This window comes from Catharus ustulatus, chromosome 32 (assembly GCF_009819885.2).
Source record: "Catharus ustulatus isolate bCatUst1 chromosome 32, bCatUst1.pri.v2, whole genome shotgun sequence".
Classification (NCBI taxonomy): domain Eukaryota; kingdom Metazoa; phylum Chordata; class Aves; order Passeriformes; family Turdidae; genus Catharus; species Catharus ustulatus.
This window is the reverse complement of record NC_046252.1, coordinates 1,552,617-1,690,936: the sequence shown is the minus strand read 5'-3', so window position 1 is coordinate 1,690,936 and position 138,320 is coordinate 1,552,617. Positions and strand designations below refer to the sequence as shown.

The following is a 138,320-nucleotide window of genomic DNA, read 5'->3' as shown; positions in this document are numbered from 1 at the left end:
CCCCCGTGTCCCCTCAATGTCCCCAATGTCCCCTGGGTGCCCCTCCATCCCCCCAATGTCCCTCTGTCCCCAATGTCCCCCAATCCTCCCAATGTCCCCAATGTCCCCAATGTCCCCAGTGTCCCAACATCCCCTGATGTCCCAGTGTCTCAAATGTCCCTAATATCCCCAGTATCCTCGGTGTCCCATGTCCCCAGTGTCCCCAACGTCCCGATGTCCCCAATGTCCCGTGTCCCCAACATCCCCAGTGTCCCCACGTACCCAATGTCCCCTATGATGTCCCCAATGTCCCCAGTACCCCAGTGTCCCCAGTGCTCCCAATATCCCCATGTCCCCTGGATGTCCCCAATGTCCCCAGTGTCCCCAATGTCCCCAACGTCCCCAATATCCCCAGTACCCGACTGTCCCTGGTGTCCCAAATATCCCCCAATATCCCCCAGTGTCCCCAATGTCCCCAGTGTCCCCAATACCCCCAATGTCCCCAGTATCCCCAGTGTCCCGTGTCCCCCATGTCCCCAACGTCCCCATGGTCCCAATGTCCCACTGTCCCCAATGTCCCACTGTCCCCACTGTCCCCAACGTCCCCATGTGCCCAATGTCCCCAATGTCCTCAATGTCACGATGTCCCCAGTGTCCCCAATGCCCCCATGTGCCCAACATCTCCAGCGTCCCCAATCCCCCAATGTCCCCGATGTCCCAAATATCCTGTTGTCCCCAGTGTCCCCCCAAAGTCCCAGTGCCCCTGATGTCCCCAATCCTCCCAATGTCCCCAATGTGCTGATGTCCCAATGTCTCCAATGTCCCCCAATGTCCCCAATGTCCCCATGTCCCCAATGTCCCCATGTACCCAATCCCCCAATGTCCCCAACGTCCCCAATGTCCCTGATGTCCCTAGTGCCCCCCAAAGTCCCAGTGTCCCTGATGTCCCCAATCCCCCAATGTCCCCAACGTCCCGATGTCCCCAATCCCCCAGTGTCCCCAGTGCCCCCGATGTCTCCAATGTCTCAATGTCCCCAGTGTCCCAGTGTCCCCATTCCCCCCAATGCCCCCTGATGTCCCCAATCCCCCCGATGTCCCACTGTCCCCATGTCCCCATGTCCCCAGTCCCCCCAATCCCCCCGATGTCCCCATTCCCCCCAATGTCCCCAATCCCCCCTGATGTCCCCAATCCCCCCGATGTCCCCAATCCCCCCGATGTCCCCAGTGTCCCCAATCCCCCCAATGTCCCCAATGTCCCAGTGTTCCCAATCCCCACGATGTCCCCATTCCCCCCGATGTCCCCAATCCCCCCAATCCCCCCGATGTCCCCAGTGTCCCCCCGTACCCACGAAGTCCCTGGCAGCGCGGGCCGGGTCCGGCTGCTGCCGCCAGCGGCGGGGCCAGCCCAGCAGGACGGTGTTGGGGCGCAGCGCCCCCAGCCCCACCCCCTGCACCAGCGCGGCCAGCCCCGGGCCCGGCTCCGCCTCGGCCGTCAGCAGCACCTGCACGAACCCGCGGGCCCCGGCCCGGGACAGGGCTGTGCGCAGAGCCTGGGGACAGGGGGGACAGTGAGGGACAGGGACAGAGCCTGGGGACAGTGAGGGACAGTGAGGGACAGGGCCCCGGCTCGGCCGTCAGCAGCACCTGCACGAACCCGCGGGCCCCGGCCCGGGACAGGGCCAAGCGGAGAGCCTGGGGACAGGGGGGGACAGGGACAGGGACACTGAGAGCCTGGGGACAGCAGGGACAGTGAGGGACAGTTAGGGACAGGGACAGGGCTGTGCGCAGAGCCTGGGGACAGGGGGGACAGTGAGGGACAGGGACAGAGCCTGGGGACAGCAGGGGACAGTGAGGGACAGGGACAGAGCCTGGGGACAGCAGGGGACAGTGAGGGACAGGGACAGAGCCTGGGGACAGCGGGGGACAGTGAGGGACAGTTAGGGACAGTGAGGGACAGGGACAGAGCCTGGGGACAGTTAGGGACAGGGACAGAGCCTGGGGACAGTTAGGGACAGTGAGGGACAGTTAGGGACAGTTAGGGACAGTTAGGGACAGGGACAGGGCTGAGCGGAGAGCCTGGGGACAGCGGGGACAGTGAGGGACAGGGACAGAGCCTGGGGACAGTTAGGGACAGTGAGGGACAGGGACAGGGACAGGGCTGTGCGCAGAGCCTGGGGACAGTTAGGGACAGTTAGGGACAGTTAGGGACAGGGACAGAGCCTGGGGACAGTTAGGGACAGTTAGGGACAGGGACAGAGCCTGGGGACAGTTAGGGACAGTTAGGGACAGTTAGGGACAGTGAGGGACAGGGCCCCGGCTCGGCCGTCAGCAGCACCTGCACGAACCCGCGGGCCCCGGCCCGGGACAGGGCCGTGCGGAGAGCCTGGGGACAGCAGGGGACAGTTAGGGACAGGGACAGAGCCTGGGGACAGGGGGGACAGCAGGGGACAGTTAGGGACAGGGACAGGGCTGAGCGGAGAGCCTGGGGACAGCGGGGACAGTGAGGGACAGTTAGGGACAGGGACAGAGCCTGGGGACAGTTAGGGACAGTGAGGGACAGGGACAGAGCCTGGGGACAGTTAGGGACAGGGACAGAGCCTGGGGACAGGGCCAGGGCCGAGCAGAGTGCCTGGGGACTGCGGGGGACAGTTAGGGACAGGGACAGAGCCTGGGGACAGCAGAGGACAGTTAGGGACAGGGACAGAGCCTGGGGACAGCAGAGGACAGTTAGGGACAGGGACAGAGCCTGGGGACAGCAGAGGACAGTTAGGGACAGTTAGGGACAGTTAGGGACAGGGACAGGGCTGAGTGGAGAGCCTGGGGACAGTTAGGGACAGTGAGGGACAGGGACAGAGCCTGGGGACAGTTAGGGACAGTGAGGGACAGGGACAGAGCCTGGGGACAGTTAGGGACAGTGAGGGACAGTTAGGGCCAGGGACAGGGGACAGGGCTGAGCGGAGAGCCTGGGGACAGCAGGGGACAGCACCGGGACAGGGACAGGGGACAGGGAACACCCCAAAGGGACCCGGGACCCCCCTGCCCCACCCAAGCCGTGACCCCCCAGAGCCCCCGTGCCAAACCCCCCCACAGCCCCCTGAGCCCCCCAATAATCCCACAGCCCCCTCCCCAATAACCCCAATATCCACACATCCCCCTCCCCAATAACCCCAATAATCCCCCACAGCTCCCCATGACCCCCACCCCAATAACCCCCCCATGACCCCAATAGACCCCCAGACCCCACAGCCCCCCCTGACCCCTCCAGACCCCCCCTCACCCTCTCAGACCCCCCTCGCCATCTCGGCACCCAGGGCCCAGGGAAGATCCTCGAGCAGAGCCCCCCCTCACCCCAATAATCCCCTCATGATCCCCCCAGACCCCATAGCCCCTCCCATGACCCCTCATGACCCCCCAGACCCCCCCTCACCCTCTCGGCCCCGCAGGCCCGGGGCAGGGCCCCTCCCATGACGCCCCCAGACCCCATAGCCCCCACCCCAATAGTCCCCCCATGACCTCAATAGACCCCCAGACCCCCCCATGACCCCCCAGACCCCCCCTCACCCTCTCGGCCCCCCGGGCCTGGGGCAGGTCCTTGCCCAGAGCCCCTCCCATGACTCCCCCAGACCCCACAGCCCCCGTAGCCCCCACCCCAATAACCCCCCCATGACCCCCCCAGACCCCATAGCCCCTCCCGTGACCCCTCATGACCCCCCCAGACCCCCCCAGACCACTGGTCCCGGGGCAGGTCCTTGGGCAGGGCCCCTCCCATGACCCCCCCAGACCCCACAGCCCCCCATGACCCCCACCCCAATAACCCTCCCGGACCCCCCCTCACCCTCTCAGCCCCCCGAGCCCGGGGCAGGTCCTCGGGCAGGGCCCCCCCCATGACCCCTACCCCAAGAACTCCCCATGACCCCTCCCCAATATCCCCACAGCCCCCCATGACCCCCCCAGACCCCACAACCCCCCATAGCCCCCTCCTCACCCTCTCAGCCCCCCAGGTCCGGGGCAGGTCCTCGGGCAGGGCTCCCCATAACCTCCCCATGACCCCATAGCCCCCACCCCAATAACCCCCCATGACCCCAATAGACCCCCAGACCCAACATCCCCCCCAGACCCCCCTTCACCTTCGCAGCCCCCCAGGCCCGGGGCAGCTCCTTGGGCAGGGCCCCTCCCATGACCCCATAGCCCCCCATAGCCCCCACCCCAATAACCCCCTCATGACCCCTACCCAAATAACCCCCTCCCCAATATCCCCACAGCCCCCCATGACGCCCCCAGAACCCACAGCCCCCTATAGCCCCCTCCTCACCCTCTCAGCCCCCCGGGCCTGGGGCAGCTCCTCAGGCAGGGCCCCCCCCATGACCACATAGCCCCCACCCCAATAACCTCTCCAGACCACCCCATGACCCCAGACCCCCCCAGCCCCCCCCTCACCCTCTCGGCCCCCCAGGCCCGGGGCAGCTCCTCGGGCAGGTTCCCCCTCAGACCTCCATGACCCCCACCCCAATAACCCCCCCATGACCCCCCCAGACGCCATAGCCCCTCCCATGACCCTTCATGACCCCCCCAGACCCCCCCAGACCCCTGGTCCCGGGGCAGGTCCTTGGGCAGGGCCCCTCCCATGACCCCCCCAGACCCCACAGCCGCCCATAGCCCCCCCCTCACCCTCTCGGCCCCCCGGGCCCGGGGCAGCTCCTCGGGCAGGGCCCCCCCAGACCTCCATGACCCCCACCCCAATAACCCCCCCGGACCCCCCCAGCCCCCCCCTCACCCTCTCAGCCCCCCGGGCCCGGGGCAGGTCCTCGGGCAGGGTCCCTCCCATGACCCCATAGCCCCCACCCCAATAACCCCCTCAGACCCCCCCCAGCCCCCCCAGCCCCCCCCTCACCCTCTCAGCCCCCCGGGCCCGGGGCAGGTCCTCGGGCAGGGCCCCCCCCAGACCCCACAGCCCCCACCCCAATAACCCCCCCGGACCCCCCAGCCCCCCCCCACTCCAATAACCCCCCCAGCCCCCCCTCACCCTCTCAGCCCCCCGGGCCCGGGGCAGGTCCTCGGGCAGGGCCCCCCCCAGCACCGCCCCCAGCACGGTGAGGCCGCGCCCCCCCCCCCTGCAGCTGCGCCGCCAGAACCACCAGCTCCGGCCGGGGGGGGGGCGCGGGGGGGTCCCCGGGCTTGGACAGAACCAACAGCTGCGGCCTGGGGGGGACAGAGAGAGAGAGAGGGGGGTCATGGGGGGGTCACAGGGGGACATGGAGGGACAGAGGGGGGGGGTCACAGGGACACGGGGGGAGGGGTCCCCGGGCTTGGACAGAACCAACAACTACGGCCTGGGGGGGACAGAGAGAAAGGGGGGTCATGGGGGGGGTCACATGGGGGGGTCACAGGGACACTGGGGGGTCACAGAGGGACATGGAGGGACAGAGGGGGGGCTCACAGGGACCCGGGGGGGTGACAGGGACACGGGGAGGTCACATGGGGACATGGAGGGACAGAGGGGGGGTCACAGAGACACGGGGGGGTCGGAGGGGGGTCAGAGGGGCGCGGGGGGTCACGGGGGGACATGGGGGGGTCACAGGGACCCGGAGGTCCACTGGGGACATGGGGGGACAGAAGGAGGGGGTCACAGGGACCCGGGGGTCACCGGGCTTGGACAGAAGCAACAGCCTGGGGGGGACAGAGAGAGAGAGGGGGTGTCAGAGAGAGGGGGGGTGGTCACAGGGACACTGGGGGGGGTCACAGGGGGACACGGGGGGCACCAGGAGCTGCAGTCCTGGACAGGGGGTCTCACCTGAGGCTGGGGGGTTTGGGGGAGGGTCCGGGGGTCTCACCTGAGGCTGGGGGAGGGGGGAGGGTCCCGGGGGTCTCACCTGAGGCTGGGGGGATTGGGGGAGGGGTCTCACCTGAGGCTGGGGGGAGGGGGGAGGGGTCTCACCTGAGGCTGGGAGGATTTGGGGAGGGGTCTCACCTGAGGTGGGGGATTTGGGGAGGGGTCTCACCTGAGGCTGGGGGGATTGGGGAGGGGTCTCACCTGAGGCTGGGGGTTTGGGGGGGGGTCTCACCTGAGGCTGGGGGGAGGGGGCCGCCCATCCTCCAGCCGCAGCAGCGCGAACCGGGCGGCGCTGAGGGAGAGCCCGCGCAGCCCCTCCCCCCACTCGGTCTGGGCACTGCGGGGGGGGAGGGGCAGCGTCAGGGGGGCACCACCCCCAGGTGTGTCCCTGTCACCCCCCAGCTGTCCCTGTCCCCCCCAGGTGTCCCTGTCCCCCTCCAGGTGTGTCCCTGTCATCCCCCAGGTGTGTCCCTGTCACCCCCCAGGTGTCCCTGTCACCCCCCCAGGTGTGTCCCTGTCCCCCCAGGTGTGTCCCTGTCACCCCCCAGGTGTCCCTGTCACCTCAGGTGTGTCCCTTTCCCCCCCAGGTGTCCCTGTCACCACCCCAGGTGTGTCCCTGTCCCCCCCCCAGTTGTGTCCCTGTCCCCCCAGGTGTCCCTGTCACCCCCCAGGTGTGTCCCTGTCCCCCCCCAGGTGTGTCTGTCACCCCCCAGGTGTGTCCCTGTCCCCCCCAGGTGTGTCCCTGTCCCCCCCAGGTGTGTCCCTGTCCCCCCAGGTGTCCCTGTCCCCCCCCAGGTGTGTCCCTGTCCCCCCAGCTGTCCCTGTCACCCCCCCCAGCTGTCCCTGTCCCCCAGCTGTCCCTGTCCCCCCAGGTGTCCCTGTCCCCCAGGTGTGTCCCTGTCCCCCAGATGTGTCTGTCACCCCCCCAGGTGTCCCTGTCCCCCCCAGGTGTGTCCCTGTCCCCCCCCAGGTGTGTCCCTGTCCCCCCCAGGTGTGTCCCTGTCCCCCCCCAGGTGTGTCCCTGTCCCCCCAGGTGTCCCTGTCACCCCCCAGGTGTGTCCCTGTCACCCCAGGTGTGTCCCTGTCCTCCCACCAGCTGTCCCTGTCCCCCCCAGGAGTGTCTGTCACCCCCCCAGGTGTCCCTGTGCCCCCAGGTGTGTCCCTGTCACCCCCCCAGGTGTGTGTGTCCCTGTCCCCTCAGGTGTGTCCCTGTCCCCCCAGGTGTGTCTGTCACCCCCAGGTGTGTCTGTCACCCCCAGGTGTGTCCCTGTCACCCCCAGGTGTGTCCCTGTCACCCCCCAGGTGTGTGTGTCCCTGTCCCCCAGATGTGTCCCTGTCACCCCCCCAGGTGTGTCCCTGTCCCCCCCAGGTGTGTCCCTGTCCCCCAGGTGTGTCTGTCACCCCCAGGTGTGTCCCTGTCACCCCCAGGTGTGTCCCTGTCACCCCCCCCAGCTGTCCCTGTCCCCCAGCTGTCCCTGTCCCCCCAGGTGTCCCTGTCCCCCAGGTGTGTCCCTGTCCCCCAGATGTGTCTGTCACCCCCCCAGGTGTCCCTGTCCCCCCCAGGTGTGTCCCTGTCAACCCCCCAGGTGTGTCACTCCCCAGGTGTGTCCCTGTCACCCCCCCAGGTGTGTCCCTGTCCCCCAGGTGTCCCTGTCCCCCCAGGTGTGTCACCCCCCAGGAGTGTCACCCCCCAGGTGTGTCCCTGTCACCCCAGGTGTGTCCCTGTCACCCCAGGTGTGTCCCTGTCCCCCCCAGCTGTCCCTGTCCCCCCCAGATGTCCCTGTCCCCCCCAGGTGTCCCTGTCCCCCCAGGTGTCCCTGTCACCCCCCCCAGGTGTCCCTGTCCCCCCCAGATGTCCCTGTCCCCCCCAGGTGTCCCTGTCCCCCCAGGTGTCCCTGTCACCCCCCCAGGTGTCCCTGTCCCCTCACCTGCGGAACTCCAGGTATTTGTAGGCGGTGGCGCCGATGCCCAGGGCCAGCAGGGCACAGTGCCAGCACGTCACCAACATGAGGGACAGGCAGAGGGCAGCGCCGGCCAGGGACACCGCCCTGGGGACATGGGGACAATCAGGGACAGGGGACAGGGACACCGCCCTGGGGACATGGGGACAGTCAGGGACAGGGACAGGCAGAGAGCAGCGCCGGCCAGGGACACCGCCCTGGGGACATGGGGACAGGGACAGTCAGGGACAGGGACACCGCCCTGGGGACAGGGACAGTCAGGGACAGCGACAGGGACAGGGAGATGGGGACAGGGACATGGAGACAGTCAGGGACAGGACATGGGGACAGTCAGGGCCAGGGACAGGGACAGGCAGAGAGCAGCGCCGGCCAGGGACACCGCCCTGGGGACATGGGGACAGTCAGGCACAGGGACATGGGGACAGTCAGGGACAGGGACATGGGGACAGTCAGGGACAGCGACAGGGACAGGGAGATGGGGACAGGGACATGGGGACAGTCAGGGACAGGGACAGGGGACAGGGACACCGCCCTGGGGACAGGGACAGTCAGAGACTGGGGACAGGGACAGGGACAGGCAGAGGGCAGCGCCGGCCAGGGACACCGCCCTGGGGACAGGGACAGGGACAGTCAGGGACAGGGACAGGGACAGGCACAGGGACACTGCCCTGGGGACATGGGGACAGGACATGGGGACAGTCAGGGACAGGGACACCGCCCTGGGGACAGGGGACAGTCAGGGACATGGGGACAGGGACAGGCAGAGAGCAGCGCCGGCCAGGGACACCGCCCTGGGGACAGGGACAGGGGACAGTTAGGGACAGCGACAGGGACAGGGACAGGGACAGGACACGGGGACAGTCAGGGACAGGGACAGGCAGAGAGCAGAGCCAGCCAGGGACACCGCCCTGGGGACAGGGGACAGTCAGGGACAGGGACAGGGACATGGGGACAGGGACATGGGGACAGGGGACAGTCAGGGACAGGGACAGTCAGGGACAGGGACAGGGACAGTCAGGGACAGGACATGGGGACAGGGACACCGCCCTGGGGACAGGGACAGGGGACAGTCAGGGACAGGGACAGGGACAGTCAGGGACAGGGGACAGGGACATGGGGACAGGGACAGGCAGAGAGCAGCGCCGGCCAGGGACACCGCCCTGGGGACAGGGACAGTCAGGGACAGGGACACCGCCCTGGGGACAGCGACACCGCCCTGGGGACATGGGGACAGGACATGGGGACAGTCAGGGACAGGGACAGGCAGAGGGCAGCGCCGGCCAGGGACACCGCCCTGGGGACATGGGGACAGTCAGGGACAGGACACGGGGACAGGGACAGTCAGGGACAGGGACAGTCAGGGACAGGGACATGGGGACAGGGACAGTCAGGGACAGGGACAGTCAGGGACAGGACACGGGGACAGGGACAGGGACACTGCCCTGGGGACATGGGGACAGTCAGGGACAGGGACAGGGACAGGGACATGGGGACAGTCAGGGACAGGGACAGTCAGGGACAGCGACATGGGGACAGGGACAGGGACAGGGACAGGGGGACAGTCAGGGACATGGGGACAGGGACAGTCAGGGACAGCGACATGGGGACAGGGACAGGGACAGGGGGACAGTCAGGGACAGGGACAGTCAGGGACACCGCCCTGGGGACAGGGACGCTCAGGGACAGGGGTGAGGCACTGCAGGTCACTGAGGTCACTGAGGTCACTGGACCTCCATGGGTCATTCTGGGTCACTGGGGTCACTGTGGGGTCACTCAGTGGTCACTCACAGTCAGTCAGTGGTCACTCAGTGGTCACTCACAGTCACTCATTGGTCACTCAGGGTCACTCAGGGTCACTCAGTGTCACTCACAGTCACTCATTGGTCACTCAGGGTCACTCATTGGTCACTCAGTGGTCACTCAGGGTCACTCAGGGTCACTCAGGGTCACTCACAGTCACTCAGGGTCACTCAGGGTCACTCACAGTCACTCACAGTCACTCAGGGTCACTCAGGGTCACTCAGGGTCACTCACAGTCACTCAGGGTCACTCAGTGGCCACTCACTGACCAGTGGTAGAGCGGGCAGCGCGGGCTCCAGCCGGGCGTGGGCAGCAGCCCCTGATGGTCACTCAGGGTCACTCAGGGTCACTCAGGGTCACTCACAGTCACTCATTGGTCAATCATGGTCACTCAGTGTCACTCATTGGTCACTCACAGTCACTCAGTGGTCACTCATTGGTCACTCACTGACCAGTGGTAGAGCGGGCAGCGCGGGCTCCAGCCGGGCGTGGGCAGCAGCCCCTGATGGTCACTCAGGGTCACTCAGGGTCACTCAGGGTCACTCACAGTCACTCATTGGTCAATCATGGTCACTCAGTGTCACTCATTGGTCACTCACAGTCACTCAGTGGTCACTCATTGGTCACTCACTGACCAGTGGTAGAGCAGGCAGCGCGGGCTCCAGCCGGGCGTGGGCAGCAGCCCCTGATGGTCACTCACAGTCACTCAGGGTCACTCAGTGGTCACTCAGGGTCACTCACAGTCACTCAGGGTCACTCAGGGTCACTCAGTGGTCACTCACAGTCACTCAGGGTCACTCAGGGTCACTCAGTGTCACTCACAGTCACTCAGTGGTCACTCAGTGGTCACACAGGGACACTCAGTGTCACTCAGGGTCAATCAGGGTCACTCAGTGGTCACTCAGTGTCACTCACAGTCACTCAGGGTCACTCACAGTCACTCAGGGTCACTCAGGGTCACTCACAGTCACTCAGTGGTCACTCAGTGGTCACTCACTGACCAGTGGTAGAGCGGGCAGCGCGGGCTCCAGCCGGGCGTGGGCAGCAGCCCCTGATGGTCACTCACAGTCACTCAGGGTCACTCAGGGTCACTCACAGTCACTCAGGGTCACTCACAGTCACTCAGGGTCACTCAGTGGTCACTCAGGGTCACTCACAGTCACTCAGGGTCACTCAGGGTCACTCACAGTCACTCACAGTCACTCAGTGGTCACTCACAGTCACTCAGGGTCACTCACAGTCACTCATTGGTCACTCAGTGGTCACTCACTGACCAGTGGTAGAGCGGGCAGCGCGGGCTCCAGCCGGGCGTGGGCAGCAGCCCCTGATGGTCACTCACAGTCACTCAGGGTCACTCAGGGTCACTCAGGGTCACTCACAGTCACTCAGGGTCACTCACAGTCACTCATTGGTCACTCAGGGTCACTCACAGTCACTCAGGGTCACTCAGTGGTCACTCAGGGTCACTCACTGACCAGTGGTAGAGCGGGCAGCGCGGGCTCCAGCCGGGCGTGGGCAGCAGCCCCTGATGGTCACTCACAGTCACTCAGGGTCACTCAGTGGTCACTCAGGGTCACTCACAGTCACTCAGGGTCACTCAGGGTCACTCAGTGGTCACTCACAGTCACTCAGGGTCACTCAGGGTCACTCAGTGTCACTCACAGTCACTCAGTGGTCACTCAGTGGTCACACAGGGACACTCAGTGTCACTCAGGGTCAATCAGGGTCACTCAGTGGTCACTCAGTGTCACTCACAGTCACTCAGGGTCACTCACAGTCACTCAGGGTCACTCAGGGTCACTCACAGTCACTCAGTGGTCACTCAGTGGTCACTCACTGACCAGTGGTAGAGCGGGCAGCGCGGGCTCCAGCCGGGCGTGGGCAGCAGCCCCTGATGGTCACTCACAGTCACTCAGGGTCACTCAGGGTCACTCACAGTCACTCAGGGTCACTCACAGTCACTCAGGGTCACTCAGTGGTCACTCAGGGTCACTCACAGTCACTCAGGGTCACTCAGGGTCACTCACAGTCACTCACAGTCACTCAGTGGTCACTCACAGTCACTCAGGGTCACTCACAGTCACTCATTGGTCACTCAGTGGTCACTCACTGACCAGTGGTAGAGCGGGCAGCGCGGGCTCCAGCCGGGCGTGGGCAGCAGCCCCTGATGGTCACTCACAGTCACTCAGGGTCACTCAGGGTCACTCAGGGTCACTCACAGTCACTCAGGGTCACTCACAGTCACTCATTGGTCACTCAGGGTCACTCACAGTCACTCAGGGTCACTCAGTGGTCACTCAGGGTCACTCACTGACCAGTGGTAGAGCGGGCAGCGCGGGCTCCAGCCGGGCGTGGGCAGCAGCCCCTGATGGTCACTCACAGTCACTCACAGTCACTCATTGGTCACTCAGGGTCACTCACAGTCACTCAGTGGTCACTCAGGGTCACTCAGTGTCACTCAGGGTCACTCAGTGGTCACTCAGGGTCACTCACTGACCAGTGGTAGAGCGGGCAGCGCGGGCTCCAGCCGGGCGTGGGCAGCAGCCCCTGATGGTCACTCACAGTCACTCACAGTCACTCAGGGTCACTCAGGGTCACTCAGTGTCACTCAGTGGTCACTCACAGTCACTCAGTGGTCACTCAGTGGTCACTCACTGACCAGTGGTAGAGCGGGCAGCGCGGGCTCCAGCCGGGCGTGGGCAGCAGCCCCTGATGGTCACTCAGTGGTCACTCAGGGTCACTCAGGGTCACTCAGTGGTCACTCAGGGTCACTCAGGGTCACTCAGGGTCACTCAGGGTCACTCAGGGGTCACTCACAGTTACTCAGTCACTCAGTGGTCACTCAGTGGTCACTCACTGACCAGTGGTAGAGCGGGCAGCGCGGGCTCCAGCCGGGCGTGGGCAGCAGCCCCTGCAGGGCACACGCCAGGTTCAGCCCCAGGTATGACGTCAGGCACAACCTGCGGAGGGGGCAGTGACGTCACCGCGCTGTGTGACGTCACCGCGCCGTTGTGACGTCACGGGGGGCGGGGACACGCACACGGACAGCACCGGCGCCAGCAGGTCCAGCGAGCCCAGCAGCACCCCCAGCGTCGCTGTCACCAAGGTCGCCACCAGCGGCCACAGCCGGCCCCGAGCCAGCGCCTGCGGGGACACCGAGGGGACATGGGGGGACATGGGGACAGCTTGGGGACAGCCCCGAGCCAGCGCCTGCGGGGACACCGAGGGGACATGAGGGGGACATGAGGGGGACATGGAGGGGACATGGGGACACGGCGGGGACACGGGGACAGCTTGGGGACAGCGCCTGCGGGGACACGGAGGGGACACGGGGACACGGGGACATGAGGGGGACATGGGGACAGCTTGGGGACAGCCCCGAGCCGGCGCCTGTGGGGACACGGGGACATGAAGGGGACATGAGGGGGACACGGGGGGGACACGGGGACATGAGGGGGACATGGAGGGGCCACAGGGACAGCTTGGGGACAGCCCAGAGACAGTGCCAGAGGGGACACCGAGGGGACACGGGGACATGGAGGGGACACGGGGACGTGGGAACAGCTTGGGGACAGCCCCGAGCCAGCGCCTGCGGGGACACGGGGACATGAAGGGGACATGAGGGGGACACGGGGACATGGAAGGGATACGGAGGGGACATGGAGGGGACACGGGGACAGCTTGGGGACAGCCCCGAGCCAGCGCCTGTGGGGACACGGGGACATGAGGGGGACATGGGGGAGGGCATGGGGGGGATGTAGGGACAGCCTGGGGACACGGGGACGACACGGGGACATGCAAGGGATATGGAAGGGACATGGAGAGGACATGGGGACAGCTTGGGGACAGCCCAGAGACAGCGCCAGAGGGGACACGGGGGGGGACACGGGGACATGGGGGAGACAGGGTGGGACACGGGGACCTGGAGGGGACATGAGGGGGACACGGGGACGTTGCGGGGACGTGGAAGGGATATGGAGGGGACATGGAGGGGACATGGGACATGGGGACACAGAACAGTGCCTGCGGGGACAGCAGGACATGGAGAGACTTGGGGACATCCCAGGGACACGGGGACATGGAGGAGACACGGGGACACCCTTGGGGACACGGGGACACCCTGGTGACACTCACGTGTGGCAGTGGCAGTGCCCGTGTCCGGGCCAGCCCCCGCAGCAGGCGGGACCCCTTGGGGACACCCTGGGGACACCCTGGGGACACCCTTGGGGACACGGGGACACCCTGGGGACACTCAGTGACACTGGGTGACACTGGGTGACACTGGGTGACACTCACGTGTGGCAGCGGCAGGGCCCGTGTCCGGGCCAGCCCCCGCAGCAGGCGGGACCCCTTGGGGACACCCTTGGGGACACGGGGACACCCCTGGTGACACTGGGTGACACTGGGTGACACTGGGTGACACTGGTGACACTCACGTGTGGCAGTGGCAGTGCCCGTGTCCTGGCCAGCCCCCGCAGCAGGCGGGACCCCCCTGGGGACACCCTTGGGGACACCCCTGGGGACACCCTTGGGGACACTGGTGACACTCACGTGTGGCAGTGGCAGTGCCCGTGTCCTCGCCAGCCCCCGCAGCAGGCGGGACCCCCCTGGGGACACCCTTGGGGACACCCCTGGTGACACTGGGTGACACTGGTGACACTGGTGACACTCACGTGTGGCAGTGGCAGGGCCCGTGTCCTCGCCAGCCCCCGCAGCAGGCGGGACCCCCCTGGGGACACCCTTGGGGACACGGGGACACCCTTGGGGACACTGGGTGACACTGGGTGACACTGGGTGACACTGGTGACACTCACGTGTGGCAGTGGCAGGGCCCGTGTCCGGGCCAGCCCCCGCAGCAGGCGGGACCCCCCTGGGGACACCCTGGGGACACCCTTGGGGACACTGGTGACACTCACGTGTGGCAGTGGCAGGGCCCGTGTCCGGGCCAGCCCCCGCAGCAGGCGGGACACCCTGGGGACACCCTTGGGGACACGGGGACACCCTGGTGACACCCCGGTGACACTGGGTGACAATGGGTGACACTGGTGACACTCACGTGTGGCAGTGGCAGGGCCCGTGTCCTCGCCAGCCCCCGCAGCAGGCGGGACCCCCTGGGGACACCCTTGGGGACACCCTTGGGGACACGGGGACACCCTTGGGGACACTGGTGACACTCACGTGTGGCAGTGGCAGGGCCCGTGTCCGGGCCAGCCCCCGCAGCAGGCGGGACCCCCCTGGGGACACCCCTGGTGACACTGGTGACACTCACGTGTGGCAGTGGCAGGGCCCGTGTCCGGGCCAGCCCCCGCAGCAGGCGGGACCCCCCCGGTGACACTGGGTGACACTGGTGACACTCACGTGTGGCAGTGGCAGGGCCCGTGTCCGGGCCAGCCCCCGCAGCAGGCGGGACCCCCTGGGGACACCCTTGGGGACACCCTGGGGACACCCCTGGTGACACTGGGTGACACTGGTGACACTCACGTGTGGCAGTGGCAGGGCCCGTGTCCGGGCCAGCCCCCGCAGCAGGCGGGACCCCCTGGGGACACCCTTGGGGACACTGGTGACACTCACGTGTGGCAGTGGCAGGGCCCGTGTCCGGGCCAGCCCCCGCAGCAGGCGGGACCCCCTGGGGACACCCTTGGGGACACTGGTGACACTCACGTGTGGCAGTGGCAGGGCCCGTGTCCGGGCCAGCCCCCGCAGCAGGCGGGACCCCCTGGGGACACCCTTGGGGACACCCTGGGGACACCCCTGGGGACACCCCTGGTGACACTGGTGACACTCACGTGTGGCAGTGGCAGGGCCCGTGTCCTCGCCAGCCCCCGCAGCAGGCGGGACCCCCTGGGGACACCCTTGGGGACACTGGTGACACTCACGTGTGGCAGTGGCAGGGCCCGTGTCCGGGCCAGCCCCCGCAGCAGGCGGGACCCCCCTGGGGACACCCTTGGGGACACTGGTGACACTCACGTGTGGCAGTGGCAGGGCCCGTGTCCGGGCCAGCCCCCGCAGCAGGCGGGACCCCCTGGGGACACCCTTGGGGACACCCTTGGGGACACTGGTGACACTCACGTGTGGCAGTGGCAGGGCCCGTGTCCTCGCCAGCCCCCGCAGCAGGCGGGACCCCCCTGGGGACACCCTTGGGGACACCCTGGGGACACTGGGGACACCCTTGGGGACACTGGTGACACTCACGTGTGGCAGTGGCAGGGCCCGTGTCCGGGCCAGCCCCCGCAGCAGGCGGGACCCCCTGGGGACACCCTTGGGGACACCCCTGGTGACACTGGTGACACTCACGTGTGGCAGTGGCAGGGCCCGTGTCCTCGCCAGCCCCCGCAGCAGGCGGGACCCCCCGAGCAGCGCCTGCAGCCCCGCCCCCCCCGCCGACAGCAGCGCCCCCAGCAGCGGCACCCAGGGCCAGGGCCAGGCGACAGCGGCCAGCACGGGGACACCGCCCAGGGCGGCTCCGAACCTGCGGGGGACAGAGCAGGGACATGGGGACAGCACGGGGACACCGCCCAGGGCGGCTCCGAACCTGCGGGGACAATGGGACAGCGTGGGGACAGGGGCACAGCACGGGGACACCGCCCAGGGTGACACTGAACCTGCGGGGACAGGGGACACCGCCCGGGGACACGGGGACAGCACGGGGACACTGCCCGGGGCGGCACCGAACCTGCGGGGACAGGAGAGGGACATGGGGACAGCACGGGGACAGCGTGGGGCCACCACCGAGAGTGACACTGAACCTGCGGAGACAGGGGACAGCGTGGGGACACGGGGACACCGCCCAGAGTGACACCGATCCTGAGAGGACAATGGGAGGGACATGGGGACACGGGGACAGCACGGGGACACCGCCCGGGGCGGCTCCGAACCGGCGGGGACAATGGGACAGCGTGGGGACATGGGGACAACACGGGGACACAGGGACAACACGGGGACACCGCCCAGGGTGACACCAAACCTGCGGGGGACAATGGGACAGCGTGGGGACAGGGGGACAGCACGGGGACACAGGGACAGCACGGGGACACCGCCCAGGGTGGCACCGAACCTGCGGGGGACAGGGGAGAGACATGGGGACACGGGGACACTGCCCAGGGTGACACCGAACCTGTGGGGACAGGGGACAGCGTGGGGACACGGGGACAGCACGGGGACACTGCCCAGGGTGACACCGAACCTGCGGGGACAGGAGAGGGACATGGGGACATGGGGACAGCACGGGGACACCGCCCAGAGTGACACCGAACCTACGGGGACAGCGTGGGGACATGGGGACAGCACGGGGACACCGCCCAGGGTGACACCGAACCCGAGGGGACAATGGGAGGGGACACCAGGTCCTCCCCTCGGCCACCCGGCCCCACCTTGGGACACTGCGAACACACCAAGGGACCGCCAGGGCCACTGGGGACATTTGGGGACATTGGGGACATTGGGGGACATTGGGGACATTTGGAGACACTGGGGACACCCAGGGGACATTGGGGACATTGAGGATATTGGTGACATTTGGGACAGTGGGGACATTTGAGGACAGTGGGGACATCCAAGGGACATTTGGGGACACCCAGACAACATTAGGGACACCCAGGGGACATTGGAGGCATTGGGGACACGCAGGGGACATTGGGGACACTGAAGACAGTGGGGACACCTAGGGGACATTGGGGACACTGGGGACACCCGGGGGCATTGGGGACATTGAGGACACCCAGGGGACATTTGGGGACACCTAGAGAACATTGAGGACACCCAGGGGACACTGGGGACACCCAAGGGACACTGGGGACACCCAGGTGACATTGGGGGCATGGGGGACATTGGGGATATTGGTGACATTTGGGACAGTGGGGACATTTGAGGACATTGGGGACATCCAAGGGACATTTGGGGACACCCAGAGAACATTGAGGACACCCAGGTGACACTGGGGACACCCAGGGGACATTGGGGACACCCAGGGTACACTGAGGACACCCAGGTGACATTGGTGACATTAAGGGACATTGAGGATATTGGTGACACTGGGGACACCCAAGGGACATTGGGGACACCCAGGTGACATTGGGGACACCCAAGGGACATTGGGGACACCCAGGGGACATTGAGGGCATGACGGACATTGAGGATATTGGTGACGTTTGGGACAGTGGGGACATTGAAGACATTGGGGACACCCAGGGGACACTTGGGACACCCGGAGAACATTGGGGACACCCAGAGGGCATTGAGGACACCCAAGGGACATTGGGGACACCCAGGGGACATTTGGGGACACCTAGAGAACATTGAGGACACCCAGGTGACACTGGGGACACCCAGGGGACATCGGGGACATTTGGGATACCCAGGGGACACTGGGGACACCCAGGGGGCATTGGTGACATTAGGGGACATTGAGGATATTGGTGACACTGGGGACACCCAAGGGACATTGGGGACACCCAGGTGACATTGAGAACACTGGGGACACCCAGGTGACATTTGGGGACACTGGGGACACCCAGGGGACATTTGGGGACACCCAGGTGACCTTTGGGGACACTCACTTGTCCCGCAGCAGCTGTCCCTCCACGCCGGCCCCCAGCAGCAGCGCCGCGCTCAGGTCTGCGCGTCAAGGAAAGCCCCAAAAATCCTCCCCAAAATCCTCCCCAAAATCCTCCCCAAAAATCCTCCCCAAAAATCCTCCCCAAAATCCTCCCCAAAATCCTCCCCAAAAATCCTCCCCAAAAATCCTCCCCAAAATCCCAAAATTCCCCTCAAACCCCCCCAAATCCTCCCGGGCACCCCAAAACTCCCCAAAATCCCCCCAAAACGTCAGCTCAAACTCCCCGAAATCACCCCCAAACCCCAAAATTCCCCCCAAAATCCCACAAAAACCCCCAAAATCTCCCTCCCCAAACCCCCCCAAAATCCCATTAAACCCCCAAAATCTCACCCCAAACCCCAAAATTCCCCCCAAAATCCCACTAAACCCCCTGAAATCTCACCCCCAAAATTCCCCCCAAAATCCCATTAAACCCCCTAAAATCTCACCCCAAACCCCAAAATCTCACCACAAACGCCAAAATTCTCCCCAAAATCCCACTAAACCCCCCCAAAATCTCACCCCCAAACCCCAAAATTCCCCCCAAAATCCCACTAAAATCCCCAAAATCTCCCTCCCCAAACCCCAAAATTCTATCAAACCCCCCAAAATCTCACCCCAAACCCCAAAATTCCCCCCAAAATCCCATTAAACCCCCCAAAATCTCACCCTAAACCCCAAAATCTCACCCCAAACCCCAAAATTCCCCCCAAAATCCCACTAAACCCAAAAAATCTCACGCCAAACCCCAAAAATCTCACCCCCAAACCCCAAAATTCCCACTAAAATCTCACCCCAAACCCGCAAAATCTCCCCCCAACCCTCCCCAAAATCCCATTAAACCCCCAAAATCTCCCCCTCAAACCCCAAAATTCCCCCAAAATCCCACAGAAATCCCCAAAATCTCACCCCAAACCCCAAAATTCCCTCCAAAATCCCACAAAAACCCCCAAAATCTCCTCCCCAAAATCCCACTAAACCCCCAAAATCTCACCCCAAACCCTAAAATTCCCACCAAAATCTCATTAAACCCCCCAAAATCACCTCCAAACCCCAAAATTCCCACCAAAATCCCACAAAAAACCCCAAAATCTCACCCCCAAACCCCAAAATTCCCTCCAAAATCCCACAAAAACCCCCAAAAATCTCACCCCAAACCCCAAAATCTCCCCCTCAAACCCCAAAATTCTCCCCAAAATCCCATTAAACCCCCAAAATCTCCTCCCCAAACTCGAAAATTCTCCCCAAAATCCCATTAAACTCCCAAAAATCTCACCCCAAACCCCAAAATCTCACACCAAACCCCAAAATTCCCCCAAAATCCCACTAAACCCCCAAAAATCTCACCCCAAACCCCAAAATTCCCCCAAAATCTCATCCCAAACCTGAAAATTCCCCCCAAAATCCCACTAAAACCCCCAAAATCTCACCCCAAACCCCAAAATTCCCCCAAAATCCCACCAAACCTCCCAAAATCTCACCCCAAACCCCAAAATCTCACCCCAAACCCCAAAATTCTCCCCAAAATCCCACTAAACCCCCAAAATCTCCCCCCCCCAAACCTCAGGTTTTGGGGTCTCAACCTCCCCATTTTTGGGGTTCCCTCCCAGGTTTTGGGGTCCTCCCCCGCGTTTCAGTCTCCCCCCGGTTTTGGGGTGCCCCCGTTTTTGGGGTGCCCCATTTGGGGTCAGATACATCCCAGGGGCGTGGCCGTGGTGACCCCCAGGTTTTGGGGTCTCAACCTCCCCAGTTTTGGGGTCTCCCACGTGTACCAATCATCCCCCATTTTTGGGGTTCCCTCCCAGGTTTTGGGGTCCCCCCATGTATCAATCTCCCCCCCATTTTTGGGGTGCCCCCGGTTTTGGGGTGCCCCCGTTTTTGGGGTGTCCCATTTGGGGTCGGATACATCCCAGGGTCATGGCCGTGGTGACCCCCAGGTTTTGGGGTCTCAACCTCCCCAGTTTTGGGGTTCCCTCCCCAGTTTTGGGGTCCCCCCTGTTTATCAGTCTCCCCCAGTTTTGGGGTGCCCCTGTTTTTGGGGTCCCCTGCAGGTTTTGGGGTCGCCCCGCATTTCAATCTCTGCTCAGTTTTGGGGTCCCCCCTGCATTTCAATCTCCCCCCATTTTTGGGGTCCCCCCCGGTTTTGGGGTGCCCCCGTTTTTGGGGTGTCCCATTTGGGGTCAGATACATCCCAGGGGCATGGCTGTGGTGACCCCCAGGTTTTGGGGTCTCAACCTCCCCAGTTTTGGGGTCTCCCACGTGTATCAATCACCCCCCATTTTTGGGGTTCCCTCCCAGGTTTTGGGGTCCCCCCCCGTGCTTCAGTCTCCCCCATTTTTGGGGTGCCCCCGTTTTTGGGGTCCCCTGCACGTTTTGGGGTCCCCCCGCATTTCAATCTCTCCTCAGTTTTGGGTCCCCCCCCATGTTTCAGTCCCCCCCATTTTTGGGGTGCCCCCGTTTTTGGGGTGCCCCCGTTTTTGGGGTGCCCCCGTTTTTGGGGTCGGATACATCCCAGGGCTGTGGCTGTGGTGACCCCCAGATTTTGGGGTCTCAACCTCCCCAGTTTTGGGGTCTCCCACGTGTATCAGTCTCCCCCCAGTTTTGAGGTTCCCTCCCAGGTTTTGGGGTCCCCCCCCAGTTTTGGGGTGTCCCCATTTTTGGGGTGCCCCCGTTTTTGGGGTGCCCCCGTTTTTGGGGTCCCCTGCACGTTTTGGGGTCCCCCCGCATTTCAATCTCTCCTCAGTTTTGGGTCCCCCCCCATGTTTCAGTCCCCCCCATTTTTGGGGTCCCCCCGTTTTTGGGGTGCCCTCGTTTTTGGGGTCCCCCCCGTTTTTGGGGTCGGATACATCCCAGGGGCGTAGCCGTGGTGACCCCCAGATTTTGGGGGTCTGAACCTCCCCATTTTTGGGGTTCCCTCACAGGTTTTGGGGTCCCCCCCCAGTTTTGGGGTGCCCCCGTTTTTGGGGTCGGATACATCCCAGGGCCGTGGCCGTGGCGGCCCCGAGGCTCCCGGCCGGGACCGAGCGAGCGACGTCCCCGAGCTCAGAGCAGCGGCTGCACCCCCAGAGCACCCCTGGGACAGAGGGGGGACCCCAAAATCCATCCCTGGGACCCCAAAATCCATCCCTGGGACCCCAAAATCCACCCCCAGAGCACCCCTGGGACAGAGGGGGACCCCAAAATCCACCCCTGGGACAGAGGGGGAACCCCAAAATCCATCCCTGGGACCCCAAATCCACCCCCAGAGCACCCCTGGGACAGAGGGGGACCCCAAAATCCATCCCTGGGACCCCAAAATCCACCCCCAGAGCACCCCTGGGACAGAGGGGGACCCCAAAATCCACCCCCAGAGCACCCCTGGGACAGAGGGGGACCCCAAAATCCACCCCTGGGACCCCAAAATCCATCCCTGGGACCCCAAAATCCACTCCTGGGACAGAGGGGGACCCCAAAATCCATCCCTGGGACCCCAAAATCCACTCCTGGGACAGAGGGGGACCCCAAAATCCATCCCTGGGACCCCAAAATCCACCCCCAGAGCACCCCTGGGACAGAGGGGGAACCCCCAAAACCCCTCCCCCAGTTCAGGCATCCCCAGATCCCCCAGCCTCGGGATCCCCAGTTCGGGTCCCCCCAGATTTTGGGGTCCCCCTTCCCCAATTTGGGCCTCCCCCCACGGCTTGGAACCCCCCCACATTTTGGGTTCCAGGGTCCCCCCCACCACTTCAGGGACCCCTCCCCAGTTTGGGCTCCCCCATACTTTGGGGTCCCCCCACATTTTGGTGCCCCCCCAACTTGGGGTCCCCCCTCCCCAATTGGGGGTCCCTCCCACTCTGGGGTCCCCTCTCAATCCATGCCCCCCCCAATTCAGGGTTACCCCCCTGCTTTGGGGTCCCCCTTCCCCAATTCGGGCCTCCCCTCACATTTTGGGGTCCCCCCTCACATTTTGGGGTGTCCCTCCATCTTGGGGTCCCCCACACTTTGGTGTCCTCCCCCACCCTTTGGGGTCGCCCCCACTCTGGGGTCCCCCCTCACATTTTGGGGTCCCCCCCCCGTTTTGGGGTCCCGCTCTCACCGGAGGCCGAGGGGAGGCTCAGCCCCAGCAGGGCCCCAAAGGAGGCGTCGGCCCCGCCCTCCTCCTGCTCCGGCCCCGCCCCCAGCTCCGCCTCCGGGGGGCGGGGCCACAGGTTCTCTGGGGGAGGGGCAAGGGTGAGGCCACACCCACAGCCCATCCCCCTCCTCATGACCTCAGGGTGACCCCTGTGACCCCACCATGACCTCAGGGTGGCCTCACCCCTGTGACCCCTCTGTGACCCCATCATGACCCTGAGGTGACCCCCATGACCTCCCCATGACCTCAGGGTGACCCCTGTGACCCCACCATGACCTCAGGGTGGCCTCACCCCTGTGACCCCTCTGTGACCCCATCATGACCTTGAGATGACCCCCATGACCTCCCCATGACCTCGGGGTGACCCCCCCTCCCCATGACCCCCTGTGACCCCTCTGTGACCCCCCATGACCTTAAGGTGACCCCCATGACCTCGGGGTGACCCCACTCCCTGTGACCCCTCCGTGACCCCCATGACCTTGAGGTGACCCCCATGACCTCCCCACGACCTCGGGGTGACCCCACACCCTGTGACCCCCCTGTGACCCCTCTGTGACCTCCCCATGACCTCCCCATGGCCTCGGGGTGACCCCACTCCCTGTGACCCCTCTGTGACCCCTCTGTGACCCCCCCATTGACCTCTCCATGACCTCGGGCTGACCCCACTCCCTGTGACCCCCTGTGACCCCCCATTGACCTCCCCATGACCTCAGGGTGACCCCACCCCTAAAGTGGCCCTGAGGGGCGTGGCCAAAACCTCCCTGTGGGTGTGTCCTGTGGTAGCCACGCCCACCCCATACCCTGGGGATTTCCCCACCCCCACGCTGTGACCCCACCCCAACCCAGCCCTGTGGGCGGAGCCAAATCCGCTGTGGGCGTGGCTGTCCCTGGCCCCGCCCCCTGCCGCACTCACTTGCCAGCAGCCGGGCGCTGGGCCCGGGCAGTGCGGGCAGCGCCCCCTGGTGGCCGGGAGGACCGCGGGAGGCGTTGGGGGGCGCGGGGGGGGCGCAGGGCCGGAGGGGATCCCCGGGGCGGGGGGGGAGGCACAGCCTGGAGGGGGAGGGGAGCACAGCGAGGGTCAGGCGGGCCGCTAATTAACACCTCATTAGCATCTCGTTAGCAGGGGGGCGGGGCGCGGCACTCACGCGTGGGCGGGGTCGCCAGGCAGGGCGTGGCGCAGGGACCCCGCCTGCAGCGCCAGCAGCGCCAGCAGCAGCCCCGCGGGGCCCAGGGGGGCGGCGACCGCGCGCACGCGGGGAGGGGCCAGAGACCCCGCCCCCAGCAGCGCCAGCAGCCCCGCCCCGTAGCCACGCCCGTTGTTGAGGCGGCCCCAGCGGCCACGCCCGGGCAGCACTGCCCAGCCCGGGGCCAGGTACACCTGCGGGAGGGAGGGGCCAGAGCGGTGACAGGCTCCGCCCACCTCCCACCTGCCTTTCGGGATGGCCACGCCCACTTCATAGGACACGCCCATCCTAACACCCTCATTCAGCAAGCCCCGCCCCTTTCAGGGTTTCCCACCCAATGGTTTGTGGCCCCGCCCCTCTGAGCAGACCACGCCCATTCCCAGACCCTGCCCCATTGACCACACCCCTCTCGTTTAGCCACGCCCCTTTATGTGGTCACACCTCTCCTTAAGCCCCGCCCTTTGCTCTGGCCACGCCCCTCCAGCCTTTCCAGCCACACCCCCTCCCCAGGCCCAGCCCCTCTGAGCCCCCACCCTGCCCCATGTTCCATTAGCCCACCCTGACCCCGCCCCCTCATCAGCCCCACCCTGTCCCCACCCCCAGCCCCACCCCACACACCAGCCCCACCCTGGCCCCGCCCCCAGCTCACTCAGAGCAGTATCTTGGCCCCACCCCTGGTGCTGCCCAGCCCCTGCCCCAGCCCCATCCCACTCACCAGCCCCACCTCGACCACGCCCATATCCACCCTCGGCCCCGCCCCCTGTCCCGCCCCCAGCCCCGCCTCAGTCACCAGCCCCACCTCGGCCCCACCCCAGCCCTGCCCCATTCACCAGGCCCACCTTGGTCCCACCTCGGCCCCGCCCCAGGCCCCGCCCCCAGCCCCGCCCCACTCACCAGGAGCACCTCGGCCCCGCCCCAGGCCCCGCCCCCAGCCCCGCCCCACTCACCAGCAGTACTTCGGCCCCGCCCCCAGCTCCACCTCGGCCCCGCCCCACTCACCAGCAGCACCTCGGCCCCGCCCAGCCCCACCCTGGCCCCGCCCCCGCCCCACTCACCAGCAGCCCCTCCGCCCCGCCCCCACCCCACTCACCAGCCCCGCCCCCGTCCCCGCCCCACTCACCAGCAGCCCCTCGGCCCCGCCCCCAGCCCCGCCCCACTCACCAGCAGCACCTCGGCCCCGCCCAGGCCCCGCCCCCTCAGCAGCCCCACCCTGGCCCCGCCCCCCAGCCCCGCCCCACTCACCAGCAGCACCTCGACCCCGCCCCCGCCCCCGGCCCCGCCCCACTCACCAGCCCCGCCCAGGCCCCGGCCCACTCACCAGCAGCCCCTCGGCCCCGCCCCCGGCCCCGCCCCACTCACCAGCCCCGCCCCCGGCCCCGCCCCACTCACCAGCAGCACCTCGGCCCCGCCCCCCTCACCAGCCCCGCCCCCAGCCCCGCCCCCGCCCCCTTCACCAGTCCCACCTCGGCCCCGCCTCAGGCCCCGCCCCCGGCCCCGCCCCCCTCACCAGCACCCCCTCGGCCCCGCCCCCAGCCCCACCCCGGCCCCGCCCCACTCACCAGCAGCACCTCGGCCCCGCCCCACTCACCAGCAGCACCTCGGCCCCGCCCCCCTCACCAGCCCCGCCCCCAGCCCCGCCCCCGCCCCCTTCACCAGTCCCACCTCGGCCCCGCCTCAGGCCCCGCCCCCGGCCCCGCCCCACTCACCAGCAGCCCCTTGGCTCCGCCCCCAGCCCCACCCCGGCCCCGCCCCACTCACCAGCAGCACCTCGGCCCCGCCCCACTCACCAGCAGCACCTCGGCCCCGCCCCACTCACCAGCCCCGCCCCCGGCCCCGCCCCACTCACCGGCCCCGCCCCCGGCCCCGCCCCACTCACCAGCAGCACCTCGGCCCCGCCCAGCGCGGCAGCGGCGGCGGTGAAGGCGGCGCTCAGGAAGCCGCAGACCCCCACGGCCCCCCCGGCCTCGGGGCCCAGCGCCCCCGACAGCAGCGCCAGCGCCCCGCCCCCTGCCCCCCGTGACGTCAGAGGGCGGGGTCAGCGCCGGCCACGCCCACTCGGCGGGGTGGGGGTGGGGTCCCCCCTCCCATCCCCCCCCAGCTCACCGGGGTCCAGCCCGTTGGTGGCGACGGCGCTCAGGGACACGGCGGTCAGCAGCATCTGCGGGACCCGGACAGCTGACCTCTGACCTCTGACCCACTGACCCCTCTGACTCTGACCACTGATTCCAGACCCACTGACCTCTGACCCCTCTGACTTCTGACCTCACTGCCCCCTGACCTCTGACCCCTCTGTCCTGCTGACACTGACCACACCCCCCACAGAGTACCCAGACATGACCTCTGACCCCAGGAGTAGCCTTTGGTCACAACATCAGGTGTGTCCCCAGGTGTGTTCCCGTGTCCCCAGGTGTGACCCCAGGTGTGTTCCCGTGTCCCTTTGTCCCCAGGTGTGACCCCACATCCCCAGGTGTGTCCCCAGATGTGTCCCCATGTCCCCAGGTGTGTCCCCAGGTGTGTCCCCACGCCCCCAGGTGTGTCCCCATTCCCCAGGTATGTCCCCATGTCCCCAGGTGTGTCCCCAGGACAGGTGTAACCCTATTCCCCAGGTGTGTCCCAATGTCCCTGTGTCCCCAGGCGTGTCCCCACGTCCCCAGGTGTGATCCCATGTCCCCAGGTGTGTCCCCAGGTGTGTCCCCATGTCCCCAGGTGTGTCCCCACGTCCCCAGATGTGTCCCTACGTCCCCAGATGTGTCCCCATGTCCCCAGGTGTGACCCCATGTCCCCAGGTGTGTCCCCAGGTGTGTCCCCATGTCCCCAGGTATGTCCCCATATCCCCAGGTGTGTCCCCATGTCCCCAGGTGTGTCCCCAGGCGTGTCCCCAGGTGTGTCCCCATGTCCCCAGGTGTGTCCCCAGGCGTGTCCCCAGGCGTGTCCCTGTGTCCCCAGGTGTGTCCCAATGTCCCTGTGTCCCCAGGTGTGTCCCCATGTCCCCAGGTGTGACCCCAGGTGTGTCCTCATGCCCCCAGGTGTGTCCCCCTGTCCCCAGGTGTGTCCCCGTGTCCCCAGGTGTGTCCCCATGTCCCCATGTCCCCAGGTGACTCACGCAGGCCCCCAGCAGGACGCCGATGGCCGCTGTCCCCAGGACAGGTGTGACCCCATCCCCAGGTGTGTCCCCAGGTGTGTCCCCATGTCCCCAGGTGTGTCCCCAGGTGTGTCCCCAGGTGTGTCCCCACGTCCCCAGGTGTGTCCCCAGGTGTGTCCCCAGGTGTGTCCCCATGTCCCCATGTCCCCAGGTGACTCACACAGGCCCCCAGCAGGACGCCGATGGCCGCTGTCCCCATGTCCCCAGGTATGTCCCTGTGTCCCCAGGTGTGACCCCAGGTGTGTCCCCAGGTGTGTCCCCAGGTGACTCACACAGGCCCCCAGCAGGACGCCGATGGCCGCTGTCCCCAGGACGCCGCCGTGTCCCACGACCCAGGGCAGGCGCAGCAGCAGCACCAGCCCCAGCAGCGACTGCAGCGACGGGGCCGCCACCCCCAGCAGCGTCCCCAGGGCGCGGCGCTGAGGGGACAGCGAGGGGACAGTGAGGGGACAGTGACAATCCAGGGGCCGCCACCCCCAGCAGCGTCCCCAGGGCGCGGCGCTGAGGGGACAGTGAGGGGACACTGAGGGGACAGTGACAACCCACAGTGTCCCCAGGGCCACCACCCCCAGCAGGGTCCCCAGGGCACGGCGCTGAGGGGACAGCAGGGACAGTGACAATCCAGGGGCCGCCACCCCCAGCAGTGTCCCCAGGGCGCGGCGCTGAGGGGACAGCAGGGACAGTGAGGGGACAGTGACAATCCAGGGGCAGCCACCCCCAGCAGCGTCCCCAGGGCGCGGCGCTGAGGGGACAGCAGGGACAGTGAGGGGACAGTGACAATCCAATGTCCCCAGGGCCGCCACCCCCAGCAGGGTCTCCAGGGCACAGCACTGAGGGGACAGCAGGGACAGTGAGAGGACAGTGAGGGGACAGCAAGGACAGTGACAACCCACAGTGTCCCCAGGGCCGCCACCCCCAGCAATGTCCCCAGGGCACGGCGCTGAGGGGACAGTGAGGGGACAGTGACAACCCAGGGGCCACCAGGGTTCATGACACCCAGCAGTGTCCCCAGGGCATGGCACTCCAGGGACAGCAGGGTCACCTAAGGGCCACCACCCCTGTCCCCTCACTGGGGCAGTGCCAGGGGCTCAGGGGCTGTACAGGTGTCTCCAGCTGTCCCCAGGTGTCCCCAGGAGCCCCGAGGTGTCCCCAGCCACCCTCAGTTGTCCCTGTCCCCTCACCGGGGCGGTGCCGCTGTCGCTGTCGGGGCTCAGGGCACTGTACGGGTGTCCCCAGGTCCCCCCAGATGTCCCCAGGTGTCCCCAAGTCCCCCCAGGTGTCCCAGGTGTCCCAGGGTGTCCCCAGATGCCCCCAGGTGTCCCCAGGTCCCCCCAGGTGTCCCCAGGCATCCCTAGGTGTGGCTGTCCCCTCACCGGGGCGGTGCCGCTGTCGCTGTCGGGGCTCAGGGCGCTGTACGGGTGTCCCAAGATGTCCCCAGGAGCCCCGAGGTGTCCCCAGCTGTCCCCCAGATGCCCCCAGGTGTCCCCAGACGCCCCCAGCTGTCCCCAGTCCCCCCAGGTGTCCCAGGTGTGGCTGTCCCCTCACCGGGGCGGTGCCGCTGTCGCTGTCGGGGCTCAGGGCGCTGTACGGGTGTCCCCAGGTCCCCCCAGATGTCCCCAGGTGTCCCCAGCCGCCCCCAGCTGTCCCAGGTGTCCCCAGGTGCCCCAGGTGTCCCCAGGTCCCCCCAGGTCCCCCCAGGTGTCCCAGATGTCCCTGTCCCCTCACCGGGGCGGTGCCGCTGTCGCTGTCGGGGCTCAGGGCGCTGTACGGGGCGATCCTGCGCAGCAGCGCCGGCACCCGCGGCCGAGTCGCCAACTCCTCCTGAGAGAGGGGTGGGGCAGGGCGGGGTCAGGGCGGGGCAGGGCGGGGTCAGGGCGGGGTCAGGGCGGGGTCATGGAGGGGTCAGGGCGGGGTCATGGAGGGGTCAGGGCGGGGTCGGGCAGGGCGGGGTCATGGAGGGGTCAGGGTAGGGTCAGGGTGGGGTCATGGAGGGGTCAGGGCAGGGTCGGGCAGGGCGGGGTCAGGGTAGGGCAGGGCAGGGTCAGGGTGGGGTCAGGGTGGGGTCAGGGCGGGGTCAGGGCGGGGTCAGGGTGGGGTCAGGGCGGGGTCACGGTGGGGTCAGGGGTGGTCAGGGTGGGGTCAGAACAGGGTCAGGGTGGGTTAGGGCGGGGTCACGGCAGGGTCATGGAGGGGTCAGGGTGGGGTCAGGGCCGGGTCATAATGTGGGGCTAGATGGGGTCAAGGGGTAGGGCAGGGCAGGGGTGGGGTCAGGGCGGGGCAGGCGTGGGTCAGGGTGGGGTCAGGGTGGGGTCAGGGCAGGGTCACAATGTGGGTCAGGGTGGGGTCAGGGGTGGGGTCATGGAGGGGTCAGGGTGGGGTCAGGATCAGGGGGTGGGGCTAAAGAGGGTGGGGCCCCGGCCAGGGGTGGGGGCGGGGCATGAGAGAGGCTGAAAAGGGGAGGGGCTAAAGGGAAGGGGGCGGGGCTAAGGAGGGTGGGGCTCAGGGGTTGGGGCGGGACAAGTGGGCGGGGCTAAGGAGGGTGGGGTCGGTTCAGGGGTGGGGCTAAAGAGGGTGGGGCCAAAATGTGGACTGGGGGCGGAGCCAAAGAGTGCGAACAGGGCAGGGTGGGGCAGGAAAGGAGCTGGAAAGGGGAGGGGCTAAAGGGAAGGGTGGGGCGGGGCTAAGGAGGGTGGGACCCTGGGTGGGGCTGAGGGGGCGTGGTCTTGCCATATATGGCAGCAGGAAATTGGGGAGGCTGGTGGGTGGGCGGGGCCAGGAAGGGGCGTGGCTTCGTGGAGAGCAGTGCAGGGGCATTAATGGGGTGGGGCTAATTAGGAGTGGGGCTAATTAGGGGTGGGGCTAATTAGGGTAGACCTAATGAAGGGGTGGGGCTAATTAGGGTGGGGCTAATTAGGGGTGGGGCTAAGTAGGGGTGCGGCTGATTAAGGTAGAGCTAATGATAGGGTGGGGCTAATTACAGGGTGGGGTTAATTAGGGTGGGGCTAATTAGCCGTGGGGCTAATTAGGAGTGGGGCTTTAGGGGCGTGGCATCACAATAGAGCAAGGGGTGTGAAGTGGGCGGGGCTAATGAAGGAGTGGAGCTAATTTGGGAGGGGCTAATTAGGGGTGGGGCTAACTAGAGTAGGGCTAATGAAGGGTGGGGCTGATTAGGGTGGGGCTGATGAAGAGGTGTGGCTAATTAAGGGTGGGGCTAATTAGGGGTGAGGATTTAGGGGCGTGGCCTCACAAAGAGCAATGGGTGTTGAGTGGGTGGGGCTAATAAAAGGGTGGGGATAATTAGGGGTGGGGCTAATGAACCAGTGGGATTAATTAGGGGTGTGGCTAAAGAAAGGGTGGGGCTAATCAGGAGTGGGACTAATTTAGGGTGGGGTTAATTAAGGGTGGGGCTAATGAAAGGGTGGGGCTAATTAGGGGTGGGACTAATTAGGGGTGGGGCTGATTAGGGGTGGGACTAATTAGGGGCAGGGCTAATTAACCAGTGGGATTAATTGGGGGTGGAGCTAATTAGGGGCGGGGACTGCAGGGGGGCGTGGCCTCACCTCGAACAGCGCCAGGGGTCGCTCCCCCCCCAGCCCAGGCGGGACGGGAGGGGCGGGGCGAGCCCTGGCCCCGCCCCCTGGGCCCCGAGCACGTGAGGTGGGCGTGGTCTCGGTGGGGGAGGGGCTGGAGTCGGACAGGGGGGGCCGGGAGCTGGAGGGGGAGGGGGGCTCGGGGCTGCTGTCCGAGAGCTCCGCCCCCCGCGGCGGCCACGCCCCCGGCACCGCCATGACGTCACCGGGGTGGTGATGACGTCACCGGAGCGGCGATGACGTCACCGGGGCGGCGATGACGTCACCATCACAGCACCTGGGGGAGGAAATCCCTCAGTTCAGAGGGAAAAGAGAAATTTTTTTCCAAGGAAAACCCACATGGAAAAATGGTTTTTGGTGGGAATGAACAATTTTTAAGGGAAAATCCAAAGTTTTAAGAGATAAATCTGCAGTTTTGGAGGGAAAAATCACATTTTTAGAAAGAAAATGCACATTATTGGAGAGAGGAATGCTGTTTTTTGAGGAAAAATCCACTTTTTAGAGAAAAAGCTGCAATTTTGGAGGGAAATTTCAAATTTTTAGAGAGAAAATCCACATTAATGGAGAGAGAAATGCTGGGTTTGGAGGGAAAATCCAAATTTTTAAAGAAAACCTACAATTTTGGAGGGAAAAATCACATTTTTACAGGGAAAATGCACATTATTGAAGAGAGAAATGCTGTTTATTGTGGGAGAATTCAATTTTTAGTGAAAAACCTGCAATTTTTGAGGGATAATTCACATTTTTAGAGGGAAAATCCACATTATTGGGAGAAAAATGCTGTTTTTTGAGGGAAAATCCACTTTTTAGAGAAAAACCCGCAATTTTGGAGGAAAAAAATCACATTTTTACAGAGAAAATCCACATTATTGGGAGGGAAATGCTGGGTTTGGAGGGGAAATCCACTTTTTTGGAGAAAAAAACTGTTTTATAGAAGGAAATCAGAATTTTTCAGTGAAAACCCACATTTTGAGAGGGAAAATTCACATTTTTAGAAGAAAATTGTCATTTTTGGAGGGAAAAAACCCACAGAATTTAGAAGGAATATCCAAATTTAGTGGAAAATTCACAATTTTTGAGGGAAAATTGAAATTTTTAGGGGGAAGTTCCACTTTTTTTGAGGGAAAATTGATCTTTTTAAAGGAAAAATCCAAAGCATTAGGAGAAAAATCTCTATTTTGGGAAAAACCAGGATTTTTGCAGCAAAAATTGGAATTTTGGGAGCAAAATTGAGATTTTTGGCAGGAAAAAGAGACATTTTAGGGGAGATATGGGAATAAATCACAAGTTTGGGGAGAAAATTGACATTTTTTGCCTTGGAAATGATATTTTTGTGAGGGAAAATTAATTTTTGGAGAGGGAAAAGTTTATTTTTTGCAGGAATAAAAAGAAGTTTGGGGTGGAATGAGGAATTTCCAGGGCAAAGGAGCAATTTTGGGACAAAACGTGAATTTTTTGGACAAGAATCAGGGGCAAAGTTGTGATGTTTTAAGGGAAGTATGAAAATATATAGTGATTTAGAAAACAAATAGAGAGTAAAAATTTAAAAAGCAGAATTTTGTGAGGATGGAAAGACTTGGAAAAGGAAAAAAATCCCAATTTATGGCAAAAAATTTTGGGGGACTTGGGGTGGAAAAAGACACATTTTCAGGGAGGATTGGAGCAGAATTTATTTTGGGGCAAAAATCAACATTTTGTGGTTTTTTTTGAGGGGAAAAAAAGACATTGAGGGTGAAAAATGCAAATTCTGGAGTGGGACAGTGAATTCTGGGGGAAATACTGAGCTGGGTGAGGAAAATGGGGAATTTTGAGGGGAAAAATGGGAAATTTTAGAGGGAAATTTGGCAATTTTTTGGGGAAATGGCCCAAAAATCCTCATTTAGAGCCACCCCTCCCTTTTTGGAGGTCAAACTCCCCATTTTTGGAGTCTAAATCCCAATTTTTGGGGTCAAAATTGCCTTTTTTTGGGTCAAAATTCCCTTTTTTTGGCTCAAAACCCTCATTTTTGGGTCAAAATTCCCATTTTTAGGAGTCAAAATCCTGATTTTTGGGTCAAAATTCCCTTTTTTGGAACAAATCTCCCCTTTTTGGTACCAATTCCTGACTTTTTGGGGCAAAACAGCCCCACTTAGGGAGCAAATTCCCCCTTTTAGAGGCCAAACCTCACCTCAGAAAAACAAATTTCATTTTTTTTGGTGTCAAATCCCCCCTTTTGGGTTAAACTCCCCCTTTTTGGGGCACAAATTTCCACTTTTAGGAACCAAATCTCCCTTTTTAGAGACAAACTCTCCCTTTTTAGGGACAAATTCTCATTTTTTGTCACCAAACTCCTCATTTTTGGTGCCAAATCCCCAAATTTTTGTCAAGCCCCCAATTTTTGGGGCCCAAACTCCTCTTTTTGGGTTCAAATTTCTCCTTTTTGGGACCAAACTCTCCCTTTGGTCACAACCCTTCCAATTTCCGGGGCAAATACCCCAATTTTTAAGGCAAAATTCCCCTTTTTTTTGCCAAATCCCCTTTTCTATGGCAAATCCTCACTTTTAGGGCCAAATTTTCCCTTTTTGGGCCAAATCCCCCCTTTTCTGTGGCCAGCCCCTCACTTTTTAAGGCCAAATTCCCCATTTTTTGGTCAAATTCCCATTTTTTTTATTACCAATCCCCACTCTTTAGGACCAAATTCCCCCTTTTTGAGGCCAAATTTCCCTTTTTTAACCAAATCCCCCATTTTTTTGGACCAACCCCTCACTGTTTAAGGCCAAATTTCCCATTTTTTGGCCAAAATCTCACTTTTTTTATTACCAATCCCCACTCTTCATTACCAAATACCCCCTTTTTGAGGCCAAATTTCCCATTTTGTGACCAAATCCCCCATTTTTTTGGACCAACCCCTCACTGTTTAAGGCCAAATTCCCCCTTTTTTGGTCAAATTCCCAATTTTATTACCAATCCCCACTCTTTAGGACCAAATTCCCCCTTTTTAGGGCCAAATTTCCCTTTTTTCACCAAATCCCCCATTTTTTTTGGACCAACCCCTCGCTTTTTAGGGCCAAATTCCCCCTTTTTTAGCCAAATTCCCACTTTTTTATTACCAATCCCCACACTTTAGGGCCAAATTCTCCCTTTTTATGGCCACTCCCCACTTTTTAGGGCCAAATTTCCCTTTTTTGACCAAATCCCCCATTTTTTTTGGACCAACCCCTCACTTTTTTTAGGGCCAAATCCTCCCTTTTTGGATCAAATTCCCCCTTTTTCATGGAAAATCCTCCCTTTTTAGAGCCAAATCCCCCCTTTTTTGGCTAAATCCCCCCTTTTTTAGGACAAACCTCTCACTTTTTAGGGCCAAATTCCCGTTTTTTGGTCCAAATCCCCCTTTTTTAGAACCAACCCCTCACTTTGTGAAGCGACCCCACCCATTCTGACGACCCAATCCCACTTTTCCAGGTGCCAACCCCACCCTTTTGGTACAAACTCCATCTTTTTGGGGTCAAATCTCCTCACCCCGCCCCATTTTGGGTTAAAATCTCCCAATTTTGGGTTAAAATCTCCCAATTTTGGGTTCCCCCCCCCCCCCTTTCCCGATGCCGCCGGTACCTGAGGGGGGGCGCGGGGGAGGGGCCGGCGCGCGCCGCTCTGGCCACGCCCCCTCGCGCGCGCTGCCGCAGGGGGCGGGGCGACGCAGCGGGCGTGGCCAATCAGAGGCGTGGTTTAGATAAAGGGGCGTGGTTTTGTGGACGGGAGGCGTGGCCCCGCTGATAAATGGGCGTGGTTAAGCGAGGGGGCGTGGCTTTGGTGCCAAACGCAAGGGCGGGACCACGCAGTTCCTCCCGGATATGAAAAAAAAAAAAAAAAAAAAAAATTACAGCAATCAATTAGTATTTTTAGAGACAAATTGATACTTTTTCGGGGAAAATGGGAATTTTGAGGCTCACACCCTCCAGATTTAGGGGGAAAAATAAAAAAATTTACAGCGAATATCCGAATTTTAAGTGGGAAATCAAAATTTTTTACAGGGAAAATTGAAATTTTGGGCCTAAATAGAGGTTTATGGCCATGCTGGAAAGTGTTTGGGGAGGAAAGAGTCGTTTCAGGGAGAACCTGATAATTTTAACGAATACAGACAATTTTGGCAGGGAATACAGACATTTTAGGGGAAATATGGGGATTTTGAGAGGAAATCCAACCCTTTTGGGGATGAGACTTTGCCATTTTAGGGGTAAAACTCTGGTTTGGGGAGGCTCAAATCAGAGCCTGGAATACCCAGGACCCCCAAAATTGGTGCTGGGACCCCCCAAAGCCCCCTAAAACAAGATTAGGGACCCCCCAAAACAGGTCAAAACAGTGATAACCTTGGAGTCATAGGATCATTCTGACCGGAAAACACCTCGACCAACAAGTCTTGTGCCAAGGTTTTTTGTTCCGATCACCAAGAAAGCCGATTTTTACCGAAAATCCCCCAATTTTGACTGAAAAATCTCCCAATTTGCGGCGCCCTTTGCCGCCATTGCCTCCCCCGGGGGCGGCGCATTCCACTCCTCTCCCTGCTCCCCCCTCCCTTCCTCCACACTTGGTACGTTCCATGCAAATGAGCCCCCATTCGCGCCATCCAACCTGCGTTCAAACCGGCGGCCAATGGGAAGCGAGAAGGCGGGGTTAAAGTGGAGATTGACAGCAGCCAGAGCCTATCGCGAGGCGTGGCGCCACAGGGCCGCCACTAGAAACAACCGGCCTATCAGAGGCGAGGAGGCGGGGTTAAGGCGAAGATTGACAGCGGTCAGAGCCAATCGCGAGGCGCAGCGCCCCGTCCCTCAGAGGCGCCGCAGCCGCCGCTTTCCCGCCCTCCGGCCGCGGCTCCGGCCCGAGACCCCCGAGACCCCCGAGCCCCCCTCAGAGCCCGGGACCCTCCCGGGACCCTCCCGGCCCCACCATGGGCTTCCTCAAGCTCATCGAGATCGAGAACTTCAAGTCCTACAAGGGCCGGCAGATCATCGGGCCCTTCCGCCGCTTCACCGCCATCATCGGCCCCAATGGCTCCGGTGAGTGCCGGGGGGATTCGGAGCGGGGTCAGGGCCGCTCCCGTGGGGGTCTGGGGGGTGATCCCGAATTCTTTACAGAGCCCCGATCCCGCTTCCTCCTCCCTCACTGCCTGAGGGGATTCCATGTTCCTTGGGGTCTCGACTGAGATTTGGGGTCCCACCATTCCCTACAGCCCCCCCTTAGACCCCCTCACACCCTGGGGTCCCTTCTCAGATCTTTATTCCATTCCTTGGACACCTCCCTCCTCTTTCCTTGGGTTCCCCCTCAATTCCCTGGAGTTTCTCCAAGCCCCCCATTCCATGGGATCCCACAGTGATTCCCGGTACTCCCCCCATTCCCTGATTTCCCCCCAAACCCTCCATTCCCTGAATTCTCCTCTCTTTCCATGGAGTCCCCCCTCAATTCCCAGGGCTCACTCCAAGCCCCTCATTCCCTGGGATCCCCCTCAATTCCCAGAGCTCCCTCCAAGCTCCCCCATTCCCTGGGGACCCCCCAATAACTCCCAGAGCTCCTTCCAAGTCCGTCATTCCCTGATTTCCCCCCAAACCCTCCATTCCTTGAATTCTCCTCTCTTTCCATGGAGTCCCTTCAATTCCCAGGGCTCTCTCCAAGCCACTCATTCTCTGAATTTCCCCCATAACCCTCAATTCCCTGAACTCCCCCCATTCCCTGGGACCCCCTAATAACTCCCAGAGCTCCTTCCAAGTCCCTCATTCCCTGATTTCCCCCAAACCCTCCGTTCCCTGAATCCTTCTGTCTTTCCATGGAGTCCCCCCTCAATTCCCAGAGTTCCCTCCAAGCCCCTCATTCCCTGATTTTCCCCTAAACCCTGAACCCATTCCCTGATTTCCCCCTAAACTCTGAACCCATTCCCTGATTTCCCCCCAAACCCTCCATTCCCTGAACTCCCCCTCATTCCATAGGGTTCCCCCTCAATTCCCAGGACTCTCTCCAACCCCCTCATTCCCTGGGACCCCCCTCAATTCCCAGGGCTCCCTCCAAGCCCCCCATTCCCTGGACTTCCCCCTCACCTCCCTCCTCTTTCCATGGGATCCCCCCTCAATTCCCAAGGTTCTCTCCAACCCTCTCATTCCCTGATTTCCCCCAAACCCTCCATTCCCTGATTTCTCCTCTCTTTCTATGGAGTCCCTCCTCGATTCCCAGGGCTCTCTCCAAGCCCCTCATTCCCTGGGATCCCCCTCAATCCTCAGGGCTCTCTCCAAGTTCCCCCATTCCCTGGGGACCCCCCAATAACTCCCAGAGCTCCTTCCAAGTCCCTCATTCCCTGATTTCCCCCTAAATCCTCCATTCCCTGAATTCTCCTCTCTTTCCATGGAGTCCCCTCTCAATTCCCAGAGTTCTCTCCAAACCCCTCATTCCCTGATTTTCCTCCAAACCCTCCATTCCCTGAATTCTCCTCTCTTTCCATGGAGTCCCCCATCAATTCCCAGGGCTCCCTCCAAGTTCCCCCATTACCTGGGACCCCCCAATAACTCCCAGAGCTCCTTCCAAGTCCCTCATTCCCTGATTTCCCCCCAAACCCTCCATTCCCTGAATTCTCCTCTCTTTCCGTGGAGTCCTCCCTCAATTCCCAGGGCTCTCTCCAAGCCCCCCATTCCCTGGGACCCCCCAATAACTCCCAGAGCTCTTTCCAAGCTCCCCCATTCCCTGGACTTCCCCCTCACCTCCCTCCTCTTTCCATGAGATCTCCCCAATAATTCCTGGGGCTCTCTCCACATCCCCTATTCCCTGATTTCCCCCCAAACCCTCCATTCCCTGAACTCCTCCCTATTCCCTGGGACCCCCCTGAATTCCCAGGGCTCCCTCCAAGCCCCCCATTCCATGGGATCCCCTCAATTCCTAGAGCTCCCTCCAAGCCCCCCATTCCCTGGGACCCCCCAATAACTCCCAGAGCTCTCTCCAAGCCCCCCATTCCCTGGACTTCCCCCTCACCTCCCTTCTCTTTCCATGGGATCTCCCCAGTAACTCCCAGGGCTCTCTCCACATCCCCTATTCCCTGATTTCCCCCTAAACCCTGAACCCATTCCCTGATTTCCCCCTAAATCCTCCATTCCCTGAACTCCCTCCTCTTTCTATGGAGTCCCCTCTCAATTCCCAGAGCCCCCTCCAAGCTCCCCCATTCCCTGGACTTCTCCCTAAACCCTGAACCCATTCCCTGAACTCCCTCTTCTTTCTATGGAGTCCTCCCTCGATTCCCAGAGCTCCCTCCAAGCCCCTCATTCCCTGGACTTCCCCCTCACCTCCCTCCTCTTTCCATGGGATCCCCCAATAATTCCCGGGGCTCTCTCCAACTCTCTCATTCCCTGATTTCCCTCTAAACCCTGAATCCATTCCCTGATTTCCCCCAAAACCCTCCATTCCCTGAATTCTCCTCTCTTTCCATGGAGTCCCCCCTCAATTCCCAGGGCTCCCTCCAAGCCCCCCATTCCCTGGACTTCCCCCTCACCTCCCTCCTCTTTCCATGGGATCCCCCATCAATTCCCAGGGTTCTCTCCAACTCTCTCATTCCCTGATTTCCCCCTAAACCCTCCATTCCCTGAACTCCTCCCTATTCCCTGGGACCCCCCTGAATTCCCAGAGCTCCTTCCAAGTCCTTCATTCCCTGATTTCCCCCCAAACCCTCCATTCCCTGAATCTTTCTGTCTTTCCATGGGATTCCCCAGTAACTCTCAGGGCTCTCTCCAACCCCCTCATTCCCTGATTTCCCCCTAAACCCTGCATTCCGTGAATCCTTCTGTCTTTCCATGGGATCCCCCAATAATTCCTGGGGCTCCCTCCACATCCCCCATTCCCTGATTTCCCCCTAAACCCTGAACCCATTCCCTGAACTCCCTCTTCTTTCTATGGAGTCCCCCCCTCAATTCCCAGAGCTCCCTCCAAGCCCCTCATTCCCTGGGACCCCCCCAATAACTCCCAGAGCTCTCTCCAAGCTCCCCCATTCCCTGGACTTCCCCCTCACCTCCCTTCTCTTTCCATGGGACCCCCAGTAATTCCCAGGGCTCTCTCCACATCCCCTATTCCCTGATTTCCCCCTAAACCCTGAACCCATTCCCTGATTTCCCCCTAAATCCTCCATTCCCTGAATTCTCCTCTCTTTCCATGGAGTCCCCTCTCAATTTCCAGGGCTCTCTCCAGCCCCCTCATTCCCTGATTTTCCTCCAAACCCTCCATTCCCTGAACTCCCCCCTCTTTCCATGGAGTCTCCCATCAATTCCCAGGGCTCACTCCAAGCCCCCCATTCCATGGGACCCCCCAATAACTCCCAGAGCTCCTTCCAAGTCCCTCATTCCCTGATTTCCCCCCAAACCCTCCATTCCCTGAATTCTCCTCTCTTTCCGTGGAGTCCTCCCTCAATTCCCAGGGCTCTCTCCAAGCCCCCCATTCCCTGGGACCCCCCAATAACTCCCAGAGCTCCCTCCAAGCCCCCCATTCCCTGGACTTCCCCCTCACCTCTCTCCTCCTTCCATGGGATCCCCCCAATAATTCCCAGGGCTCTCTCCACATCCCCTATTCCCTGATTTTCCTCCAAACCCTCCATTCCGTGAACTCCCTCCTCTTTCCATGGAGTCCCCCCTCAATTCCCAGAGCTCCCTCCAAGCCCCCCATTCCCTGGGGACCCCCCAATAACTCCCAGAGCTCCTTCCAAGTCCCTCATTCCCTGATTTCCCCCAAACTCTCCATTCCCTGAATCCTTCTGTCTTTCCATGGGATCCCCCAATAATTCCCAGGGCTCTCTCCATGTCCACTATTCCCTGATTTCCCCCTGAACCCATTCCCTGATTTCCCCCCAAACCCTCCATTCCCTGAATTCTCCTCTCTTTCCATGGAGTCCCTCATCAATTCCCAGGGCTCTCTCCAAGCCACTCATTCTCTGAATTTCCCCCATAACCCTCAATTCCCTGAACTCCCCCCCATTCCATGGGACCCCCCTCAATTCCCAGAGCTCTCTCCAAGCTCCCCCATTCCCTGGGAACCCCCTCAATCCTCAGGGCTCTCTCCAAGCTCCCCCATTTCCTGGGGTCCCCTCTCAATTCCCAGAGCTCCTTCCAAGCCCCTCATTCCCTGAACTCCCCCCTCTTTCCACGGGACCCCCCTCAATTCCCAGAGCCCCCTCCAAGCCCCTCATTCCCTGGGATCCCCCTCAATCCTCAGGGCTCTCTCCAAGCCCCTCATTCCCTGATTTCCCCTAAACCCTCCATTCCCTGAATCCTTCTGTCTTTCCATGGGATCCCCCAATAATTCCCAGGGCTCCCTCCAAGCTCCCCCATTCCCTGGACTTCCCCCTCACCTCCCTCCTCTTTCCATGGGATCTCCCCAATAACTCCTGGGGCTCTCTCCACATCCCCTATTCCCTGATTTCCCCCTAAACTCTGAACCCATTCCCTGATTTCCCCCTAAACCCTCCATTCCCTGAACTCCTCCCTATTCCCTGGGACCCCCCTGAATTCCCAGGGCTCCCTCCAAGCCCCCCATTCCATGGGATCCCCTCAATTCCCAGAGCTCACTCCAAGCTCCATAACTCCATGGGACCTCCCAATAACTCCCAGAGCTCCCTCCAAGCTCCCCCATTCCCTGGACTTCCCCCTCACCTCCCTCCTATTTCCATGGGATCCCCCAGTAACTCCCAGGGCTCTCTCCACATCCCCTATTCCCTGATGTCCCTCTAAACCCTGAACTCATTCCCTGATTTCCCCCCAAACCCTCCATTCCCTGAATTCTCCTCTCTTTCCATGGAGTCCCCCACCAATTCCCAGAGTTCTCTCCAAGTCCCTCATTCCCTGATTTCCCCCCAAAGCCTCCAATCCCTGAACTCCCCCCCCATTCCCTGGGTCCCCCTGAATCCCCAGAGCTCTCTCCAAGCTCCCCCATTCCCTGGACTTCCCCCTCACCTCCCTCCTCTTTCCATGGGATACCCCAGTAACTCTCAGGGCTCTCTCCAGCCCCCTCATTCCCTGATTTCCCCCCAAACCCTCCATTCCCTGAACTCCCCCCTCTTTCCATGGAGTCCCCCCTCAATTCCCAGGGCTCCCTCCAAGCCCCCCATTCCATGGGACCTCCCAATAACTCCCAGAGCTCCTTCCAAGCCCCTCATTCCCTGATTTCCCCCCAAACCCTCCATTCCCTGAATCCTTCTGTCTTTCCATGGGATCCCCCAATAATTCTCTGGGCTCTCTCCATGTCCACTATTCTCTGATTTCCCCCCATACCCTCCATTCCCTGAACTCCCCCCTCATTCCATGGGGTCCCCCTGAATTCCCAGAGCCCCCTCCAAGCTCCCCCATTCCCTGGGAACCCCCTCAATCCTCAGGGCTCTCTCCAAGCTCCCCCATTCCATGGGGTCCCCTCTCAATTCCCAGAGCTCCTTCCAAGCCCCTCATTCCCTGGGACCCCCCAATAACTCCCAGAGCTCCTTCCAAGTCCCTCATTCCCTGAACTCCCCTCTCTTTCCATGGGACCCCCCTCAATTCCCAGAGCCCCCTCCAAGCCCCTCATTCCCTGGGATCCCCCTCAATCCTCAGGGCTCTCTCCAAGCTCCATAATTCCCTGATTTCCCCTAAACCCTGAACCCATTCCCTGATTTCCCCCCAAACCCTCCATTCCCTGAACTCCCCCCATTCCATGGGACCCCCCTCAATTCCCAGATCTCCCTCCAACCCCCCCATTCCCTGGTGCCCCCAATAACCCCCAGCTCCCCCTCCAACCCCCTCACTCCCCTCTATCCCCCAACCCCAGGCAAATCCAACCTGATGGACGCCATCAGCTTCGTGCTGGGGGAGAAGACGAGCAACCTGCGGGTGAAGACGCTGCGGGATCTGATCCACGGCGCGCCCGTGGGCAAACCCGCGGCCAGCCGCGCCTTCGTCAGCATGGTGTACTCGGAGGAGGGAGCCGAGGATCGCACCTTCGCCCGCGTCATCGTGGGTGCGTGCGGGGGGAACGAGGGGTTTGGGGGGGAGCCTGAGGGGTTTGGGGGGGAACTGAGGGGTTTGGGGGGGATCCTGAGGGGTTTGGGGGGGAACCTGAGGGGTTTGGGGGGGATCCTGAGGGGTTTGGGGGGGAGCCTGAGGGGTTTGGGGGGGATCCTGAGGGGTTTGGGGGGGAGCCTGAGGGGTTTGGGGGGGAGAAACCTGAGGGGTTTGGGGGGAAAATTTGCGGATTTTGGGGAGAAACCCGTGGATTTTTAGGGGGGGGAACCTGAGGAGTTTGGGGAAAAAACCCACAGAGTTTTGGGGGGAAACTCGTGGATTTTGAGGGGGAGCCTGAGGGGTTTGGTGGGGAACCTGCAGATTTTGGGGGGAAACGTGGAAGTTTTGGGGGAAAACTCGTGGATTTTGGGGGGAGACCAGCGGGGTTTGGGGGAGAAGTCACAGATTTTTGAGGAACACCCACCGAGTTTTGGGGGGAAACTCTCAGATTTTGGAGGAACCGAAGATTTGGGGGGGAACTCGTGGATTTTGAGGGGGAACCTGAGGGGTTTGGGGGGGATTCTGAGGGGTATGGGGGGAAAATTTGCGGATTTTGGGGGGAAACCCAAAGATTTTGGGGTGAAACCTGCGGGTTTTGGAAGGGAAACTCGTGGATTTTTGAGGGGGAACCTGAGGGGTTTGGGGGGGAACCTGAGAGGGGTGGGGGGATCCTGAGGGGTTTGGGGTGAAACCTGAGGGGTTTGGGGGGAGAACTCACAGAGTTTGGGGGGGAAACTTGCGGATTTTGGGGGGAAACCCACGGAGTTCGGAGGGAAGACCCGCGGATTTTGGGGGGGAAACTTGCAGATTTTGGGGGGAAAGTCACGGATTTTTGGGGAGAAACCCATGGGTTTTTGAGGGAAACCCACAGAATTTGGAGGGAAACTCGTGAATTTTAGGGGAAACTCGTGGATTTTGGGGAGACCTGCAAGTTTTGGGGGAGAACTCGCAGATTTTTCAGGAAAACCCACAGATTTTTGGGGGGGAACTCGTGGATTTTTGGGGGGAAACTCGCAGAATTTGGGGGGAAACCTGATGGGTTTGGGGAGGACCTGAGGGGTTTTGGGGGAAATCTCGTGGATTTTGGGGGGAAACTTGCAGATTTTTGAGGGGAGATCAGCTGATTTTTGGGTGAAACCTGAGGAGTTTGGGGGGAAACGCGCGGATTTTGGAGGGGAAACTCTCAGAGTTTGGGGGGGAACCTGAGGGGTTTGGGGGGAAAACTCGCAGAGTTTGGGGAGAAACCCGTGGGTTTTTTAGAGAAACCTGTGCAGTTTGGGGTGAAACTCGTGGATTTTTAGGGGAAACTCACGGATTTTGGGGGGAACCTGCAAGTTTTGGGGGGAGAACTCACAGATTTTGGAGGGAAGACCCGCGGAGTTTGGGGGGAAACTCGTGGATTTTGGGGGTGAAACCTGCAGATTTTGGGGGGAAACCTGCAAGTTTTGGGGGAAAACTCGTGGATTTTGGGGGGAAACTTGCAGATTTTTGAGGAAAACCCACAGAGTTTTGAGGGGGAACTCGTGGATTTTGGGAGAAACCTGAGGGTTCTTGGGGAAAAAACTGAAGGGTTTGGGGGAAACCTGAGGGGTTTGGGGGGAGAACTCAGATTTTTGAGGGAAACTCGTGGATTTCGGGGGGAAACCTGCAAGTTTTGGGGGGAAACCTGAGGGGTTTGGGGGAGAAGTCACAGATTTTTGAGGAAAACCCACAGATTTTTGGGGGGAAACTCGTGGGTTTTTGAAGGAGACCCACAGATTTTAGGGGGGAGACCCACTGATTTTGGGGGAAACCTGAGGGGTTTGGGGGGAAAATTTGCAGATTTTGGAGGGGAAACCTGCGGAGTTTGGAGAGAAGACCCGTGGATTTTGCGGGGAGACCTGAGGGGTTTGGGGGAAACTCACGGGTTTTGGGGGGGAACCCGAAGATTTTGGGGTGAAACCTGCGGGTTTTGGAAGGGAAACTCGTGGATTTTTGAGGGGGAACCTGAGGGGTTTGGGGGGGAACATGCAAGTTTTGGGGGAGAACTCACAGATTTTTGAAGAAAACCCACTGATTTTTGGGGGGGAACTCATGGGTTTTGGGGTGAAACCTGCAAGTTTTGGGGGGAAACGCGTGGATTTTGGGGAGAGAGATGCTGATTTTGGGGGGAAACCTGAGGGGTTTGGGGGAGAAGTCACAAATTTTTGAGGAAAACCAACAGATTTTTGGGGGGAAACTCGTGGGTTTTTGAAGGAAACCCACAGATTTTTGGGGGGAGACCCGCTGAGTTTGGGGGAAACCTGAGGGGTTTGGGGGGACCTGGGGGGTTTGGGGGGAGAACTCACAGACTTTGTGGGGGAAACCCACGGATTTTGGGGTGAAACCCGTGGATTTTTAGGGGAAACTTGCTGATTTTGTGGGGGAAGTAGCGGATTTTTGAGGACAAACCCATGGGTTTTTTTGAGGAAAACCCGCGGATTTTGGGGTGAAACCCGTGGATTTTGGGGGGGGGAACCTGGGGATTTTGGGGTGAAACCAGTGATTTTTTGAGGGAAACCCACGGATTTTGGGGGGAAAGTGGCGTCTTTTGGGGGAAAACTCTCAGATTTTGGAGGAACCCAAGACTGGGGGGAAACTTGCGGATTTTGGAGTAAGACCTGAGGGTTTTGGGGGGGAAATCTGAGGAGTGTGGGGGGTAACTGAGGGGTTTGGGGGTGGATTCTGAGGGGTTTGGGGGGAGAACTCGCAGAGTTTGGGGGGAAAATCCGCATATTTTGGGGGAAAACTCAGAATTTGGGGGAGAGCCTGAGGAGCTTGGGGGGAATTCTGAGGGGTTTGGGGGGGGATCCTGAGGGGTTTGGGGGGTTAAAGCCATGGATTTTGGGCAGGAACCTGCAAGTTTTGGGGGAGAACTCGCAGATTTTTGAGGAAAACCCACAGATTTTTGGAGGGAAACTCGCAGATTTTGAGGGGGATCCTGAGGGGTTTGGGGGGAGAACTCACAGATTTTTGAGCAAAACTCGTGGATTTTGGAGGAACTCGAAGATTTTTGGGGCGAAACCTGCGGATTTTGGAGGGGAAACTCGTGGATTTTGGGGGGGGAGCTTGCAAGTTTTGGGGGAGAATTCACGGATTTTTGAAGAAAACCCACTGATTTTTGGGGGGGAACTCGTGGATTTCTGGGGGGAACTGAGGGGTTTGGGGGGAAACTCGCAGAATTTGGGGGGAAGCCTGAGGGGTTTGGGGAGGACCTGAGGGGTTTGGGGGGAACCTGCAAGTTTTGGGGGAAATCTCGTGGATTTTGGGGGGAAACTTGCAGATTTTTGAGGGGAGATCCGCTGATTTTGGGGTGAAACCTGAAGAGTTTGGGGGGAAACTCGCAGATTTTGGAGGGGAAACTCTCAGAGTTTGGGGGGAATTCTGAGGGGTTTGGGGGGAACCTGCAAATTTTGGGGGAGAACTCGCAGATTTTGTGGGGGAACCTGAGGGGTTTGGGGGGTAAAGCCGTGGATTTTGGGGGGAAACTCGTGGATTTTGGGGGTGAAACCTGCAGATTTTGGGGGGAAACCTGCAAGTTTTGGGGGAAAACTCGTGGATTTTGGGGGGAAACTTGCAGATTTTTGAGGAAAACCCCCAGAGTTTTGGGGGGGAACTCGTGGATTTTGGGAGAAACCTGAGGGTTCTGGGGGGAAAATCTGAGGGGTTTGGGGGGGAACCTGAGGGGTTTGGGGGGAGAACTCGGAGATTTTTGAGGAAAACCCACAGAGCTTTGGGGGGAAACTCGTGGATTTTTGGGGGAAGACCCGTGGATTTTGGGGGGAAACCTGAGGGGTTTGGAGGGAAACTCGCAGAGTTTGGGGGTCAAGCTGTGGATTTTGGGGGGAGACCTGAGGGGTTTGGGGGGGATTCTGAGGGGTTTGGGGGGAGAACTCACAGAGTTTGGGGGGGAAACTTGCAGATTTTGGGGGGAAAGTCACGGATTTTTGAGGAGAAACCCATGGGTTTTTGAGGGAAACTCACAGAATTTAGAGGGAAACTCGTGAATTTTAGGGGAAACTCGTGGATTTTGGGGGGAAACTGTGGATTTTGGAGGGGAAACACACGGATTTCGTGGGTGGACCTGAGGGGTTTGGGGGGGAACCTGAGGGGTTTGGAGGGGAACCTAAGGGGTTTGGGGGAAAACCCACAGAGTTTTGGGGGGACACCTGCTGATTTTGTGGGAAACCTGAGGAGTTTGAGGGGTACCTGGCGGGGAACCTGAGGGGTTTGGGGGGGGATTCTGAGGGATTTGGGGGGGAATCTCATGGATTTTGAATCTCATGGATTTTGGGGGGAAAGTCACGGATTTTTGAGGAGAAACCCATGGGTTTTTGAGGGAAACCTGTGGAGTTTGGAGGGAAGACCCGTGGATTTTGTGGGGAGACCTGAGGGGTTTGGGGGAAACTCGCAGATTTTGGGGGGAACCTGTGGATTTTGGGAGGAAACTCGCAGATTTTTGAGGAGAAACCCATGGGTTTTTGAGAGAAACCAGTGGAGTTTGGAGGGAAGACCCGTGGATTTTGCGGGGAGACCTGAGGGGTTTGGGGGAAACTCGTGGATTTTGGGGGGAAAACTCGCAGATTTTGGCGGGAAACCTGCAGATTCTGGGGGGAACCTGTGGATTTTGGGGGGAAACTCGCAGATTTTTGAGGAGAAACCCATGGGTTTTGGAGGGAAGACCCGCGGAGTTTGGAGGGGAACTCGTGGATTCTGGGGGGAGACCTGAGGGGTTTGGGGGGGATTCTGAGGGGTTTGGGGGGAGAACTCACAGAGTTTGGGGGAAAACTTGCGGATTTTGGGGGGAAACTTGCAGATTTTGGGGGCAAAGTCGCAGGTTTTTGAGGAGAAACCCATGGGTTTTTGAGGGAAACCCGCAGAGTTTGGGGTGAAACCCGTGGATTTTTAGGGGAAACTCGTGGATTTTGGGGGGAAACCTGTGGATTTTGGAGGGGAAACACACGGATTTTGTGGGTGGACCTGAGGGGTTTGGCGGGGAGCCTGAGGGGTTTGGGGGGGATTCTGAGGAATTTGGGGGGGAACCTGCAGATTTTTGAGGAAAACCCACTGATTTTTGGGGGGAAACTCGTGGATTTCGTGGGGAGATCCACTGATTTTGGGGGAAAACCTGAGGGGTTTGTGGGGAGAACCTGCAGATTCTGGAGGAACCTGAAGATTTTGGGGCGAAACCTGCAGATTTTTGAGGGAAAACTCGTGAATTTTGGGGGGAGACCTGCAAGTTTGGGGGGAATTCTGAGGGGTTTGGGGGGGATCCTGAGGGGTTTGGGGGGAACCTGCAAATTTTGGGGGAGAACTTGCGGATTTTGTGGGGGAACCTGAGGGGTTTGGGGGGTTAAAGCCGTGGATTTTGGGCAGGAACTTGCAAGTTTTGAGGGAAAACTTGCAGATTTTTGAGGAAAACCCACAGATTTTTGGAGGAAAGCTCGTGGATTTTTGGGGGGAACTGAGGGGTTTGGGGGGAAACTCGCAGAATTTGGGGGGAAACCTGAGGGGTTTGGGGAGGACCTGAGGGGTTTGGGGGGGAACCTGCAAGTTTTAGGGGAGAACTGATGGATTTTTGAGGAAAACCCACAGATTTTTAGGGGGTAAACTCATAGATTTTGGAGGAAACCTGTGGATTTTTGGGGGGAAACACGTGGATTTTGGGGGGGGGACTCGTTGATTTTGGGGGAAATCTGAAGGGTTTAGGAGGGGAACCTGTGGATTGTGGAGGAATCCAAAGATTTTGGGGTGAAACCTGAGGGTTCTGGGGGGAAAAACCTGAAGGTTCTGGGTGGAACCTGAGGGGTTTGGGGGGGATTCTGAGGGGTTTGGGGGGAGAACTCACAGATTTTGGGGGGAAAACTTGCGGATTTTGGAGGGAAACTTGTGGATTTTTGAGGGGAAACCCGCGGATTTCGGAGGGAAGACCCGCAGATTTTGCGGGGAAACTTGCAGATTTTGGGGGGAAAGTCACGGATTTTTGAGGAGAAACCCATGGGTTTTTGAGGGAAACCCACAGAATTTGGAGGGAAACTCGTGAATTTTAGGGGAAACTCGTGGATTTTGGGGAGACCTGCAAATTTTGGGGGGGAACTCGTGGATTTTGGGGGGGAACCTGCAAGTTTTGGGGGAGAATTCACGGATTTTTGAAGAAAACCCACTGATTTTTGGGGGGAACTTGAGGGGTTTGGGGGGTTAAAACCATGGATTTTGGGGAGGAACCTGCAGATTTTGATGGAAAACTTGCAGATTTTTGGGGAGAACTTGCAGATTTTTGAGGAAAACCCACAGATTTTTGGGGGGGAAACTCGCGGATTTTGGGGGAAGACCCATGGATTTTTGGGGGGAAGCCTGAGGGGTTTGGGGGAGAACTCACAGATTTTTGAGGAAAACCCACAGAGTTTTGGGGGGAAACTCATGTATTTTGGGGGGAAACCTGCAAGTTTTGGGGGAAAACCTGCAGATTTTAGGGGGAAACCTGTGGATTTTGGGATGAAACCCACGGATTTTTGGATAGACACCCACGGATTTTGGGGTGAAACACGTGGATTTTATAGGGGAAACTCACGGATTTTGGGGGGAGACCCATGGAATTTTGGGAAGAAACCTGCAGATTTTGGGGGGAAAGTGGCGTCTTTTGTGGGGAAACCCGTGGATTTTGGGGAGAAACCCGTGGATTTTGGGGTGAAACCTGAGGGGTTTGGAGGGGAACCTGCAAGTTTTGGGGGGAGAACTGATGTTTTTTTGCGGAAAACCCACAGAGTTTTGGGGGGAAACTCATGGATTTTGAGGGGAGATCCACTGATTTTGGGGGAAAACTTGAGGGGTTTGTGGGGGGAACCTGCGGATTCTGGAGGAACCTGAAGATTTTGGGGCGAAACCTGCAGATTTTTGAGGGAAAACTCGTGAATTTTGGGGGGAAACCTGCAAGTTTGGGGGGAATTCTGAGGGGTTTGGGGGGGAAACTTGCGGATTTTGGGGGAGAACTCGTGGATTTTTGAGGAAAACCCACAGAGTTTTGGGGGGGAACTCGTGGATTTTGGGGGAAATCTGAGGGTTCTTGGGGGAAAATCTGAAGGGTTTGGGGGGGAACCTGAGGGGTTTGGGGGGAGAACTCAGATTTTGGAGGGAAACTCGTGGATTTTGGGGGGAACCTGCAAGTTTTGGGGGGAAACCAGCGGGGTTTGGGGGAGAAGTCACAGATTTTTGAGGAAAAACCACAGATTTTGGGGGGAAACTTGTGGGTTTTTGAAGGAAACCCACAGATTTTTGGGGGGAGACCCAGTGATTTTGGGGGAAACCTGAGGGGTTTGGGGGGACCTGAGGGATTTGGGGGGAGAACTTGCAGACTTTGTGGGGGAAACCTGTGGATTTTGGGGTGAAACCCGTGGATTTTTAGGGGAAACTCGTGGATTTTGTGGGGGAAGTCGCGGATTTTTGAGGAGAAACCCATGGGTTTTTGAGGAAAACTCACGGATTTTGGGGTGAAACCCGTGGATTTTGGGGGGGGAACCTGGGGATTTTGGGGTGAAACCAGTGATTTTTTGAGGGAAACCCACGGATTTTGGGGGGAAAGTGGCGTCTTTTGGGGGAAAACTCTCAGATTTTGGAGGAACCGAAGACTGGGGGGAACCTGTGGGTTTTGGGGGGAAAGTCACGGATTTTTGAGGAGAAACCCATGGGTTTTGGAGGAGAAACCTGTGGAGTTTGGAGGGAAGACCCGTGGATTTTGCGGGGAGACCTGAGGGGTTTGGGGGAAACTCGCAGATTTTGGGGGGAAACCTGAGGGTTCTGGGGGAAAAACCTGAAGGGTTTGAGGGGAGCCTGAGGGGTTTGGGGGGAAACTTGTGGAATTTTGAGGAGAAACCAGCCGAGTTCGGAGGGAAGACCCGCAGATTTTGCGGGGAAACTTGCAGATTTTGGGGGGAAAGTCACGGATTTTTGAGGAGAAACCCATGGGTTTTTGAGGGAAACCCACAGAATTTGGAGGGAAACTCGTGAATTTTAGGGGAAGCTCGTGGATTTTGGGGGGAGACCCGCTGATTTTGGGGGGAAACTGTGGATTTTGGAGGGGAAACACACAGATTTTGTGGGTGGACCTGAGGGGTTTGGGGGGGAACCTGAGGGGTTTGGGGGAAAACCCACAGAGTTTTGGGGGGACACCTGCTGATTTTGTGGGAAACCTGAGGAGTTTGAGGGGTACCTGGGGGGGAACCTGAGGGGTTTGGGGGGGATTCTGAGGGATTTGGCGGGGGAATCTTGTGGATTTTGGGGGGAAAGTCGTGGATTTTTGAGGAGAAACCCATGGGTTTTGGAGGGAAACCTCCGGAGTTTGGAGGCAAGACCCATGGATTTTGTGGGGAGACCTGAGGGGTTTGGGGGAAACTCGTGGATTTTGGGGGGAAAACTCGCAGATTTTGGCGGGAAACCCGCAGATTCTGGGGGGAACCTGTGGATTTTGGGGGGAAACTCGCAGATTTTTGAGGAGAAACCCATGGGTTTTGGAGGGAAGACCCGCGGAGTTTGGAGGGGAACTCGTGGATTTTGCGGGGAGACCCGCTGATTTTGGGGGGAAACCTTCAAGTTTTGGGGGAAGACTCTTGGATTTTGGGGGGAAACTTGCAGATTTTTGAGGAAAACCCACAGAGTTTTGGGGGGAAACTCGTGGATTTTTGGGAGAAACCTGAGGGTTCTTGGGGGAAAATCTGAAGGGTTTGGGGGGGAACCTGAGGGGTTTGGGGGGAGAACTCAGAGATTTTTGAGGGAAACTCGTGGATTTCGGGGGGAAACCTGCAAGTTTTGGGGGGAAACCTGAGGGGTTTGGGGGAGAAGTCACAGATTTTTGAGGAAAACCCACAGATTTTTGGGGGGAAACTCGTGGGTTTTTGAAGGAGACCCACAGATTTTAGGGGGGAGACCCACTGATTTTGGGGGAAACCTGAGGGGTTTGGGGGGAAAATTTGCAGATTTTGGAGGGGAAACCTGCGGAGTTTGGAGAGAAGACCCGTGGATTTTGCGGGGAGACCTGAGGGGTTTGGGGGAAACTCACGGGTTTTGGGGGGGAACCCGAAGATTTTGGGGTGAAACCTGCGGGTTTTGGAAGGGAAACTCGTGGATTTTTGAGGGGGAACCTGAGGGGTTTGGGGGGGAACATGCAAGTTTTGGGGGAGAACTCACAGATTTTTGAAGAAAACCCACTGATTTTTGGGGGGGAACTCATGGGTTTTGGGGTGAAACCTGCAAGTTTTGGGGGGAAACGCGTGGATTTTGGGGAGAGAGATGCTGATTTTGGGGGGAAACCTGAGGGGTTTGGGGGAGAAGTCACAAATTTTTGAGGAAAACCAACAGATTTTTGGGGGGAAACTCGTGGGTTTTTGAAGGAAACCCACAGATTTTTGGGGGGAGACCCGCTGATTTTGGGGGAAACCTGAGGGGTTTGGGGGGACCTGGGGGGTTTGGGGGGAGAACTCACAGACTTTGTGGGGGAAACCCACGGATTTTGGGGTGAAACCCGTGGATTTTTAGGGGAAACTTGCTGATTTTGTGGGGGAAGTAGCGGATTTTTGAGGACAAACCCATGGGTTTTTTGAGGAAAACCCGCGGATTTTGGGGTGAAACCCGTGGATTTTGGGGGGGGGAACCTGGGGATTTTGGGGTGAAACCAGTGATTTTTTGAGGGAAACCCACGGATTTTGGGGGGAAAGTGGCGTCTTTTGGGGGAAAACTCTCAGATTTTGGAGGAACCCAAGACTGGGGGGAAACTTGCGGATTTTGGAGTAAGACCTGAGGGTTTTGGGGGGGAAATCTGAGGAGTGTGGGGGGTAACTGAGGGGTTTGGGGGTGGATTCTGAGGGGTTTGAGGGGAGAACTCGCAGAGTTTGGGGGGAAAATCCGCATATTTTGGGGGGAAAACTCACAGAATTTGGGGGAGAGCCTGAGGGGCTTGGGGGGAATTCTGAGGGGTTTGGGGGGGATCCTGAGGGGTTTGGGGGGTTAAAGCCATGGATTTTGGGCAGGAACCTGCAAGTTTTGGGGGAGAACTCGCAGATTTTTGAGGAAAACCCACAGATTTTTGGAGGGAAACTTGCAGATTTTGAGGGGGATCCTGAGGGGTTTGGGGGGAGAACTCACAGATTTTTGAGCAAAACTCGTGTATTTTGGAGGAACTCGAAGATTTTGGGGCGAAATTTGCGGATTTTGGAGGGGAAACTCGTGGATTTTGGGGGGGGAACCTGAAAGTTTTGGGGGAGAATTCACGGAGTTTTGAAGAAAACCCACTGATTTTTGGGGGGGAACTCGTGGATTTTTGGGGGTAACTGAGGGGTTTGGGGGGAAACTCGCAGAATTTGGGGGGAAACCTGAGGGATTTGGGGAGGACCTGAGGGGTTTTGGGGGAAATCTCGTGGATTTTGGGGGGAAACTTGCAGATTTTTGAGAGGAGATCGGCTGATTTTGGGGTGAAACCTGAGGAGTTTGGGGGGAAACTCGCAGATTTTGGGGAGAAACCCATGGGTTTTTTAGAGAAACCTGTGGAGTTTGGGGTGAAACTCATGGATTTTTAGGGGAAACTCACAGATTTTGGGGGGGAACCTGCAAGTTTTGGGGGGAAAACTCGTGGATTTTGGAGGGAAGACCCGCAGAGTTTGGGGGGAAACTCGTGGATTTTGGGGGTGAAACCTGCAGATTTTGGGGGGAAACCTGCAAGTTTTGGGGGAAAACTCATGGATTTTGGGGGGAAACTTGCAGATTTTTGAGGAAAACCCACAGAGTTTTGGGGGGAACTCGTGGATTTTGGGGGAAATCTGAGTATTCTTGGGGGAAAATCTGAAGGGTTTGGGGGGAGAACTCGCGGATTTTGGAGGGAAACTCGTGGATTTCAGGGGGAAACCTGCAAGTTTTGGGGGGAAAGCTGAGGGGTTTGGGGGAGAAGTCACAGATTTTTGAGGAAAACCCACAGATTTTTGGGGGGGGCCCGCTGATTTTGGGGGAAACCTGGGGGATTTGGGGGGACCTGAGGGATTTGGGGGGAGAACTCGCAGACTTTGTGGGGGAAACCTGTGGATTTTGGGGTGAAACCCGTGGATTTTTAGGGGAAACTCGTTGATTTTGTGGGGGAAGTTGCGGATTTTTGAGGAGAAACCCATGGGTTTTTTGAGGAAAACTCACGGATTTTGGGGTGGAACTCTTGGGTTTTTAGGGGAAACTCGCGGATTTTGGGGGGGAACCTGCAAGTTTTGGGGGGAAACTCGCAGATTTTGGGGGGAAAGCGGCGTATTTTGGGGAAAAACTGAGAATTTGGAGGAACCAAAGATTTGGGGGGGAACTCGCGGATTTTGGGGGGGGAACCTGTGGGTTTTGAGGGAAAACCTGCGGATTTTGGGGGGAAACCCGTGGATTTTTGAGGGAACCCACAGATTTTTGGGTAGAAACCCACAGATTTTGGGTAGACACCCACAGATTTGGGGGGGAAACCTGTGGATTTTGGGAGGTAACCTGTGGATTTTGGGGGGAACCCACAGATTTTTAGGGACAACCCCACAGATTTTTGGGGAGAAACCCGCAGATTTTGGGGGAAAACTCACAGATTTTGGAGGAACCTGAAGATTTGGAGGGGAGACTCGCAGATTTTTGGGGGAACCCGTGGATTTTAGGGATCACAGAGTTTGTGGGGCACAGTTTAGGGTTTGGGGGACACATTTTGGGGTGTTTAGGGTTTGGGGGAGCCCCCTGACCCCCCCAAAAATCCCCCCCAAACCCATTTCAGGCAGCTCTGAGGAAGAAACCATGAGCACACCTTGACCTGTGTCACTGTGGGGGCACATTTTGGGGTCTCACAGTTTTATGGGGACACATTTTGGGGTGTTCAGGATTAGGGGGAACCCCCTGACCCCCCGAATTTCCCTCCCCAGGCAGCTCCTCAGAGTACAAGATCAACAACCGGGTGGTGCAGCTGAGCGAGTACAGCGAGGAGCTGGAGAAGCTGGGGATCCTCATCAAGGCCAGGAACTTCCTGGTGTTCCAGGTGGGGAGGGGCTGGGTTTGGGGTTTGGGGTTTGGGGGGGATTTTGGGAACATTTCCCTCAGGGATTTAGGAACATCTCTCAGGGATTTAGGAACATTTCCCTCAGGGATTTAAGAACATTTCCCTCAGGGATTTAGGATCATCTCTCACAGGGATTTAGGAATCCGTCACAGGATTTAGGGACGTTTCTCACAAAGATTTGAGAACATTTCTCACAGGGATTTAGGAACATTTCCCTCAGGGATTTAGGAGCATTTCCCTCAGGGATTTAGGAACATTTCTGACCCCATTTCCCAGGGAGCAGTGGAATCCATCGCCATGAAGAACCCCAAGGAGCGCACGGCGCTGTTTGAGGAGATCAGCAGGGGCTGGGATCCCTCAGGGATTTGGGGATTTAGGCACATTTCCCTCAGGGATTTAGGAACATTTCTGACAGGATTTAGGAACATTTCTCACTCCCATCCTCAGGGAGCAGTGGAATCCGTCACCATGAAGAACCCCAAGGAGCGCACGGCGCTGTTTGAGGAGATCAGCAGGGCTGGGATCCCTCAGGGATTTGGGGATTTAGGAACCTTTCCCTCAGGGATTTAGGAACCTTTCCCTCAGGGATTTAGGAACATTTCCCTCAGGAATTTAGGAACATCTCTCAGAGATTTAGGAACAATTCCCTCAGGGATTTAAGAACATTTCTCTCAGGGTTTTAGGATCATGTCTCACAGCGATTTAGGAATCCCTCACAGGATTTAGGGACATTTCTCACAAAGATTTGAGAACATTTCTCACGGGGATTTAGGAACATTTCCCTCAGGGATTTAGGAACATTTCCCTCAGGGATTTAGGAACATCTCTCAGGGATTTAGGAACATTTCCCTCAGGGATTTAGGGACATTTCCCTCAGGGATTTAGAAACGTTTCCCTCAGGGATTTAGGAACATTTCCCTCAGGGATTTAGGAACATTTCCCACAGGGATTTAGTAACATTTCCCTCAGGGATTTAGGAACATATTCCTCAGGGATTTAGGAACATTTCTGACAGGATTTAGGAACGTTTCTCATGGGGATTTAGGAACATTTCTCACAGGGATTTAGGAACATTTCCCTCAGGGATTTAGGAACATTTCCCTCAGGGATTTGGGAACATTTCTCACAGGGATTTAAGAACATTTCTCTCAGGGACTTAGGATCATTTCCCTCAGGGATTTAGGAACATTTCCCACAGGGATTTAGGAACGTTTCCCTCAGGGATTTAGGAACGTTTCCCTCAGGGATTTAGGAACGTTTCCCTCAGGGATTTAGGAAGATCTCTCAGGGATTTAGGAACATTTCTCACAGGGATTTAGGAACATTTCCCTCAGGGATTTAGGAGCATTTCCCTCAGGGATTTAGGAGCATTTCCCTCAGGGATTTAGGAACATTTCCCTCAGTGATTTAGGAACATTTCCCTCAGGGATTTATGAACATTTCTCACTCCCATTCCCAGGGAGCAGTGGAATCCATCGCCATGAAGAACCCCAAGGAGCGCACGGCGCTGTTTGAGGAGATCAGCAGGGCTGGGGATCCCTCAGGGATTTGGGGGTTTAGGAACATTTCCCTCAGGGATTTAGGAACATTTCCCTCAGGGATTTAGGAACATTTCCCTCAGGTATTTAGGAACATCTCTCAGGGATTTAGGAACATTTCTCACAGGGATTTAGGAACATTTCTGACAGGATTTAGGAGCATCTCTCAGGGATTTAGGAACATTTCTTCTCAGGGATTTAGGAACATTTCCCTCAGGGATTTAGGAACATTTCCCTCAGGGATTTAGGAACATTTCCCTCAGGGATTTGGGAACATTTCCCTCAGGGATTTAAGAACATTTCCCTCAGGGATTTAGAAACGTTTCCCTCAGGGATTTGGGAGCATTTCCCTCAGGGATTTAGGAGCATTTCCCTCAGGGATTTAGGGACATTTCCCTCAGGGATTCAGGAACATTTCTCACAGGGATTTAGGAACATTTCTGACAGGATTTAGGAACATTTCCCTCAGGGATTTAGGAACATTTCCCTCAGGGATTTGGGAGCATTTCCCTCAGGGATTTAGGAGCATTTCCCTCAGGGATTTAGGAGCATTTCCCTCAGGGATTTAGGAACGTTTCTGACAGGATTTAGGAACGTTTCTCACAGGGATTTAGGAACATTTCCCTCAGGTATTTAGGACCATTTCCCACAGGGGTTTAGGACCATTTCCCTCAGGGATTTAGGAACATTTCCCACAGGGATTTAGGAACATTTCTGTCACGATTTAGGAACATTTGTGATCGATTTCCCAGGGAGCAGTGGAATCCATCGCCATGAAGAACCCCAAGGAGCGCACGGCGCTGTTTGAGGAGATCAGCAGGGGCTGGGGATTTAGGAACATCTCTCACAGGGATTTAGGAACATTTCTGACAGGATTTAGGAACATCTCTCACAGGGATTTAGGAACATTTCCCTCAGGGATTTAGGAACATCTCTCACAGGGATTTAAGAACATTTCCCACAGGGATTTAGAAACTTTTCTCACAGGATTTAGGAACCTTTCCCTCAGGGATTTAGGAACCTTTCCCTCAGGGATTTAGAAACATTTCCCTCAGGGATTTAGGAACATTTCCCTCAGTGATTTAGGAACATTTCCCTCAGTGATTTAGGAACATTTCCCTCAGGGATTTAGGAATGTTTCTCACAGGGATTTAGGAACATTTCCCTCAGTGATTTAGGAACATTTCTCACTCCCATTCCCAGGGAGCAGTGGAATCCATCGCCATGAAGAACCCCAAGGAGCGCACGGCGCTGTTTGAGGAGATCAGCAGGGGCTGGGATCCCTCAGGGGTTTGGGGATTTAGGAACAAATCCCTCAGGGATTTAGGAACATTTCTCACAGGGATTTAGGAGCATTTCCCTCAGGTATTTAGGAACATTTCCCTCAGGTATTTAGGAACATCTCACAGGGATTTAGGAACATTTCCCTCAGGGATTTAGGAACATTTCTCACAGGGATTTAGGAACATTTCCCTCAGGGATTTAGGAACATTTCCCTCAGGGATTTAGGAACATTTCTGACAGGATTTAGGAACATTTCTGACAGGATTTAGGAACATTTCTGACCGCATTTCCCAGGGAGCAGTGGAATCCATCGCCATGAAGAACCCCAAGGAGCGCACGGCCCTGTTTGAGGAGATCAGCAGGGCTGGGGATCCCTCAGGGATTTAGGGATTTAGGAACATTTCTGACAGGATTTAGGAACATTTCTCACAGGGATATAGAAACATCTCCCTCAGGGATTTAGGAACATTTCCCACAGCGATTTAGGAACTTTTCTCACAGGATTTAGGAAGATTTCCCTCAGGGATTTAGGAACATTTTTCTCAGGGATTTAGGAACATTTTTCTCAGGGATTTAGGAACATTTCCTCTCAGGGATTTAGGAACATCTGTCACAGGGATTTAGGAACATATTCCTCAGGGATTTAGGAACATTTCTCACAGGGATTTAGGAACATTTTCCTCAGGGATTTAGGAACATTTCCCTCAGGGATTTAGGAACATTTCCCTCAGGGATTTAGGAACATTTCTCACAGGGATTTAGGAACATTTCCCTCAGGGATTTAGGAGCATTTCCCTCAGGGATTTAGGAACATCTCTCAGGGATTTAGGAACATTTCCGTCAGGGATTCAGGAGCATTTCCCTCAGGGATTTAGGAACGTTTCCCTCAGGGATTTAGGAACGTTTCCCTCAGGGATTTAGGAGCATTTCCCTCAGGGATTCAGGAACATTTCCCTCAGGGATTTATGAACATTTCTCACTCCCATTCCCAGGGAGCAGTGGAATCCATCGCCATGAAGAACCCCAAGGAGCGCACGGCCCTGTTTGAGGAGATCAGCAGGGCTGGGGATCCCTCAGGGATTTAGGGATTTAGGAACATTTCTGACAGGATTTAGGAACATTTCTCACAGGGATATAGAAACATCTCCCTCAGGGATTTAGGAACATTTCCCACAGCGATTTAGGAACTTTTCTCACAGGATTTAGGAAGATTTCCCTCAGGGATTTAGGAACATTTTTCTCAGGGATTTAGGAACATTTTTCTCAGGGATTTAGGAACATTTCCTCTCAGGGATTTAGGAACATCTGTCACAGGGATTTAGGAACATATTCCTCAGGGATTTAGGAACATTTCTCACAGGGATTTAGGAACATTTTCCTCAGGGATTTAGGAACATTTCCCTCAGGGATTTAGGAACATTTCCCTCAGGGATTTAGGAACATTTCTCACAGGGATTTAGGAACATTTCCCTCAGGGATTTAGGAGCATTTCCCTCAGGGATTTAGGAACATCTCTCAGGGATTTAGGAACATTTCCGTCAGGGATTCAGGAGCATTTCCCTCAGGGATTTAGGAACGTTTCCCTCAGGGATTTAGGAACGTTTCCCTCAGGGATTTAGGAGCATTTCCCTCAGGGATTCAGGAACATTTCCCTCAGGGATTTAGGAACATTTCTCACTCCCATTCCCAGGGAGCAGTGGAATCCATCGCCATGAAGAACCCCAAGGAGCGCACGGCGCTGTTTGAGGAGATCACTGGGGCTGGGATCCCTCAGGGGTTTGGGGATTTAGGAACATTTCTGACAGGATTTAGGAACATTTCTCACAGGGATATAGAAACATTTCCCTCAGTGATTTAGGAACATCTCTCACAGGGATTTAGGAACATTTCCCTCAGGGATTTAGGAACTTTTTTCTCAGTGATTTAGGAACATTTCCTTCAGTGATTTAGGGATATTTCCCTCAGGGATTTAGGGACATTTCTCTCAGGGATTTAAGAACATCTCTCACAGGGATTTAGGAACGTTTCCCTCAGGGATTTAGGAACATTTCCCTCAGGGATTTAGGAATTTAGGAACCTTTCCCTCAGGGATTTAGGAACATTTCTCACTCCCCCTTTCAGGGAGCAGTGGAGTCCATCGCCATGAAGAACCCCAAGGAGCGCACGGCGCTGTTTGAGGAGATCAGCAGGGCTGGGGATCACTCAGGGATTTGGGGATTTAGGAACATTTCCCTCAGGGATTTAGGAACATTTGTGACAGGATTTAGGAACATTTCTCACTCCCATTTCCAGGGAGCAGTGGAATCCATCGCCATGAAGAACCCCAAGGAGCGCACGGCGCTGTTTGAGGAGATCAGTGGGGCTGGGATCCCTCAGGGGTTTGGGGATTTAGGAACATTTGTGACAGGATTTAGGAACATTTCTCACTCCCATTCCCAGGGTGCAGTGGAATCCATCGCCATGAAGAACCCCAAGGAGCGCACGGCGCTGTTTGAGGAGATCAGCAGGGGCTGGGGATCCCTCAGGGGTTTGGGGATTTAGGAACATTTCCCTCAGGGATTTAGGAACATTTCTCACTCCCATTCCCAGGGAGCAGTGGAATCCATCGCCATGAAGAACCCCAAGGAGCGCACGGCGCTGTTTGAGGAGATCAGCCGCTCGGGCGAGCTCGCCCCCGAGTACGACAAGCGCAAGAAGGAGATGGTGAAGGCCGAGGAGGACACGCAGTTCAATTATCACCGCAAGAAGAACATCGCTGCCGAGCGCAAGGAGGCCAAGCAGGAGAAGGAGGAGGTGGGAACGCTCAGGGACAGGCCTGGGAACATTCTGGAAACACCCAGGAGTCAGGAAGGACACAGAGCTAGGGCTGGGAACGTGCTGGATGCACCCAGGGGTCAGGAAGGTTCTGGATTCACCCAGGACTCAGGGAGGTTCTGGACACGCCCACAGCATGGGAAGGTTCTGGATGGACCCAGGGTTGGAAGGTTCTGGACAGACCCAGGACTCAGGAAGGTTCTGGATGCACCCAGGGGTCAGGAAAATCATGGACAGAGCCAGGGCTGGGGAAGGTTCTGGATGCACCCAGGGGTCAGGAAAATCCTGAACAGAGCCAGGGCTGGGGAAGGTTCTGGAAAAACCCAAGGTTGGGAAGGTTCTGGATTCACCCAGGGCTGGGGAAGGACACAGAACCAGGGTTGGGGAAGGTTCTGGAAAAACCCAAGGGTGAAAATCCTGAACAGAGCCAGGCCTGCGGAGGTTCTGGACACACCCAGGGCTCAGGAAAATCCTGGACAGAGCCAGGCCTGGGAATGTTCTGGATGCACCCAGGGGTTGGGAAGGTTTTGGATTCACCCAGGGCTGGGGAAGGACACAGAGCCAGGGTTGGGGGAGGTTCTGGAAAGAGCCAGGAGTCAGGAAAATCCTGAACAGAGCCAGGCCTGTGAAGGTTATGGATGCACCCAGAGGTCAGGAAAATCCTGGACAGAGCCAGAGTTGGGGAAGGTTCTGGAAAAGCCTAGAGTGAGGAAGGTTCTGGATAAACCCAGGGCTAGGGAATGTTCTGGATGCATCCAGGGTCAGGAAGGTTCAGGACACACCCAGGGGTCGGGAAGGACCTGCACAGAGCCAGAGCTGGGGAAGGTTCTGGACAGAGCCAGAGTTGGGGAAGGTTCTGGAAAGAGCCAGAGTTGGGGAAGGTTCTGGACAGACCCAGGGGTCACAAAGGTTCTGGATGCATCCAGGGCTCAGGAAAATCCTGAACAGAGCCAAGCTTGGGGAAGGTTCTGGAAGAACCCAGAGGTCAGGAAAATCCTGCACAGCCAGGGTTGCAGAAGGTTCTGGATACATCCAGGGGTCTGGAAGGTTCTGGTCACACCCAGGGTCTGGAAGGTTCTGGACACACCCAGGGCCAAGCCCTGAACTGGGCAAGCTCCTGGCCAGAGCCCCAGACCTTGAAGCTCTTGAGCAGATCCAGGAGTCAGGAAACTCCTGGGCAGGCCCAGGCCCAAGCCCTGGGTTTTGGAAGCTCCTGGACAGAGCCAAGCTTAGGAAGTTCATGGACAGACCCAGGGGTCAGGAAACTCCTGGGCAGAGCCTGGAAGGTCCTGGCCAGACCCAGGGCCAAGTCGTGGCTTTGAGAAGCTCCTGGACAGAACCAAGCCCAGGCCCAAACTCTGGGTTAGAGAAGCTCCTGGCCAACCCCTGGCCCAAGCCCTGGATTTGAGAAGCTCCTGGCCAACCCCTGGCCCAAGCCCTGGGTTTCAGAAGCTCCTGGCCAGAACCAGGGCCAGTCCCAGGCCCAAGCCCTGGGTTTGAGAAGACTCCTGGCCAGAACCAGGCCCAGCCCCAGACCCAAGCCTGGCTTTCAGAACCCCCTGGGCAGCCCCAAGCCCAAGTCCTGGTTTTCAAAAGCTCCTGGCGAGAACCAGGCTCAGGGTTTGAGAAGCTCCTGCCCAGCCCCAGGGCCAAGCCCTGGTGTTCAGAGCCCCCTGGCCACAACCAGGGCCTGAACCAGACCCAAGCTCTGGGTTTGAGAAGCTCTTGGCCAGCCTCAGACCCAAGCCCTGGCTTTCAGAAGCTCCTGGCCAGAACCAGGGCCAGTCCCAGTCCCAGGCCCAAGCCCTGGTTTTGAGAAGACTCCTGGACAGAACCAGGCCCAAGCCCTGGCTTTCAGAACCCCCTGGCCAACCCCAGGCCCAAGCCCTGGTGTTTAGAACCCCCTGGGCAGAAGCAGGGCCAGAACCAGACCCAAGCTCTAGGTTTGAGAACACCCTGACCAGAACCAGGCCCAAGCCCTGGCCTTGAAAAGACTCTTGGACAGAACCAGGCCTGAGCCCTGGTGTTCAGAAGCTCCTGACAAGACCCAGGCCAGGTTTTCAGAAGCTCCTGGCCAGCCCCAGGCCCAAGCCGTGGTGTTCAGAAGCTCCTGGTCAGAACCAGGGCCAGTCCCAGGCCCAAGCCCTGGGTTTGAGAAGACTCCTGGACAGAACCAGGCCCAGCCCCAGACCCAAGCCTGGCTTTCAGAACCCCCTGGGCAGCCCTAGGCCCAAGTCCTGGTTTTCAAAAGCTCCTGGCGAGAACCAGGCTCTGAGTTTGAGAAGCTCCTGACCAGTCCCAGGCCCGAGCCCTGGTGTTCAGAAGCTCCTGACCAGAACCAGGCCCAGCCCCAGGCCCAAGCCCAGGCTTTCAGAACCCCCTGGCCAGAACCAGGGCTGGAACCAGACCCAGGCTCTAGGTTTGAGAAGCTCTTGGCCAGCCCCAGGTCCAAGCCCTGGGTTTCAGAACCCCCTGGGCAGAACCAGGGCCAGAACCAGACCCAAGCTCTGGGTTTGGGAAGCTCTTGGCCAGCCCCAGGCCCAAGCCCTGGTGTTCAGAAGCTCCTGACCAGAACCAGGGCTAGCCCCAGGCCCAAGCTCAGGCTTTCAGAACCCCCTGGCCAGAACCAGGGCCAGAACCAGACCCAAGCTCTAGGTTTGAGAAGCTCTTGGCCAGCCCCAGGCCCAAACCCTGGGTTTCAGAACTCCCTGAGCAGAACCAGGGCCAGCATCAGGCCCAAGCCCTGGGTTGAGAAGACTCTTGGACAGAACCAGGCCTGAGCCCTGGTGTTCAGAAGCTCCTGACCAGAACCAGGGCCAGAACCAGGCCCAAGCCGTGGTGTTCAGAACTCCCTGACCAGAACCAGGGCCAGAACCAGCCCCAAGCCCTGGTGTTCAGAAGCTCCTGACCAGAACCAGGCCCAGCCCCAGACCCAAACCCAGGTGTTCAGAAGCTCCTGGTCAGAACCAGGGCCAGTCCCAGGCCCAAACCCTGGGTTTGAGAAGCTCCTGGACAGAACCAGCCCCAGGGCCAAGTCCTGGTGTTCAGAACCCCCTGGGCAGCCCCAGGCCCAAGCCCTGGCTTTCAGAAGCTCCTGGCCAGAACCAGGGCCAGAACCAGGCCCAAGCTCTAGGTTTGAGAAGCTCCTGGCCAGAACCAGGCCCAAGCCCAGGCTTTCAGAACCCCCTGAGCAGAACCAGGCCCAAGCCCTGGTTTTCAGACCCCCCTGGCCATCCCCTGGCCATCCCCTGTCCCTGTCCCACTGTCCCCTCCCTCCCGCAGGCCGATCGCTACCAGCGCCTCAAGGACGAGGTGGTTCGGGCCCAGGTGCAGCTGCAGCTTTTCAAACTGTTCCACAACGAGGCCGAGATCGAGAAGCTCAACAAGGAGCTGGGGCTGAAGAACCGCGAGATCGACAAGGACAAGAAGAGGATGGACAGGGTGGAGGACGAGCTCAAGGACCGCAAGAAGGAGCTGGGCAAGATGATGAGGGAGCAGCAGCAGATCGAGAAAGAGATCAAGTGAGCCTGGGGGTCCTGGATCTTGGGTTTGGGGGTCCTGGGATTTCAAAATCCTGGGTTTGGGGGTCCTGGGTTTGGGGGTCCTGGGATTTCAAAATCCTGGGTTTGGGGGCCCTGGATTCTGGGTTTGGGGGTCCTGGGTTTGGAGGTCCTGGATCCTGAGTTTGGGGAGTTCTGGGTTTGGGGGTCCTGGGTTTGGGGGTCCTGGGATTTCAGGATCCTGGGCTTTGGGAGTTCTGGGTTTGGGGGTGTTGGGATTTGGGGAGTGCTGGGTTTGGGGGTCCTGGGTTTGGGGTTCCTGGGATTTGGGGATGTTGGGTTTGGGGGTCCTGGGTTTGGGGATCCTGGGCTTTGGGAGTTCTGGGTTTGGGGGTCCTGGATACTGGGTTTGGGGATTCTGGGTTTGGGGAGTGCTGGGTTTTGGGGGTCCTGGGATTTCAGGATCCTGGGTTTGGGAGTCCTGGGATTTCAGGACCCTGGGTTTGGGGGTCCTGGGTTTGAGGGTCCCAGGATTTGGGGATCCTGGGATTTGTGGAGTGCTTGGCTTTGGGAATCCTGGGCTTGGGGGTCCTGGGATTTCAGGATACTGAGTTTAGGGGTCCTGGGTTTGGGGGATCCTCGGTTTGGGGGCCCTGGATTCTGGGTTTGGGGGTCCTGGGATTTCAGGATCCTGGGTTTGGGTGTCCTGGGCTTTGAGGGTCCTGGGTTTGGGGGCCCTGGGATTTCAGGATCCTGGATTTGGGGGTCCTGGATCTTGGGTTTGATTGTCTTGGGTTTGGGGGCCCTGCATCCTGGGTTTGGGGGTCCTAGGATTTCAGGGTCCTGGGTTTGGGGAGTGCTGGTTTTGGGGGTCCTGATCTTGGGTTTGAGGGTCCTGGGATTTGGGGGTCCTGGGTTTGGGGGTCCTGGATCCTGGGTTTGGGGGTCCTGGGTTTGGGGGTCCCGGGATTTGGGTGTTTGGGGACCCTGGATCCTGGGTTTGGGAGTCCTGGGATTTCAGGATCCTGGGTTTGGGGATCCTGGGATTTCAGGATACTGGGTTTGGGGGTCCTGGATACTGGGATTTAGGGGTCCTGGGATTTCAGGATCCTGGGTTTGGGGTCCTGGGCTTTGAGGATCCTGGGTTTGGGGATCCTGGGATTTCAGGATACTGGGTTTGGGCGTCCTGGGATTTGGGGAGTGCTGGGTTTTGGGGATCCTGGGTTTGGGGATCCTGGGTCCTGGGTTTAGGGGTCCGGGGTTTAAGGATCCTGGATTTGGGGGTCCTGGATCCTGGGTTTGGGCGTCCTGGGATTTGAGGAGTGCTGGGTTTGGGGGTCCTGGGTTTGGGGGTCCTGGGATTTCAGGATCCTGGGCTTTGGGAGTTCTGGGTTTGGGGGTCCTGGATACTGGGTTTGGGGGTCCTGGGATTTCAGAATACTGAGTTTAGGGGTCCTGGGTTTGGGGGATCCTCGGTTTGAGGACCCTGGATTCTGGGTTTGGGGGCCCTGGGTTTGGGGGTCCTGGATCCTGAGTTTGGGGGTCCTGGGATTTCAGGATCCTGGGTTTGGGGAGTGCTGGGTTTGAGGGTTCTGGATCCTGGGTTTGGGGGTTCTGGAATTTCAGGATCCTGGGTTTGGGGATCCTGGGTCCGGGGTTTGGGGGTCCTGGGATTTCAGGATCCTGGGTTTGGGGGCCCTGGGATTTCAGGATCCTGGGTTTGGGGGTCCTGGATCCTGGGTTTGGGGGTCCTGGGATCTGGGGAGACCAGGGATGTTGATTTAGGGTTTTCCTGCAGGGAGAAGGACTCAGAGCTGAACCAGAAGCGGCCCCAGTACATCAAGGCCAAGGAGAACACGTCCCACAAGATCAAGAAGCTGGAGGCGGCGCGGAAATCGCTGCAGAACGCCCAGAAGCAGTACAAGAAACGCAAGGCTGACATGGATGAGCTGGAGAAGGAGATGCTGTCCGTGGAGAAATCCAGGCAGGAGTTCGAGGAACGCATGGAGGAGGAGAGCCAGAGCCAGGGGAGGGACCTGACCCTGGAGGAGAACCAGGTAAGGATGGGCCAGGTGGGATTTGGGGTGAGCCAGAGCCAGGGGAGGGACCTGACCCTGGAGGAGAACCAGGTATGGGATGGGCCAGGTGGGATTTGGGGTGAGCCAGAGCCAGGGGAGGGACCTGACCCTGGAGGAGAACCAGGTAGGGGTGGGGCAGGTGGGATTTGGGGTGAGCCAGAGCCAGGGGAGGGACCTGACCCTGGAGGAGAACCAGGTAAGGATGGGGCAGGTGGGATTTGGGGTGAGCCAGAGGCAGGGCAGAGACCTGACCCTGGAGGAGAACCAGGTAAGGATGGGCCAGGTGAGATTTGGGATTTGGGAGGGATGGAGGAAAACCAGGGGAGAGACCTGAACCAGGTATGGATGGGCCAGGTGGGATTTGGGGTTTGGGATGGATGGAAGAGAACCAGGTATGGATGGGCCAGGTGAGATTTGGGATGGATGGAGGAGAGTCAGGGGAGGGACCTGACCCTGGAGGAGAACCAGGTAGGGGTGGGCCAGGTGAGATTTGGGGATTTGGGATGGATGGATGGATGGATGGATGGATGGATGGATGGATGGATGGATGGATGGATGGATGGAAGAACAGAGCCAGGGGAGAGACCTGAACCAGATATGGATGGGCCAGATGAGGTTTGGGATGGATGGAAGAGAACCAGTGCCAGGGGAGAGATCTGACCCTGGAAGAGAACCAGGTATGGGTGATCCTGTGGGGTTTGGGGATTGGGGAGAGATGGAAGAACAGAGCCAGGAGAGAGACCTGAACCAGGTATGGATGGGCCAGGTGAGATTTGGGGATTTGGGATGGAAGAACAGAGCCAGGAGAGAGACCTGAACCAGGTATGGGTGGGCCAGGTGAGATTTGGGGAGGGCTCCCTGGAGCTCCAGGTGTGCTGAGCCTGTGGGGTTTGGGGAGGGTTCCCTGGATCCCAGATGTGCTGATCCAGGTGTTCTGGCCCCATGGGGTCTGGGGAGGGATCCTGAGCTGCCCCTGGATTGCAGATGTGCTGATCCAGGTGTGCTGACCCTGTGGGGTTTGGGGAGGGATCCTGAGCTGCCCCTGGATCCCAGGTGTGCTGATCCAGGTGTGCTGGCCCCATGGGATCTGGGGAGGCCTCCCTGGCTGTAGGAGGCCCCTCCAGGTGTGCTGAGGCAGGTGTGCTGACCCCACGGGGTTTGGGGGAGGGATCCTGAGCAGCCCCTGGATCCCAGGTGTGCTGATCCAGCTGTGCTGATCCTGTAGGGTCTGGGAAGGGCTCTCTGGATCCCAGGTGTGCTGAGCCAGCTGTGCTGATCCTGTGGGATCTGGGGAGGGATCCTGAGCTGCCTCTGGAGTTCCAGCTGTGCTGATCCAGGTGTGCTGACCCCATGGGGTTTGGGGAGGCATCCTGAGCTGCCCCGGGATCCCAGGTGTGCTGATCCAGCTGTACTGGTCCCGTGGGATCTGGGAAGGGCTCCCTGGAGTTCCAGGTGTGCTGAGGCAGGTGTGCTGATCCCATGGGATCTGGGAAGGGTTCCCTGGATCCCAGGTGTGCTGATAATGATGTGCTGATCCCATGGGATCTGGGAAGGGTTCTCTGGATCCCAGGTGTGCTGATCCAGCTGTGCTGAGCCCACGGGGTCTGGGGAGGGATCCTGAGCTGCCCCTGGATCCCAGGTGTGCTGAACCAGGTGTGCTGGCCCTGTAGGGTCTGGGAAGGGCTCTCTGGATCCCAGGTGTGCTGATCCAGGTGTGCTGGCCCCATGGGGTTTGGGGAGGGATTCCTGGATGCAGGAAACCCCTCCAGGTGTGCTGATCCAGGTGTGCTGGCCCCATGGGGTCTGGGGAGGGATCCTGAGCTGCCCCTGGAGCTCCAGGTGTGCTGATCCAGCTGTGCTGATCCCATGGGATCTGGGAAGGGTTCCCTGGATCCCGGATGTGCTGATCCAGCTGTACTGACTCTGGGATCTGGGAAGGGTTCCCTGGATCCCAGGTGTGCTGATCCAGCTGTGCTGAGCCTGTGGGGTCTGGGGAGGAATCCTGAGCTGCCCCTGGATCCCAGGTGTGCTGATCCAGGTGTGCTGATCCCGTGGGGTTTGGGGAGGGTTCCTGAGCTGCCCCTGGAGTTCCAGGTGTGCTGAGCCCAGGTGTGCTGATCCCGTGGGGTCTGGGGAGGGATCCTGAGCTGCCCCTGGATCTCAGGTGTGCTGATCCAGGTGTGCTGGCCCCATGGGATCTGGGGAGGCCTCCCTGGCTGCAGGAGACCCCTCCAGGTGTGCTGATCCAGGTGTGCTGGCCCAGGTGAAGAAGTACCACCGGCTGAAGGAGGAGGCGAGCAAACGCGCGGCCACGCTGGCCCAGGAGCTCGAGAAGTTCAACCGCGACCAAAAAGCCGACCAGGACCGGCTGGACCTGGAGGAGAGGAAGAAGGTGGAGACTGAGGTGAGCTAGGGGTCCCCACATTGTCCCCAGATTGTCCCCAGATTGTCCCCAGAGTCCCCTCTGAGCCCTGCTGTCCCCGCTGTCCCCAGGCCAAGATCAAGCAGAAGCTGCGGGAGATCGAGGAGAACCAGAAGCGCATCGAGAAACTCGAGGAGTACATCGCCACCAGCAAGTGGGTCTGGGGTCCCCAGGGGGTCCCCAGGGGGTGGGGGGTCCCAAGGGTGTCCTCAGGGGGGCTGTGGTGTCCCCAGGGTGTCCCCAGGGAGTGCAGTGTCCCCAGAGGGATGCAGTGTCCTCAGGGTGTCCCCAGTGGGGTGCAGTGTCCCCAGTGGGGTGCAGTGTCCCCAGGAGAGTGCAGTGTCCCCAGAGGGGTACAGTGTCCCCAGGGTGTCCCCAGGGAGTGCAGTGTCCCCAGGGTGTCCCCAGAGGGGTGCAGTGTCCCCAGAGGGATGCAGTGTCCCCAGGGTGTCCCCAGAGGGGTGCAGTGTCCCCAGGGTGTCCCCAGAGGGGTGCAGTGCCCCAGGGTGTCCCCAGGGAGTGCAGTGTCCCCAGGGAGTGCAGTGTCCCCAGAGGGGTGCAGTGTCCCCAGGAGAGTGCAGTGTCCCCAGGAGAGTGCAGTGTCCCTAGAGGGGTGCAGTGTCCCCAGGGTGTCCCCAGAGGGGTGCAGTGTCCCCAGGGTGTCCCCAGAGGGGTGCAGTGTCCCCAGAGGGATGCAGTGTCCCCAGGGTGTCCCCAGAGGGGTGCAGTGTCCCCAGGGTGTCCCCAGAGGGGTGCAGTGCCCCAGGGTGTCCCCAGGACAGTGCAGTGTCCCCAGGGAGTCCCCAGTGGGGCTGTGGTGTCCCTAAGGGGGTGCAGTGGTCCCCAGGGTGTCCCCAGTGGGGTGCAGTGGTCCCCAGGGTGTCCCCAGAGGGGTGCAGTGTCCCCAGGGTGTCCCCAAGACAGTGCAGTGTCCCCAGGGTGTCCCCAGGGAGTGCAGTGTCCCCCTACAAACCCCCCAAATCCCCTTTTCTCCCTCCATACAATCCCTGGAGGAGCAGAACTGGCTTCAGGGTGTAGGATCAGCCCCCCAAATCCCATTTTTTCCCCCCAGACAGTCCCTGGAAGAGCAGAAGGGGCTCTAAGAGCTGGGATCAGCCCCCCAAACTCCCCAAATCCCCTTTTTCCACTCCCAGGCAATCCCTGGAGTAACAGAAACATCTGCAAAGTGTGGGCTCAGCCCCCCAAAACCCCACCAACCCACCCCAATCCCCCATTTCCAGCCCCAGACAATCCCTGGAGGAGCAGAAACACCTGGAGGGGATGGGATTGACCCCCAAAAATTCTCGTTTTCTCCCCCCAGACAATCCCTGGAGGAGCAGAAGCGCCTGGAGGGCGAGCTGACCGAGGAGGTGGAGCTGGCCAAGCGGCGAATCGACGAGATCAACAAGGAGCTGAACCAGGTGATGGAGCAGCTCGGGGACGCGCGCATCGACCGCCAGGAGAGCAGCAGGCAGCAGCGCAAGGCCGAGATCATGGACAGCATCAAACGGCTTTACCCTGGCTCTGTGGTGAGGAGAACCCCAAAAATCACAAAATCTAACCCAGAACCCCAAAAACTGATCTGAAACCCCCCCTAAAACAGCCCCAGAGCTGCCCCAAACCCCCGGCAGCAGCGCAAGGCCGAGATCATGGACAGCATCAAACGCCTCTACCCCGGATCTGTGGTGAGAGAAGCCTCAAAAATCACAAAATCTAACCCAGAACCCCAAAACCTGACCCTAAAACTGACCCAGAACTGACCCAGAGCCCCAAAAACTGCCCCTAAAACAGCCCCAGAACTGCCCCAAACCCCCGGCAGCAGCGCAAGGCCGAGATCATGGACAGCATCAAACGGCTCTGCCCCGGATCTGTGGTGAGGGGAGCCCCAAAAATCACAAAATCTAACCCAGAACCCCAAAAACTGTCCCAGAACTGACCCCAAACTACCTCAGAACCCTAAAAACTGACCGAGAAATGGACCCCAAACTGCCCCAGAACTGCCCCAAACCCCCGGCAGCAGCGCAAGGCCGAGATCATGGACAGCATCAAACGCCTCTACCCCGGATCTGTGGTGAGGGGAACCCAAAAATCCCAAAACTGAACCTAAAACTGACTCAGAACCCCAAAATCTGACCCTAAAACTGACCCTAAACTGCCCCAGAACTGCTGAGATCATGGACAGCATCAAACGGCTCTACCCCGGATCTGTGGTGAGGGGAGCCCCAAAAATCACAAAATCTAACCCAGAACCCCAAAAACTGATCTGAAACTCCCCAAAAAACTGACCCAGAACTGCCCCAAACCCCTGGCAGCAGCACAAGGCCGAGATCATGGACAGCATCAAACGGCTCTGCCCTGGCTCTGTGGTGAGGGGAGCCCCAAAAACCCAAAATCTGAACCTAAAACTGTCCCAAAACCAAAAAACTGCCCCAAACCTGCCCCAAACCCCCGGCAGCAGCGCAAGGCTGAGATCATGGACAGCATCAAACGGCTCTGCCCCGGATCTGTGGTGAGGGGAACCCCAAAAATCACAAATCTGAACCTAAAACTGACTCAGAACCCCAAAAACTGCCCCAAAACTGTCCCAAAATCTGACCCAAAAACTACCCCAAAACTGACCCAGAACCCCAAAAACTGCCCCAGAACTGCCCCAGAACCCCAAAAACTGACCCAAAAAATGGACCCCGAATCCCAGAACTGCCCCAAACCCCCGGCAGCAGCGCAAGGCCGAGATCATGGACAGCATCAAACGCCTCTACCCTGGCTCTGTGGTGAGGGGAACCCAAAAATCCCAAAACTGAACCTAAAACTGACTCAGAACTCCAAAATCTACCCCTAAAACTGACCCTAAACTGCCCCAGAACTGCCGAGATCATGGACAGCATCAAACGGCTCTACCCCGGCTCTGTGGTGAGGGGAGCCCCAAAAATCAAAAAATCTAACCCAGAACCCCAAAACCTGACCCTAAAACTGACCCAGAACTGACCCAGAACCCCAAAAACTGCCCCTAAAACAGACCCAGAACTGACCCAAACCCCCGGCAGCAGCGCAAGGCCGAGATCATGGACAGCATCAAACGGCTCTGCCCCGGATCTGTGGTGAGGGGAGCCCTAAAAACCCAAAATCTGACCTTAAAACTGACTCAGAACTCCAAAAACTGCCCCAAAAACTGCCCCTAAAACAGACCCAGAACTGACCCAAACCCCCGGCAGCAGCGCAAGGCCGAGATCATGGACAGCATCAAACGGGTCTGCCCTGGATCTGTGGTGAGGGGAACCCCAAAACTGACCTGAAACCCAAAATCTGCCCCAAAACTGTCCCAAAAACTGACCCTAAAACAGCCCCAGAACTGCCCCAAACCCCCGGCAGCAGCGCAAGGCCGAGATCATGGACAGCATCAAACGGCTCTGCCCCGGATCTGTGGTGAGGGGAGCCTCAAAAATCCTAAATCTGACCTTAAAACTAACCCCAACCCCAAAATCTACCCCAAAAACTGACCCCAAACCCCAAAAACAACCCCAAACCCCTGGCAGCAGCGCAAGGCCGAGATCATGGACAGCATCAAACACCTCTACCCCGGATCTGTGGTGAGGGGAGCCCCAAAAATCCCAAATCTGAACCTAAAACTGACTCGGAACCCCAAAAACTGCCCCTAAAACTGACCCAGAACTGACCCAGAACCCCAAAAACTGACCCAAAAAATGGACCCCGAATCCCAAACCTGCCCCAAACCCCCGGCAGCAGCGCAAGGCTGAGATCATGGACAGCATCAAACGGCTCTGCCCTGGATCTGTGGTGAGGGGAACCCCAAAAATCACAAATCTGAACCTAAAACTGACTCAGAACCCCAAAAACTGCCCCTAAAACTGACCCAAAACTGCCCCAGAACTGCCCCAAACCCCCGGCAGCAGCGCAAGGCCGAGATCATGGACAGCATCAAACGGCTCTGCCCCGGATCTGTGGTGAGGGGAACCCCAAAAACCCCAAATTTGATCCAAAAACTGCCCCAGAACCCCAAAATCTGACCCTAAAACTGACCCAGAAACTGACCCAGAGCCCCAAAAACTGCCCCAAAAACTGACCCTAAAACAGCCCCAAACCTGCCCCAAACCTCCAGCAGCAGCTCAAGGCCGAGATCATGGACAGCATCAAACGCCTCTACCCCAGATCTGTGGTGAGGGGAGCCCCAAAAACCCAAAATCTGAACCTAAAACTGCCCCAAAAACTGACCCTAAAACTGCCCCAGAACTGCCCCAATCCCCCGGCAGCAGCGCAAGGCCAAGATCATGGACAGCATCAAACGGCTCTGCCCCGGATCTGTGGTGAGGGGAGCCCCAAAAATCACAAATCTGAACCTAAAACTGACTCAGAACCCCAAAAACTGACCTGAAACCCAAAATCTGCCCCAAAACTGTCCCAAAAACTGACCCTAAAACAGCCCCAGAGCTGCCCCAAACCCCCGGCAGCAGCGCAAGGCCGAGATCATGGACAGCATCAAACGGCTCTGCCCCGGATCTGTGGTGAGGGGAGCCCCAAAACTGACCTGAAACCCAAAATCTGCCCCAAAACTGACCCAAAAACTGACCCAGAACTGACCCCAACCCCAAAAACTGACCCCAAACCTGCCCCAAACCCCCGGCAGCAGCGCAAGGCCGAGATCATGGACAGCATCAAACGGCTCTGCCCTGCATCTGTGGTGAGGGGAACCCCAAAAACCCAAAATCTGGCCTAAAACTGTCCCGAAAACTGCCCCAGAACTGACCCCAAACCCCAAAAACTGACCCAAAAAATGGACCCCAAATCCCAAACCTGCCTCAAACCCTCAGCAGCAGCGCAAGGCCGAGATCATGGACAGCATCAAACGGCTCTGCCCTGCATCTGTGGTGAGGGGAGCCCTAAAAACTGACCTGAACCCCAAATCTGAACCTAAAGCTGACCCCAAACCCCAAAAACTGACACAGAAAGGTGACCCAGAACCCCGAAAACTGACCCCAAAACCAAAAGAAACTGCCCCTAAAACTGACCCCAAAACCAAAAAAACCTGCCCCAAGAACTACCCCAAAAACTGCCCCTAAAACCAAAAAAAACCTGCCCCAAAAACTGCCCCTAAAACTGACCCCAAAACCAAAAAAAACCTGCCCCAAAAATTGCCTCAAAATTTGCCCCAAAAACTGAGCCCAAAACTGCCTCAAAACCCCAAAGGAGGGACCCAAAAATGGACCCTAATTGCCCCAAAGTGTGTGCCCCAAAAACTGACCCAGAACACCAGAGTGACCCTAAAACAGACCTAAAAGTGCCACAAAGTGTGTTCCCCAAAACCTGCTCTAAAACCCCAAATGTGTGCCCCTAAAACAGCCCCAAAACCCCAAATGTGTGTCCCATAAACTGATACTCAGCCAAATGCAAAAGTCCAGCCCCGTTTCTGGTGTCCCTGACCCCATAACTGATGGACCCCATACCCCTGACCCCATAACTGATGTACCCCATAACTCCTGACCCCATAACTCATTTCCCCCATAACTCTGACCCTATATCTGTTCAGTATGGCAGGCTCATTGACCTGTGCCAGCCCACCCAGAAGAACTGAACCCATAACTGATGTACCCCATAACTCCTGACCCCATAACTGATGTACCCCATATCCCTGACCCCATAACTGATGTACCCCATACTCCTGACCCCATAACTGATGTACCCCAAACCCTGACCCCATAACTGATCTACCCCATAATTCCTGACCCCATAACCTGTCTCTGACCCCATAACCCCTGTTTATCCCATACAGTATGGCAGGCTGATTGACCTGTGCCAGCCCACCCAGAAGAACTGAACCCCATAACTGATGTACCCCATAACTCCTGACCCCATAACTGATGTACCCCATACCCCTGACCCCATAACTGATGTACCCTATACCCTGACCCCATAACTCATTTCCCCCATAACTCCTGACCCTATAAACCCATAACTCTGACCCTATAACCCCCCAGTATGGCCGTTTGATTGACCTGTGCCAGCCCACCCAGAGGAACTGAACCCCATAACTGATGTACCCCATGTCCCTGACCCCATAACTCATTTCCCCTATAACTTCTGACCCTATAACCCATAAATCCTGACTCCATAACCTCTCACCCCACAGTATGGCCGTTTGATTGGCCTGTGCCAGCCCACCCAGAAGAACCCAACCCCATAACTCATGTGCCCCATATCCCTGACCCCATAACTGATGTACCCCATGTCCCTGACCCCATACCCCATATCCCTGATCCCATAACGGATGTACCCCATAACTCCTGATCCCATAACCTGTCTCTGACCCTATATCTGTTCAGTATGGCAGGCTCATAGACCTGTGCCAGCCCACCCAGAAGAACCCAACCCATAACTGATGTACCCAATGTCCCTGACCCCATAACTGATGTACCCCATAACTCCTGACCCCATAACTGATGTACCCCATACCCCTGACCCCATAACTCATTTCCCCCATAACTCCTGACCCCATAACTGATGTACCCCATATCCCTGACCCCATAACTCATTTCCCCCATAACTCCTGACCCCATAACTGATGTACCCCATAAATCCTGACCCCATAACCTCTCACCCCCCAGTATGGCAGGCTGATTGACCTGTGCCAGCCCACCCAGAAGAACTGAACCCATAACTGATGTACCCCATAACTCCTGACCCCATAACTGATGTACCCCATAACTGATGTACCCCATAACTCCTGACCCCATAACTGATGTACCCCATACCCCTGACCCCATAACTGATGTACCCCATAACTCCTGACCCCATAACTGATGTACCCATAACTCCTGACCCCATAACTGATGTAACCCATATCCCTGACCCCATAGCTCATTTCCCCCATAACTCTGACCCTATAACTGATGTACCCCATAATTTCTGACCCCATAACCTCTCACCCCACAGTATGGCCGTTTGATTGACCTCTGCCAGCCCACCCAGAAGAACCCAACCCCATAACTGATGTACCCCATAAATCCTGACCCCATAACTCATTTCCCCCATAACTCCTGACCCCATAACTCATTTCCCCCATAATTCCTGACCCCATAACCTGTCTCTGACCCTATAACCCCCCAGTATGGCCGTTTGATTGACCTGTGCCAGCCCACCCAGAAGAACTGAACCCATAACTGATGTACCCCATGTCCCATACCCCTGACCCCATAAGTGATGTACCCCATACCCCTGACCCCATAACTGATGTACCCCATACCCCTGACCCCATAACTCATTTCCCCCATAACTCCTGACCCTATATCTGTTCAGTATGGCAGGCTGATTGACCTGTGCCAGCCCACCCAGAAGAACTGAACCCATAACTGATGTACCCCATACCCCTGACCCCATAACTCATTTCCCCCATGACTCCTGACCCCATAACTCATTTCCCCCATAACTCTGACCCCATATCCTGCAGTATGGCCGTTTGATTGACCTGTGCCAGCCCACCCAGAAGAAATACCAGATCGCGGTGACCAAGGTGCTGGGGAAGAACATGGACGCCATCATTGTGGATTCGGAGAAAACGGGCAGGGACTGCATCCAGTACATCAAGGAGCAGCGAGGGGAGCCCGAGACCTTCCTGCCCCTGGACTACCTCGAGGTGGGACCCTAAAAAATCCTAAATGGGACTGTGGGGTCAACAGGGAACCCCAGACCTTCCTGCCCCTGGACTACCTCGAGGTGGGACCCCAAAAAATCCTAAATGGGGTTTGAGGGAACCTGAGACATTCCTGCCCCTGGATTATCTGGAGGTGGGACCCTAAAAAATCCTAAATGGGGCTGGGACCCCAAAAAAATCCTGAAATAGAGATTGGGGTCAGCAGGGAACTCCAGACATTCCTGCCCCTGGATTACCTGGAGGTGGGACCCTAAAAAATCCTAAATGGGGCTGAAACCCCAAAAAAATCCTAAATGGGCTGTGGGGGAACACCAGACATTCCTGCCCCTGGATTACCTGGAGGTGGGACCCTAAAAAATCCTAAATGGGGATTGGGGGAACCCCAGACATTCCTGCCCCTGGACTACCTGGAGGTGGGACCCTAAAAAATCCTAAAAATCGGGTTTGGGGTCAACAGGGAACCCCAGACATTCCTGCCCCTGGATTATCTGGAGGTGGGACCCTAAAAAATCCTAAATAGAGATTGGGGTCAGCAGGGAACCTGAGACATTCCTGCCCCTGGATTACCTCGAGGTGGGACCCTAAAAAGTCTTAAATGGAACTGGGACCCCAAAAAAACCCCAAAATGGGGTGTGGGGGAACCCCAGAGCTTCCTGCCCCTGGACTACCTGGAGGTGGGACCCTAAAAAATCCTAAAATAGAGATTGGGATCAGGAGGGGACCCCAGACCTTCCTGCCCCTGGATTACCTCGAGGTGGGACCCTAAAAAAATCCTAAATGGGGCTGGGACCCCAAAAAAACCCTAAATGGGGATTGGGGGAACCCCAGACCTTCCTGCCCCTGGACTACCTGGAGGTGGGACCCTAAAAAAAATCCTAAATGAATTTTTAACCCAAATTTTGGGGTTTAACCACAGGTATTTGGGATTCTGTCCCCAGTTTTGATTTTTTCACCCCAATTTTTGTGGTTCCAGGTGAAGCCCATGGACCAGAAGCTGCAGGAATTGATTTGGATCCCCATTTTTTTATTTTTTAACCCCAAATTTTCCATTCCAGGTGAATCCCATGGACCAGAAACTGCAGGAGGATTGTTTGAGCCCCCATTTTTTGGATTTTTTAACCCAAATTTTGGGGTTTAATCACACCTGTTTGGGATTCTGACCCCAGTTTTTTATTTTTAACCCAATTTTTATGATTCCAGGTGAAGCCCATGGACCAGAAGCTGCAGGAATTGATTTGAATCCCCAGTTTTTGAATTTTTCACCCAAATTTTTGGTTCCAGGTGAAACCCATGGACGAGAAGCTGCAGGAATTGATTTGGTTCCCCATTTTTGGATTTTTTAACCCCAATTTTTGGTTGCAGGTGAATCCCACAGATGAGAATCTGTGGGAGCTGCGGGGATGGGTTTGGATCCCCAATTTTTGATTTTTTAACCCAAATTTTGGGGTTTAACCTCACCTATTTGCGATTCTGACCCCATTTTTTGAATTTTTCATCCCAATTTTTGGTTGCAGGTGAAGCCCACGGACGAGAAGCTGCAGGAATTGATTTGGATCCCCATTTTTTTATTTTTTAACCCAATTTTTGTGGTTCCAGGTGAATCCCATGGACCAGAATCTGCAGGGATGGGTTTGGATCCCCATTTTTTGATTTTTTAACCCAATTTTTGTGGTTCCAGGTGAATCCCACAGACAAGAAACTGCAGGAGGGTTGTTTGAGCCCCCATTTTTTGGATTTTTTGACCCAAATTTTGGGATTTAACCACACCTATTTGGGATTCTGACCCCAGTTTTTTATTTTTAACCCAATTTTTATGATTCCAGGTGAAGCCTGCGAACGAGAAGCTGCAGGAATTGATTTGGTTCCCCATTCTTGGGTTTTTTAACCCCAAATTTTCCATTCCAGGTGAATCCCACAGACCAGAAGCTGCAGGAAGGGATTTGGGTGCCCAGTTTTGAATTTTTTAACCCCAAATTTACATCCCAGGTGAAACCCATGGACCAGAAGCTGCAGGAATTGATTTGAATCCCCATTTTTTATTTTTTAACCCAATTTTTGTGGTTCCAGGTGAAACCCGTGGACCAGAAGCTGCGGGAGCTGTGGGGTTTGGATCCCCAATTTTTGATTTTTTAACCCAAATTTTGGGGTTTAACCTCACCTATTTGGGATTCTGACCCCATTTTTTGAATTTTTCACCCCAAATCTTTGGTTCCAGGTGAAACCCACGGACAAGAAGCTGTGGGGGGGAGGTATTCTGACCCCATTTTTTGAATTTTTCACCCCAATTTTTAATTCCATGTGAAGCCCATGGACGAGAAGCTGCAGTAATTTATTTGGTTCCCCATTTTTTGAATTTTTTAACCCCAATTTTTGGTTCCAGGTGAATCCCACAGACAAGAAGCTACAGGGGTGGATTTGGGTCCCCATTTTGGATTTTTTAACCCAAATTCTGGGGTTTAACCACATGTATTTGAGATTCTGACCCCAGTTTTTTATTTTTTCACCCCAAATTTCCATCCCAGGTGAAACGCATGGACCAGAAGCTTCAGGGGTGGGTTTGGATCTCCATTTTTGATTTTTTTCACCCCAATTTTGGTGTTCCAGGTGAAGCCCATGGACCAGAAGCTGCAGGGATGGATTTGGTTCCCCATTTTTTAAATTTTTCACCCCAATTTTTAATTCCAGGTGAATCCCACAGATGAGAAGCTGCAGGGTTGGATTTGGATCCTCATTTTTGAATTTTGGATTCCAGTTGAAACCCACAGATGAGAAACTGCAGGAACTGCGGGGATGGGTTTGGATCCCCAATTTTTGATTTTTTAACCCCAAATTTTCCATCCCAGTTGAAGCCCACAGACAAGAAACTGCAGGAGGTTGTTTGAGGCCCCATTTTCATTTTTTTTAACCCAAATTTGGGGTTTAACCACACCTATTTAGGATTCTGACCCCATTTTGGATTTTCTCACCCCAATTTTGGGTTCCAGGTGAAACCCACGGACCAGAAGCTTCAGGGATGGGTTTGAATCCCCAATTTTTGAATTTTTCACCCAAATTTTTGGTTCCAAGTGAAGCCCACGGATGAGAAGCTGCAGGAATTGATTTGGTTCCCCATTTCTTTATTTTTTAACCCAATTTTTATGATTCCAGGTGAAACCCACAGACGAGAAACCGCAGGAAGGGATTTGGTTCCCCATTTTTTATTTTTTCACCCCAATTTTTGGTGTTTCAGGTGAATTCCATGGACCAGAAGCTGCAGGGGTGGATTTGGATCTCCATTTTTGATTTTTTTAACCCCAAATTTTTGGTGTTCCAGGTGAAGCCCACAGACCAGAAACTGCAGGAATTGATTTGGTTCCCCATTTTTTTATTTTTTAACCCAATTTTTGTGGTTCCAGGTGAAACCCACAGACAAGAAACTGCAGGAAGGGATTTGGATCCCCATTTCCCCATTTTTTTTATTTTTTAATCCCAGATTTTCCATTCCAGGTGAATCCCACAGACAAGAAACTGCAGGGGGTTGTTTGAGCCCCCATTTTTTGGATTTTTTGACCCAAATTTGGGGTTTAATCACACCTATTTGGGATTCTGACCCCATTTTTTAAATTTTCACCCCAATTTTTAATTCCAGGTGAAACCCACGGACGAGAAGCTGCAGGGATGGGTTTGAATCCCCATTTTTTGAATTTTTTAACCCCAAATTTCCATCCCAGGTGAAACCCATGGACCAGAAGCTGCAGGAATTGATTTGGTTCCCCATTTTTTGTTTTTTTTAACCCCAGTTTTGGGGTTTAATCACACCTATTTAGGATTCTGACCCCAGTTTTTTATTTTTAACCCAATTTTTATGATTCCAGGTGAAGCCCATGGATGAGAAGCTGCAGGAATTGATTTGGATCCCCATTTTTTATTTTTTAACCCCAAATTTTCCATTCCAGGTGAAGCCCACAGACGAGAAACTGCAGGAAGGGATTTGGGTGCCCAATTTTTGATTTTTTCACCCCAATTTTTGGTATTTCAGGTGAAACCCACAGATGAGAAGCTGCAGGGGTGGATTTGGATCCCCAATTTTTGAATTTTTTCACCCCAATTTTTATGATTTCAGGTGAAACCCACGGACCAGAAGCTTCAGGGATGGGTTTGGATCCCCATTTTTTGAATTTTTAACCCCAATTTTTGGTTCCAGGTGAAACCCACTGATGAGAAGCTGCAGGAACTTCAGGGGTGGGTTTGGATCCCCATTTTTGAATTTTTAACCCCAAATTTTCATCCCAGACGAATCCCATGGACAAGAAACTGCAGGGGTGGGTTTGGATCCCCAATTTTGATTTTTTTAACCCCAATTTTTATTATTCCAGGTGAAGCCCACGGACCAGAAGATGCAGGGGGTTGTTTGGGTCCCCATTTTTTTGAATTTTTAACCCAAATTTTGGGGTTTAACCTCACCTATTTGGGATTCTGACCCCAGTTTTTTAATTTTTCACCCCAAATTTCCATTCCAGGTGAAACCCACAGACCAGAAGCTGCAGGAATTGATTTGGTTCCCCATTTTTAAATTTTTCACCCCAAATTTTTATGATTCCAGGTGAAGCCCACAGACAAGAAGCTACAGGGATGGGTTTGGATCCCCATTTTTTGGATTTTTTGACCCAAATTTTGGGATTTAACCTCACCTATTTAGGATTCTGACCCCATTTTGGATTTTTTAACCCCAAATTTCCATTCCAGGTGAAGCCCACGGACGAGAAGCTGCAGGAATTGATTTGACTCCCCATTTTTTAAATTTTTCACCCCAATTTTTAATTCCAGGTGAAACCCACGGACGAGAAGCTGCAGGAATTGATTTGGCTCCCCATTTTTTAAATTTTTAACCCCAAATTTTGGTTCCAGGTGAAACCCACAGATGAGAAGTTGCAGGAATTGATTTGGATCCCCATTTTTTGAATTTTTAACCCCAGTTTTTAATTCCAGGTGAATCCCACAGATGAGAAACTGCGGGGTTGAATTTGGATCCTCATTTTTGAATTTTGGATTCCAGGTGAAACCCACAGACCAGAAGCTGCAGGGGGTTGTTTGAGGCCCCATTTTCATTTTTTTTAACCCGAATTTTGGAGTTTAACCTCACCTATTTGGGATTCTGACCTCATTTTTTGATTTTTTCACCCCAATTTTGGCATCCAGGTGAAGCCCATGGACCAGAAGCTGCAGGAATTTATTTGGTTCCCCATTTTTGTTTTTTTTAACCCATAGTTTTGGAGTTTAACCACAGGTATTTGGGATTCTGACCCCATTTTTGATTTTTTAACCCAAATTTTTCCATTCCAGGCGAAATTGGGGTCCCATTTTGAATTTTTTTACCCCAGTTTTGGGGTTTAACCACAGGTATTTGGGATTCTGACCCCATTTTTTGAATTTTTAACCCAAATTTTTATGATTTCAGGTGAAACCCATGGACCAGAAGCTGCAGGAATTGATTTGGATCCCCATTTTTAAAATTTTTCACCCCAATTTTTAATTCCAGGTGAATCCCACAGATGAGAAGCTGCAGGAACTGTGGGGATGGGTTTGGATCCCCAATTTTTGATTTTTTAACCCCAATTGTTTGAGGTTGTTTGAGGCCCCATTTTCATTTTTTTTAACCCGAATTTTGGGATTTAACCTCACCTATTTGGGATTCTGAACCAAATTTTTGATTTTTTAACCCCAATTTTTAATTCCAGGTGAAACCCACAGACCAGAAGCTTCAGGGATGAGTTTGAATCCCCAATTTTTGAATTTTTCACCCCAAATTTCCATTCCAGGTGAAGCCCACGGACGAGAAGCTGCGGGAGCTGCGCGGGGCCAAGCTGGTGATCGATGTGATCCGCTACGAGCCCCCCCACATCAAGAAGGCGCTGCAGTTCGCCTGCGGCAACGCCCTGGTGTGCGACAACGTGGAGGACGCGCGCAGGATCGCCTTCGGGGGCCACCAGAGGCACAAGGTGACAGAAATATCCCAAAAATATCCTAAAACTGACCCCAGAAATATCCTAACCCAGCCCCCATCGCCTTCGGGGGCCACCAGAGGCACAAGGTGACACAAAAAATCCCAAAAATATCCTAAAAGTGACCCAAAAACATCCTAAAACTGATCACAGAACCATCCCAACCCAGCCCCCATCGCCTTCGGGGGCCACCAGAGACACAAGGTGACACAAAATATCCCAAAAATATCCTAAAAGTGACCCCAGAACCATCCCAGCCCAGCTTCCATCACCTTCAGGAGTCACCAGAGACACAAGGTGACAAAAACAGACCCCAACAATACCCCAAAAATATCCTAAAACTGACCCAAAAATACCCTAAAACTGACCCCAGCCCAGCCCCCATCGCCTTCGGGGCCACCAGAGGCACAAGGTGACAAAAATATCCCCAAAATACCCTAAAACTGACCCAAAAATATCCTAAAAGTGACCCCAGAACTGACTCAAAACTGTCCTCATCGCCTTCGGGGGCCACCAGAGACACAAGGTGACACAAACTGACCCCAAAATACCCTAAAACTGACCCAAAAACATCCTAAAACTGATCACAGAACAGCCCCCATCGCCTTCGGGGGCCACCAGAGACACAAGGTGACCAAAAAAATCCCAAAAATATCCTAAAACTGACCCAAAAATATCCTAAAACTGAGCCTAGAACCATCCCAGCCCAGCTGCCATCACCCTCGGGGGTCACCAGAGACACAAGGTGACAAAAAACAGAGCAAAACTGACCCAAAAATATCCTAAAATTAACCCAGAAATATCCCAGCCCAGCCCCCATCGCCTTCAGGGGTCACCAGAGACACAAGGTGACAAAAACTGACCCCAAAAGTACCCCAAAAATATCCTAAAACTGACCCCAGAACAGCCCCCATCGCCTTCGGGGCCATCAGAGACACAAGGTGACAAAAACTGACCAAAAAATATCCTAAAACTGACCCTGAAAGATCCTAAAACTGACCCAAAACTGACTTAAAAATACCCTAAAACTGTCCTCATCGCCTTTGGGGGCCACCAGAGACACAAGGTGAGCAAAAATATCCCCAAAATACCCTAAAACTGACCCAAAAATATCCTAAAACTGATCATAGAACAGCCCTCATCGCCTTCGGGGCCACCAGAGACACAAGGTGACAAAAAACTGACCCAGAAGTCCCCAGTCATGTCCCCAATGTCCCCAGTGATGTCCCCAATGGTGTCCCCACAGACGGTGGCCCTCGATGGGATGCTGTTCCAGAAATCCCCAATGATGTCCCCATGTCCCCTGGCTGTCCCCCAGTGATGGCTCCATGTCCCCAATGATGTCCCCAGTGATGTCCCCAATGTCCCCTGACTGTCCCCATGTCCCCAGTGATGTCCCCAGTGATGTCCCCATATCCCCATGTCCCCTGACTGTCCCCACAGACGGTGGCCCTTGACGGGACGCTGTTCCAGAAGTCCCCAGTGATGTCCCCAGGGATGTCCCCATGTCCCCAATGATGTCCCCACAGACGGTGACCCTGGATGGGACGCTGTTCCTGAAGTCCCCAATGGTTTCCCCAATGATGTCCCCATGTCCCCTGGCTGTCCCCAGTGATGTCCCCAGTGATGTCCCCATGTCCCCAATGTCCCCTGGCTGTCCCCACAGATGGTGGCCCTCGATGGGACGCTGTTCCAGAAGTCCCCAGTGATGTCCCCATGTCCCCTGGCTGTCCCCAATGTCCCCATGTCCCCAATGGTGTCCCCACAGACGGTGGCCCTCAATGGGACACTGTTCCAGGAGTCCCCATTGATGTCCCCAGTGCTGTCCCCATGTCCCCAATGTCCCCTGGCTGTCCCCACAGACGGTGGCCCTGGACGGGACGCTGTTCCAGAAGTCCCCAGTGCTGTCCCCATGTCCCCAATGCTGTCCCCATGTCCCCACAGACGGTGGCCCTGGACGGGACGCTGTTCCAGAAGTCCCCAGTGCTGTCCCCATGTCCCCAATGCTGTCCCCATGTCCCCACAGACAGTGGCCCTGGATGGGAGGCTGTTCCAGAAGTCCCCGGTCATGTCCCCAATGTCCCCAGTGATGTCCCCTGGCTGTCCCCAGTGCTGTCCCCATGTCCCCACAGACGGTGACCCTGGACGGGACGCTGTTCCAGAAGTCCCCAATGATGTCCCCATGTCCCCTGGCTGTCCCTAATGATGTCCCCAATGTCCCCATGTCCCCACAGACGGTGACCCTGGACGGGACGCTGTTCCTGAAGTCCCCAATGATGTCCCCATGTCCCAATGTCCCCTAACTGTCCCCAGTGCTGTCCCCATGTCCCCAGTGATGTCCCTATATCCCCAATGCTGTCCCCATGTCCCACAGATGGTGACCCTCAATGGGACGTTGTTCCAGAAGTCCCCAATGATGTCCCCATGTCCCCAATGTCCCCTGGCTGTCCCCCAGTGATGGCTCCATGTCCCCAATGATGTCCCCACAGACGGTGGCCCTGGACGGGACGCTGTTCCAGAAGTCCCCAGTGATGTCCCCAGTGCTGTCCCCATGTCCCCAGTGCTGTCCCCATGTCCCCTGGCTGTCCCCCAGTGATGTCCCCATGTCCCCATTGATGTCCCCATGTCCCCAATGATGTCCCCACAGACGGTGACCCTGGATGGGACACTGTTCCAGAAGTCCCCTGTGATGTCCCCATGTCCCCAATGTCCCCTGGCTGTCCCCCAGTGATGGCTCCATGTCCCCAATGGTGTCCCCACAGACAGTGGCCCTGGACGGGACGCTGTTCCTGAAGTCCCCAGTGATGTCCCCATGTCCCCAATGATGTCCCCAGTGATGTCCCCATGTCCCACAGACGGTGGCCCTGGACGGGACACTGTTCCAGAAGTCCCCAGTGCTGTCCCCATGTCCCCAATGTCCCCTGGCTGTCCCCACAGACGGTGACCCTCGACGGGACGCTGTTCCAGAAGTCCCCTATGATGTCCCCAATGTCCCCAATGCTGTCCCCATGTCCCCACAGACGGTGGCCCTGGACGGGACGCTGTTCCAGACGTCCCCAGTGATGTCCCCAATGATGTCCCCATGTCCCCAATGCTGTCCCCATGTCCCACAGACGGTGGCCCTGGACGGGACGCTGTTCCAGAAGTCCCCAGTGATGTCCCCATGTCCCCAATGTCCTCAATGCTGTCCCCACAGACGGTGGCCCTGGACGGGACGCTGTTCCAGACGTCCCCAGTACTGTCCCCATGTCCCCAATGTCCCCATGTCCCCACAGACGGTGGCCCTGGACGGGACACTGTTCCAGAAGTCCCCAGTGCTGTCCCCATGTCCCCAATGTCCCCTGGCTGTCCCCACAGACGGTGGCCCTCGATGGGACGCTGTTCCAGAAGTCCGGGGTGATCTCGGGCGGCGCCAGCGACCTCAAGGCCAAAGCTCGGCGCTGGGACGAGAAAGCCGTGGACAAGCTCAAGGAGAAAAAGGAGCGGCTCACCGAGGAGCTCAAGGTAGGGACACTCTAAAACTGATCCTAAAAACACCAAACCTGACCCTAAAACTGATCCTAAACCTGATCCCAAACCCCAAACCTGACCCTAATCCCAAAACCGACCCCAAACCCCAAAGTGAGCCCAGACAAACTCAAAGAGAAGAAGGAGCGGCTCACCGAGGAGCTCAAGGTAGGGACACCCCAAAACTGAGTCTAAAAACACCAAACCTGACCCTAAAACTGATCCTAAACCTGATCCCAAACCCAACCCTAAACCCTAAACCTGATCCTGAACCCCAAACCTGACCCCAAACCCCAAAGTGAGCCCAGACCAGCTCAAGGAGAAGAAGGAGCGACTCACCAAGGAGCTCAAGGTAGAGAGACCCTAAAACTGATCCTAAACCCAACCCTAAACCCTAAACCTGATCCTGAACCCCAGACCTGACCCTAAACCTGATCCTGAACCCCAAACCTGACCCTAATCCCAAAACCGACCCCAAACCCCAAAGTGAGCCCAGACATACTCAAGGAGAAGAAGGAGCGGCTCACTGAGGAGCTCAAGGTAGGGACACCCTAAAACTGATCCTAAACCTGATCCTAAAACTGATCCTAAACCCCAAACCTGACCCCAAAACTGACCCTAAAACCCAAACCCAACCCTAAAACCCAAACTGACCCCAAAGTGAGCCAGGAGAAGAAGGAGCGGCTCACTGAGGAGCTCAAGGTAGGGGCACCCTAAAACTGACCCTAAAAACACCAAACTGACCCCAAAACTGATCCTACACCTGATCCCAAACCCCAAACCTGACCCTAAAACCCCCAAACCTGACCCTAGTCCCAAAACCGACCCCAAACCCCAAAGTGAGCCCAGACCAGCTCAAGGAGAAGAAGGAGCGGCTCACTGAGGAGCTCAAGGTAGAGAGACCCTAAAACTGATCCTAAAACTGATCCTAAACCCTAAAACTGATCCTAAACCCAACCCTAAACCTGTTCCTGAACCCCAAACCTGACCCTAAATCCAACCCTAAAACCCAAAGTGAGCCCAGACCAGCTCAAGGAGAAGAAGGAGCAGCTCACCGAGGAGCTCAAGGTAGGGACACCCCAAACCTGACCCTAAAACTGATCCTAAACCCCAAAACTGACCCTAAAACTGATCCTAAACCCAACCCTAAACCTGATCCTGAACCCCAAACCTGACCCTGAAACTGACCCCAAACCCGACCCTAAACCCTAAACCTGATCCTGAACCCCAAACCAAACCCAAAACCCCAAAGTGAGCCCAGACCAGCTCCAGGAGAAGAAGGAGCGGCTCACTGAGGAGCTCAAGGTAGAGAGACCCTAAAACTGATCCTAAACCCTAAAACTGACCCTAAAACTGATCCTAAACCCAACCCTAAACCTGATCCTGAACCCCAAACCTGACTCTAAACCCAAACTGACCCCAAACCCCAAAGTGAGCCCAGACCAGTTCAAGGAGGATGATGGAGGAGCTCAAGGTGTGACACAAACCCAAAGGTGACCCTAAAAACACCAAACTGACCCCAAAACAGATCCTAAACCTGATCCCAAACCCCAAACCTAACCCCGAAATCCAAACCTAACCCCAAACCCCAAAGCAATCCCAGACAAGCTCCAGGAGAAGGAGCAACTGATGGAGGAGCTCAAAGTGGGACCCCAAACCTGACCCCAAACCCCAGAACTGACCCTAAAACCTCAAACTGTAACCCCATTTCTTTCCCATTTCATTCCCCTTTTGTTACCCAAATTCCCATTTTTATTTCCATTTTCCCATTTTTCCCATTTTCCCAAATTCCTGAATTTTCCCATTTTTCCCGTTTTTCCCCCCACAGGAGCAGATGAAGGCCAAGCACAAGGAGGCCGAGCTGCCCATCCCCAAATCCCCATTTTTATTTCCATTTTTCCAAATTCCCATTTTTATTTCCATTTTCCCATTTTCCCAAATTCCCAAATTCCCAAATTCCCATTTTTTGTTCTCATTTTTCCCATTTTTCCCATTTTTCTCCCCTCAGGAGCAGATGAAGGCCAAGCGCAAGGAGGCCGAACTGCCCCCCCTCCCCATCCCCAAATTCCCTTTTTTCCCCCATTTTTCCAAATTCCCATTTTTATTTCCATTTTTCTCATTTTCCCCATTTTTCCCAAATTCCCAAATTCCCATTTTTGTTCTCATTTTTCCCATTTTTCCCATTTTTCTCCCCTCAGGAGCAGATGAAGGCCAAGCGCAAGGAGGCCGAGCTGCCCCTCCCCATCCCCAAATTCCCATTTTTATTTCCATTTTTCCATTTTTCCCATTTTCCCAAATTCCTGAATTTTTGCCATTTTTCCCATTTTTCCCATTTTTCCAAATTCCCATTTTTGTTCTCATTTTTCCCATTTTTCCCGTTTTCCCCCCTCAGGAGCAGATGAAGGCCAAGCACAAGGAGGCCGAGCTGCCCCTCCCCATCCCCAAATTCCCATTTTTATTTCCATTTTCCCCATTTTTCCCCAATTCTCATTTTTCCCAAATTCCAATTTCCCCATTTTTTCCATTTTTACCATTTTTCCCATTTTCCCAAATTCCTGAATTTTTGCCATTTTTCCCATTTTTCTCCCCACAGGAGCAGATGAAGGCCAAGCACAAGGAGGCCGAGCTGCCCCTGCCCATCCCCAAATTCCCATCTTTATTTCCATTTTTCCCATTTTTGTTTCCATTTTCCCCAAAATCCTATTTTTGTTTCCATTTTTCTCATTTCCCCATTTATCCCAAATTCTCATTTTTCCCAAATTCCTGTTTTTTCCCCCCACAGGAGCAGATGAAGGCCAAGCACAAGGAGGCCGTGCTGCCCCTGCCCATTCCCAAATTCCCTTTTTTTCTCATTTTTCTCATTTCCCCAAATTCCCATTTTGATCTCCATTTTTGCCCAAATTCCCATTTTTCCCATTTTCCCAAATTCCCAAATTCCCATTTTTGGTCTCAATTTTCCCATTTTTCCCATTTTTCTCCCCTCAGGAGCAGATGAAGGCCAAGCGCAAGGAGGCCGAGCTGCCCCTCCCCATCCCCAAATTCCCTTTTTTATTTCCATTTTTCCAAATTCCCATTTTTATTTCCATTTTTCCCATTTTTCCCATTTCCCCATTTTTCCAAATTCCCATTTTTATTTCCATTTTTCCCAAATTCCTATTTTTTCTCCCCTCAGGAGCAGATGAAGGCCAAGCACAAGGAGGCCGAGCTGCCCCTCCCCATCCCCAAATTCCCATTTTTATTTCCATTTTCCCAAATTCCTGAATTTTTGCCATTTTTCCCATTTTTTCCATTTTTCCCCCTCAGGAGCAGATGAAGGCCAAGCGCAAGGAGGCCGAGCTGCCCCTCCCCATCCCCAAATTCCCATTTTTATTTCCATTTTTCCAAATTCCCATTTTTATTTCCATTTTTCCCATTTTCCCAAATTCCCATTTTTGTTTCCCTTTTTCCCAAATTCCCAAATTCCCATTTTTGGTCTCAATTTTCCCATTTTTTCCATTTTTCTCCCCTCAGGAGCAGATGAAGGCCAAGCCCAAGGAGGCCGAGCTGCCCCTGCCCATCCCCAAATCCCCATTTTTCCTTTTTTTCTCATTTTTCTCATTTCCCCAAATTCCCATTTTTGTTTCCATTTCCCCCAAATTCCCATTTTTCCCAAATTCCCATTTTTCCATTTGTTCTCATTTTTCCCAAATTCCTGTTTTTTCCCCCTCAGGAGCAGATGAAGGCCAAGCACAAGGAGGCCGAGCTGCCCCTCCCCATCCCCAAATTCCCATTTTCCCCCCATTTTTCCAAATTCCCATTTTTCCTTTTTTCTCATTTTTCCCATTTTCCCATTTTCCCAAATTCCCAAATTCTCATTTTTTATCATTTTTCCCGTTTTTCCCCCCTCAGGAGCAGATGAAGGCCAAGCGCAAGGAGGCCGAGCTGCCCCTCCCCATCCCCAAATTCCCTTTTGTATTTCCATTTCCCCCAAATTCCCATTTTTATTTCCATTTTTCCAAATTCCCATTTTTATTTCCCTTTTCCCATTTTTCCCATTTTCCCAAATTCCTGAATTTTTGCCATTTTTCCCATTTTTCCCATTTTTCTCCCCTCAGGAGCAGATGAAGGCCAAGCGCAAGGAGGCCGAGCTGCCCCTCCCCATCCCCAAATTCCCTTTTTTCCCCCATTTTTCCAAATTCCCATTTTTATTTCCATTTTCCCATTTTTCCCATTTCCTCATTTTTCCGAATTCCCATTTTTATTTCCATTTTTCCCAAATTCCTGGTTTTTCTCCCCTCAGGAGCAGATGAAGGCCAAGCACAAGGAGGCTGAGCTGCCCCTGCCCATCCCCAAATTCCCATTTTTATTTCCATTTTCCCATTTTTCCCATTTTCCCAAATTCCCATTTTTGTTTCCCATTTTCCCAAATTCCCAAATTCCCATTTTTGTTCTCATTTTTCCCATTTTTCTCCCCTCAGGAGCAGATGAAGGCCAAGCCCGAGGAGGCCAAGCTGCCCCTCCCCATCCCCAAATTCCCATTTTTATTTCCATTTTTCCAAATTCCCATTTTTATTTCCATTTTCCCATTTTTCCCATTTTCCCAAATTCCTGAATTTTTGCCATTTTTCCCATTTTTTCCATTTTTCTCCCCTCAGGAGCAGATGAAGGCCAAGCGCAAGGAGGCCGAGCTGCCCCTCCCCATCCCCAAATTCCCTTTTTTATTTCCATTTCCCCCAAATTCCCATTTTTATTTCCATTTTTCCAAATTCCCATTTTTATTTCCATTTTCCCATTTTTCCCATTTTCCCAAATTCCTGAATTTTTGCCATTTTTCCCATTTTTTCCCATTTTTCTCCCCTCAGGAGCAGATGAAGGCCAAGCACAAGGAGGCCGAGCTGCCCCTGCCCATCCCCAAATTCCCATTTTTATTCCCATTTTTCCAAATTCCCATTTTTATTTCCATTTTCCCATTTTCCCCAAATTCCCATTTTTGTTTTCATTTTTCCCAAATTCTCAAATTCCTGAATTTTCCCATTTTCCCCATTTTTCTCCCCAACCAGGAGCAGATGAAAGCCAAGCAAAAGGAGGCCGAGCTGCCCCTGCCCATCCCCAAATTCCCATTTTTCCTTTTTTCTCATTTTTCTCATTTCCCCAAATTCCCATTTTTGTTTCCATTTCCCCCAAATTCCCATTTTTCTGAAATGCATATTTTCCCCTGTTTTTTCCCCATTTCATTTCTTCCCCCCTCTTTTTTTTCTGTTCTCCACCATTTCCCTCCACTTTATTCCCTTTTTTTTCTGTTTTTCTCTATTTTTTGTCCCAATTTTTTCCCTTTATCTCCCCCAAATACCCAGGTTATTCCCAAATTCCTGAATTTTCCCATTTTTCCTATTTTTCTTTCTATTTTCCCATTTTTCCCATTTTCCCAAATTCCTGAATTTTCCCATTTTCCCCATTTTCCCCCCTCAGGAGCAGATGAAGGCCAAGCGCAAGGAGGCCGAGCTGCCCCTCCCCATCCCCAAATTCCCATTTTTATTTCCATTTTTCCAAATTCCCATTTTGTTTCCATTTTTCCCATTTTCCCAAATTCCCAAATTCCCATTTTTATTTCCATTTTCCCAAATTCCCAAATTCCCATTTTTGTTTCCCTTTTTCCCAAATTCCCAAATTCCCATTTTTGTTCTCATTTTTCCCATTTTTTCCCATTTTCCCCCCTCAGGAACAGATGAAGGCCAAGTGCAAGGAGGCCGAGCTGCCCCTGCCCATCCCCAAATTCCCATTTTTATTTCCATTTTTCCCATTTTCCCAAATTCCCAAATTCCCATTTTTTTTCCATTTTTCCCATTTTTCCCATTTTCCCAAATTCCTGAATTTTTGCCATTTTTCCCATTTTTTCCATTTTTCTCCCCTCAGGAGCAGATGGAGGCCAAGCGCAAGGAGGCCGAGCTACCCCTCCCCAGCCCCAAATTCCCATTTTTATTTCCATTTTTCCCAAATTCCCATTTTTGTTTCCATTTTCCCATTTCCCCAAATTCCCAAATTCCCATTTTTATTTCCATTTTTCCCAAATTCCTGGTTTTTCTCCCCTCAGGAGCAGATGAAGGCCAAGCGCAAGGAGGCCGAGCTGCCCCTCCCCATCCTCAAATTCCCATTTTTATTTCCATTTTCCCATTTTTCCCATTTTCCCGAATTCCCATTTTTATTTCCATTTTTCTCATTTTTCCAAATTCCCATTTTTCCCATTTGTTCCCATTTTTCCCATTTTTCCCATTTTCTCCCCTCAGGAGCAGATGAAGGCCAAGCGTAAGGAGGCCGAGCTGCCCCTCCTCATCCCCAAATTCCCATTTTTATTTCCATTTTTCCAAATTCCCATTTTTATTTCCATTTTCCCATTTTTCCCATTTTCCCAAATTCCTGAATTTTTCTCATTTTTCCCATTTTTCCCATTTTTTTCCCCTCAGGAGCAGATGAAGGCCAAGCGCAAGGAGGCCGAGCTGCCCCTCCCCATCCCCAAATCCCCATTTTTTTTTCCATTTTTCCCATTTTCCCAAATTCCCATTTTTATTTCCATTTTCCCAAATTCCCATTTTCCCCAAATTCCCATTTTTATTTCCATTTTCCCATTTTTCCCATTTTCCCAAATTCCTGAATTTTTGCCATATTTCCCATTTTTCCCATTTTTCCCCCTCAGGAGCAGATGAAGGCCAAGCGCAAGGAGGCCGAGCTGCCCCTGCCCATCCCCAAACTCCTGGATTTTTTTCCCAAATTCCCATTTTTGTTTCGTTTTTCCCATTTTCCCAAATTCCCAGATTTCCATTTTTCCCATTTTTTGTTAATTTTTCCCATTTTTCCCATTTTTTCCTTTTTCCCCCCTCAGGAGCAGATGAAGGCCAAGCGCAAGGAGGCCGAGCTGCCCCTCCCCATCCCCAAATTCCCATTTTTCCCCCATTTTTCCAAATTCCCATTTTTATTTCCATTTTTCCCAAATTCCCATTTTCCCCAAATTCCCATTTTTGTTTCCATTTTTCCCAAATTCTCAAATTCCTGAATTTTCCCATTTTTTCCATTTTTCCCCCCTCAGGAGCAGATGAAGGCCAAGCGCAAGGAGGCCGAGCTGCCCCTCTCCATCCCCAAATTCCCATTTTTATTTCCATTTTTCCCATTTTTCCCATTTCCTCATTTTTCCAAATTCCCATTTTTATTTCCATTTTTCCCAAATTCCTGTTTTTTCCCCCCACAGGAGCAGATGAAGGCCAAGCGCAAGGAGGCCGAGCTGCCCCTGCCCATCCCCAAATCCCCATTTTTATTTCCATTTTTCCCATTTTCCCAAATTCCCAAATTCCCATTTTTATTTCCATTTTTCCAAATTCCCATTTTTATTTCCATTTTCCCATTTTTCCCAAATTCCCAAATTCCTGAATTTTTGCCATTTTTCCCATTTTTCTCCCCTCAGGAGCAGATGAAGGCCAAGCGCAAGGCGGCCGAGCTGCCCCTCCCCATCCCCAAATCCCCTTTTTTCCCCCATTTTTCCCAATTCCCATTTTTATTTCCATTTTCCCATTTTTCCCATTTCCCCATTTTTCCAAATTCCCATTTTTATTTCCATTTTTCCCAAATTCCTGGTTTTTCTCCCTCAGGAGCAGATGAAGGCCAAGCGCAAGGAGGCCGAGCTGCGCCAGGTGCAGTCCCAGGCCCACGGGCTCCAGATGCGCCTCAAATATTCCCAGAGTGACCTGGAACAGACCAAGACCCGACACCTGGCACTGAACCTGCAGGTGGGGACAGTTTAGGGGGAAATAATGGGATTTTGGGAAAAAAAAATCTGATTTTTGGGGAAAAAAATGGGATTTTGGGAGCAAAAAATGTGAATTTTGGGGAAAAAAAACGGCTAAAAATGGCAATTTTGGGGGGAAATTCCTCCAAAGTGACCTGGAACAGAGCAAGACCAGACACCTGGCACTGAACCTGCAGGTGGGACAGTTTGGGGTGAAATAATGGGATTTTGGGAAAAAATCTGTATTTTGGGGAAAAATTTGGGGGTTCAGGGAAGGATTTTGGTCCCTTTTTTCCCGTTTTCAGGAGAAATCCAAGCTGGAATCAGAACTGGCCAATTTTGGGATTCACTTTTTTCCATTTATTTTATTTATTTACATTTATTTACATTTATTTACGTTTATTTATTTTTAGGAGAAATCCAAGCTGGAATCTGATCTGGCCAATTTTGGGATTCACTTTTTTCCATTTATTTTATTTATTTACATTTATTTACATTTATTTACGTTTATTTATTTTTAGGAGAAATCCAAGCTGGAATCAGAACTGGCCATTTTTGGGATTCACTTTTTCCCATTTATTTTATGTATTTACATTTATTTACATTTATTTACATTTATTTATTTTTAGGAGAAATCCACCATGGCGGTGGTGGGAGGGGAAGGAGCCCGCTGGCACCCGCGGCGATGGTGGAAGGCGGGGATGGAGCCCCCTGCCTCCCCCCGAGCTGCAAGGCCAGCAGGAGGGAGCTCCCCCGTCTCCCCCAGGCCACGGGGATGGCAGCACAGAGCCCCCCGTCTCTCCCCCGGGCTGCAGAGCCAGCAGAGGGGAGCCCCCACATCCCCCCGAGCCACAGGGATGGCAGCACAGGGCTCCTCGCCTCCCCTCGAGCCACAGGGCCAGCAGGAGGGAACCCCCTGCCTTCCCCCCAAGCTGCAGGGATGGCAGCACGGAGCCCCCTGTCTCCCCCCGAGCCACGGGGCCAGCAGGAGGGAGTTCCCCCGTTTCCCCCAGGCTACAGGGATGGCAGCACGGAGTCCCCCGTCTCTCCCCTGGGCTGCACTGCCTGAAGGAGGGAGCTGCCCCACCTCTCTGCAGGCCACAGGGATGGCAGCATGGAGCACCCTGTCTCTCCCTCGAGCTACGGGGCCAACAGGACAGAGCTGCCCCGCCTTCCCTCGAGCTGTGCTGCCTGAAGGAGGGAGCCCCCACCTCTCTGCAGGCTGCAGGGATGGCAGCACGGAGCTCCCCACCTCTCCCCAAGCCATGGGGATGGCAGCACGGAGCTCCCCATCTCTCCCCAAGCCATGGGGATGGCAGCACGGAGCTCCCCATCTCTCCCCAAGCCGTGGGACCAGCAGGATGGAGCTCCCTGCCTTCCCCCTGGGCTGTGCTGCCTGAAGGAGGGAGCTCCCCCGCCTCTCCCGAGCTGCAGGGCCAGCAGGAGAGAGCTCCTCCGCCTCCCCTAGAACCGTGGGGATGGCAGCATGGTGCCCCCTGTCTCTCCCTAGAGCCGCAGGGCCAGCAGGAGAGAGCTCCCTGCCTCCCTTAGAGCCACAGGAATGGCAGCACAGAGCCCCCCGCCTCTCCCCGGACCGCCAGCAGCATGGTGCCCCCATCTCTCCCCTGAGCTGCAGGGCCAGCAGGAGGGAGCTCCCCCACCTTCCCCCCTCCCCAGCATCACAAACCCACTGGTGACGTCACACACCCATGGATGATGTCACACACCCTCAGATGACATCACGTACCACTGATGGCATCACACACCCATGGATGATGTCACACACCCTCAGATGACATCACATACCACTGATGACGTCATACACCCTCAGATGACATCACGTACCACTGATGGCATCACACACCCATGGATGACGTCACACACCCTCAGATGACATCACATACCACTGATGACGTCATACACCCTCAGATGACATCACGTACCACTGATGGCATCACACACCCATGGATGACGTCACACACCCTCAGATGATGTCACACACCCTCAGATGACATCACATACCACTGATGGCGTCACACACCCTCAGATGATGTCACACACCCTCAGATGATATCACATACCACTGATGACGTCACACACCCTCAGATGATATCACATACGACTGATGACGTCATACACCCTCAGGTGACATCATATACCACTGATGGCGTCACACACCCACGGATGACGTCACGCACCCGTGGATGACATACTCCCATGGATGACGTCACACACCCACAGATGACGTCACACACCCCTGGATGACATCACACACCCGTGGATGACGTCACACTCCCACGGATGATGCCACACAGTCGGTGATGATGTCACACACCACCAATGACGTCACACAAACACAGTAACCAATGTGTAACAATCACATGAATCCCGGGTTTTACTGGCAGGTGCTCACCTCAGTTTGCACTTCCAGGGTTGGAAATGTCAGAAATTTTTTCACAAATCAGAGCGTGAGCCGCATTTCCGGGGTGGGAGCAAAATTTTAGTCAAAATGGTGCGGCTTGTAATCGTGAAATTACTGCAGGTTTATTTAATTTTAGGGGAAAGTTAAACTGGAATCTGAACTGGCCAATTTTGGGGTTCAGGATCACATTTTTGGGGTTCACTTTTTTAAATTTTGTTTATTTTTATTTATTTATATTTTTTAGGAAAAGTCCAAACTGGAATCTGAGCTGGCCAATTTTGGGATTCACATTTTCCCATTTATTTTATTTATTTACATTTATTTATATTTATTTTTTCAGGAGAAGTCCAAGCTGGAATCAGAACTGGCCAATTTTGGGATTCACTTTTTCCCATTTATTTTATTTAATTTATTTATTTTATTTAATTTATTTATTTTATTTATTGAATTTATTTACATTTATTTTTTTTTTTTTTTAGGAGAAATCCAAGCTGGAATCTGAGCTGGCCAATTTTGGGCCCCGAATCAACGACATCAAACGAATCATCCAGGGCAGGGAGAGGGAGATGAAAGATCTGAAAGAGAAAATGAACCAGGTCTGGGGGATTTGGGCAAAAAAAAATCCCAATTTTGGGGAGGAATTCCCCAGTTCTGAGGAGAATTCCCTGCTTGGGGGGGAGGAAAAAATCAACAAAATTTGGGGATTTTGGGGGGAATTTTGAGGCATTTTTGGGAGGGGGTTGAGGGATTTTGGGGGGGGAATTTTTGGGGATTTTTTGGGGATTTTTGGGGTGAATTTGGGTGATTTTGGGGTGATTTGGGGGGATTTTTTGGGGATATTTTAGGGATATTTTGGGGTGAATTTGGGGATTTTTAGGGATATTTTTGAGTGAATTTGGGGGATTTTTTGGGGATATTTTGGGGTGAATTTGGGGATTTTTTTGGATATTTTGGGGTGAATTTGGGGATTTTTTGGGATATTTTGGGGTGAATTTGGGGTGAATTTGGGATATTTTGGGGTGAATTTGGGGATTTTTTAGGGATATTTTGGGGTGAATTTGGGGGATTTTTTTGGGATATTTTGAGGTGATTTTGGGGTGAATTTGGGATATTTTGGGGTGAATTTGGGGATTTTTGGGGCACATTTTGGGGTGAATTTGGGTGATTTGGGGGGGATTTTTTGGGATTTTTTGGGGATATTTTGGGGTGATTTTGGGGATTTTTTGGGGATATTTTGGGGTGATTTTGGGGATTTTTTGGGGATATTTTGGGGTGAATTTGGGGATTTTTTAGGGATATTTTGAGGTGATTTTGGGGTGAATTTGGGATATTTTGGGGTGAATTTGGGGATTTTTGGGGCACATTTTGGGGTGAATTTGGGTGATTTGGGGGGGATTTTTTGGGATTTTTTGGGGATATTTTGGGGTGAATTTGGGGATTTTTTAGGGATATTTTGGGGTGAATTTGGGTGATTTTGGGATGATTTGGGGGGATTTTTTGGGATATTTTGGGGTGATTTTGGGGATTTTTTGGGGATATTTTGGGGTGAATTTGGGGATTTTTTTGGGATATTTTGGGGTGATTTTGGAGTGACTTGGGGGGATTTATTGGGGATATTTTGGAATAATTTAGGTGCCTTTCCCAGGTAGAGGACGAGGTGTTTGAGGAGTTTATTTTGAGGATTTTTTGGGGATATTTTGGGCTGATTTTGGGGATATTTTGGGGATATTTTAGGATGATTTGGGGATATTTTGGGTTCATTTCCCAGGTAGAAAATTAGGTTTTTGAGGAGTTTATTTGGGGTGATTTTGGGGATTTTTTGGGATATTTTGGTGTGAATTTGGGGATATTTTGGGATATTTTGGGGTGAATTTGGGGATATTTTGGGATATTTTGGGGTTCCTTTCCCAGGTAGAGAACGAGGTTTTTGAGGAGTTTATTTTGAGGTGATTTTGGGTGATTTTGGGGGATTTTTTGGGGTGATTTTGGGGATATTTTGGGGTGAATTTGGGGATATTTTGGCTGATTTTGGGGTGATTTTCCCCAGGTAGAGGACGAGGTGTTTGAGGAGTTTATTTTTGAGTGACTTTGGGGATTTTTGGGGATGTTTGGGAATATTTTGGATGCCTTACCCCAGGTAGAGGATGAGGTGTTTGAGGAGTTTTTTTTGAGGATTTTTTTGGGGATATTTTAGGATAATTTTGGGATTTTTTGGGGATATTTTAGGTGATTTTGGGGTGAATTTGGGGTTCCCTGCCCAGGTAGAAGATGAGGTGTTTGAGGAGTTTATTTGGGGTGATTTTGGGGATTTTTGGGGGATATTTTAGTGTGATTTTGGGGTGATTTTTGGGGTGATTTTGGTGTGAATTTGGGGATATTTTGGGATATTTTGGGGATATTTTCCCCAGGTGGAAGATGAGGTGTTTGAGGAGTTTAGTTGGAGAATTTTTTTGGGATATTTTGGGATGATTTTAGGATATTTTGGGGTTCCCTGCCCAGGTAGAGGATGAGGTTTTTGAGGAGTTTATTTGGGGATATTTCAGTGATTTTTTGGGGATATTTTGGGATATTTTAGGTGCCTTTCCCAGGTAGAAGAGGAGGTGTTTGAGGAGTTTATTTGGGGTGATTTTGGGGATTTTTTGGGGATATTTTGGGGATTTTTTAGGTGATTTTGGGGTGGATTTGGGGTGTCCCTCTCAGGTAGAGGATGAGCTTTTTGAGGAGTTTATTTTGAGGTGATTTTGGGTGATTTTGGGGATTTTTTGGGGATATTTTAGGTGATTTTGGGGTTCCTTTCCCAGATAGAGGATGAGATGTTTGAGGAGTTTATTTGGGGATTTTTTAGGGATATTTTGGGGTGATTTTGAGGATATTTTGGGGATATTTTAGGATGATTTTGGGATATTTTGGGGTTCCCTGCCCAGGTAGAAAATGAGGTTTTTGAGGAGTTTATTTGGGGGATATTTTGGGGATTTTTGGGGGATATTGTAGTGTGATTTTGGGGTGATTTTAGGATATTTTGGGTGATTTTCCCCAGGTAGAGAATGAGGTGTTTGAGGAGTTTATTTGGGGGATCTTTTGGGATATTTTGGGTTCATTTCCCAGGTAGAGGATGAGGTGTTTGAGGAGTTTATTTGGGGGATTTTTTTGGGATATTTTGGGAATATTTTGAGATATTTTGGGGTTCCTTCCCCAGATAGAAGACAAGGTTTTTGAGGAGTTTATTTTGAGGATTTTTTTGGGATATTTTGGGGTGATTTTGAGGATATTTTGGGGATATTTTAGGATGATTTTAGGATATTTTGGGTTCCTTCCCCAGATAGAAAATGAGGTTTTTGAGGAGTTCATTTGGGGTGATTTTGGGGATTTTTGGGGGATATTTTGGTGTGATTTTGGGGTGATTTTAGGATATTTTGGGTGATTTTCCCCAGGTAGAGAATGAGGTTTTTGAGGAGTTTATTTGGGGGATTTTTTTGGGATGTTTTGGGGTGATTTGGGGAATTTTGGGGTGATTTTTGGGGTGTTTTTTGGGGATATTTTGGGGTGAGTTTGGGGATATTTCAGGGATATTTTTGGATATTTTGGGTTCCTTTCCCAGGTAGAGAATGAGGTGTTTGAGGAGTTTATTTTTGAGTGAATTTGGGGATTTTTTGGGGATATTTTGAGATATTTTAGGTGCCTTTCCCAGGTAGAAGAGGAGGTGTTTGAGAGTTAATTTGGGGTGATTTTGGGGATTTTTGGGGTGAATTGGGGTGATTTTGGGTTGATTTTCTCCAGGTAGAGGATGAGGTGTTTGAGGAGTTTATTTGGGGATTTTCTGGGTGATTTTGGGGTGATTTTGGAGTGAATTTGGGATATTTTGGGGTGAATTTGGGGGGTTTTTAGGGATATTTTAGGTGATTTTGGGGTTCCTTTCCCAGGTGGAAAATGAGGTGTTTGAGGAGTTTATTTTGGGAATATTTTAGGTGATTTTAGAGATATTTTGGGGTGAATTTGGGGGATTTTTTGGGGTGATTTTTTGGGGATATTTTGGGGTGAATTTTGCCAATTTTGGGGTGATTTCCTCCAGGTAGAGAACAAGGTGTTTGAGGAGCTTATTTTGAGTGAATTTGGGGATTTTTTTGGGATATTTGGGAATATTTTGGATGCCTTACCCCAGGTAGAGAATGAGGTTTTTGAGGAGTTTATTTGGGGATTTTTTAGGGATTTTTGGGGATTTTTTGGGGTGAATTTGGGGATGTTTTAGGGATATTTTGGGGATATTTTAGGTGATTTTGGGGTGAATTTGGGGTTCCTTTCCCAGGTAGAAAATGAGGTGTTTGAGAGTTAATTTGGGGTGATTTTGGGGATTTTTGGGGGATATTTTAGTGTGATTTTGGGGTGAATTTGGGATATTTTGGGGTGATTTTCTCCAGGTAGAAGATGAGGTTTTTGAGGAGTTTATTTTGGGGATTTTTTAGGGATTTTTTAGGGATATTTTGGGGTGAATTTGGGGAGTTTTTAGGGATATTTTAGGTGATTTTGGGGTTCCTCTCCCAGGTGGAAAATGAGGTGTTTGAGGAGTTTATTCTGGGGATTTTTTAGGGATTTTTTGGGAATATTTTGGTGTGAATTTGGGATATTTTGGCTGATTTTGGGGTGCCTTTCCCAGGTAGAGAATGAGGTTTTTGAGGAGTTTATTTGGGGATATTTTGGGATATTTTAGGTGATTTTGGGATATTTTGGAGTGAATTTGGGGGATTTTGGGGTCAATTGGAGGAGATTTTTTGGGGATTTTTTAGGGATATTTTGGGATATTTTGGGGTGATTTTCTCCAGGTAGAGGACGAGGGGTTTGAGGAGTTTATTTTGGGAATTTTTTAGGGATAATTTGGGGTTTTTTGGGGTGATTTTAGGGATATTTTGGGGTGAATTTGGTCGATTTTGCGGTGATTTTCCCCAGGTGGAAGATGAGATGTTTGAGGAGTTTATTTTGGGAATATTTTAGGTGATTTTAGGGATATTTTGGGGTGAATTTGGGGGATTTTTTTGGGTGATTTTGGGAATATTTTGGTGTGAATTTGGGGATATTTTGGGATATTTTGGGGTGATTTTCCCCAGGTAGAAGATGAGGTGTTTGAGGAGTTTATTTTGGGAATTTTTTAGGGATAATTTGGGGTTTTTTGGGGTGATTTTAGGGATATTTTGGAGTGAATTTGGGTGATTTTGGGGTGATTTGGGGGGATTTTTTGGGGATATTTTAGGGATATTTTGGGGTGAATTTGGGTGATTTTTTGGGATATTTTGGGGTGAATTTGGGGATATTTGGGATATTTTAGGTGCCTTTCCCAGGTGGAAGATGAGTTTTTTGAGGAGTTTATTTTGAGGATTTTTTTGGGATATTTTGGGGTGATTTTAGGGATATTTTGGGGTGAATTTGGGGGATTTGGGAATGAATTGGTGGGGATTTTGAGGGGATTTTTTAGGGATATTTTAGGTGATTTTGGGGTGATTTTGGGGTGTCCCTCTCAGGTAGAGGACGAGGTGTTTGAGGAGTTTATTTGGGGATTTTTTAGGGATATTTTGGGGTGACTTGGGGAATTTTGGGGTGATTTTTGGGGTGTTTTTTGGGGATATTTTGGGGTGAGTTTGGGGATATTTCAGGGATATTTTTGGATATTTTGGGGTTCCTCTCCCAGGTAGAAGATGAGGTGTTTGAGGAGTTTATTTGGGGGATTTTTTAGGGATTTTTTGGGAATATTTTGGGATATTTTAGGTGCCTTTCCCAGGTAGAGGATGAGGTGTTTGAGGAGTTTATTTTGAGGATTTTTTTGGGATATTTTAGGATGATTTTGGGATATTTTGGGGTTCCCTGCCCAGGTAGAAGATGAGGTGTTTGAGGAGTTTATTTGGGGTGATTTTGGGGATTTTTTGGGGATATTTTGGTGTGATTTTGGGGTGATTTTTGGGGTGATTTTGGTGTGAATTTGGGATATTTTGGGGTGATTTTCTCCAGGTAGAAGATGAGGTGTTTGAGGAGTTTATTTTGGGGATATTTCAGTGATTTTTTGGGATATTTTGGGATATTTTAGGTGCCTTTCCCAGCTAGAAGAGGAGGTGTTTGAGGAGTTTATTTTGGGGTGATTTTGGGGATATTTTTGGGATATTTTAGGTGATTTTGGGGTGAATTTGGGGTTCCTTTCCCAGGTAGAGGATGAGGTGTTTGAGGAGTTTATTTTGAGATGATTTTGAGGTGATTTTGGGGTGAATTTGGGATATTTTGGGGTGAATTTTGCCAATTTTGGGGTGATTTCCTCCAGGTAGAGAATGAGGTTTTTGAGGAGTTTATTTTTGAGTGAATTTGGGGATTTTTTGTGGATATTTTGGGGTGAATTTGGGGACTTTTTAGGGATATTTGGTCGATTTTGGGGTGATTTTCCCCAGGTGGAAGATGAGATGTTTGAGGAGTTTATTTGGGGGATTTTTTAGGGATTTTTTGGGGATATTTGGGATATTTTGGGTGCCTTTCCCAGGTAGAGAATGAGGTTTTTGAGGAGTTTATTTTGAGGATTTTTTTGGGATATTTTGGGTGATTTTGGGATATTTTGGGGTTCCCTGCCCAGGTAGAAAATGAGGTTTTTGAGGAGTTTATTCTGGGGATTTTTTAGGGATTTTTTGGGGATATTTTGGTGTGAATTTGGGGATATTTTGGGATATTTTAGGTTCCTTTCCCAGGTAGAGGATGAGGTGTTTGAGGAGTTTATTTGGGGTGATTTTGAGGTGATTTTGGGGTGAATTTGGGATATTTTGGGGTGAATTTGGGGGATTTTTTGGGGATATTTTGGGATATTTTGGGTTCCTTTCCCAGGTAGAAGATGAGGTTTTTGAGGAGTTTATTTTGAGGATTTTTTTGGGATATTTTGGGGTGATTTTAGGGATATTTTGGGGTGAATTTGGGGGATTTTGGAGTGAATTGGTGGGGATTTTGAGGGGATTTTTTGGGGATATTTTAGGTGATTTTGGGGTGAATTTGGGGTGTCCCTCCCAGTTAGAGGACGAGGTGTTTGAGGAGTTTATTTTGGGGATTTTTTGGGGATATTTTGGTGTGAATTTGGGTGATTTTAGGGATATTTTGGGGATATTTTGGCTGATTTTGGGGTGTCCCTCTCAGGTATAGGACGAGGTGTTTGAGGAGTTTATTTGGAGGTGATTTTGAGGTGATTTTGGAGTGAATTTGGGATATTTTGGGGTGAATTTGGGGAATTTTGGGGTGATTTTTGGGGTGTTTTTTGGGGATATTTTGGGGTGAGTTTGGGGATATTTCAGGGATATTTTGGCTGATTTTGGGGTGTCCCTCTCAGGTAGAGGATGAGGTGTTTGAGGAGTTTATTTGGGTGATATTTTGAGGTGAATTTTGCCAATTTTGGGGTTCCTTTCCCAGGTTGAAGACGAGGTGTTTGAGGAGTTTATTTGGGGGATATTTTGGTGATATTTTGGGGTGATTTTGGGTGATTTTAGGGATATTTTGGGGTGAATTTTGCCAATTTTGGGGTTCCTTTCCCAGGTGGAAGACGAGGTGTTTGAGGAGTTTATTTTGGGGATTTTTTAGGGATTTTTTTGGGATATTTTGGGGTGATTTAGGGATATTTTGGGGTTCCTCTCCCAGGTAGGGGATGAGGTTTTTGAGGAGTTTATTTGGTGATATTTTGGGGTGATTTTGGGTTGATTTTGGGGTTCCTTTCCCAGGTGGAAGACGAGGTGTTTGAGGAGTTTATTTGGTGATATTTTGGGGTGAATTTTGCCAATTTTGGGTGTTTTTCCCCAGGTAGAGGATGAGGTTTTTGAGGAGTTTATTTGGGGGATATTTTGTAGATATTTCAGGGATATTTTGGCTGATTTTGGGGTTCCTTCCCCAGGTTGAAGACGAGGTTTTTGAGGAGTTCTGCCGCGAGATCGGGGTCAGGAACATTCGCGAGTTCGAGGAGGAAAAAGTGAAGAGACAAAACGAGATCGCCAAGAAAAGGTGGGGGGGGACCTGAAATTGGGGAGGGGGACCCAAAATTGGGATGGGGGACCTGAAATTGGGGAGGGGGACCCAAAAAATGGGGGGGGGACCCCAAAATCAGGGACCCCAAAACCAGAGAGACCCCAAAATCTGAGGGGAAATCACTCAGGGCACCCAAAAATCCACAAGGAATCGCCCAAGGGATCCCAAAACAGCTCCAGGACCCCCTGAAACCCCTGAGGGACCCCCAAAAACTCCTCAGGGATCCCCAAACCCATCTAGGGACCCCCAAATCCACCCATGGACCCCCAAAACCCTTCAGGGATCCCCCAGGACCCCCCAAACCCCCTCAGTGCCCCCCTAACTCACCCAAGGACCCCCCAAAACCCCTCAGGAATCCCAAAAACCCCCTCAGGGACTGCCCAAACCCCAAAACTCCTCAGGGACCCCCAATACCCTTCAGGAACCCCCCAAATCCATCCAAGGACCCCCCAAAAACCCTTCAGGACCCCCTGAACCCCCTCACTGCTCCCCCTAACCTCCTCAGGGACCCTCAAAGGCCTCTCAGTGTCGCCCAGATCCTCTCAGGGTCCCCAAACTCACCCAAGGACCCCCCAGAAATCCCTCAGGGACCCCCAGGAACCCCCCAAAACCCCTCAGTGTCCCCCAAATCCACCCATGGACCCCCAAAAACTCCTCAGGGACCCCCAGATCCACCCAGGGTTCCTCAGAACCCCTCAGGGACCCCCCCAAATCCCCTCAGGAACCCCAAACTCACCCAAAGACCCCCAAAAACCCTTCAGGACGCCAAGAAAATGCCTCAGTGCCCCCCAAAAACCCCTCAGGGACCCCCAAACCCATCTAGGGATCCCCCAAAAACCCCTCAGGGACCCCCAAATCCCCTCAGGGACCCTCCAAATCTACCCATGGACCACTCAGGGACCCCCCAGGAACCCCCAAACCTCCTTCAGGACCCTCAAAAACCCCCTCAGGGACCCCCAGGAACCCCCAAAAACCCCTCAGGGACCCCCAAAAACCCCTCAGGGACCCCCAAAAACCCTTCAGGGACCCCCAAAAACTCCTCAGGACCCCTCAGAACCCCTCAAATCCACCCAAGGAGCCCCCAAAAACCCCTCAGAGACCCCCAAAAACCTCTCAGGACCCCCCAAAAACCCCTCAGAGACCCCCAAATCCATCCATGGACCCCTCAGGGACCCTCCAGGACCCCCAAACCCCACTCAGGACCCCCAAAAACCCCTCAGGACCCCCTAAACCCTTCAAGAATCCTCCAAATCCACCCAAGGACCCCCCAAAAACCCCCTCAGAGACCCCCAAAAAACCTCCTGAGTGCCCCCCTGCCCCCCTGGTCCCCCCCAGGCTGGAGTTTGAGAACCAGAAGACGCGTTTGGGGATCCAGCTGGACTTTGAGCGCAATCAACTGCGGGAGGACCAGGAGAAGGTGCTGATGTGGGAGCAGGGAGTGCGCAAGGACGAGGCTGAGATCGAGAAACTCAAAAAGGTTTGGGGCTTTTGGGGGGCTGGGGAGATTTTGGGACTTTTTCTGAATTTTTTGGGGATTTTTTCTGAATTTTTTTTGGGATTTTTTGGGGTTTTTTTTTTATTTTTTCTGAATTTTTGGGGATTTTTTCTGAATTTTTTTTGATTTTTTGGGGTTTTTTTTGAATTTTTTCTGAATTTTTGGGGGGCTTTTTTAGGGATTTTTTGGGTATTTTTTCTTAATTTTTTGGGGATTTTTTGGGGCTTTTTGTGGTGATTTTTTCTAAGGTTTTTTGGGATTTTTTGAGTTTTTTTGGGTGTTTTGGGGTCTTGGGAGGAGCAGCAGGAGGTGCTGATGTGGGAGCAGGGAGTGCGCAAGGACGAGGCTGAGATCGAGAAACTCAAAAAGGTTTGGGACTCTTTGGGGTCTGAGGAGTTTTTGGGACTTTTTCTGAATTTTTTGGGGATTTTTTCTGAATTTTTTTGGATTTTTTTGGGGATTTTTTGGGGTTTTTTTTGGATTTTTTCTGAATTTTTGGGGCTTTTTTGGGGATTTTTTTCTGAATTTTTGAGTATTTTTTTTTGTTTTCTTCCTGATTTTTGGGGGCTTTGTTTTGGGTTTTTTTTCTGAGTTTTTTGGGATTTTTTTGAGGTTTTCTGGGGTGATTTGGGGTCTTGGGAGGAGCAGCAGGAGGTGCTGATGTGGGAGCAGGGAGAGAGCAAGGACGAGGCTGAGATCGAGAAACTCAAAAAGGTTTGGGGCTCCTGGGGGGCTGGGGAGATTTTGGAGACTTTTTGGGATTTTTCCTGAATTTTTGGGGGTTTTTTTTGGATTTTTTGGGATTTTTTTCTGATTTTTTGGGGGTTTTTTTCTGAATTTTTGGGGATTTTTTGGGGATTTTTTCAGAATTTTTGGGGGGAATTTTTCTGAATTTTTGGGAACTTTTTTGGGGATTTTTGTGGATTTTTTTGGGTGATTTTTTGGGGTTTTTTTGCTATTTTTCTGATTTTTTAGGGGATTTTTTGTGACTTTTTTGGGGCTTTTTTTTGTTTTTTGTCTGATTTTTTGGGGGGTTTTTTGGGATTTTTTTTTATTTTTCTGAGGTTTTTTCTGAATTTTTGGGGGATTTTTTCTGAATTTTTTGGGGCTTTTTTGGGATTTTTTGGGATATATTTCTGATTTTTGGGGGGATTTTTGGAGGTTCTTTTCTGAATTTTTGGGGATTTTTTGGGGGGTTTTTGGTATTTTTTGGGGATTTTTCTGAATTTTATGGGGATTTTTTGGGATTTTATTGGGGGAGGAGGTTCTGAATTTTTGGGGGATTTTTAAGGATTTTTTGGGGATTTTTCTGAATTTTTGAGGGCTGGTTTTTGGGATTTTTTGGGGGATTTTATTGGGTATTTTTCTGAATTTTTTGGGACTTTTTTGGGGGATTTTTCTGGGGTTTTTTCTGAATTTTGGGGGAATTTTTGGGAGCTTTTTTTGGTTTTTTTCCTGAATTTTCTGGGGCTTTTTTGGGTTTTTTTCTGAGTTTTTTTGGGTTTTTTGGGGGGTTTTGGGGTCTTGAGAGGACCAGGAGAAGGTGCTGATGTGGGAGCAGGGAGAGCAAGGACGAGGCTGAGATCGAGAAACTCAAAAAGGTTTGGGACTCTTGGGGGTTGGGGAGTTTTTGGGATTTTTTTCTGAATTTTTTGGGTGATTTTTTTGGGTTTTTTTGGGTATTTTTTGAGAATTTTTCTCAATTTTTGGGGTTTTTTTCCGACTTTGGGGGCACTTTTTTGTATTTTTTTTTTCTGAATTTTTTGAGGCTTTTTTTGGGATTTTTTCTGAATTTTTGGGGTTTTTTTGGTGTTCCCCAGGAAGAACAGAGGCACATGAAGATCAGGATGGATTTTAGGGATATTTTTGGATATTTTTGGGTTGATTTTAGCTGATTTTGGATAATTTTGATATTTTTCCCCAGGAGGAGCAGAGGCACATGAAGATCAGGATGGATTTTAGGGATATTTTTGAGCTGATTTTGGGTAATATTGATATTTTTCCCCAGGAAGAACAGAGGCACATGAAGATCAGGATGGATTTTAGGGCTGATTTTGGCTGATTTTGGGTAATTTTGGTGTTTCTCCCCAGGAAGAACAGAGGCACATGAAGATCAGGATGGATTTTAGGGATATTTTTGAGCTGATTTTGGCTGTTTTTGATAATTTCCCCAGGAAGAACAGAGGCACATGAAGATCAGGAGTGATTTTGGGGATATTTTTGGGTGGATTTTAGCTGATTTTGGCTGTTTTTGATGTTTCCCCAGGAAGAACAGAGGCACATGAAGATCAGGATGGATTTTAGGGATATTTTTGGGTGGATTTTGGCTGATTTTGGATAATTTTGATATTTTTCTCCAGGAGGAGCAGAGGCACATGAAGATCAGGGCTGTTTTTTGGGATATTTTTGGGTGGATTTTGGCTGATTTTGGATAATTTTGATAATTTCCCCAGGAGGAACAGAGGCACATGAAGATCAGGATGGATTTTAGGGATATTTTTGGATATTTTTGGGTTGATTTTAGCTGATTTTGGATAATTTTGATATTTTTCCCCAGGAGGAGCAGAGGCACATGAAGATCAGGATGGATTTTAGGGATATTTTTGAGCTGATTTTGGATAATTTTGATAATTTCCCCAGGAGGAGCAGAGGCACATGAAGATCAGGAGTGATTTTAGGGATATTTTTGAGCTGATTTTGGCTGTTTTTGGTGTTTCTCCCCAGGAGGAACAGAGGCACGTGAAGATCAGGATGGATTTTTGGGTGGATTTTGGCTGATTTTGGATAATTTTGATAATTTCCCCAGGAAGAACAGAGGCACATGAAGATCAGGATGGATTTTTGGGCTGATTTTAGCTGATTTTGGCTGTTTTTGGTGTTTCTCCCCAGGAGGAGCAGAGGCACATGAAGATCAGGGCTGGGTTTTGGGATATTTTTGGATATTTTTGGTCTGATTTTGGCTGATTTTGGATAATTTTGATAATTTCCCCAGGAGGAGCAGAGGCACATAAAGATCAGGGCTGGTTGTAGGGATATTTTTGGTCTGATTTTGGCTGATTTTGGATAATTTTGGTGTTTTTCCCCAGGAAGAGCAGAGGCACATGAAGATCAGGGTGGATTTTTGGGCTGATTTTGGATAATTTTGATAATTTCCCCAGGAGGAGCAGAGGCACATGAAGATCAGGATGGATTTTAGGGATATTTTTGAGCTGATTTTGGATAATTTTGATAATTTCCCCAGGAAGAACAGAGGCACATGAAGATCAGGGCTGGTTTTAGGGATATTTTTGGGCTGATTTTGGCTGTTTTTGATAATTTCACCAGGAGGAACAGAGGCACATGAAGCTCAGGACTGATTTTTGGGCTGATTTTAGCTGATTTTGGCTGTTTTTGATGTTTCCCCAGGAAGAACAGAGGCACATGAAGATCAGGGCTGGTTTTAGGGATATTTTTGGGCTGATTTTGACTGTTTTTGATAATTTCACCAGGAGGAGCAGAGGAACATGAAGATCAGGATGGATTTTTGGGTGGATTTTGGGCTGATTTTAGCTGATTTTGGCTGTTTTTGATGTTTCCCCAGGAGGAACAGAGGCACATGAAGATCAGGATGAGATTTTTGGGCTGATTTTAGCTGATTTTGGCTGTTTTTGATGTTTCCCCAGGAAGAACAGAGGCACATGAAGATCATCGACGAGACGATGGCGCAGCTGCAGGATCTCAAGAACCAGCACCTGGCCAAGAAGTCGGAGGTGAACGACAAAAACCACGAGATGGACGAGATCCGCAAGAAGCTGGGCGGGGCCAACAAGTGAGGGCGGGGCCGAGGGGGCGGGGCCAAAGGGGGCGGGGCCAGGGGCGGGGCCAATAAGTGAGGGCGGAGCTAAAGGGGGCGGGGCCAACAAGCGAGGGCGGGGCTAAAGGGGGGCGGGGCCAACAAGTGAGGGCGGGGCTAAAGGGGGCGGGGCCAACAAGTGAGGGCGGGGCCAAGGGGGCGGGGCCAACAAGTGAGGGCGGGGTCAAGGGGGCGGGGGCAACAAGTGAGGGCGGGGCTAAATGGGGGCGGGGTTAATGGGGCGGGGCCAACAAGTGAGGGCAGGACTAAAGGGGCGGGGTCAACAGGTGAGGGTGGGGCCAACAAGTTAGGATGGGGCTAAGGGGGCGGGGCCAACGAGTGAGGGCGGGGCCAAGGGGGCGTGGCCAACAAGTGAGGGTGGGGCCAAGGGGGGCGGGGCCAACAAGTGAGGACAGGGCCAAAGGGGTGGGACCAACAAGTGAGGGCGGGGCCAAAGTGGGCGGGGCCAACAATTGAGGGCGGGGGCAGAGGGGCGGGGCCAACGGGGCGGGGTCAACAGGTGAGGGCGGGGGTAAGGGGGCGGGGCTAAATGAGGTGGGGTCAACAGGTGAGGGCGGGGCCAAAGGTGGGCGGGGCTAAATGGGGCAGGGTCAACAAGTGAGGGGCGGGCCCCAAGTGGGTGGGGCTAAGGGGGCGGGGCTAAATAGGGCAGGGCCAACAAGTGAAGGCAGGGTCAAGGGGCGGGGCTAAATGGGGTGGGGCCAACGAGTGAGGGCGGGGCTAAAGGGGGTGTGGTCAGAAAGTGGGGTAAGGACACTGGGTGTGTCCCCATGGCCATGTCCCTGTCACCGTGTCCCCTTGGCTGTGTCCTCATGCCTGTCCCTGTCCCCATGTCCTGTCCCCGTGGCCCTGTCCTCATGGTCATGCCCCTGTCCCCATGGCCTGTCCCCATGACGGTGTCCCCATGTCCGTGTCCCTGCTGTGTCCCTGTCCCCATGCCCTGTCCCTGCTGTGTCCCTGTCCCGTCCCTGTCCCTACTCTGTCCCTGTCCCCATGCCCTGTCCCTGTCCCATGCTGTGTCCCTGTTCCTGCCCTGTCCCTGTTCCTGCTGTGTCCCCTGTCCCTGTCCCCACGGCTGTCCCTGTCCCCCATCCCTGTCCCGTCCCTGTCCCTGCTGTGTCCCTGTCCCGTCCCCTGTCCCTGCCCTGTCCCTGTCCTGTCCTCTGTCCCTGCCCTGTCCCCTCTCCCTGTCCCTGTCCCTGTCCCTACTCTGTCCCTGTCCCCTGTCCCTGTCCCCATCACCTGTCTCTGCCCTGTCCCCACGGCTGTCCCTGTCCCCATGCCCTGTCCCTGTCCCTACTCTGTCCCTGTTCCTGCCATGTCCCTGCTGTGTCCCTTCCCTTCCCTGTCTCTGCCCTGTCCCTGTCCTCTCCCTGCCATGTCCCTGTCCCCATGGCTGTCCCTGTCCCCATGCCCTGTTCCTGTCCCCATCCCCTGTCCCTGCCCTGTCCCTGTCCCCATGGCTGTCCCTGTCTCCATACCCTATCCCTGTCCCTACTCTGTCCCTGTTCCTGCCATGTCCCTGCTGTGTCCCTGCCCTGTCCCTGTCCCCTGTCCCTGCCGTGTCCCTGCTGTGTCCCTGTCCCCACGGCTGTCCCTGTCCCTACTCTGTCCCTGTCCCCTGTCCCCCTGTCCCATCCCTGCTGTGTCCCTGTCCCCACGCTGTCCCTGTCCCCAGGGAGATGACCCACCTGCAGAAGGAGGTGACGGCCATCGAGACGAAGCTGGAGCAGAAGCGCAGCGACCGCCACAACCTCCTGCAGGCCTGCAAGATGCAGGACATCCGGCTGCCGCTGGCCAGGGGCTCCATGGACGACATCAGCCAGGAGGAGGTGGGGACAGGGACACCCTGTGTCACCCGTGTCACCTCTGTGTGTCCCTGTGTCACCTCTGTGTCCCCTCTGTGGGTCCCTGTGTCCCCCTGAGTCACCCCTGTGTCCCCCTGCCTGCTGCTGGCCAGGGGCTCCATGGACGACATCAGCCAGGAGGAGGTGGGGACAGGGACACCCTGTGTCACCCATGTCACCTCTGTGTCACCTCTGTGTGTCTCTGTGTCACCTCTGTGTGTCCCTGTGTCCCCTCTGTGTGTCCCTGTGTCACCCCGGCTGCCGCTGGCCAGGGGCTCCATGGACGACATCAGCCAGGAGGAGGTGGGGACAGGGACATCCCTGTGTCACCCATGTCACCTCTGTGTGTCCCTGTGTCACCTCTGTGTGTCCCTGTGTCCCCTCTGTGTCACCTCTGTGTGTTCTGTGTCACCCCGGCTGCCGCTGGCCAGGGGCTCCATGGACGACATCAGCCAGGAGGAGGTGGGGACAGGGACACCCCTGTGTGTCCCTGTGTCACCTCTGTGCGTCCCTGTGTCACCTGTGTGTGTCCCTGTGTCCCCTCTGTGTGTCCCTGTGTCACCTCTGTGTCACCCCTGTGTGTCCCTGTGTCCCCCTGAGTCACCCCTGAGTCCCCCCGGCTGCCGCTGGCCAGGGGCTCCATGGACGACATCAGCCAGGAGGAGGTGGGGACAGGGACTGGGGACACCCCTGTGCCACTTCTGTGTGTCCCTGTGTCCCCTGAGCCACCCCTGTGTCACCTCTGTGTGTCCCTGTGTCACCTCTGTGTCACGTCTGTGTGTCCCTGTGTCCCCTCTGTGTGTCCCTGTGTCCCCCTGAGTCACCCTGCCTGCCACTGGCCAGGGGCTCCATGGACGACATCAACCAGGAGGAGGTGGGGACAGGGACTCCCCTGTGTCCCTGTGTCACCTCTGTGTCCCCTGACTGTCCCCCCAGGGTGGTGGCACAGTGGAGGAGCCCCAGGGCAATTCCCCCCACATCCCCTGTGTCCCCTGACTATCCCCGTGTCCCCTGTGTGTCCCTATGTTTCCTGACTGTCCCCTGGTGTCCCCTCAGGGCGGTGGCACCGGGGAGGAGCCCGGGGGCAGCTCCCCCTGTGACCCCTGTGTGTCCCCATGTCCCCTGACTGTCCCCTGTGTCCCCTGACTGTCCCCAAGTCCCCTGTGTCCCCTGACTCTCCTCTGAGTGTCCCCATGTCCCCTGACTGTCCCCATGTCCCCTCAGGGCGGTGGCACGGGGGAGGAGCCCGGGGGCAGCTCCCCCTGTGACCCCTGTGTGTCCCCATGTCCCCTGACTGTCCCCTGTGTCCCCTGACTGTCCCCAAGTCCCCTGTGTCCCCTGACTCTCCTCTGAGTGTCCCCATGTCCCCTGACTATCCCATGTCCCCTCAGGGCGGTGGCACGGGGGAGGAGCCCGGGGGCAGCTCCCCCTGTGACCCCTGTGTGTCCCCATTTCCCCTGACTGTCCCCTGTGTCCCCTGACTGTCCCCAAGTCCCCTGACTGTCCCCCTGTCCCCTGACTGTCCCCAAGTCCCCTGTGTCCCCTGACTGTCCCCTGACTGTCCCCATGTCCCCTCAGGGCAGTGGCCCTGGGGAGGAGCCTGGGGGCAGCTCCCCCTGTGACCCCTGTGTGTCCCCATTTCCCCTAACTGTCACCCTGTCCCCTGACTGTCCCCAAGTCCCCTGAGTGTCTCCATGTCCCCTGACTGTCCCCATGTCCCCTCAGGGCGGTGGCACCGGGGAGGAGCCCGGGGACAGCTCCCCCTGTGTCCCATGAGTGTCCCCCTGTCCCCTGACTGTCCCCTGTCCCCTCAGGGCGGTGGCACGGGGGAGGAGCCCGGGGGCAGCTCCCCCTGTGTCCCATGAGTGTCCCCTGAGTGTGCCCTGTCCCCTGAGTGTCCCCTGTCCCCTCAGGGCGGTGGCACGGGGGAGGAGCCCGGGGGCAGCTCCCCCTGTGTCCCATGAGTGTCCCTGTGTCCCATGAGTGTCCCCTGAGTGTCCCCATGTCCCCTCAGGGCGGTGGCAGCGGGGAGGAGCCCGGGGGCAGCTCCCCCTGTGTCCCATGAGTGTCCCTGTGTGTCCCCCTGTCCCCTGACTGTCCCCTGGTGTCCCCTCAGGGCGGTGGCACGGGGGAGGAGCCCGGGGGCAGCTCCCAGCGCAGCTCCAGCCTCTACGCCCGCGAGGCCCTGATCGAGATCGACTACAGCGACCTGCCCGAGGAGCTCAAGGTGAGGCGGGCACCTGGCACACCTGGGGACACCTGGGCACACACCTGGGCACACACCTGGGTACAGCCAGCACACCTGGGCACACACCTGGGCACAGCCCAGCACACCTGGGTACAACCAGCACATCTGGGCACACCTGGACACACCTGGGCACACACCTGGGTACAGCCAGCACACCTGGGCATGCACCTGGCACACCTGGGCACACACCTGGGCACACACCTGGGCACACCTGGCCATGCCCTGACCCCACCTGGCATTGGGCCCTGCCCAAATGTGCCCCCCCATACCTCAGCCCTCCCACTCACCTGGCGGAGCAGCAGAGTGTCCTGCTGTCCCTGTGTCACCAATGTCCCCTGTGTGTCCCCAATGTCCCCAATGTCCCCATGTCCCTGTCTCTGTCCCAGGATGCCCAGGCAGAGGAGGAGATCCGGCAGGAGATGGCAGCGCTGCAGCAGCGCCTCACTGAACAGCAGAGCGTCCTGCTGTCCCTGTGTCCCCAATGTCCCCTGTGTGTCCCCAGTGTCCCTGTGTCCCCAATGTCCCCATGTCCCTGTGCAGGATGCCCAGGCAGAGGAGGAGATCCGCCAGGAGATGGCAGCGCTGCAGCAGCGCCTCACCGAGCAGCAGAGCGTCCTGCTGTCCCTATGTCCCCAATGTCCCCAATGTCCCCAGTGTCCCCATGTCCCCAATGTCCCCATGTCCCTGTCCCTGTGCAGGATGCCCAGGCAGAGGAGGAGATCCGGCAGGAGATGGCGGCGCTGCAGCAGCGCCTCACCGAGCAGCAGAGCGTCCTGCTGTCCCTGTGTCCCCATGTCCCCGCTGTCCCCAGTGTCCCCAATGTCCCCAATGTCCCCAATGTCCCTGTGTCCCCAATGTCCCCAGTGTCCCCAATGTCCCCAATGTCCCCATGTCCCCAGTGTCCCCATGTCCCCATGTCCCTGTCCCTGTGCAGGACGCCCAGGCAGAGGAGGAGATCCGGCAGGAGATGGCAGCGCTGCAGCAGAGCGTCCTGCTGTCCCTGTGATCCCTGTGTCCCTGCTGTCCCTGTGTCCCCAATGTCCCCATGTCCCCATGTCCCCAATGTCCCCAATGTCCCCATGTCCCTGTCTCTGTCCCAGGATGCCCAGGCAGAGGAGGAGATCCGGCAGGAGATGGCAGCGCTGCAGCAGCGCCTCACGGAGCAGCAGAGCGTCCTGCTGTCCCTGTGTCCCCATGTCCCCAATGTCCCCAATGTCCCCATGTCCCTGCTGTCCCCAATGTCCCCATGTCCCTGTCTCTGTCCCAGGACGCCCAGGCAGAGGAGGAGATCCGGCAGGAGATGGCGGCGCTGCAGCAGCGCCTCACGGAGCAGCAGAGTGTCCTGCTGTCCCTGTGTCCCCATGTCCCCAATGTCCCCTGCTGTCCCACTGTCCCCAATGTCCCAATGTCCCCAGTGTCCCCAATGTCCCCATGTCCCCAATGTCCCCTGTGTGTCCCCAATGTCCCTGTCCCTGTGCAGGATGCCCAGGCAGAGGAGGAGATCCGGCAGGAGATGGCGGCGCTGCAGCAGCGCCTCACTGAGCAGCAGAGCGTCCTGCTGTCCCTGTGTCCCCAATGTCCCCAGTGTCCCCAATGTCCCCAATGTCCCCAATGTCCCAATGTCCCCAATGTCCCCATGTCCCTGCTGTCCCCAGTGTCCCCAATGTCCCTGCTGTCCCTGCTGTCCCCAGTGTCCCCAATGTCCCCAATGTCCCCATGTCCCTGTGCAGGATGCCCAGGCAGAGGAGGAGATCCGGCAGGAGATGGCAGCGCTGCAGCAGCGCCTCACGGAGCAGCAGAGCGTCCTGCTGTCCCTGTGTCCCCAATGTCCCTGCTGTCCTCTGTGTCCCCAATGTCCCCATGTCCCCAATGTCCCTGTCTCTGTCCCAGGATGCCCAGGCAGAGGAGGAGATCCGGCAGGAGATGGCGGCGCTGCAGCAGCGCCTCACCGAGCAGCAGAGCGTCCTGCTGTCCCTGTGATCCCTGTGTCCCCAATGTCCCTGCTGTCCCCATGTCCCCAATGTCCCCATGTCCCCAGTGTCCCCATGTCCCCAATGTCCCCAATGTCCCCATGTCACTGTGCAGGATGCCCAGGCAGAGGAGGAGATCCGGCAGGAGATGGCGGCGCTGCAGCAGCGCCTCACCGAGCAGCAGAGCGTCCTGCTGTCCCTGTGTCCCCATGTCCCCAATGTCCCCAATGTCCCCAATGTGTCTCTGTCCCAGGATGCCCAGGCAGAGGAGGAGATCCGGCAGGAGATGGCGGCGCTGCAGCAGCGCCTCACTGAACAGCAGAGCGTCCTGCAGCGAATCGCCGCCCCCAACATGAAGGCCATGGAGAAACTGGAGAGCGTCAGGGACAAGTTCCAGGAGACCTCGGACGGTGGGGACACCTTGGGGACATGGGGGGACATGGAGGGGACACGGGGGTGACACAGGGACGAGTTCCAGGAGACCTCGGATGTGGGGACACCATGGGGACATTGTGGGGACACAGGGGACAAGGGACAGTGTCAGGGACAAGTTCCAGGAGACCTCGGATGTGGGGACACCATGGGGACATTGTGGGGACACAGGGGACAAGGGACAGTGTCAGGGACAAGTTCCAGGAGACCTTGGACGGTGGGGACATGGGGGGGACATGGGGAGGACCCAGGGACAAGGGACAATGTCAGGGACAAGTTCCGGGACACCTCGGACAATGGGGACACAGGGGGACATTGGGGTGACATGGGGACAAATTCCAGGAGACCTTGGTTTGTGGGGGCACGGGGGGACATTGTGGGGACACAGGGGGACATGGGGGGACATATGGCAGGGACAGGGACAAGTTCCAGGAGACCTCAGATGTGGGGACACCTTGGGGACATGGGGGGACATGGGGGGGACACAGAGGGACATGGGGGGACACAGGGACAAGTTCCAGGAGACCTCGGACGGTGGGGACACCTTGGGGACATGGGGGGACATGGAGGGGACACGGGGGTGACACAGGGACGAGTTCCAGGAGACCTCGGATGTGGGGACACCATGGGGACATTGTGGGGACACAGGGGACAAGGGACAGTGTCAGGGACAAGTTCCAGGAGACCTCGGATGTGGGGACACCATGGGGACATTGTGGGGACACAGGGGACAAGGGACAGTGTCAGGGACAAGTTCCAGGAGACCTCGGATGTGGGGACACCATGGGGACATTGTGGGGACACAGGGGACAAGGGACAGTGTCAGGGACAAGTTCCAGGAGACCTTGGACGGTGGGGACATGGGGGGGACATGGGGAGGACCCAGGGACAAGGGACAATGTCAGGGACAAGTTCCGGGACACCTCGGACAATGGGGACACAGGGGGACATTGGGGTGACATGGGGACAAATTCCAGGAGACCTTGGTTTGTGGGGGCACGGGGGGACATTGTGGGGACACAGGGGGACATGGGGGGACATATGGCAGGGACAGGGACAAGTTCCAGGAGACCTCAGATGTGGGGACACCTTGGGGACATGGGGGGACATGGGGGGGACACAGAGGGACATGGGGGGACACAGGGACAAGTTCCAGGAGACCTCGGACGGTGGGGACATCAGGGGGACATGGGGGGGACACAGAGGACAAGTTCCAGGAGTCTTCGGTGGGGACACAGGGGGACACCGTGGGGACATTGTGGGGACATGGGGGAGACATGGGGGACAAGTTCCAGGAGACCTCAGATGTGGGGACACCTTGGGGACATTGTGGGGACATGGCAGGGACACAGAGGGACATGGAGGGACATGGGGACAAGTTCAGGAGACCTCAGATGGTGGGGACACCATGGGGACATTGTGGGGACATGGGGGGGACACGGGCACAAGGGACAGTGTTGGGGACAAGTTCCAGGAGACCTTGGGCAGTGGAGACACCGTGGGGACACAGGGGACAAAGGGCAGTGTCAGGGACAAGTTCCAGGAGACGTCAGATGGTGGGGACACCTTGGGGACATTGGGGGGACATGGTGGGGACACGGGGACAAGTTCCAGAAGACCTCGGACGAGGGGGACACGGTGGGGGGACATGGGACAGGGACAAGTTCCAGAAGACCTTGGACGATGGGGACACCGTGGGGACATTGGGGGGACACGGGAGGACACCATGGGGACACCATGGGGACATGGGGGGACATGATGGGGACATGGGGGTGGCACGGGGACAAGTTCCAGGAGACCTTGGATGGTGGGGAAACCCTGGGGACATTGTGGGGACATGATGGGGACATGGGGGGGACACAGGGACAAGGGACAGTGTCAAAAACAAGTTCCAGGAGACCTCAGACGGTGGGGACACCTTGGGGACGTTGTGAGGACATGATGGGGACATGGGGGGGACACGGGGACAAGGGACAGTGTCAAAAACAAGTTCCAGGAGAGCTTGGGCAGTGGGGACACCTTGGGGACGTTGGAGGGACGCAGGGAGACACCGTGGGGACACGGACATGAGGGGACAAGTTCCAGAGACCTCAGATGGTGGGGACACCATGGGGACATTGTGGGGACACAGGGGACAAGGGACAGTGTCAGGGACAAGTTCCAGGAGACCTCGGATGTGGGGACACCATGGGGACATTGTGGGGACACAGGGGACAAGGGACAGTGTCAGGGACAAGTTCCAGGAGACCTTGGACGGTGGGGACACAAGGGGACACGGGGGGACATGGGGACAAATTCCAGGAGACCTTGGTTGGTGGGGACACGGGAGGACATTGTGGGGACACAGGGGGACATGGGGAGACATATGGCAGGGACAGGGACAAGTTCCAGGAAACCTCAGATGTGGGGACACCTTGGGGACATTGTGGGGACATGGCAGGGACACAGAGGGACATGGGGGGACATGGGGACAAGTTCAGGAGACCTCGGATGGTGGGGACACCATGGGGACATGGGGGGGACACGGTGGGGACACAGGGAGAAGTTCCAGGAGACCTTGGATGATGGGGACACCATGGGGACATTGGGGGGACATGGGAGGACACCATGGGGACACCATGGGGACATGGGGGGACATGATGGGGACATGGGGGTGGCATGGGGACAAGTTCCAGGAGACCTTGGATGGTGGGGAAACCCTGGGGACATTGTGAGGACATGATGGGGACATGGCGGGGACACAGGGAGAAGGGACAGTGTCGGGGACAAGTTCCAGGAGAGCTTGGGCAGTGGGGACACCTTGGGGACATTGGAGGGACACAGGGAGACACCGTGGGGACACGGACATGAGGGGACAAGTTCCAGGAGACCTCGGACAGTGGGGACACCATGGGGACACAGGGGACAGAGGGCAGTGTCAGGGACAAGTTCCAGGAGACGTCAGATGGGGGGGACACCTTGGGGACATGGGGGGACATGGTGGGGACATGGGGACAAGTTCCAGGAGACCTTGGATGGTGGGGACACGGGGGGACGTTGTGGGGACACAGGGGGACATGGGGGGCACATGATGGGGACATGGGGGTGACACAGGGACAAGTTCCAGGGGATCTCAGACAGTGGGGACACCATGAGGACACAAGAGGGACATGGGGGGGACACGGGGGGGACATGATGGGGACATGGGGGGGGACCCAGGGACAAGGGACAGTGTCAAGTTCCAGGAGACCTTGGACAATGGGGACACCATGGGGACATTGTGGGGACAAGTTCCCAAAGCCCAGGGGCACCCCAGGAGGGGACACCCAGGTTTGGGGACAGCTGGGTTTGGGGACACCCAAATTTGGGGACAGCCAGGTGTGGCGTCAGCCAGGTGTCCTCGCTTCCCCACGGTCCCCTGGAGTCCCCTGGGTGTCCCGTGCTGTCCCCTGATGTCCCTACTGTCCCCAGTGTCCCCATGGCTGTTCCTGGGTGTCTGTGATGTCCCCATGGCTGTCCCTGCTGTCCCCTGGGTGTCCCTGATGTCCCCTGCTGTCCCTGTCGGTGTCCCCAGAGTTCGAGGTGGTGCGCAAATGTGCCAAGAAGGCCAAGCAGGGGTGTCCTGTCCCCAATGTCCCCATGGCTGTCCCTGGGTGTCTGTGATGTCCCCATGGCTGTCCCTGGCTGTCCCTGATGTCCCCAATGTCCCCTGGTGTCCCCAGAGTTCGAGGCGGCGCGCAAACGCGCCAAGAAGGCCAAGCAGGGGTGTCCTGTCCCCAATGTCCCCATGGCTGTCTCTGGATGTCCCTGCTGTCCCCTGGGTGTCTCTGATGTCCCCTGGGTGTCTCTGATGTCCCCTGGCTGTCCCTGATGTCCCCTGGTGTCCCCAGAGTTCGAGGCGGCGCGCAAACGCGCCAAGAAGGCCAAGCAGGCGTTTGAGCAGATGAAGAAGGAGCGCTTCGATCGCTTCAACTCCTGCTTCGAGGCCGTGGCCACCAACATCGACGAGATCTACAAAGCGCTGTCCCGCAACAGCAGCGCCCAGGTGAGACTGACTGACACACCTGGGCAGGTGACACACACCTGGGACTGACACACCTGGGCAGAATATACACACCTGGGCAGGTGACACTGACACACCTGGACAGGTGACACACACCTGGGACTGACACACCTGTGTGGGACTGTCCAGGAACAGCAGCGTGCAGGTGAGACACCTGGGCAGGTGAGACTGGGACTGACACACCTGGACAGGTGACACTGACACACCTGGGACTGACACACCTGGGCAGGTGACACTGACACACCTGGGACTGACACACCTGGGCAGGTGACCCTGGGACTGACACACCTGGGACTGACACACCTGGGACTGACACACCTGTGTGAGACTGACACATCTGGGCAGGTGACACTGACACACCTGGGCAGGTGACACTGACACACCTGGGCAGGTGAGACTGGGACTGACACACCTGAGACTGACACACCTGGACAGGTGACACTGACACACCTGTGTGGGACTGACACACCTGTGTGGGACTGTCCCGGAACAGCAGCGCTCAGGTGAGACACCTGGGCAGGATATACACACCTGGGCAGGTGACACTGACACACCTGGGCAGGTGACACTGACACACCTGTGTGGGGCTGACACACCTGACACTGACACACCTGTGTGGGACTGACACACCTGGACAGGTGACACTGACACACCTGTGTGGGGCTGGCACACCTGCACAGGTGAGGGCACACCTTTGTGGGACTGTCACAGGACTGCCCCCCCCCCCCATCCCCCAGGTGTTCCTGGGCCCTGAGGAACCCGAGGAGCCTCCCCTGTGTCACACCTGTCACACCTGTCACACCTGTGTCTCACCTGTCTCACCTGTCACACCTGTCTCTCACCTGTCTCACCTGTCACACCTGTCTCACCTGTCACACCTGTCTCACACCTGTCACACCTGTCCCCAGGCGTTTTTAGGCCCCGAGAACCCCGAGGAGCCGTACCTGGACGGGATCAATTACACCTGTCTCACACCTGTCACACCTGTGTCACACCTGTGTCACACCTGTCACACCTGTGTCACACCTGTCTCACCTGTCTCTCACCTGTCACACCTGTGTCACACCTGTGTCACACCTGTGTCACACCTGTCACACCTGTGTCACACCTGTGTCTCACCTGTCTCACCTGTGTCACACCTGTCTCACACCTGTCTCTCACCTGTCACACCTGTGTCACACCTGTGTCACACCTGTGTCACACCTGTCTCACCTGTCCCAGGCGTTCCTGGGCCCCGAGAACCCCGAGGAGCCGTACCTGGACGGGATCAATTACACCTGTGTCACACCTGTGTCACACCTGTGTCACACCTGTCTCACACCTGTCTCTCACCTGTCTCTCACCTGTGTCACACCTGTGTCACACCTGTCTCTCACCTGTCTCACCTGTCCCAGGCGTTTTTGGGCCCCGAGAACCCCGAGGAGCCGTACCTGGACGGGATCAATTACAACTGCGTGGCCCCCGGGAAGCGATTCCGGCCCATGGACAACCTGTCCGGGGGGGAGAAAACGGTGGCGGCGCTGGCGCTGCTCTTCGCCATCCACAGGTGGGACCCCAAAATCCACAAAGGGACCCCAAAAATCCACAGGGACCCCCCCAAAAATCCCCTCTGCTCTTCGCCATCCACAGGTGGGACCCCAAAAATCCACAGAGGGACCCCAAAAATCCACAGGGATCCCCCCAAAAATCCCCTCTGCTCTTAGCCATCCACAGGTGGGACCCCAAAATCCCCCAGGGGAAATCCCAAAATCCACAGGTGGGACCCCAAAAACCCCCTGGGGAAATCCCAAAATCCACAGGTGGGACCCCAAAAATCCCCTCTGCTCCTCACCATCCACAGGTGGGACCCCAAAAACCCTCAGGGGAAATCCCAAAATCCACAGGGGGATCCCAAAAACCCTCAGGGGAAATCCTAAAATCCACAGGTGGGACCCCAAAAACCCCCAGGGGACCCCAAAAATCCACAGGTGGGACCCCAAAAATCCACAGGTGGGACCCCAAAAATCCCCTGGGGACCCCAAAAATCCCCTCTGCTCTTCGCCATCCACAGGTGGGACCCCAAAATCCCCCAGGGGAAATCCCAAAATCCACAGGTGGGACCCCAAAAATCCCCAGGGACCCCCCCAAAAATCCCCTCTGCTCTTTGCCATCCACAGGTGGGACCCCAAAAACCCCCTGGGGACCCCAAAAAATCCCAGGGGGGACCCCAAAAATCCCCTGGGGAAATCCCAAAATCCACAGGTGGGACCCCAAAAACCCCCAGGGACCCCCCCAAAAATCCCCTCTGCTCTTCGCCATCCACAGGTGGGACCCCAAAATTTCCCTGGGGAAATCCCAAAATCCACAGGGGGATCCCAAAAATCCCCTGGGGACCCCAAAATCCACAGGTGGGACCCCAAAAATCCACAGGGGGAATCCCAAAATCCACAGGTGGGACCCCAAAAATCCCCTCTGCTCTTTGCCATCCATGGGTGGGACCCCAAAAATCCCCAGGGAGAACCCCAAAAACCCCTGGGGAAATCCCAAAAATCCCAGGGATCCCCCTAAAAATTCCCTCTGCCCACCCTGGCCCTGCTCAGCCCAGTTTGGGTTCCCAGTTTGGGTTCCCAGTTTGGGTTCCCAGTTTGGGTTCCCATCCCAGTTTGGGTTCCCAGTTTGGGTTCCCAGTTTGGGTTCCCAGTTTGGGTTCCCATCCCAGTTTGGGTTCCCAGTTTGGGTCCCAGTTTGGGTTCCCATCCCAGTTTGGGTTCCCAGTTTGGGTTCCCATCCCAGTTTGGGTTCCCAGTTTGGATTCCCAGCCCAGTTTGGGTTCCCAGTTTGGGTTCCCAGTTTGGGTTCCCAGCCCAGTTTGGGTTCCCAGGCCAGTTTGGGTTCCCAGTTTGGGTTCCCAGTTTGGGTTCCCAGCCCAGTTTGGGTTCCCAGTTTGGGTTCCCAGTTTGGGTTCCCAGTTTGGATTCCCAGCCCAGTTTGGGTTCCCAGTTTGGGGTCCCAGTTTGGGTTCCCATCCCAGTTTGGATTCCCAGTTTGGGTTCCCAGTTTGGGGTTCCCAGTTTAGATTCCCAGTTTGGATTCCCAGTTTGGGTTCCCAGTTTGGGGTCCCAGCCCAGTTTGGGTTCCCAGTTTGGGGTCCCAGTTTGGGTTCCCAGTTTGGATTCCCAGTTTGGGTTCCCAGTTTGGGGTCCCATCCCAGTTTGGGTTCCCAGCCCAGTTTGGGTTCCCATCCCAGTTTGGGTTCCCAGTTTGGGTTCCCAGTTTGGGTTCCCAGTTTGGGTTCCCATCCCAGTTTGGGTTCCCATCCCAGTTTGGGTTCCCAGTTTGGGTTCCCATCCCAGTTTGGGTTCCCAGTTTGGGTTCCCATCCCAGTTTGGGTTCCCAGTTTGGGGTCCCAGCCCAGTTTGGGTTCCCAGCCCAGTTTGGGTTCCCAGTTTGGGTTCCCAGTTTGGGTTCCCATCCCAGGTTGGGTTCCCAGTTTGGGGTCCCAGTTTGGGTTCCCAGTTTGGATTCCCAGCCCAGTTTGGGTTCCCAGTTTGGATTCCCATCCCAGTTTGGGTTCCCAGTTTGGGTTCCCAGTTTGGGTTCCCATCCCAGTTTGGGTTCCCAGTTTGGATTCCCAGTTTGGGTTCCCATCCCAGTTTGGGTTCCCAGTTTGGATTCCCATCCCAGTTTGGGTTCCCAGTTTGGATTCCCATCCCAGTTTGGGTTCCCAGTTTGGGTTCCCAGTTTGGGTTCCCATCCCAGTTTGGGTTCCCAGTTTGGGGTCCCATCCCAGTTTGGGGTCCCAGTTTGGGTTCCCAGTTTGGGTTCCCAGTTTGGGGTCCCAGCCCAGTTTGGGTTCCCAGTTTGGGTTCCCAGCCCAGTTTGGATTCCCAGTTTGGGTTCCCAGTTTGGATTCCCAGTTTGGGGTCCCAGCCCAGTTTGGGGTCCCAGTTTGGGGTTCCCAGTTTGGATTCCCAGTTTGGGTTCCCAGTTTGGGTTCCCAGTTTGGATTCCCAGTTTGGGTTCCCAGTTTGGGTTCCCAGTTTGGGGTCCCAGCCCAGTTTGGGTTCCCAGTTTGGGTTCCCAGTTTGGGGTCCCAGCCCAGTTTGGGTTCCCAGTTTGGGTTCCCAGCCCAGTTTGGATTCCCAGTTTGGGGTCCCAGTTTGGGGTCCCAGTTTGGGGTCCCAGTTTGGATTCCCAGCCCAGTTTGGGGTCCCAGTTTGGATTTCCAGCCCAGTTTGGGTTCCCAGTTTGGATTCCCAGTTTGGATTCCCATCCCAGTTTGGGTTCCCAGTTTGGATTCCCATCCCAGTTTGGGTTCCCAGTTTGGATTCCCAGTTTGGGTTCCCAGTTTGGGTTCCCAGTTTGGGTTCCCAGCCCAGTTTGGGTTCCCAGTTTGGGGTCCCAGTTTGGGTTCCCAGTTTGGATTCCCGGCCCAGTTTGGGTTCCCAGTTTGGATTCCCAGTTTGGGTTCCCATCCCAGTTTGGGTTCCCAGTTTGGGTTCCCAGTTTGGGTTCCCAGCCCAGTTTGGGTTCCCAGTGTGGGGTCCCAGTTTGGGTTCCCAGTTTGGATTCCCGGCCCAGTTTGGGTTCCCAGTTTGGATTCCCAGTTTGGGTTCCCAGTTTGGGTTCCCAGTTTGGGTTCCCAGCCCAGTTTGGGTTCCCAGTTTGGGGTCCCAGCCCAGTTTGGGTTCCCAGTTTGGGGTCCCAGTTTGGGTTCCCAGTTTGGATTCCCGGCCCAGTTTGGGTTCCCAGTTTGGATTCCCAGTTTGGGTTCCCATCCCAGTTTGGGTTCCCAGTTTGGGTTCCCATCCCAGTTTGGGTTCCCAGTTTGGGGTCCCAGCCCAGTTTGGGTTCCCATCCCAGTTTGGGTTCCCAGTTTGGGGTCCCAGCCCAGTTTGGGTTCCCAGCCCAGTTTGGGTTCCCAGTTTGGGTTCCCAGTTTGGGTTCCCAGCCCAGTTTGGGTTCCCAGCCCAGTTTGGGTTCCCAGCCCAGTTTGGGTTCCCAGTTTGGGTTCCCATCCCAGTTTGGGTTCCCAGTTTGGGGTCCCAGCCCAGTTTGGGTTCCCAGTTTGGGTTCCCAGTTTGGGTTCCCATCCCAGTTTGGGTTCCCAGTTTGGGTTCCCATCCCAGTTTGGGTTCCCAGTTTGGGTTCCCAGCCCAGTTTGGGGTCCCAGTTTGGGGTCCCATCCCAGTTTCCCCCCCCAGTTACAAACCAGCTCCGTTCTTTGTGCTGGACGAGATCGACGCCGCGCTGGACAACACCAACATCGGCAAGGTCAGATTTGGGGGGGGGTCCTGGATTTGGGGGGGGGGTCCTGTGGGATTTTGGGGTCTGGGGGTGTCACCCCCACCTCCCCCAGCCCCATTTTCCCCCTCCCCCATTTCCCATTTTACCCCCAGCCCCGAATTTTGGGGTTTTCCCCCCCAATTCTGGAGTTTCCCATCCCATTTTTGGGGTTCCTGACTCCGTTTTTGGAGCCCCTTCCCCATTTTGGGGTCCCCCTGTAGAATTTTGGGGTCTGGGGGTGTCACCCCCGACTCCCCCAGCCCCATTTTCCCACCCCAGGGAAGGATTTTGCCCCCCAAAATCCCGAATTTTGGGGTTTTTCACCCTAATTTTGGTGTTCAACGTCCATTTTTGGAGTTTCCCTGCCCATTTTTGGGGTTCCTGACTCTGTTTCTGGCGCCCCTTCCCCCTTTTGGGGGTCCCCCCGTGTGATTTTGGGGTCTGGGGGTGTCATCCCAACCTCCCCCAGCCCCATTTTCCCATCCCAGTTGGGATTTTACCCCCCAAAACCCCAAATTTTGGGGTTCCCCATTCAATTTTTGGGGTCCAACATCCATTTTTGGGGGTCCCTCCTTGATTTGGGGGGACCCTCCCCCATTTTGGGGTCTGGGGGTGTCACCCCCACCTCCCCCAGCCCCATTTTCCCACCCCAGGGAAGGATTTTGCCCCCCAAAATCCTGAATTTTGGGGTTCCCCATTCAATTTTGGGGTTTTCCACTCCATTTTTGGAGTTTCCCTGTCCATTTTTGGGGTTCCTGACTCTGTTTTTGGGGCCCCCTCCCCATTTTGGGGCACCCCCTGTACAATTTTGGGGTCTGGGGGTGTCACCCCCACCTCCCCCAGCCCCATTTTCCCACCCCAGGGAAGGATTTTGCCCCCCAAAATCCCGAATTTTGGGGTTTTTCACCCTAATTTTGGTGTTCAACGTCCATTTTTGGAGTTTCCCTGTCCATTTTTGGGGTTCCTGACTCTGTTTTTGGGGCCCCCTCCCCATTTTGGGGCACCCCCTGTACAATTTTGGGGTCTGGGGGTGTCACCCCAACCTCCCCCAGCCCCATTTCCCCCTCACTGAGCTGATTTTTTTGCCCTCATCCCCCAATTTTGGGGTTCCCCACTCCAATTTTGGGGTTCCCTGTCCATTTTTTGGGGTCTCAGATCCATTTTTGGGTCACCAGATCCCATTTTTGGGGTGCTAGATCCATCCTTTAGGGTTCCAGATCCATTTTTGGGGTTCCCCATTTATTTTTGGGGTTCCAGATCCTGTTTGTTTGTTTGCTAGACCCATTTTTGGGGTTCCAGATCCCATTTTCGGGGTTCCAGATCCCATTTTTAGGGTACCCATTCCAATTTTTGGGGCTCCAGGTCCCAATTTGGGGGGTTCCAGATCCAATTTTGGGTGCACCCATTCCAATTTTAGGGGTTCCAGGTCCGATTTTTGGAGTTCCAGATCAATTTCTGGGGTTCCCTGCCCTGTTTTTGGGGTGCCAAATCCCTTTTTTAGGGTTCTGGATCCATTTTTGGGGTTCCCCATCCGATTTTTTGGGTTTCCAGACCCATTTTTGGGTTTCCAGATCCATTTTTGGGGTTCCCCACCCCATTTTTGGGGTTCCAGATCCCATTTTGGGGGTGGGGGGGTGTTCCAGATCAATTTTTAGGGTTCCAGATCAATTTTTAGGGTTCCAGATTAATTTTTTGGGGGTTTCAGATCCATTTTTTGGGGTCCCAGATCAATTTTTTAGGGGTCCAGATCCCATTTCTGGGGTCCCAGACCCATTTTTGGGTTCCCCACCCCATTTTTGGGATGCCAGATCCATTTTTTGGGGTTCCCCATTCCGTTTTGGGGTTCCCACCCCATTTTTAGGATCCCAAATCCCTTTTTTAGGGTTCTGGATCCATTTTTGGAGTTCCCCATCCCATTTTTTGGGGTCTCAGACTCATTTTTGGGGTTTCCAGACCCATTTTTTGGGGTGCCAGATCCATGTTTGGGTTTCCAGATCCATTTTTGGGGTGCCAGATCCCATTTCTGAGGTCCCAGACCCATTTTTGGGACTCCAGATCAATTTCTGGGGTTCTTCACCTCGTTTTTGGGGTGCCAAATCCCTTTTTTAGGGTTCTGGATCCATTTTTGGAGTTCCCCATCCCATTTTTTGGGTTTCCAGATCCATTTTTGGGGTTTCCAGACCCATTTTTGGGATACCAGGTCCCATTTCTGAGGTCCCAGACCCATTTTGGGGTTCCCCACCCCATGTTTGTGATTCCAGGTCCCATTTTTGGGGTTCCTGATTCCATCTTTGGGGTGCCAAATCACTTTTTTAGGGTTCTGGATCCATTTTTGGAGTTCCCATCCCATTTTTAGGGTTCCAGACCCATTTTTTGAGTTCCCCACCCTGTTTTTAGGGTGCCAAATTCCTTTTTTGGGGTTCCAGATCCCTTTTTGGGGTGCCAGATCTCATTTTTTGGGGCTCCCCATTCCATTTTTGGGGTGCCAAATCCATTTTGGGTGCTCCATTCCATCTTTTGGGGTTCCCCATCCCATTTTGGGGTTCCCCACTCCATTTTTGAGTCCCAGACCCATTTTTGGGTTCCCCACCCCATTTTTGGGTTCCCTACCCCATTTTTGGGTTCCCCACCCCATTTTTTGGGTTCCCCACCCCATTTTTGGGTTCCCCACCCCATGTTTTGGGGTTCCCCACCCCATTTTTGAGTCCCAGATCCCATTTCTGGGGTCCCCCACCCCATTTTTGGGATGCCAGATCCATTTTTTGGGGTTCCCCATTCCGTTTTGGGGTTCTTTACCCCGGTTTTTGGGGTACCAAATCCCTTTTTTGGGTCCCCAGGTTGCCAACTACATCAAGGAGCAGTCGGCCTCCAACTTCCAGGCCATCGTCATCTCCCTCAAGGAGGAATTCTACACCAAGGCCCAGAGCCTGATCGGGGTCTACCCCGAGGTGAGCCCCAAAAAAACCCCAAATAATCCTAAACACACCCTAAACAGACCCTAAAGAGACCCTAAATAATCCTAAAGAGATCCTAAATAATCCTAAAGAGACCCTAAATAATCCTAAATAACCCTGATTCTACACCAAGGCCCAGAGCCTGATCGGGGTCTACCCCGAGGTGAGCCCCAAAAAAACCCCCAAAAAACCCTAAATAACCATAAACAGACCCTAAATAACCATAAACAGATCCTAAAGGGACCCTAAAGAGATCCTAAATAATCCTAAATAATCCTAAATACCCCTGATTCTACACCAAGGCCCAGAGCCTGATCGGGGTCTACCCCGAGGTGAGCCCCAAAAAAAACCCCAAATAACCCTAAACACACCCTAAAGGGACGCTAAATAACCCTAAAGGGATCCTAAATAATCCTGAAGGGATCCTAAATAATCCTAAATACCCCTGATTTTACACCAAGGCCCAGAGCCTGATCGGGGTCTACCCCGAGGTGAGCCCCAGAAAAACCCCAAATAACCAAAAATAACCCAAAAATAACCCCAAAGGGATCCTAAATAACCAGAAACAGACCCTAAAGAAACCCTAAATAACCCTAAAAGGACCCTAAATAACCCTAAAGGGATCCTAAAGAGATCCTAAATAACCCTAAATAATCCTAAATAACCCTGATTCTACACCAAGGCCCAGAGCCTGATCGGGGTCTACCCCGAGGTGAGCCCCAAAAAAACCCCAAAGGGACCCCAAATAACCAGAAATAACCTAAAAACAACCCTAAAGAGACCCTAAATAACCCCACAGGGACCCCAAATAACCAGAAATAACCCAAAAACAACCCTAAAGAGACCCTAAATAACCCTAAAGAGACCCTAAATAACCCTACAGGGACCCCAAATAACCAGAAATGCCCCAAAGAGACCCCAAGGGATGCAAAATAACCCTAAGGGACCCTAAATAACCCCAAAGAGACTGTAAATAACCCTAAAGGGACCCTAAAGAAACCCCAAATGCACAAAAATCCCCCAAAGAACCCTAAAGAGACCCTAAAGGGATCCTAAATACACAAAAATACCCCAAAAGGACCCCAAAGGGACCCTAAAGAGATCCTAAATAACCCTAAAGATACCCTAAATAACCTTAAAGGGACCCCAAATACACAAAAATACCCCAAAGGGACCTCAAAGGGACCTTAAAGGGACCCTAAAGAGATCCTAAATAACCCTAAAGGGACCCTGAATAACCAGAAATGCCCTAAAGGGACCCCAAATAATCATAAACAGACCCTAAAGGGACCCTAAATAATCCTAAAAAACCCCAAATGCACAAAAATACCCCAAAAGGACCCTAAAGGGACCCTAAAGAGATCCTAAATAACCCTAAAGGGACCCTAAAGAGATCCTAAATAACCCTAAAGGGACCCTAAAGAGATCCTAAATAACCCTAAAGGGACCCTAAAGAGATCCTAAATAACCCTGAAGAGACCCCAAATAACCAGAAATGCCCTATAGGGACCCTGAATAAACCCTAAAGGGACCCTAAAGGGACCCCAGATACACAAAAATACCCCAAAGGGACCGTAAAGAGATCCTAAATAACCCTAAATACACAAAAATACCCTAAAGGGACCCTAAATAACCCTAAAGGGACCCCAGATACACAAAAATACCCCAAAGGGACCCTAAAGGGACCCTAAAGAGATCCTAAATAACCCTAAATACACAAAAATACCCTAAAGGGACCCTAAAGAGACTCTAAATAATCCTAAAGGGATCCTAAATAACCCTGATTTTACACCAAGGCCCAGAGCCTGATCGGGGTCTACCCTGAGGTGAGCCCCAAAAAAACCCCAAATAACCAAAAATAACCCCAAAGGGATCCTAAATAACCAGAAACAGACCCTAAACAGACCCTAAATAACCCTAAAGGGACCCTAAATAACCCTAAACAGACCTTAAAGGGACCCTAAATAACCTAAAGGGACCCCAAATACACAAAAATACCCCAAAGGGACCTCAAAGGGACCCTAAAGGGACCCTAAAGAGATCCTAAATAACCCTGAAGAGACCCTAAATAACCAGAAATGCCCTAAAGGGACCCCAAATAATCATAAACAGACCCTGAAGGGACCCTAAATAACCCTAAAGAAACCCCAAATGCACAAAAATACCCCAAAGGGACCCTAAAGAGACCCTGAAGGGACCCTAAATAACCCTAAAGAGACCCTAAAGAGACTCCAAATAACCCTAAAGGGACCCTAAATAACCCTAAAGAGACCCCAAATACACAAAAATACCCCAAAGGGACCCTAAAGGGACCCTAAAGAGATCCTAAATAACCCCAAATACACAAAAATACCCTAAAGGGACCCTAAAGAGACTCTAAATAATCCTAAATAATCCTAAATAATCCTAAATAACCCTGATTTTACACCAAGGCCCAGAGCCTGATCGGGGTCTACCCCGAGGTGAGCCCCAAAAAAACCCCAAATAACCCTAAACACACCCTAAAGGGATCCTAAATAACCCTAAAGAGATCCTAAATAACCCTAAAGGGACCCTGAATAACCAGAAATGCCCTAAAGGGACCCCAAATAATCATAAACAGACCCTGAAGGGACCCTAAATAACCCTAAAGAAACCCCAAATGCACAAAAATATCCCAAAAGGACCCTAAAGGGACCCTGAAGGGACCCTAAATAACCCTAAAGAGACCCCAGATGCAGAAAAATACCCCAAAGGGACCCCAAATAACCCTAAAGGGACCCTAAACAGATCCTAAATAACCCTAAAGAGACCCTAAATAACCAGAAATACCCTAAAGAAATCCCTGAATAAACCCTAAAGGGATCCTGAAGAGATCCTAAAAAACCCTAAAGGGACCCCAAATAATCCTAAAGACCCTAAAGAAATCCTAAAGGGACCCCAAATACACAGAAATTACCCCAAACAGACCCTGATTAACCCTAAAGAGACCCTAAATAACCCTAAAAGGACCCTAAATAGACAAAAATATCCTAAAGAGACCCTAAATAGACCCTACAGGGACCCCAAATAACCAGAAACGCCCTAAAGGGACCCTAAATGCCCCAGAAATACCCAAAAATACCCCAAAATTACCCCTGAAATACCCAAAAATTGACCCTAAATACTCAGAAATACCCCAGAAACACCCAGAAAACCCTAAACAGACCCTAAAACCCCAAAATAGACCCTAAATACCCCAAAATACCCAAAACTACCCCCAAAATACAAAAAAAAATCCCCTAAATACCCCAGAACACCCAAAATAGACCCTGAAAACCCCAAAATAGAAAATAAATTTTAAAAAATAGCCCCTAAATACCCAGAAATACCTAAAAAAAGCCCTAAAATACCAAAAAATAGCCCAAATATACCCCAAATATCCCCAAAATAACCCCAAAAATACCCAAATATCCCTAAAAAAACCCAAAAATACCCAAAATATCCCAAATATCCCCAAAATAACCAAAAAAACACCCCAAATATCCCTAAAAAAACCCCAAAATACCCCAAATATCCCCAAAATAACCCCAAATATCCCAAAAAACACCCCAAATATCCCTAAAAAAACCCCAAAATACCCCAAATATCCCCAAAATAACCCCAAATATCCCTAAAAAACCCCAAAATAACCCAAATATCCCCAAAATAACCCCAAATGTCCCTAAAAAATCCCATAAATGCCCCAAATATCCCTAAAAAACCCTAAAATATCCTAAATATCCCAAAAAATACCCCAAATATCCCTAAAGAAACCCCAAAATGACCCAAATATCCCCAAAATAACCCCAAATATCCCTAAAAAATCCCATAAATGCCCCAAATATCCCTAAAAAAACCCTAAAATATCCCAAAAAATACCCCAAATATCCCTAAAGAAACCCCAAAATAACCCAAATATCCCTAAAAAAACCCTAAAATATCCCAAAAAATACCCCAAATATCCCTAAAGAAACCCCAAAATAACCCAAATATCCCCAAAATTCCCCAAATATCCCAAAAAATACCCCAAATATCCCTATAAAAATCCCAAAAATGCCCCAAATATCCCCAAAATAACCCCAAATACCCCTAAAAAATCCCATAAATGCCCCAAATATCTCTAAAAAAACCCTAAAATATCCTAAATATCCCCAAAATAACCCCAAATATCCCTAAAGAAAACCCCAAAATGCCCCAAATATCCCTAAAAAAACCCTAAAATATCCTAAATATCCCAAAAAATACCCCAAATATCCCTAAAAAATCCCCAAAATAACCCAAATATCCCCAAAAAATACCCCAAATATCCCTAAAAAATCCCAAAAATGCCCCAAATATCCCTAAAAAAACCCTAAAATATCCTAAATATCCCCAAAATAACCCCAAATATCTCTAAAAAACCCCGAAATAACCCAAATATCCCCAAAATACCCCAAATATCCCTAAAAAATCCCATAAATGCCCCAAATATCCCTAAAAAAACCCTAAAATATCCAAAATATCCCAAAAAATACCCCAAATATCCCTATAAAAACCCCAAAATAACCCAAATATCCCCAAAATAACCCCAAATATCCCTTAAAAATCCCCAAAATACCCCAAATATCCCCAAAATAACCCCAAATATCCCTAAAAAACCCTAAAATAACCCAAATATCCCAAAAAATACCCCAAATATCCCTAAAGAAACCCCAAAATGTCCCAAATATCCCAAAAAATACCCCAAATATCCCTAAAAAATCCCAAAAATGCCCCAAATATCCCAAAAAATACCCCAAATATCCCTAAAAAAACCCCAAATATCCCTAAAAAATCCCCAAAATGCCCCAAATATCCCTAAAAAAACCCTAAAATATCCTAAATATCCCAAAAAATACCCCAAATATCCCTAAAAAACCCCAAAATAACCCAAATATCCCCAAAATAACCCCAAATATCCCTAAAAAAACCCTAAAATATCCTAAATATACCCAAAATAACCCCAAATATCCCTTAAAAATCCCAAAAATGCCCCAAATATCCCTAAAAAAACCCTAAAATATCCTAAATATCCCAAAAATACCCCAAATATCCCTAAAGCAAACCCCAAAATAACTCAAATATCCCCAAAATAACCCCAAATATCCCTAAAAAATCCCAAAAATGCCCCAAATATCCCAAAAAATACCCCAAATATCCCTAAAAAAACCCAAATACCCCAAATATCCCAAAAAATCCCATAAATGCCCCAAATATCCCTAAAAAAACCCTAAAATATCCTAAATATCCCAAAAAATAACCCAAATATCCCTAAAAAATCCCATAAATGCCCCAAATATCCCAAAAAGTACCCCAAATATCCCTAAAAAAAACCCAAATACCCCAAATATCCCTAAAAAAACCCTAAAATATCCTAAATATCCCAAAAAATACCCCAAATATCCCTAAAAAAAACCCAAAATACCCCAAATATCCCCAAATAACCCCAAATATCCCTAAAAAACCCCAAAAATGCCCCAAATATCCCTAAAAAACCCTAAAATATCCCTAAAAAAACCCCAAAATAACCCCAAATATCCCCAAAATAACCCAAAAATACCCCAAATATCCCTAAAAAAACCCCAAAATAACCCAAATATCCCCAAAATAACCCCAAATATCCCTAAAAAATCCCCAAAATAACCCAAATATCCCAAAAAATACCCCAAATATCCCTAAAGAAAACCCAAAATAGCCCAAATATCCAAAATATCCCCCCCAAAAATGCCCCAAAATACCCTGAAACATCCCAAAAATATCTCCAAAATCCCCCCCAAAATACCTCAAACCCCCCAAACCCCCTAAAATATTCCCAAAAATACCCCAAACACCCCAAATCTCCCCAAAACCCCCCAAAATATTCCCAAAAATCCCAAAGGGGGAGGGGCAGAAGGACCCAAAAACCGAGGGGGGGGGGAGGGGGGGAAATGATCAAGGGGGGTCCCAAAAAATCCCAAAATTGGAGGAGGGAGTGGTCCCCAAAAATCAAAAAATTGGGGGGGTTCTTATTGGGGGAGGGGTCCCCAAACCCCAAAAATCCTAAAATTGGGGGGGGGGTCCTGTGGGGGGAGGGGCTTCCCCAAAAAATCCCAAAATTGGGGGGAGGGGTCTCCAAATATCCCAAAAATCCCAAAATTGGAGGGGTGTCCTGTGGGGGGAGGGGTCCCCAAAATTCCCAGATTTGGGGGAGTTCCTATTGGGGGAGGGGTCCCCAAATCCCAAAAATCCCAAAATTGGGGGGGTTCTTATGGGGGGAGGGGTCCCCAAAATCGGGGGGTTCTTATTGGGGTCCCCAAAAATCCCAAAATTGGGGGGAGGGGTCTCCAAATATCCCTAAAATTAGGGATTCTTATTGTGGGAGGGGTCCCCAAATCCCAAAAATCCCAAAATGGGGGGGTTTCCTGTGGGGGAGGGGTCCCCAAAAAATCCCAAAATTGGGGGGAGGGGTTCCCCAAAACCCAAAAAATTGGGGGGTTCTTATTGGGGGAGGGGTCCCCAAATCCCAAAAATCCCAAAATGGGGGGGTTTCCTGTGGGGGAGGGGTTCCCCAAAAATCCTAAATTTGGGGAGGGGTCCTATTTGGGGAGGGGGTCCCAAAATCGGGGGGTTCTTATTGGGGGGGTCCCCAAAAATCCCAAAAAAAGGGGGAGGGGGTCCCCAAAATTGGGGAGTTCTTATTGGGGGAGGGGTTTCCTGGGGGGTGTTGGGTCCCTTTTGGGGTTCAGGGCGGTTTTGGGGTTTTTTTTGGGGGGGGGTCAGGGGTCAGAGGTCAGGCTGTGACCCCTCCCCTCCCCCCCCCCAGCAAGGCGATTGCGTCATCAGCAAAGTGCTGACCTTTGACCTCACCAAGTACTCGGACACCAACCCCAACCCCAATGAGCAGTGACCCCAAAAACCTGGGGGACCCCATAACCAGGACCCCAAAAATGGGACCCCAAAAGTGGGACCCCCAAAATCCTGGAAAATCCTAAAAATCCTGGGGGACCCCAATGAGCAGAGACCCCAAAAACGGGGGGACCCCAAAAATCCTGGGGGACCCCAAAAACTCTGGGGGACCCCAACCCCAACGAGCAGTGATCCCCAAAAATGGGACCCCAAAAATCCTGGGGAACCCCAAAACTGGGACCCCAAAAATCTGGGGGGACCCCAAAAACTCTGGGGGACCCCAACCCCAATGAACAGTGATCCCAAAACCTGGGACCCCAAATCCCAGGGGACTCTAAAAATCCTGGGGGACCCCAAAAACGGGGGGACCCCAAAACCCAGGGGACCCCAAAAACGGGACCCCAATGAGTAGTGACCCCAAAAATGGGGGGCCCCAAAATCCTGGAGAACCCTAAAAATCTTGGGGGACCCCAAAAACCCTGGGAGGACTTGAACCCCAATGAGCAGTGACCCCAAAAATCCTGGGAGACCCCAGAACCGGGACCCCAACCCCAACGAGCAGTGACCCCAAAAACGGGGGGATCCCAAAAACTCCGGGGGGACCCCAATGAGCAGAGACCCCAAAATCGGGGGGACCCCAAAACCGGACCCAAAAATCCTGGGAGACCCTAAAAATCCTGGGGGACCCCAAATCCTGGGACCCCAATGAGCAGTGACCCCAAATCCTGGGGGACCCCAAAAACCTCAGGAGACCCCAACCCCAATGAACAGTGACCCCAAAAATGGGACCCCAAAATCCTGGAGGACCCCAAATCCTGGGGAGACCCCAAAAATCTTGGGGGACCCCAAATCCTGGGACCCCAACCCCAACGAGCAGTGACCCCAAAAACCTGGGGGGACCCCAAAAATGGGATCCCAAAAATACGGGGGGACCCCAAAACCCTGAAAACCCCAATGAGCAGAGACCCCAAAATCGGGGAGACCCCAAAAACGGGACCCCAACCCCAACGAGCAGTGACCCTAAAAACCTGGGACCCCAAAACCCAGGGGACCCCAAAACCTGGGGAGACCCCAAAAATCCTGAGAGGACTCCAACCCCAATGAGCAGTGACCCCAAAAATGGGACCCCAAAAATCTGGGGGGACCCCAATGAGCAGAGACCCCAAAACCAGGACCCCAAAAACTCTGGGGGACCCCAAAAACTCTGGGGGACCCCAAATCCTGGGACCCCAAATCCCAGGGGACCCCAAAAATCCGGGGGGACCCCAAATCCTGGGATCCCAATGAGCAGTGACCCCAAAATCGGAGAGACCCCAAAACCTTGACCCCAAATCCCAGGGGGACCCCAGAACCAGGACCCCAATGAGCAGTGACCCTAAAAATCCAGGAGGGACTCCAAAACAGGGGGGACCCCAAAACTGGGACCCCCAAAATCCTGGAAAACCCTAAAAATCCTGGGGGACCCCAAAAACCTGGAGGGCTCCAAATCTTGGGAGACCCCAAAATCCTGAGACCCCAAACCCAATGAGCAGAGACCCCAAACCAGGGGGGACCCCAAATCCTGGAGAACCCTAAAAATCCTGGGGGACCCCAAATCCTGGGGGACTCCAACCCCAATGAGCAGTGACCCCAAAACTGGGACCCCAAAAATCTGGGGGGACCCCAATGAGCAGAGACCCCAAAACCGAGACCCCAAAAACCCTGGGGGACCCCAACCCCAACGAGCAGTGATCCCCAAAACGGGGAGACCCCAAATCCTGTGACCCCAAATCCCAGGGGATCCCAACGAGCAGTGACCCCAAAAACGGGGGACCCCAAAAATCCTGGGGGACCCCAATGAGCAGAGACCCCAAATCCTGGGAAGACCCCAATGAACAGTGACCCCAGAAATCCTGGGGGACCCCAAAAACCGGGGAGACCCCAAATATTGGGGGACCCCAAATCCTGGGATCCCAATGAGCAGTGACCCCAAAACCGGGACCCCAAAAACTCTGGGGGACCCCAACCCCAACGAGCAGTGACCCCAAAACCGGGACCCCAAAAACTCTGGGGGACCCCAACCCCAACGAGCAGTGACCCCAAAAACGGGACCCCAAAAATCCTGGGAGACCCCAGAACCGGGACCCCAACCCCAACGAGCAGTGACCCCAAAAACGGGGGGATCCCAAAAACTCCGGGGGGACCCCAATGAGCAGAGACCCCAAAATCGAGGGGACCCCAAAACTGGGACCCCAAAATCCTGGAGAACCCTAAAAATCCTGGGAGACCCCAAATCCTGGGACCCCAACCCCAATGAACAGTGACCCCAAATCCTGTGACCCCAAATCCCAGGGGACCCCAAAACTGGGACCCCAAAACCTCTGGGGGACCCCAACCCCAACGAGCAGTGATCCCAAAACGGGGAGACCCCAAATCCTGTGACCCCAAATCCCAGGGGATCCCAAAAATCCAGGGGGACCCCAAATCCTGGGACCCCAACGAGCAGTGACCCCAAAATCGGAGAGACCCCAAAACCTGGACCCCAAATCCCAGGGGACCCCAAAAATCCCAGGGGACCCCAAATCCTGGGACCCCAACGAGCAGTGACCCCAAAACCGAGACCCCAAAAATCCTGGGGGACCCCAAAGCCCTAGAGGACCCCAAAACCCTGGGAGACCCCAACCCCAACGAGCAGTGACCCCAAATCTGGGACCCCCCCAAATTCCAGGGACCCCAAAACCCCGAGACCTCCCCCCAAAAAAAATCCCAATTCCCCCCCCCCAGTGAGCAGTGACCCCAAAATCCTGAGACACCCCCCCAGGACCCCCCAAAATCATCGAGACCCCCAAATTTTTGGGACCCCTCCCCAAATTTTCTGGGACCCCAATTTCCCCCCCCCAAAATTTGGGGTCCCCCCAAAAGTCCCTGGGTGGGGGTGGGGTCCCCCAAGCCCCCTCCCCCCAAATTTTGGGGTCCCTGTGTCCCCCACCCCAAATTTTGGGGTCGCTTGGGTGGGGGTGGGGACCCCTCCCCAAATTGAGGTCCCCCCTCCCCCCCCCCGCGCGGTTTTTATGGAATTTCCCTGAAAATAAAGAATCGTGAGCGCCCCTCCCCCACCCTGTGCGTGTGTCCGGGGGGGGAGGGAGGGGCTCTATAGGGACCCCCGGGTGGGGGAGGGGCTCTATAGGGACCCCCGGGTGGGGGAGGGGCTCTATAGGGGCTCTATAGGGACCCCCCGGGGGGGGGAGGGGCGCTATAGGGACCCCCGGGTGGGGGAGGGGCTCTATAGGGTCTGGGGGGGGTCTTTAGGGTTTCTATAGGGTCTGGGGGAATTCTTTAGGGTGTTTTTTTGGGGGAGGGGCTCTATAGGGGCTCTGAGACCCCCAGGGGGGTTTCTATAGGGTCTGGGGGGGGGTCTTTAGGGTTTTTTTGAGGGAGGGGCTCTATAGGGGCTGTGGGACCCCCAGGAGAGGTTGGGTGGACTCTATAGGGGGTCCCCGAGGGGTTTTTGGGATTTTTTTTTGAGGGAGGGGCTCTATAGGGACCCCCGGGGGCTCTATAGGGGCTGGGGGACCCTCTTGGGAGGGTCTGTGGGGTCCTGGGGGGCTCTATAAGGACCCCCGGGGGGCTATAGGGGCTCTATAGGGGCTGTGATACCCCTGGGGGGGGTCTATAGGGGCTGTGGGACCCTATTTGGGAGGGGTCTGTGGGGTCCTGGGGGGTTGGGGGCTCTATAGGGACCCCTAGGGGGGCTATAGGGGATTGGGGGGGGGCTATAGGGGTCCCTGAGGGGCTGTGGGGTTTTTTTTTTGGGGGGGGCGGGGGCTCTATAGGGGCTGGGGGACCCTTTTGGGGGGGGTCTATGGGGTCCTGCGGGGTTGGGGGCTCTATAGGGACCCCCGGTGGGGATATAGGGGATTGGGGGGGGGCTATAGGGGTCCCTGAGGGGCTTTAGGGCTTTTTTTGGGGGGGTGGGGGCTCTATAGGGGCTGGGGGACCCTCTTGGGAGGATCTGTGGGGTCCTGGGGGGCTCTATAGGGACCCTCGGGGGGGCTATAGGGGCTCTTTAGGTTTGTTGGGGGGTGCTCTATAGGGGCTGTGAGACCCCTGGGGGGTCTATAGGGACCCCCGGGGGCTCTATAGGGGCTGTGGGACCATTTTGGGGGGGCTGTGGGGTCCCTGGGGGGGTTGGGGGCTCTATAGGGACCCCTAGGGGGGCTATAGGGGACTGGGGGGGGGGGCTATAGGGGTCCCTGAGGGGCTTTAGGGCTTTTTTTTGGGGAGGAGGGGCTCTATAGGGGCTGGGGGACCCTTTTGGGGGGGGTCTGTGGGGTCCTGCGGGGTTGGGGGCTCTATAGGGACCCCCGGGGGGCTATAGGGGCTCTTTAGGTTTGTTGGGGGGTGCTCTATAGGGGCTGTGGGACCCCTGGGGGGGGTCTATAGGGACCTCTGAGGGGGAGGGGCTCTATAGGGGTCCCTGAGGTGCTTTAGGGATTTGGGGGGTGGGGGCTCTATAGGGGCTGGGGGACCCTTTTGGGGGGGATCTGTGGGGTCCTGGGGGGTTGGGGGGGCTCTATAGGGACCCCCGGGGGGCTATAGGGGATTGAGGGGGGCTATAGGGGATCTATAGGGGCTGTGGGTCCCTTTTGGGGGGGTCTGTGGGGTCCCTGGGGGGGGTCTCAGCCCTTGGGCTATGGGGGGGGGGAGAGGTTTGGGGGGTCTGGGGGTGCCGGGGGGGCTTTTGGGGAGGGGTCTGGGGGGTCTTTGGGGGTCCGTGGGGATCTGGGGGGGTCCAGGGGTCCTTGGAGGGGTCTGGGGGGGGGGTCTGGGGGGTCCGTGGGGATCTGGGGGTGCTGGGAGGGGTCCGGGGGCTCTTGGGGGCTTTGAGGGGGGTCTGGGGGTGCCGGGGGGGTCTTTGGGGGTCTGGGGGTCTTTGGGGGGATCCAGGAGTGTCTGGGGGGGGTCTGGGGATGTCTGGGGGGTTTCAGGAGGGTCTCTGGGGGTGTCCGGGGGGTTCTGGGGGGGTCCGGGGGTGCCGGGGGGCTTTTGGGGAGGGGTCTGAGGAGACCC

At 54.8% G+C, this 138,320-nt stretch overlaps 1 protein-coding gene across 1 annotated transcript; it reads left to right on the top strand.

Moving 5' to 3' along the window:
- The first annotated feature begins 35,029 nt into the window (after positions 1 to 35,029).
- SMC1A (structural maintenance of chromosomes 1A) lies at positions 35,030 to 134,078 on the top strand. Its single transcript, XM_033083623.2, has 26 exons — positions 35,030 to 35,223; positions 40,979 to 41,167; positions 53,142 to 53,254; positions 58,687 to 58,890; positions 62,194 to 62,432; positions 64,210 to 64,468; positions 66,753 to 66,893; positions 66,983 to 67,065; positions 68,233 to 68,440; positions 74,371 to 74,556; positions 80,373 to 80,552; positions 83,913 to 84,059; positions 91,679 to 91,816; positions 94,717 to 94,833; positions 102,132 to 102,238; positions 103,598 to 103,739; positions 107,420 to 107,565; positions 109,289 to 109,442; positions 111,574 to 111,684; positions 113,929 to 114,085; positions 117,977 to 118,131; positions 119,544 to 119,695; positions 123,333 to 123,402; positions 126,252 to 126,362; positions 133,189 to 133,282; positions 134,056 to 134,078. Exons 1-25 carry the CDS (start codon positions 35,115 to 35,117, stop codon positions 133,270 to 133,272), a joined length of 3,702 nt encoding a protein of 1,233 aa, XP_032939514.1. The 5' UTR covers positions 35,030 to 35,114; the 3' UTR covers positions 133,273 to 133,282; positions 134,056 to 134,078.
- The last annotated feature ends 4,242 nt before the right edge of the window (positions 134,079 to 138,320 follow it).

Excerpts from the sequence above, each read along its gene's own strand:
- SMC1A (XM_033083623.2), top strand. The coding sequence starts at position 35,115 with ATGGGCTTCCTCAAGCTCATCGAGATCGAGAACTTCAAGTCCTACAAG. Across the intron at positions 58,891-62,193 it reads CCAAGCAGGAGAAGGAGGAG|GCCGATCGCTACCAGCGCCT; the intron begins GTGGGAACGCTC and ends TCCCTCCCGCAG. Across the intron at positions 80,553-83,912 it reads GGGGCCACCAGAGGCACAAG|ACGGTGGCCCTCGATGGGAC; the intron begins GTGACAGAAATA and ends CTGTCCCCACAG.